The sequence below is a fragment of the Mesoplodon densirostris genome (genome assembly GCF_025265405.1).
Source record: "Mesoplodon densirostris isolate mMesDen1 chromosome Y unlocalized genomic scaffold, mMesDen1 primary haplotype SUPER_Y_unloc_1, whole genome shotgun sequence".
Taxonomy (NCBI): domain Eukaryota; kingdom Metazoa; phylum Chordata; class Mammalia; order Artiodactyla; family Ziphiidae; genus Mesoplodon; species Mesoplodon densirostris.
Genome location: NW_026778236.1, coordinates 2,850,718 through 2,994,896, shown reverse-complemented (window position 1 = coordinate 2,994,896; position 144,179 = coordinate 2,850,718). Strand labels below are relative to the sequence as shown.

General features: G+C 41.4%; 2 protein-coding genes and 5 pseudogenes across 2 annotated transcripts; 1 reads left to right on the top strand and 6 right to left on the bottom strand.

Moving 5' to 3' along the window:
- Positions 1–11,230: 11,230 nt before the first annotated feature.
- On the bottom strand, positions 11,231–14,277 carry LOC132482978 (testis-specific Y-encoded protein 3-like). The gene is made up of 8 exons (XM_060088247.1): positions 14,158–14,277; positions 13,671–14,075; positions 13,416–13,625; positions 12,731–12,808; positions 12,501–12,612; positions 12,258–12,403; positions 12,064–12,133; positions 11,231–11,394 (listed from the first exon to the last, which is right to left on the bottom strand). The coding sequence occupies exons 1-8, from the start codon at positions 14,275–14,277 to the stop codon at positions 11,231–11,233; spliced, it is 1,305 nt and encodes a 434-aa protein (XP_059944230.1).
- Positions 14,278–14,458: 181 nt separating this feature from the next.
- Positions 14,459–20,582, top strand: LOC132482977 (testis-specific Y-encoded protein 3-like). The gene is made up of 9 exons (XM_060088245.1): positions 14,459–14,743; positions 14,789–14,998; positions 15,606–15,683; positions 15,802–15,913; positions 16,011–16,156; positions 16,281–16,369; positions 18,430–18,496; positions 20,279–20,353; positions 20,574–20,582. The coding sequence occupies exons 1-9, from the start codon at positions 14,459–14,461 to the stop codon at positions 20,580–20,582; spliced, it is 1,071 nt and encodes a 356-aa protein (XP_059944228.1).
- Positions 20,583–20,646: 64 nt separating this feature from the next.
- Positions 20,647–39,868, bottom strand: LOC132482976 (heterogeneous nuclear ribonucleoprotein A1-like 2; annotated as a pseudogene).
- Positions 39,869–48,772: 8,904 nt separating this feature from the next.
- On the bottom strand, positions 48,773–57,477 carry LOC132482940 (RNA-binding motif protein, X chromosome-like; annotated as a pseudogene).
- Positions 57,478–63,205: 5,728 nt separating this feature from the next.
- On the bottom strand, positions 63,206–71,910 carry LOC132482938 (RNA-binding motif protein, X chromosome-like; annotated as a pseudogene).
- A 5,726-nt stretch (positions 71,911–77,636) lies between these two features.
- Positions 77,637–86,365, bottom strand: LOC132482941 (RNA-binding motif protein, X chromosome-like; annotated as a pseudogene).
- A 10,236-nt stretch (positions 86,366–96,601) lies between these two features.
- Positions 96,602–117,942, bottom strand: LOC132482937 (RNA-binding motif protein, X chromosome-like; annotated as a pseudogene).
- Between the last annotated feature and the right edge of the window lie 26,237 nt (positions 117,943–144,179).

Below are 144,179 nucleotides of genomic sequence, written 5' to 3'. Positions count from 1 at the left end.
AGTGTACGTAGATATAGTCAGTGCTCATGTATATAGTAGCTTATGTTTCTGTATTTCACCTATTCCACAAAGGATTTGAGGTTCATTTGGGAAATATACTTAAAACGCTCATCTCCTCCCAACCCCCAGCAAACCTCTCCACAAAGGAAGAAGAGAAAGAAAGCAGTTTTATCATCAGATAAGCGTTAAATCAGAATGTGGTACACACCACAGGGAATTCTCCAAGAGAGGCAAAGACAGAAGAAAATCTCACCCTTTTATGTGGTCAGGCAGCTAGAACCCCTTCTGTGAATGTTCTCAAGATGAGCACTGGGGGCTTCCCTGGTGGCGCAGTGGTTGGGAGTCCGCCTGCCGATGCGGGGGACGCGGGTTCGTGCCCCGGTCCGGGAGGATCCCACATGCCGCGGAGCGGCTGGGCCCGCGAGCCATGGCCGCGGAGCCTGTGTGTCCGGAGCCTGTGCTCCGCAACGGGAGAGGCCACAGCAGTGAGAGGCCCGCGTACAGCAAAAAAAAAAAAAAAAAAAAAAAAAAAAAAAAAAAAAAAAAAAGATGAGCACTGACTAGGCCTCAGCAAGACCTGGCAGCAGCATGTACTATACATATACACAGCCATCCTAAGTTCACCTGTGAATTGTGGGGACCATCTGTGGTAGCTAATCAGCTTTGTTCAGAGGAAAGACGAACCGCTCCTGTCTGTGTGATGAGAGGTAGGTTTGCAAGTTGGGCCCAGGAGCCCACAGAAGCTCAGTTCCTCACCTCCCACAGAGGCTGGGAGTTGGGCTCCCTCTCCCTTCCTGGTTTTGTTTCAAAGAGATAGTCCCCAGGTCCTTCAGAAGGACACTTCTGGGTCACAAAGCTGAGAAAAGTCCTATCATAAAGATTTATACACATTTCAAAAAGAGGAGAGAGTACTTAACGACAAGTTTTCTAAAATAATTGCTCTGAGCAAAGAGCAGAGGTGGAAACCTCTCTCATTATTTAATGGAGGAGAATTAAGCCCGTTATTCATAGTTTGTATTTGTCCTCACAGGTCTCCTGGGCTGTACAATTTTATGAAAATACAAAGTTTCAATCAGAAAGATAGTGGAAGTCTTATTTTATTGCTTGTTGAGCATTTCAGGTGATTTTAGGTACTCTTTGCCTGTTTCCCTGTAAGAAAATACTATAGCATATAGTAGGCCAACTGGGTGAACTGTATTTCCAGTGAGTGTTTTCTGCCTAAAAAAATTCCTTTTTCAGAGGTGCATGCTGGTAAAGGTCCCTAATAGAGACAAAAGGAGCCTCCTAAATGTTCTAAATCAGATGGTCTTGTCCCCAATGATCTTAGTTACCTGCCATTAGAACAGACTAGGGGGATTGGGAGGAACACAGATGCCTGTCCTCTGTTACTGTCAATTTCCCATTTTATGGCTGTTAACGTTTGCCTTAGGTTTTGAGGTGCTCCTATGTTGGGTGCGTAAATATTTACAACTGTTATATCTTCCACTTGGACTGATCCCTTGATCACTAGGTAGTGTTCTTCTTTGTCTCTGGTAATCGTCTTTATTTTACATTTGGTAGTGTATATATTAATATAATAAAGGTACATGTAAAATTTACTGAAAAAATAGTGTTTATTTTAAAGTCTATTTTGTGTGACATGAGAGTTCCTACTCCAGCTTTCTTGTGCTTTCCATTTTCATGGAATATCTGTTTCCATCCCCTCACTTTCAGTCTGTCTGTGTCCCTAGGTCTGAAGCGGGTCTCTTGTAAAGACAGCATATATACGGGTCTTATTTTCGTATCCATTCAGCCAGTCTGTGTCTTTTGATTAGAGCATTTAATCCATTTACATTTAAGGTAGTTATCGATATATGTGTTCCTATTACCAATTTCTTAATTGTTTTGGGTTTGTAATTGTAGGTATTTTCCTTCTCTTGTGTTTCCTGCCTAGAGAAGTTCCTTTATCATTTGCTGTAAAGCTGGTTTGGTGGTGCTGAATTCTCTTAGCTTTTGCTTGTCTGTAAAGGTTTTAATTTCATCGAATCTGAACGAGATCCTTGCTGGGTAGAGTAATCTCGATTGTAGTTTTTTTCCCTTTCATCACTTTAAGTATGTCCCGCCACTCCCTTCTGCCTTGCAGAGTTTCTGCTGAAAGATCAGCTGTTAACCTTACAGGGATTCCCTTGTATGTTATTTGCTGCGTTTCCCTTGCTACTTTTAATATTTTTTCTTTGTATTTATTTTTTGATAGTTTGATTAATATGTGTCTTGGCGTTTTTCTCCTTGGATTTATCCTGTTTGGGACTCTCTGTGCTCCCTGGACTTGACTATTTCCTTTCCCGTATTAGGGGAGTTTTCAACTATAATCTCTTCAAATATTTTCTCAGTCCCTTTCTTTTACTCTTCTTGTTCTGGGACCCATATAATTCGAATGTTGGTGCGTTTAATGTTGTCCCAGAGGTCTCTGAGACTGTCTTCACTTCTTTTCATTCATTTTTCTTTATTCTGCTCTGTGGCAGTTATTTCCACTATTTTATCTTCCAGGTCACTTCTCCGTTCTTCTGCTTCAATTATTCTGCTATTGATTCCTTCTAGAGAATTTTCAATTTCATTTATTGTGTTGTTCATCATTATTTGCTTGCACATTAGTTCTACTAGGTCCTTGTTAAAGGTTTCTTTTATTTTCTCCATTCTATTTCCAAGATCTTGGATCATCTTTACTGTCATTACTCTTAATTCTTTGTCAGGTAGACTGCCTATTCCCTCTTCATTTGTTTGGTCTGGTGGGGTTTTACTTTGCTCCTTCATCTGCTGTGTATGTCTCTGTCTTCTCATTTTGCTTAACTGACTGTATCTGGGGTCTCCTTTTCTCAGGCTGCAGGTTTATAGTTCCCGTTGTTTTTGGTGTCTGCCCCCAGTGGGTAAAGTTGGTTCAGTGGGTTGTGTAGGCTTTGCGGTGGAGGGGACTGGGGCCTGTGTTCTGGTGGGCGCGGCTGGATCTTGTCTTTCTGGTGGGCAGGGCCGCAACTGGTGGTGTGTTTTGAGGTGTCTGTGAACTTATGATGGTAGGCAGCCTCTCTGCTAATGGGTGGGGTTGTGGTCCTATCTTGCTAGTTGTTTGGCATGGGGCATCCAGCACTGGAGCTTGCTGCTCGTTGAGTGGAGCTGGGCCTTAGCATGGAGTCAGAGATCTCTGGGAGAGCTCTCGCTGATGGATATTACTTGGGGCCGGGTGGTCGCTGGAGGTCCAATGTCTTGAACTCGGCCCTCCCAACTCAGAGGCTCAGGCCTGACACCCGGCTGGGGCACCAAGACCCGGCCCAACCACACAGCTTGAAAGAAAAGGGACAAAAAGAAGAAGAAAGAAAATATAAATAAAATATAATAGAGTTATTAAAATAAAAATATTATTAAAATTAAAAATAATAAAAGAGTAATACACAGAAGAAAAGAAGAGAGCAACCAAACCAATAAACAAATCCACGAATGATACCAAGGGCTAAAACTGTACTAGGACACACATAAAAATCATAAACTAGCAGTCGCATACAGCACACCCCAAGTCTACAGTTGCTCTCCAAGTCCACCGCCTCAATTTGGGATGATTCATTGTCTATTCAGTTATTCCACAGATGCAGGTACATCAAGTTGACTGGAGATTTAATCCTCTGCTCCTGAGGCTGCGGGGAGAGATTTCCCTTTCTCTTCTTTGTTTGCACAGCTCCTGGGGTTCGGCTTTGGCCCTGCATCTGCACGTAGGTCGCCCTCTGGCGTCTGTTCTTCGCTCAGACAGGACGAGGTTAAAGGAGCAGCTGATTCGGGGGCTCTGGCTCCCTCAGGCCAGTGCGGGGAGGGAGGGGTACGGATGCGGGGCAAGCCTGCGGCGGCAGAGGCCGGCGTGACGTTGCAGCAGCCTGAGGCGCGCCATGCATTCTCCCGGGGAAGTTGTCCCTGGATCACGGGACCCTGCCAGTGGCGGGCTGCACAGGCTCCCGGAAGCGGGGTGTGGATAGTGACCTGTGCTCGCACACAGGCCTCTTGGCGGTGGCAGCAGCAGCCCTAGCGTCTCATGCCCGTGTCTGTCCTCACTGACAGCTGCATCTCGCGCCCGTCTCTGAAGCTCGTTTAGGCGGTGCTCTGAATCCCCTCTCCTCGCGCACCCCGAAACAATGGTCTCTTGCCTCTTAGGCAGCTCCAGACTTTTCCCTGGACTCCCTCCCGGCTAGCTGTGCCGCACTAGGCCCCTTCAGGCTGTGTTCAGGCCGCCAACCGTGGCCCTCTACCTGGGATCCGACCGAAGCCGGAGCCTCGGCTCCGGCTCCCGCCCGCCCCCATGGGTGAGCAGGCAAGCGTCTCCGGCTGTTGAGTGCTGCTCGGCACCGATCCTCTGTGCGGGAATCTCTCCCCTTTGCCCTCCACACCCCTAATACTGTACTCTCCTTCATGGATCCGAAGCTTCTCCCGCCACTCCCGCCACCCCCACCCCCGCCTCCACCGGTGAAGGGCCCTCCTAGCGTGTGGAAACTTTTCCTCCTTCACGGCTCCCTCCCCGAGGTTCAGGTCCCATCCCTATTCCTTTGTCTCTGTTTTTTCTTTTTTCTTTTGCCCTACCCAGGTACGTGGGGAGTTTCTTGCCTTTTGGGAGGTCTGAGGTCTTCTGCCAGCGTTCAGTAAGTGTTCTGTAGGAGGTGTTCCACAGGTAGATGCATTTCTGATGTATCTGTGGGGAAGAAAGCGATCTCCATGTCTCACTCCTCCACCATCTTGAAGGTCCTCCTACATTTGTTAATCTCTTGCTAAAAGGCTGACTGGAGAGTTAGCTGGTCTCTATCTATCCTACTGCCCCTCTCCAAGTACTCACTATTTGGCGTATTTGGAGCCTTTACAACCTATTGTAAAGGCTCTTATTAACCTTTACTTTTTCAATGCAAGGAGTACCAACCAAACACTCGCTTATGCCAGTTTACCAGCCCCTGGCCCAACTGATCTGACTGCTGGTCATGCCGGCCTCTAGATACTGCTAAAGAACGTGAACTGTTCTCTGTTTCTGCCCATGTGAACATCTGGTGGACCAGGTATGGAAGGCAGATAAATGACAAGGTATGGCACCCATGTCTAAGAAAACATTGCTCTGTCCCTCCTCCTGGTGAGTTATTTGGGTCTTGCATAACCTACATGGAAGGGCAAGAACTGTCCCTTGCCCACATAAAGACGAACAGGTGAAAAATTGTCCCTTTGCTTTGAAACAAACATGATACTCGGCCTTTCCCAAGTGACACTCCAGGACCAATAGTACATTCAGACTCTGTGGTTTGATCCCACAGGTGGCATCTTCAAATCCCTGGAAAAGATTGTAAGTGACTCTAGCGCTACCGTTCTTGGTACAAACGTCTGCCAAATCAACAAATGTTTTGGATGACTCGTAAGCCCCCTCCGTACAACTTGGGGTACTACGGCTGCTCCCATGACTAAGCTGCCTACTACCATAAGCTATGTACGGGTGGACCACTATAAAACTCTGGACTCACTTGGCCACAGAACCAAGCTTTAGAGCTGCCAAAACCAGACCACAGGCCTCCTGTACCAACTCTTTTGCAGCCTGTTCTGCTCTGACAGATTGACAGGAGCACATGGGAAATGGAGGGTATGGATGCTAGCATTACGAACGGCAAAGGTCGTGGAATACTCCAGTTCCTGGAGATTGCAGGTTCCGTTGTAACCTTGTCTGCAAAACACACTGGTCTTTTTATGTTAGGTGGCAACAAAGTACATAAAGGGTGTCCACCTAACCGGTCAGGACAATGGGGACTTGGATACCTGGCTCCTTCTGTCACCAAGTACTCCACCCTAAATGCAGCCAAATTACAAACCTGGGCTCCTTTGTTCATAAAACTGTGGCCCATAAATGTGCCAGCAGAGAAGTCATAGACAATCCACTGGGTATCACAACTCCAACTTCTTTTCATTGCTCAGGATCTTATTCCCAAGCTATGGAGGTTATGAATTAGAACAGCCATCCTAACGCTCCATGGTAGTGGAACGAGAGTTCAGTTCCCCTATGCAAACTGTGAAAATACTTCAGTCAGAAGTTAACAGCCTAGCATCAGTGGTGCTCCAAAATGGACTTGCTCTGGACACCCTGGCTGCTCAGCGAGGATGAGCTTATGCAATCATCAGTGGAAAATACTGCTTCTACGTAAATCAAATGGGAAATATAGTGTCCAACTGATTAAAAGTGACGAAAATGCTCTCGTCACATAAATGAAGCAAAGCCGTTTTATTGGCCTGCTGTCATCCCAGGACTGGGGAACTGTTTCAATAGGGTTTGGGGAAATGTACTTTGATTTGATTTGCTCTTTTCTGTTTCTTCATCCTCATTCTAACCTATGTTCTGTTCTCCCTTTGCAGATCTCTTACCACTGAGCTACTCACCCAGTTTTGCTCTCCACAGCCATCACCTTAGCCTTTTCTTTGTGAAACATCAAGGGAAGTTGCAAAGGAGGGAATCCTTGGGGCTCAGAGCGGGCCACCCAAGATATGCCTCACCGGCACGTTGACTATTTTGAACGGAGGCTACCTGGGAAACGGTCAGTGAGGGGAAATGATTGAAAACAACAACAAAAACACTCTGGCCCCCTCCCTTCCCCCAAACTGCGCACTAAATCCACGTGACGGTATCCTCCCTATGGCAGGAGGCTAGAAAGCATCCTTGTCACCACAGTTAGGAAGTTCAAGGCTAAGAAAGCTGGATAAACGAACGCTGACACTTCTTCATTAGGCTGCTTGCCCAAGCTCAAGCCTCTTTGTTTTGTCAAATGTACAAAAATATGTATTTGTCCAAAACTCAATACATTCAGCCTGCTTTGGTCACTTCAGGTGGTCCCATTTCTCTGAGACCTCTGTGTACATGAATAAAATTGGTTTGTTTTTCCTGTTAATCTGTGTTGTGTCCACATAATTATGAGGAGAGCCAAAAGGGCCTCAAGACGGGTAAAGGAGAAATTTGTCCGTCCCCGTGTTGCTAGACAAGGTCACACACATTCACTGGCTCAGAGAAGATTTGAGGAGACCCTAAGTTTTCACCTCTGGCTGATCTTTAGTCTCCAGGTGTACTGGGTGGGAAAACTTGGGAAAATGAAAATGGTGTATACAGTGATGAAGCTGTGCACCCAGCCCCAAGGTAATCTGCAGAGACCAGGAGAGTGGTTTTTGAAATTTGTGTTTTCTTGCTACCTCCCCAAACGCCCTGACCCAGCACCCCGGCGGTTTAGAAAAGTAATAATCTGTTGTGTCCACCCACGTAGTGGAACAGAAACACCAGTGACTACACAGCACACGGCAAAGAAAACCGTCTAACCAAAAATAGTTCGGCATAGTAACGGAAAGGATCAACTACAACCAGCAGCCACAAGTGAGTACGAGGGAGAAAAACGTCCTCCCCATTTACTGCATTCCACACTTCAAAATCTCTAGTTTTCAACACCACTTACAAGGCATGCAGTGAAACAAGTGTGTATTTGCCCCATCACAGGTCAGATAAGCAAATTAACAGAAACTGTGCATGAGGAAACCAAGTACTTTAACTTTGTAGGCAGACATTCAGTGAAGAGTCATACCTACGCTCACCTGACCAAGGAAACGATGGATCAAGGACTAAAAGAAACCAGGAGACCAAGGTCTAACGAAATAGAGACTCTCAACAAAGAGACATTTAAAACAGAGACAAATAGGAATTATGGGGCTGAAAAACCACAGCATGTGAATCAAAACCTTCAGTAGAGACTTCAAAGGAAGGTTTGAGCAGGCAGAAGAATCACAAAACCTAAAGTCAGGTTAATTGAAATCATCCTGGCTGAGGAGCAGAAAGAGGACAAAAATAATGCAGAAACTGTAACAGAGCCTAGATTATTTGCCAGACTCCACTGAGCAATCCGAGGCATACGTAATTGCAGTCCCAGGTGGAGACAGGAGAGAAAGGGGCAGAACAAGTATTTCAAGAAAGCATGCCCCTCACACTCTTCAGATATGGCAAAACTCATGAATCTACACATCAAACGTTCCTTTACTCATACCTCTGTCTTCCTGAAGCCCTCACATGCCTTCAGCACCACCTGATCCTCTGGGTGAGGTGCTTGGTCCACGATTTTCTATTCGGTATGCCCGTATTTTGTTCATGCGCTCTCACTGGGTCATAGGAGGTCACCGAGGACAAGGATTCTCTAACAACTTTGCTCTTCACAGAAGGACTAGCCCCAATTCCTATCGTCCAGGTGATGCTTTTTTAAAAATCATGAAGAAATTGTGCCTACGTGATGTCGGTTTAATGACCAACACCAGAATAAGATGGGGAGGAATAAGAGTCAACTGCCTTCCCTCCTGCACTAGTGTTTACAAAACACTAACAAGTCAACCCCAAACGTTCACCTCCTGGAAGATTCCCTGACAAATGCATTCCCTCAATGTCCTCATCACCCTCTGGGGGCCGTAATTAATATTCTCACCTCCACCAAGCTATTCTTGTCCGTCGGTGATTTGCCATAAGTGCATGCCTATTCCTCTGTTTCCAAATGTGTGTCACTGCTAACTCTACCTGCAATAAAGCATTTCTTGTTGCTCACAAAGATAACGGAACTCACAAAAAAGTCCCAATTCAAGGTGGTGGAAGCATTTGGTGCAGGAATGGAGGAAAGGGTGGAACGCAGGCACAGACCAACTCAGAGACACAAACTTTAACAAATAAGTAAGTGAGTACCAGCAACCCAGGGCATGTGTATCGAAACAGGGACATGAAAAGACTGAGACAGCTACAGCAATAGAGTTGTGCATATGGGCACAGGCACGGGTGGAAGATCAGAGAGACGAAGGCATGGGCACAGCCAGAGGAAGGAACACCAACTCACGCTCAGAGTGAGAGATCATGGGCAAACACAACACAGACACACAGTCTTCATCTTAAACAGAGGAAAACATGAACATGTCCAGAGACCAGGAAACACAAGTGTAGCCCAGATTGAGCCAGAATGCTCATAGATTGATCAGTAATCTGCTGGGCCTCACATGACCTGAAATTCAATGGAAGAAAACCTTAGGCAACATGTGCAACTGTGCATTCAACCTACTCGCACCTAGATATTAGGTCCCACGTGAAAAAGCCCTTAAGAGACCGGGTCACACCTACGTCTAAGCTCTGTAGCCCAGGAGGAAACTCAGTAAGCTATAGCCTCTGGGGCACACATCAGGCCAAGCCTCCAGAGAATGACAATCAAGTCAACCGTCCACAGTTCACAGTTCCGCTACCTGATCCATGAACGTCTGCCCCGCTTCACTCCAGGACAGGTCAGACCTAAGCATAGCCTTGGTCCCTAAGCACTGGCAGGAGATATTAGGAGTTGGGGGACCCTGTCCCAACCTTTACTTTGGTGTTCAAGACCTTTGCAAGACCTTACCAAATGTTCTGAATGTGGATAAATATCCTGGAGTCCTTAGAACAAGCCCCGTCTGAGGTCCCCTAAGACCACGCACCAATATGCTGTCCCACTCCCACTGCAGGGTTGTTAGAGCATAGTTTATTTTTACCAGCACCAGGAAAGACAGGGACCAGCATGTGGGAGCCCCAAGGGCTCCTTGAGGTTTATAGTTCAAGAAGCTGAGAAGACCTGTTTCCACAGCGTCTGTGGGGTGGTTGTGGGGACAGCAGCGGGCAAAGGCCAAGCCTTGCCTTCTAGACCCTCGGATGTCTCCACTGTAGAAGGGGCATGGCTGGGGTGTAGATGCTCAAACACAAAACCTGACACTGAGCGGGCAATCTAACTCAGTGCACTTTGAAGGGGACATCCGTGACTCCATGAACTCTGATTGTCAAACCCTCGTCCTGGAAAGAGCTGGGGCTTTTGGGAGAAGGCTCTTCTACCAAAAGTCATCGAGTGAGAGCTCACCATGTGGGACGGAAATGGTACTGTCAATACGCCACCCTCAGGGACGCCTGTGTTGGAGCCGCTGTACCTGGGAAGAGAGAAGAACACTGGGGGGACAAACATTGAACATTCCCTGCTCCGTCTGTGGCAGAGTCTGTCCTTTGCCTGGTCCAGAGACACACGTGCTTCTGGGAAGCAGCCAGCCCCTGGGCAAGGAGCACCCGAAGCGCTCACCACTTCCTGGGTGAGCTCGGTATGCTGTAGGTCTTCCCATTGGCCTCAGGGGCACAGAGTGCTGGCAAGGCCCCAGAAGGAGGACCGTGCCTTTGTGGTTGAAACACAGTGTGCCCAGCCATTCAGCGAGGATGGGACACCTCTACCGGACTGTTCATGAGAAAAATGTTTACTTTCTGGGGACTTGGCCTGAAGCGGGCCTTGGGCAAAGGGCTTAAGCCTGTCTGAAAACAGGGATATTAACCACTGTGCCGTCACGGGACAGAGAGCTCACAGCTGGGTGGCCTGGCACTTGCCCGTTTAACATCCCCAACTCCCCACTCCCCTCACCTCTCCCCTCTCCCCGTGTGCCCTCTGTACCCAAACTGAGTCCCACCCCCCCCGCCCCCGAAAAAAGAAGAGAGTTCACGTGAGCTCACTCAGATGTGAGGGAATCCGTTTATGTTTGCTTATCCATTTCCCAGCAAACTTACCTTTTCCCCTGGTCACCTTTGCCAGAGGAAACTAACATCCTCCCTGCCTTCCCACCCGTGTCTCCCTCACCTCCCCACATGCCCTCCATACACCTTATACCCCCATGTCCTAAGATGTTGTCTGGAACCCTAGCCCTGAGAGGCTAATTGTCTCAGCAAAAGACCCTGTGCTCACATGCACTAGAAGGGCATCTGGTGCAACAGTGAATTAAATGTTAAGGCTTCCCCCCGTTGTATCCCATTAAAGTGTCTGATGGTATGCAACAGGGAGGATACATGGAGGACCACTATCCAACAAAATTAACTTCCAGCATTTCAATCTCAGGCCCTTGCTCACCAGGCCCTTTCCTTGAACTCCCGCATTTCCCTTGGAAAAATAACAGGCCCCAGTTAACCAGTCCTTCTCTTATTTCTCCTTCTTCCCCAACCCCCATCCCACAGGAAGAACTGCATCCTCTGATGCAATCCCAAAGTATGATTTCCCCCGACCTCTACAACTCTCGATGGACTGCTAATTCCCAGGCAGCAAACTGAGAAGCCTGCCTGGGGCAGGTGTATCTACCCTGAGGCCCTGCACAAACGCCACACAAACATATCCAACTGATGCTGTTTATTTATCTTCCGGTTTTATTCCAGGTTTACTGGTGTCTCCCTCCCTGTACATTTCACCACCAGACCCCGCTTCATTTCTTCGTGTGCATGACAACCATGTTGACCGTTCGCCTTCATCCGAAGCAGCTTCTTAGGTCGAGGGTGATGCTCCATCACACGCATCTCAAAATCGGGAGTTCCTTTGAAAACACACACAGGCACACACATAATAACCCATCCTCTCTGAACGATGCCAAAGACCGCTTTAACTTTTTAGGGCCCTGCCCAGGAGACAGAGTCACATCCCCTGTGATCTCTTACATTTCCCCCAACCACATATTAGAAACTATTCTTCGTAATCTACACAAAATGGCCACTGTTCTCACAATAGCCGTGGGAGGTGAAGGAGATGCATAAAAAAATTAAAAGATGACGGTGATGATCAAAACAGAAAAAAAAAAAAAAAAATGATGGGACAGCGGGGTAAGGCTTTGCACAAAGGGGACTCACAGACCTTTGTGGAAAGGGGGTGGGGGGCGGAATCTGAGGCAAGCCCAAATTTAAGGGGGCGGTACAGGAGGCCTGAGGGTGGGGTTGATGGCCATGGAATGACCGTTCAGAGACGTGTACCTTTGAATCTCAGTGACTCTGACTCTCATGCTGCTTCACTCACCTAAAGCTTCCCTGGTCAGAACCAGTTCTGCACTGCAGTTTTCCAGACGTGCTGTCGCACCCCGATGCCCTCACGCCCTGGTGTCACTGTATGTCTCTGAGCCTCAACTTCTCCATGAGTGAAATAAATGACCCAGCTTACTCGTTTCAGCGCCCAGCCCCTGGGCTCCTCACCCACCTGTCCTCCTCTCTGTCACCTGTCCCGGTGGGGCCTTCCTCCCTCGGGTAGTAGCGCAGGGGATTGGGCCACAGGTCCTCGCCGATGATCTGGTCGGGGAAAGGGGCCCGGTCGGGACGGGACAGGCCAGGCCAGGCCAGGCCAGGCCCACACCCCTCCCCCCGAGCAGCCGAACAACGTCGCCATTGCTGAGGAGGCCCAGAGGCACCCCACCTCAGCAATCCTGCTAGATCCTGCACAGCTGTGGTCAGAGAACCAGCTGAAGAAGTTAAGGCCGCTGTTGTGGTGCCTGCGGCTATACGCCTCCCTTTCAAAACGATGGTGCCACTGAATTGGAGTGGAATGAGACGCCCTATATCCTGTGGGACAAGGAGCGTGGGAGAAGGGACTAAATCACGTTTCAACTTCACCTCACCCCATCTGCCCTTCCCCCCAATCCAGGGAGCTGTCTCTTACCAGTGACGTGAACGAGATACTCCTTAACAACCACCTCATTCTGGAAATAGGGCTTGTTCCGGAAAAACAACGTGATCTTGCGGCAATCACTGGGATATCTGAGTTCCTCCACCTGCCGGGACAAAGTGGAGGAGGAAGGTGAAATCTCTCTCCGGCAGACCTGCTCCTTCCTGCTTTCCGGGATAAATCATTTCCCCTCTCCTCCCCAGCCTCAGCCTCCCCAGCCTGACCTTCAAGTTGGTCATGTAGCTAAGTATGTCTTTATCTTGGGCACTCATCATGGCTGACATCCGGCGGTCGTTCACAAACTGCTTTACGTCAAGGAGCCTCTAGACGCCGGAGGTGAAAGGGCTGGGAGCACAGAGCGCGCCTGGAGAGTAGCCTGGGAGTGTCTGATCTCCACTCCCCACTAGCATCTATTCCTATTCCTTCAGTACAGACTGCATGAAGGCGCAATGAGCCCCTCGGGGTGTGCATACCTGTGCACTAAAACAGGGAGCCTCCGATTCTGAGAGGGAAGCCCTGATCTCCATCTGGACAGAACAAGCTTAGATCCGCACAGCAAACACTCCTGGCTCTAACTAGGATGAGCATTCACAACTCCCCACTCTCACCCCCCTTTTCCCTGATGGTTATTCCAAGAACCACCTGTGCACAAGACAACTCTTTTGTCTCCAGAGGCCCTGGTACTAATGACAGTACCTTTTTGGACCTCTGCAACTAAAGCCCTAGTCTTGTTTCCTGCTATGCACAAAATCAACATGCCTCCACCATTTCAGGATCACATTTCCATGAGTGTGCCCACAATGCACAATCCAGTGGATACATTTTGGTGCCCAAACGGCCCGCTATGTTAGGTACCTCTTGCACTACCCCGGCCACAACACGGTCTCTCAAATACAAAATTAAGGATACAACTTTGAACCAGAAGCCAGGGATGCTCTGGATGATGGTGCTTCTGTGTTCTAGATAGTGCTTCCGCCTCCGAAGTGCTGTGAGTCTGAGACGAAAGTAGCTTCGGAAGCATTGCCTATTCACAGGCTCCAGCTGTAACTGCGCGGCCTCCAGGGCCTCCAGCGCCTCCAGCGGGGACCCGGGGATCGTGGGTCCACGCCCTGGCTCTTCCTGCCCCTGCTCCTGGGGCTTCTCCTCCGGCTCTTCCGCCACCACCTGCTTCTGCTCTTCCTGCTCTTCCTGCTGCTGCTGCTCCTCCGCCACCTCCTCCACCTCTTCCATCATGTCCTCCACAGGCTGCCAAAACACCTCCATGATCCCCGCCACCTGTCCCTCCAACAGGGCCGCGCCTTGCTGCACCACCTCCCCGCTAAAGATGGCGGCCTCCTCGCCCCACCCATCAGCTAGTGCCAGCACCCTACCCACCTCCCGCACCACACCTGGGGACCCGCGGGCCCCTGCTTCCTGAGGACCCCCTCCCACACCCGAGGGAAACCGGATTCTGATTTTCTGATTTCGGAGCCGGAACTCCTGGCTCCAACCGGCACAGGCCACATAGGTATCACAGGGCACCCGGGCGTGCCAGACGGAAGGCCGGAGGCCTACCTGGAGGCGAGCTCCCTGTGGAACCTGGGCTGCTAGGTCAGGGCGGGGAGAAGCGGTGTTTCGTCGGGGCCGGCAATCCCGGAAGATGGCCTCTTGCCACAGGGCGAGGGGCGAGGCAGCCGAGGGTGACGCCCACTGTCCTCGCCCTGATTGGTCGTGATGGGGTCGAGCGGCCTGGGCGCGGCTTCGAGCTCCTTCCTGCCACCCGGTCACGCATGGCTGGTGTCCAAATTTCCTGCGTATGCGTTTCAGGCCTCTTCAGCACAGAGGCTCCAGGGAACGGTTCAGTCCGCAGCGAAGCGTGACTCTAGTTGCTGGGCTTGCGTTGTGTGCGGCCCACGTGCTGAACTTCCAGCTGCCGCACCTTCTCTTCTGCCCCAGCTCAGAGCCAGGTCCACATGGGCAGCGAGGCGGGGCCAGGGGAAGGTGGCACTGCCCGGGGACCCGGGGTCCTCCTAGGTGTGGTGCGGGAGGTGGGTAGGGTGCTGGCACTAGCTGATGGGTGGGGCGAGGAGGCCGCCATCTTTAGCGGGGAGGTGGTGCAGCAAGGCGCGGCCCTGTTGGAGGGACAGGTGGCGGGGATCATGGAGGTGTTTTGGCAGCCTGTGGAGGACATGATGGAAGAGGTGGAGGAGGTGGCGGAGGAGCAGCAGCAGCAGGAAGAGCAGGAAGAGCAGAAGCAGGTGGTGGCGGAAGAGCCGGAGGAGAAGCCCCAGGAGCAGGGGCAGGAAGAGCCAGGGCGTGGACCCACGATCCCCGGGTCCCCGCTGGAGGCGCTGGAGGCCCTGGAGGCCGCGCAGTTACAGCTGGAGCCTGTGAATAGGCAATGCTTCCGAAGCTACTTTCGTCTCAGACTCACAGCACTTCGGAGGCGGAAGCACTATCTAGAACACAGAAGCACCATCATCCAGAGCATCCCTGGCTTCTGGTTCAAAGTTGTATCCTTAATTTTGTATTTGAGAGACCGTGTTGTGGCCGGGGTAGTGCAAGAGGTACCTAACATAGCGGGCCGTTTGGGCACCAAAATGTATCCACTGGATTGTGCATTGTGGGCACACTCATGGAAATGTGATCCTGAAATGGTGGAGGCATGTTGATTTTGTGCATAGCAGGAAACAAGACTAGGGCTTTAGTTGCAGAGGTCCAAAAAGGTACTGTCATTAGTACCAGGGCCTCTGGAGACAAAAGAGTTGTCTTGTGCACAGGTGGTTCTTGGAATAACCATCAGGGAAAAGGGGGGTGAGAGTGGGGAGTTGTGAATGCTCATCCTAGTTAGAGCCAGGAGTGTTTGCTGTGCGGATCTAAGCTTGTTCTGTCCAGATGGAGATCAGGGCTTCCCTCTCAGAATCGGAGGCTCCCTGTTTTAGTGCACAGGTATGCACACCCCGAGGGGCTCATTGCGCCTTCATGCAGTCTGTACTGAAGGAATAGGAATAGATGCTAGTGGGGAGTGGAGATCAGACACTCCCAGGCTACTCTCCAGGCGCGCTCTGTGCTCCCAGCCCTTTCACCTCCGGCGTCTAGAGGCTCCTTGACGTAAAGCAGTTTGTGAACGACCGCCGGATGTCAGCCATGATGAGTGCCCAAGATAAAGACATACTTAGCTACATGACCAACTTGAAGGTCAGGCTGGGGAGGCTGAGGCTGGGGAGGAGAGGGGAAATGATTTATCCCGGAAAGCAGGAAGGAGCAGGTCTGCCGGAGAGAGATTTCACCTTCCTCCTCCACTTTGTCCCGGCAGGTGGAGGAACTCAGATATCCCAGTGATTGCCGCAAGATCACGTTGTTTTTCCGGAACAAGCCCTATTTCCAGAATGAGGTGGTTGTTAAGGAGTATCTCGTTCACGTCACTGGTAAGAGACAGCTCCCTGGATTGGGGGGAAGGGCAGATGGGGTGAGGTGAAGTTGAAACGTGATTTAGTCCCTTCTCCCACGCTCCTTGTCCCACAGGATATAGGGCGTCTCATTCCACTCCAATTCAGTGGCACCATCGTTTTGAAAGGGAGGCGTATAGCCGCAGGCACCACAACAGCGGCCTTAACTTCTTCAGCTGGTTCTCTGACCACAGCTGTGCAGGATCTAGCAGGATTGCTGAGGTGGGGTGCCTCTGGGCCTCCTCAGCAATGGCGACGTTGTTCGGCTGCTCGGGGGGAGGGGTGTGGGCCTGGCCTGGCCTGGCCTGGCCTGTCCCGTCCCGACCGGGCCCCTTTCCCCGACCAGATCATCGGCGAGGACCTGTGGCCCAATCCCCTGCGCTACTACCCGAGGGAGGAAGGCCCCACCGGGACAGGTGACAGAGAGGAGGACAGGTGGGTGAGGAGCCCAGGGGCTGGGCGCTGAAACGAGTAAGCTGGGTCATTTATTTCACTCATGGAGAAGTTGAGGCTCAGAGACATACAGTGACACCAGGGCGTGAGGGCATCGGGGTGCGACAGCACGTCTGGAAAACTGCAGTGCAGAACTGGTTCTGACCAGGGAAGCTTTAGGTGAGTGAAGCAGCATGAGAGTCAGAGTCACTGAGATTCAAAGGTACACGTCTCTGAACGGTCATTCCATGGCCATCAACCCCACCCTCAGGCCTCCTGTACCGCCCCCTTAAATTTGGGCTTGCCTCAGATTCCGCCCCCCACCCCCTTTCCACAAAGGTCTGTGAGTCCCCTTTGTGCAAAGCCTTACCCCGCTGTCCCATCATTTTTTTTTTTTTTTTTCTGTTTTGATCATCACCGTCATCTTTTAATTTTTTTATGCATCTCCTTCACCTCCCACGGCTATTGTGAGAACAGTGGCCATTTTGTGTAGATTACGAAGAATAGTTTCTAATATGTGGTTGGGGGAAATGTAAGAGATCACAGGGGATGTGACTCTGTCTCCTGGGCAGGGCCCTAAAAAGTTAAAGCGGTCTTTGGCATCGTTCAGAGAGGATGGGTTATTATGTGTGTGCCTGTGTGTGTTTTCAAAGGAACTCCCGATTTTGAGATGCGTGTGATGGAGCATCACCCTCGACCTAAGAAGCTGCTTCGGATGAAGGCGAACGGTCAACATGGTTGTCATGCACACGAAGAAATGAAGCGGGGTCTGGTGGTGAAATGTACAGGGAGGGAGACACCAGTAAACCTGGAATAAAACCGGAAGATAAATAAACAGCATCAGTTGGATATGTTTGTGTGGCGTTTGTGCAGGGCCTCAGGGTAGATACACCTGCCCCAGGCAGGCTTCTCAGTTTGCTGCCTGGGAATTAGCAGTCCATCGAGAGTTGTAGAGGTCGGGGGAAATCATACTTTGGGATTGCATCAGAGGATGCAGTTCTTCCTGTGGGATGGGGGTTGGGGAAGAAGGAGAAATAAGAGAAGGACTGGTTAACTGGGGCCTGTTATTTTTCCAAGGGAAATGCGGGAGTTCAAGGAAAGGGCCTGGTGAGCAAGGGCCTGAGATTGAAATGCTGGAAGTTAATTTTGTTGGATAGTGGTCCTCCATGTATCCTCCCTGTTGCATACCATCAGACACTTTAATGGGATACAACGGGGGGAAGCCTTAACATTTAATTCACTGTTGCACCAGATGCCCTTCTAGTGCATGTGAGCACAGGGTCTTTTGCTGAGACAATTAGCCTCTCAGGGCTAGGGTTCCAGACAACATCTTAGGACATGGGGGTATAAGGTGTATGGAGGGCATGTGGGGAGGTGAGGGAGACACGGGTGGGAAGGCAGGGAGGATGTTAGTTTCCTCTGGCAAAGGTGACCAGGGGAAAAGGTAAGTTTGCTGGGAAATGGATAAGCAAACATAAACGGATTCCCTCACATCTGAGTGAGCTCACGTGAACTCTCTTCTTTTTTCGGGGGCGGGGGGGGTGGGACTCAGTTTGGGTACAGAGGGCACACGGGGAGAGGGGAGAGGTGAGGGGAGTGGGGAGTTGGGGATGTTAAACGGGCAAGTGCCAGGCCACCCAGCTGTGAGCTCTCTGTCCCGTGACGGCACAGTGGTTAATATCCCTGTTTTCAGACAGGCTTAAGCCCTTTGCCCAAGGCCCGCTTCAGGCCAAGTCCCCAGAAAGTAAACATTTTTCTCATGAACAGTCCGGTAGAGGTGTCCCATCCTCGCTGAATGGCTGGGCACACTGTGTTTCAACCACAAAGGCACGGTCCTCCTTCTGGGGCCTTGCCAGCACTCTGTGCCCCTGAGGCCAATGGGAAGACCTACAGCATACCGAGCTCACCCAGGAAGTGGTGAGCGCTTCGGGTGCTCCTTGCCCAGGGGCTGGCTGCTTCCCAGAAGCACGTGTGTCTCTGGACCAGGCAAAGGACAGACTCTGCCACAGACGGAGCAGGGAATGTTCAATGTTTGTCCCCCCAGTGTTCTTCTCTCTTCCCAGGTACAGCGGCTCCAACACAGGCGTCCCTGAGGGTGGCGTATTGACAGTACCATTTCCGTCCCACATGGTGAGCTCTCACTCGATGACTTTTGGTAGAAGAGCCTTCTCCCAAAAGCCCCAGCTCTTTCCAGGACGAGGGTTTGACAATCAGAGTTCATGGAGTCACGGATGTCCCCTTCAAAGTGCACTGAGTTAGATTGCCCGCTCAGTGTCAGGTTTTGTGTTTGAGCATCTACACCCCAGCCATGCCCCTTCTACAGTGGAGACATCCGAGGGTCTAGAAGGCAAGGCTTGGCCTTTGCCCGCTGCTGTCCCCACAACCACCCCACAGACACTGTGGAAACAGGTCTTCTCAGCTTCTTGAACTATAAACCTCAAGGAGCCCTTGGGGCTCCCACATGCTGGTCCCTGTCTTTCCTGGTGCTGGTAAAAATAAACTATGCTCTAACAACCCTGCAGTGGGAGTGGGACAGCATATTGGTGCGTGGTCTTAGGGGACCTCAGACGGGGCTTGTTCTAAGGACTCCAGGATATTTATCCACATTCAGAACATTTGGTAAGGTCTTGCAAAGGTCTTGAACACCAAAGTAAAGGTTGGGACAGGGTCCCCCAACTCCTAATATCTCCTGCCAGTGCTTAGGGACCAAGGCTATGCTTAGGTCTGACCTGTCCTGGAGTGAAGCGGGGCAGACGTTCATGGATCAGGTAGCGGAACTGTGAACTGTGGACGGTTGACTTGATTGTCATTCTCTGGAGGCTTGGCCTGATGTGTGCCCCAGAGGCTATAGCTTACTGAGTTTCCTCCTGGGCTACAGAGCTTAGACGTAGGTGTGACCCGGTCTCTTAAGGGCTTTTTCACGTGGGACCTAATATCTAGGTGCGAGTAGGTTGAATGCACAGTTGCACATGTTGCCTAAGGTTTTCTTCCATTGAATTTCAGGTCATGTGAGGCCCAGCAGATTACTGATCAATCTATGAGCATTCTGGCTCAATCTGGGCTACACTTGTGTTTCCTGGTCTCTGGACATGTTCATGTTTTCCTCTGTTTAAGATGAAGACTGTGTGTCTGTGTTGTGTTTGCCCATGATCTCTCACTCTGAGCGTGAGTTGGTGTTCCTTCCTCTGGCTGTGCCCATGCCTTCGTCTCTCTGATCTTCCACCCGTGCCTGTGCCCATATGCACAACTCTATTGCTGTAGCTGTCTCAGTCTTTTCATGTCCCTGTTTCGATACACATGCCCTGGGTTGCTGGTACTCACTTACTTATTTGTTAAAGTTTGTGTCTCTGAGTTGGTCTGTGCCTGCGTTCCACCCTTTCCTCCATTCCTGCACCAAATGCTTCCACCACCTTGAATTGGGACTTTTTTGTGAGTTCCGTTATCTTTGTGAGCAACAAGAAATGCTTTATTGCAGGTAGAGTTAGCAGTGACACACATTTGGAAACAGAGGAATAGGCATGCACTTATGGCAAATCACCGACGGACAAGAATAGCTTGGTGGAGGTGAGAATATTAATTACGGCCCCCAGAGGGTGATGAGGACATTGAGGGAATGCATTTGTCAGGGAATCTTCCAGGAGGTGAACGTTTGGGGTTGACTTGTTAGTGTTTTGTAAACACTAGTGCAGGAGGGAAGGCAGTTGACTCTTATTCCTCCCCATCTTATTCTGGTGTTGGTCATTAAACCGACATCACGTAGGCACAATTTCTTCATGATTTTTAAAAAAGCATCACCCGGACGATAGGAATTGGGGCTAGTCCTTCTGTGAAGAGCAAAGTTGTTAGAGAATCCTTGTCCTCGGTGACCTCCTATATGAGAGCGCATGAACAAAATACGGGCATACCGAATAGAAAATCGTGGACCAAGCACCTCACCCAGAGGATCAGGTGGTGCTGAAGGCATGTGAGGGCTTCAGGAAGACAGAGGTATGAGTAAAGGAACGTTTGATGTGTAGATTCATGAGTTTTGCCATATCTGAAGAGTGTGAGGGGCATGCTTTCTTGAAATACTTGTTCTGCCCCTTTCTCTCCTGTCTCCACCTGGGACTGCAATTACGTATGCCTCGGATTGCTCAGTGGAGTCTGGCAAATAATCTAGGCTCTGTTACAGTTTCTGCATTATTTTTGTCCTCTTTCTGCTCCTCAGCCAGGATGATTTCAATTAACCTGACTTTAGGTTTTGTGATTCTTCTGCCTGCTCAAACCTTCCTTTGAAGTCTCTACTGAAGGTTTTGATTCACATGCTGTGGTTTTTCAGCCCCATAATTCCTATTTGTCTCTGTTTTAAATGTCTCTTTGTTGAGAGTCTCTATTTCGTTAGACCTTGGTCTCCTGGTTTCTTTTAGTCCTTGATCCATCGTTTCCTTGGTCAGGTGAGCGTAGGTATGACTCTTCACTGAATGTCTGCCTACAAAGTTAAAGTACTTGGTTTCCTCATGCACAGTTTCTGTTAATTTGCTTATCTGACCTGTGATGGGGCAAATACACACTTGTTTCACTGCATGCCTTGTAAGTGGTGTTGAAAACTAGAGATTTTGAAGTGTGGAATGCAGTAAATGGGGAGGACGTTTTTCTCCCTCGTACTCACTTGTGGCTGCTGGTTGTAGTTGATCCTTTCCGTTACTATGCCGAACTATTTTTGGTTAGACGGTTTTCTTTGCCGTGTGCTGTGTAGTCACTGGTGTTTCTGTTCCACTACGTGGGTGGACACAACAGATTATTACTTTTCTAAACCGCCGGGGTGCTGGGTCAGGGCGTTTGGGGAGGTAGCAAGAAAACACAAATTTCAAAAACCACTCTCCTGGTCTCTGCAGATTACCTTGGGGCTGGGTGCACAGCTTCATCACTGTATACACCATTTTCATTTTCCCAAGTTTTCCCACCCAGTACACCTGGAGACTAAAGATCAGCCAGAGGTGAAAACTTAGGGTCTCCTCAAATCTTCTCTGAGCCAGTGAATGTGTGTGACCTTGTCTAGCAACACGGGGACGGACAAATTTCTCCTTTACCCGTCTTGAGGCCCTTTTGGCTCTCCTCATAATTATGTGGACACAACACAGATTAACAGGAAAAACAAACCAATTTTATTCATGTACACAGAGGTCTCAGAGAAATGGGACCACCTGAAGTGACCAAAGCAGGCTGAATGTATTGAGTTTTGGACAAATACATATTTTTGTACATTTGACAAAACAAAGAGGCTTGAGCTTGGGCAAGCAGCCTAATGAAGAAGTGTCAGCGTTCGTTTATCCAGCTTTCTTAGCCTTGAACTTCCTAACTGTGGTGACAAGGATGCTTTCTAGCCTCCTGCCATAGGGAGGATACCGTCACGTGGATTTAGTGCGCAGTTTGGGGGAAGGGAGGGGGCCAGAGTGTTTTTGTTGTTGTTTTCAATCATTTCCCCTCACTGACCGTTTCCCAGGTAGCCTCCGTTCAAAATAGTCAACGTGCCGGTGAGGCATATCTTGGGTGGCCCGCTCTGAGCCCCAAGGATTCCCTCCTTTGCAACTTCCCTTGATGTTTCACAAAGAAAAGGCTAAGGTGATGGCTGTGGAGAGCAAAACTGGGTGAGTAGCTCAGTGGTAAGAGATCTGCAAAGGGAGAACAGAACATAGGTTAGAATGAGGATGAAGAAACAGAAAAGAGCAAATCAAATCAAAGTACATTTCCCCAAACCCTATTGAAACAGTTCCCCAGTCCTGGGATGACAGCAGGCCAATAAAACGGCTTTGCTTCAATTATGTGACGAGAGCATTTTCGTCACTTTTAATCAGTTGGACACTATATTTCCCATTTGATTTACGTAGAAGCAGTATTTTCCACTGATGATTGCATAAGCTCATCCTCGCTGAGCAGCCAGGGTGTCCAGAGCAAGTCCATTTTGGAGCACCACTGATGCTAGGCTGTTAACTTCTGACTGAAGTATTTTCACAGTTTGCATAGGGGAACTGAACTCTCGTTCCACTACCATGGAGCGTTAGGATGGCTGTTCTAATTCATAACCTCCATAGCTTGGGAATAAGATCCTGAGCAATGAAAAGAAGTTGGAGTTGTGATACCCAGTGGATTGTCTATGACTTCTCTGTTGGCACATTTATGGGACACAGTTTTATGAACAAAGGAGCCCAGGTTTGTAATTTGGCTGCATTTAGGGTGGAGTACTTGGTGACAGAAGGAGCCAGGTATCCAAGTCCCCATTGTCCTGACCGGTTAGGTGGACACCCTTTATATACTTTGTTGCCACCTAACATAAAAAGACCAGTGTGTTTTGCAGACAAGGTTACAACGGAACCTGCAATCTCCAGGAACTGGAGTATTCCACGACCTTTGCCGTTCGTAATGCTAGCATCCATACCCTCCATTTCCCATGTGCTCCTGTCAATCTGTCAGAGCAGAACAGGCTGCAAAAGAGTTGGTACAGGAGGCCTGTGGTCTGGTTTTGGCAGCTCTAAAGCTTGGTTCTGTGGCCAAGTGAGTCCAGAGTTTTATAGTGGTCCACCCGTACATAGCTTATGGTAGTAGGCAGCTTAGTCATGGGAGCAGCCGTAGTACCCCAAGTTGTACGGAGGGGGCTTACGAGTCATCCAAAACATTTGTTGATTTGGCAGACGTTTGTACCAAGAACGGTAGCGCTAGAGTCACTTACAATCTTTTCCAGGGATTTGAAGATGCCACCTGTGGGATCAAACCACAGAGTCTGAATGTACTATTGGTCCTGGAGTGTCACTTGGGAAAGGCCGAGTATCATGTTTGTTTCAAAGCAAAGGGACAATTTTTCACCTGTTCGTCTTTATGTGGGCAAGGGACAGTTCTTGCCCTTCCATGTAGGTTATGCAAGACCCAAATAACTCACCAGGAGGAGGGACAGAGCAATGTTTTCTTAGACATGGGTGCCATACCTTGTCATTTATCTGCCTTCCATACCTGGTCCACCAGATGTTCACATGGGCAGAAACAGAGAACCATTCACGTTCTTTAGCAGTATCTAGAGGCCGGCATGACCAGCAGTCAGATCAGTTGGGCCAGGGGCTGGTAAACTGGCATAAGCGAGTGTTTGGTTGGTACTCCTTGCATTGAAAAAGTAAAGGTTAATAAGAGCCTTTACAATAGGTTGTAAAGGCTCCAAATACGCCAAATAGTGAGTACTTGGAGAGGGGCAGTAGGATAGATAGAGACCAGCTAACTCTCCAGTCAGCCTTTTAGCAAGAGATTAACAAATGTAGGAGGACCTTCAAGATGGTGGAGGAGTGAGACATGGAGATCGCTTTCTTCCCCACAGATACATCAGAAATGCATCTACCTGTGGAACACCTCCTACAGAACACTTACTGAACGCTGGCAGAAGACCTCAGACCTCCCAAAAGGCAAGAAACTCCCCACGTACCTGGGTAGGGCAAAAGAAAAAAGAAAAAACAGAGACAAAGGAATAGGGATGGGACCTGAACCTCGGGGAGGGAGCCGTGAAGGAGGAAAAGTTTCCACACGCTAGGAGGGCCCTTCACCGGTGGAGGCGGGGGTGGGGGTGGCGGGAGTGGCGGGAGAAGCTTCGGATACATGAAGGAGAGTACAGTATTAGGGGTGCGGAGGGCAAAGGGGAGATTTAATTTAATCAATATAAAGGAGAAGGGCTTCCCAGGTGGCGCAGTGGTTGAGAGTACGCCTGCCCTTGCAGGGGACGCGGGTTCGTGCCCCGGTCCGGGAGGATCCCACATGCCCCTGAGCTGCTGGGCCCCTGAGCCATGGCCGCTGAGCCTGCGCGTCTGGAGCTTGTGCTCCACAACCGGAGAGGCCACAAAGGTGAGATGCCCGCGTACCGTACAAAAAAAAAAAAAAAGGAAAAGGCATTTTGGGGTAATAACGTGAAGCTCCAGGTAATCAGAAGGGAGAGTGCAGGGATTTCTTGAAAGATGTAAAATGGGGAGGACCAGATCATGAAGCATTTTGCTTGCTATGCAGATATGCTACTTACTTAATTTTTTTTTAGTGGAACTGTTAGAATAATCTGAAACAGAAATATGAATGTCTAGAAGATATAATGCATCTGGTGATTTCATATGATACGAAGTCAGGCAGACAGAAAATAATCTAAACTTCAAAATTTAGTAGTTATATGAAACTGGGTAAGCTACCTAAACTCTTAAATTTACCCAGTCAACGAAAACAAGATGATAAAGAATTATCAGATAGGGTTATTGTGAGGTTAAAGGACGTACTGAGCACATTGAGCTGAAAACATAATTCAGGGTTCAAAACAAAAGTGTGAAAATATTGTAATTACTTTTATATGAAGTGGGAGCCTGAGGTTAATTTGTAATTCTGCCTTTTTTAGAGACTGGTCAAAATCATGAAACTGTTTTTTTTGTTGTTGTTGTTGCGGTATGCCGGCCTCTCACCGCTGGGGCCCCTCCCGTTGCGAAGCACAGGCTCCGGACGCGCAGGCTCAGAGGCTATGGCTCACGGGGCCAGCCGCTCCGCGGCATGTGGGATCCTCCCGGACCGGGGCACGAACCCGTGTCCCCTGCATCGGCAGCCGGACTCTCAACCACTGGGCCACTAGGGAAGCCCAGACCTGTGGTGTTAATGCTTTGCATTGGTAGTGTCTTAATCGTATATTAACCATTATTGAGCACTTGAGAAAACTATGCAATGAAATGTGTTCATGTAAACACCAGTTGATCAGTTGATGGTGATCAGTTAGTATTTCTTGGGACACTTTCCATAGTCTAGATAGATAACAGCTGTATGCATTATACAAAAGCTGATCTTTAAATCGGGCAAAGTTATAACTGTTCCCTAATTTAGGGGTTTTATGGTTTCTACCTAATATGTAGGCCAACCGGCAGCTTCCAAGCAAGTCTACTGGAAGGGACAAGTTCAGTATATAGTAGGAAATCAAAGAATTGTTAGTATTTCAATAATGATTGTTTAATATTTTAACCCTCTGCTTGACAGGAAAGAAACACGAGAGGAAAAACAATTGATATGAAATCTCAGATGGTGTCTGAGAAAATCATCTTATAGAGGTTTGGATATCACTCATTCATGAACAAAATTAAATCTGGATGTTAAGCATGTTTTTCAGTGACTGCAATGCAATTAAAGGACTGTGAGGTTAAGATTACTGTAATTGCTACAGCAGGCGAGTAGCTAGATATGAGCAGAGTAATGGAAGAAGGGCCAGGTGGCAGGAAATCAAGCACCTGGTAAAGAGCAGAGGTCCATGGGCAGAGAAAGAAAAACAGGAACCTCCAGACTGACAGGAAACTGCACATTTTCGGTGGTAAGTGTCCTGAAGGCAGACAAAGAGAGATGAGGAAAGACAGGAATCTCCTACTTCCAAATGTAACCTGTTGCTCATTATGCTCTCCTTACAATAAAATTAGCCTTGCAGACAAGCAGCACACACCATGCAGTGAGGCCATGACACTTCTGACTAAGCTAAATAAGGACAAAAATCCCTTCTGGAGCTGCAAAGAAGCAGGGAATGTGACCCCCAAACTCCTGCTTCCCCAATGAGTATGCCACCCCTTCCTCTGTATGCCCCTCATAACCGGCTTGCCAGTGGAACCCAGGGCAGCAGCTCCTCACCTAACTGCCTGCTCTCCCTGAGGGCATATTCTTGCTTAAATAAATCCTCACTTTACTTGCTTAACCGCCTGTCTCATGCCCAACTCTTGGCATGAAGAGCAAGCACCTTCAATTCACTGGGAACCCAATGAGAATTTACACATGAGGAAGAAAGGAACAAACACAGTTCTCTTAAAAACTAGTGGAGAGGGCCTCCCTGGTGGCGCAGTGGTTGAGAGTCCGCCTGCCGATGCAGGGGATACGGGTTCGTGCCCTGGTCTGGGAGGATCCCATATGCCACGGAGCGGCTGGGCCCGTGAGCCATGGCCGCTGGGCCTGCGCGTCTGGAGCCTCTGGGTACCGAGCCCGTGCTCCGCGGTGGGAGGGGCCACAGCAGTGAGAGGCCCGCATACCGCAAAAAACAAAAGTGCAAGCGGAACAAACTGGCGTCCGGCATACGCTCCACTACCCGCAAGTGAGAGTAAACAGCAAAGAGGGTACGCCGCTAATCACAGTTAAGTTATCTACTCAATATATTCCCTCCCGCAGCATTTCAAACCTAGCTCCACCCCCACCCCCAACTTCTCAATTCACGGACAAATTCCAGGAACTTCACTGCCTTTTCATCGCTGCCTTGGCAACTGATTCTCCAGGAGAACAAACATTAAACGTACTGTTCAAGAACAACTGATGGACTTCTCGAGACACTGTCTATTCAGACATATTTATACAAACACCACTTACTCGGCTCTTATCTCTTACAGTAAAAGCCTGAGAGAAAAATCAAAATCTGAATTACCACGCTTTCTCTGGTAACAGGAGAACATATAGGTGTCAACTCTTTCTCCTGAGGTATAAATTATTCTCTCCTCCCTAAAATGCCGAATTTCTTACCTTATTTTGTCCTCCTCTTCAGAAGTCATCCTTCCGCGTCTCTTCAGACGACCATTAACTAAACTAAGGCTCGAGAGCAAGCGCTCTACTTCTAGAAAGAGGCTAAGGAACCAGATGTAGCGGTGGGTGGGGGAAGGGATGAGCCGCAGGGGAGGTAGGGAAGATGGAAGATGTGGAGGTGGGGGAGGGGTGAACAGAGAAACTCGCAAGAGAAACAAGCAAGAGAATCTCGAGCGAGAACTCGCGGGAGAAACTCTAAAGAAAACTGCAACAGCAGAATGTGTTCTCTACTTTTTACTGCATACTTTTCCCAGTTGCTTTAATTTAATCAATATAAAGGAGAAGGGCTTCCCAGGTGGCGCAGTGGTTGAGAGTACGCCTGCCGATACAGGGGACACGGGTTCGTGCCCCGGTCCGGGAGGATCCCACATGCCCCTGACCTGCTGGGCCCCTGAGCCATGGCCGCTGAGCCTGCCCGTCCGGAGCTTGTGCTCCACAACGGGAGAGGCCACAACGGTGAGATGCCCGCGTACCGTAAAAAAAAAAAAAAAAAAGGAAAAGGCATTTTGGGGTAATAACGTGAAGCTCCAGGTAATCAGTAGGGAGAGTTCAGGGATTTCTTGATAGACGTAAAATGGGGAGGACCAGATCATGAAGCATTCTGCTTGCTATGCAGATATGCTACTTACTTAATTTTTTTAGTGGAACTGTTAAAATAATCTGAAACAGAAAGATGAATGTCTAGAAGACATAATGCATCTGGTGATTTAATATGATACGAAGTCAGGCAGACAGAAAATAATCTAAACTTCAAAATTTAGTAGTTATATGAAACTGGGTAAGCTACCTACACTCTTAAATTTACCTAGTCTACAAAAACAAGATGATAAAGAATTATCAGATAGGGTTATTGTGAGGTTAAATGACGTACTGAGCACATTGAGCTGAAAACATAATTCAGGGTTCAAAACAAAAGTGTGAAAATATTGTAATTACTTTTATATGAAGTGGGAGCCTGAGGTTAATTTGTAATTCTGCCTTTTTTAGAGACTGGTCAAAATCATGAAACTGTTTTTTTTGTTGTTGTTGTTGCGGTATGCCGGCCTCTCACCGCTGGGGCCCCTCCCGTTGCGAAGCACAGGCTCCGGACGCGCAGGCTCAGAGGCTATGGCTCACGGGGCCAGCCGCTCCGCGGCATGTGGGATCCTCCCGGACCGGGGCACGAACCCGTGTCCCCTGCATCGGCAGCCGGACTCTCAACCACTGGGCCACTAGGGAAGCCCAGACCTGTGGTGTTAATGCTTTGCATTGGTAGTGTCTTAATCGTATATTAACCATTATTGAGCACTTGAGAAAACTATGCAATGAAATGTGTTCATGTAAACACCAGTTGATCAGTTGATGGTGATCAGTTAGTATTTCTTGGGACACTTTCCATAGTCTAGATAGATAACAGCTGTATGCATTATACAAAAGCTGATCTTTAAATCAGGCAAAGTTATAACTGTTCCCTAATTTAGGGGTTTTATGGTTTCTACCTAATATGTAGGCCAACCGGCAGCTTCCAAGCAAGTCTACTGGAAGGGACAAGTTCAGTATATAGTAGGAAATCAAAGAATTGTTAGTATTTCAATAATGATTGTTTAATATTTTAGTCCTCTGCTTGACAGGAAAGAAACACGAGAGGAAAAACAATTGATATTAAATCTCAGATGGTGTCTGAGAAAATCATCTTACAGAGGTTTGGATATCACTCATTCATGAACAAAATTAAATCTGGATGTTAAGCACGTTTTTCAGTGACTGCAATGCAATTAAAGGACTGTGAGGTTAAGATTACTGTAATTGCTACAGCAGGCGAGTAGCTAGATATGAGCAGAGTAGTGGAAGAGGGGCCAGGTGGCAGGAAATCAAGCACCTGGTAAAGAGCAGAGGTCCATGGGCAGACAAAGAAAAACAAGAACCTCCAGACTGACAGGAAACTGCACATTTTCGGTGGTAAGTGTCCTGAAGGCAGACAAAGAGAGATGAGGAAAGACAGGACTCTCCTACTTCCAAATGTAACCTGTTGCTCATTATGCTCTCCTTACAATAAAATTAGCCTTGCAGACAAGCAGCACACACCATGCAGTGAGGCCATGACACTTCTGACTAAGCTAAATAAGGACAAAAATCCCTTCTGGAGCTGCAAAGAAGCAGGGAATGTGACCCCCAAACTCCTGCTTCCCCAATGAGTATGCCACCCCTTCCTCTGTATGCCCCTCATAACCGGCTTGCCAGTGGAACCCAGGGCAGCAGCTCCTCACCTAACTGCCTGCTCTCCCTGAGGGCATATTCTTGCTTAAATAAATCCTCACTTTACTTGCTTAACCGCCTGTCTCATGCCCAACTCTTGGCATGAAGAGCAAGCACCTTCAATTCACTGGGAACCCAATGAGAATTTACACATGAGGAAGAAAGGAACAAACACAGTTCTCTTAAAAACTAGTGGAGAAATACATGTTTTCTGTTAATAGGAAAGACTGGGTTACATAAGAAGCCGTGAAATTGAGAAAAACCATGACTTGCTTTACTGTTCTGGAACCAAACCCACAGTATCCCTGTATTTTGAAGATCACCCAACTGTTAAACACTTAAGAGTTTTATGGGTTTTTCATGAACATGTACTCAGGAAAAAGTAATCGGTTCAGTTTGGGGTTCGAAACTTCGTTTGCTTTACCCTTCGTTTTAAGGATTTGACTCACCAATCTGATATGTTAGATTCTAAAAGCAAACCTTTCATGCCCCGTAGGATTTTATGAAATACAGTACTTTAAGGCCAGCCAAGAAAAATTAAACATAAAATGCTGTGGTCATTGAGACATCCTCGCTCCCTCCCTAATATCTGCATTACACATTAACCAGAGTTCCTCAAAGACAGATTGCCTTCCTGATCATAAAGGTCAATTATTTTACCTTCCTCTGACACTTATGCTGCAACTTCTTAAAAAGAATACTGTTCTTTCCCAGCTCTGTACTGGGATCATGTTGACTTGCTGCTCACTTTGTACCTGCTTACCCAGACTACGTATCCCTGCTGATCTTCATGTAAAATATCTGTATGTCACTTTGATGTGATATACTGTCCTTTCTCTTCAAAATGGATGTAACCATGCCTTTGACTTCTAACAGGTAGAACAGTCCTCAGAACTTTCTGAGTCTGTCTCCTGAGTTATAATCCTCAGTTTGGCTCAAATAATACTCTCCTTCCCCTTAACTTCATTTTTGCTGTTCCCTTAAAAGGATATTGCAGATTTCTGTACTAGTTTTGCAGATTCCAATTTGGCTTAAAGTTTTTACACTCAAGTTTCTTCCCAAATTTTAAGCATTACTAATTAAATGTCACCTGAGGTCACTGACAAAAAACCCTTAACCCTCCAGATAACTCTATACTTATGAGTATATTACGAAACCCTTTGTGTTACATCAAGCACACCAAAATAAAGTTGAAATCAGTATTACTTAAAATGTTTCCCAATGTTTTAAAATCTAGGGGTACTAACTTTCACTAAGATATATATACTCAGAAAAGTTAACTGGTTCCACTTACGTTTAGTGGAAAATTGGTTTTATAACCATTATTCCCACGTTGGTCATCTGCCACTTGAATATGGATCAGAAAATAGATACTTAACCTCAAGATTTCTTAAACTCTTTACAGTCACATGTCTAAATTTTCCTCTCATCTATACTATTGCTTTAAAGGGATAAAGACACATCGACTTTCACTAATAATGCAAGCATTGTTTCTCAGCCTTTCTGGAGACTTCTCCAACCTTCTACACGTTTAAGCTTTCAAAAAAAGGAACATGTAATTTCTTTAGCCTAACTGGAAAACAGTCACAGCTTGCGATGGAGAAATAACACATTGCTTAATTTTGAATACATTCATGTACAAAGGAAAAGTTTAGGCAAACAGCACAATTCACCCTCCAAACAAAAGTTTTATGCTTGTTTAACTCAGCAGTGTAATTAACAAGACATATTTCACGAAATTTTTTTACTCTGAAAATTTTGAACATTTGAAACACGACTTCTACTTTTCAATTAACATTAACAACATGAAAGTCCTCTGAATAATTCCATGTTTTCACTTTGTCTGAAAATTCCTAGAGGAAAAGTTAATATATGCCTCTTCCCCACAAACCAACATTTTTCTTTTAGTAGTATTCAAGCATCAATTAAGGAAAACAACTTAAACTTTTCCTTTGTAACGAACATTTGGTGCATAACTGAGTGTTATTTTTAATATCTGCTTCGGCCCTCTCTTTCAGATTGGCTTCCCGCATAACCTCGTCTGGAAGCCCCACAAACTGAGCTACTGTATGGGTCACGGGGAGCAAGATACTCCCTATTGACAGAGGGTGGAAACCCTCATTGTTCCTGTCTTCTACGCTTTCGACCACTTGAATAAGTATTACTTTGCCTGCTGGAGTAACCTTCCGGACCTCCTCCATATCCATCTCTCATATTGCTATCACAGCGACTGCTTCCACCGTAAGTCACAGGGGCCCTTCGTGCTGCTGGTGCACCACGGGAGTCACATGGGAAGTTACTGATTGATAAACAAACGCTAAACATTACAGATTTTTCTGATATCATATCACATGACTTAAAGTGCTAAATATTTGAAAAGATAAGCTTCATCTCTCTCTGCTATGAAAATATAAACTATGTAGCAACGGTGCAGGGCTTCTACATTTATTTAAAAGAGCGAGCAACATTTTTCAGCCTAAGTAGTTTCTTTGAAAGTAAAAGCCCCTATTTTAGCATTTTTAAATAATCAGTAGAGTGGCAACTTTTAACAAGATTTAGTGGGGCTTCCCTGGTGGCGCAGTGGTTGACAGTCCGACTGCCGATGCAGGGGACACGGGTTCGTGCCCCGGTCCAGGAGGATCCCACATGCCGGGGAGCGGTTGGGACCGTGGGCCATGGCCTCTGGGACTCCACGTCAGGAGCCTGTGCTCCGCAACGGGAGGGGCCACGATGGTGAGAGGCCCGTGTACCGCACACAAAATAAAAATAAAAAATAATAATCATGTTAAAATTGGTTTTCTGTAATGAGAAAAAAAGATGAGGCTGCCCATTTACCCTTCATAGCATTTTATTTTAAGTGAGCTATTAACAAAACAATTCAAACGTCTTTAACTTATCTAAAAGGACATGCTAAACATACTTTTACCCTTGAGGAACTGAAGTAAAAGTAGAGTAAACAACGATCTGGTTAAGTCTAATTCTATGACTTACAAGTTGTAACTGGACTCTTACCGTAACTCCCATATGAATCCCTGTAAAAGCTTCCACTTCAATATTCAGAATAATCTCTATCACGATTTCCACCATAGCCATCACGGTCACTGAATTTAAAAGAATGTCATAAATTATGTCATCAATTTAAATTATGTGTCACAATAACATAATTTAAACGAATGTTTTTATTTGATATAAACACAAAATTTTATATTACCTATGTCCTCTAGAGGGATGATCATTCCGAGAATTTGAATGTCCGTAACAACTGTGTGCATAGCGTCTACGTGGTGGAGTATAATCCCTGCTGGCTCAGGGGTGTGGATAATCTCTCCTTGACTAACTGAAATAAAGCAGCTAAAATTTTAAATGCAACTTATCATATCCAGAATATTTAAGAACTCAGACAGCAAAAAGACAAAAAATTTTAAATGGGCAAAGGACTTGAATATACTTTTGTTTAAAGAAGATATACAATGAGCAACAAGGACATGAAAACCTGCTCAACATATTTATTAGGGAAATGAAATTCAAACCCAAAATGAAATATCTACTTTGCACATATCACACTGGCTATAATTAAAAATAGACAAATAGAATATATCAAGTGTTGGTGCAGAGGCAGAGAAACAAACCAAGTATATGTGCATGGCAGAAATGTAAAATAGTACAGGCTCTGTGGCAAAGATTAGCAGTTTCTTAAAAAATTAAAGAATTCCTATATGGCCCAGGAATTCCACTCCTTAAGTATATATACACTCAAAAAGAATTGAAAACAGGTACCCAAATGCTTGTACCGGAGTATTCATGACAGCATAATGATGGGAATAACTCACACAGATAGATAAACAAACCATGTTAACCACACATATAATGGAATATTTAGTCAGCCAAAAAAACAAAAAGGTCTGAAGTACTGATTGACGCTACAGCATGAATGATCCTTGAAAATATTTATGCTAAGGGAAAGCTGGATAATAAAGGTCACATATTGTTTGCTTCCATTAGTATGATATATTCAGGATTAGATAAATTCATAGATAAGGACACAGGTGGGTACCTACCAGGGACAAGGGGGCAGAAATTGGGTGTGACTGCTTATTAATTTTATTTTGGGGTAATGAAATGTTTTGGAACTGAACAGAGCTGGTGGTTGCATAACACTGTTAAGTGTGTTAAATGTTACTGAATTGTTCACTTTTAAATGTTCAATTTTGTGTTAGGTAAATTTCAACAAGAACAACAAAACTAACCATGACTTAATTCATATACTGTGCTTTCTATTACCTATCTTTAGTAGCATAGCCACCATCTCTGTGACATATAGCCAACTCTCCGAAAAGAGACTGGCTCTCTATGAGCAGGACCTCCATAATTTTGTCTTCCATGTGATACTGAACCTTTAATTTAAAAATGCTTATGTAAGTATCTCAAAATTGACAGTAATGTTTCAAAGAAAAATCCAAAAGACTGATAGCCTTCCACTCTCTAAAATCATTTTAAAAAACTACTCCTTCTAAAATTCCATTTATGCACATTTTCGTTTCCCTTTCAATGTTACCACTGAACATTGTATTTTCTGACATCTCCTGTTCCCCATACATTTTGCATACCCTTTAAATTACCAGCAGTAGGGAACACTTCTCAAACTTGGAGCAAAACATTAATTTTTGGTAAGTACTGTCACATATTCAATCACCAAGTGGTTGGCTCTCTCCTTTAAGTGCACAACCTTAATTATTGACCTTGTATGATGATAGCAACAGTGACTTCTATTGTTTATTAGCAATAAAGGGCTCATTTGAAAAACACTGTACCGCTTCCAAAATATGAAACTATCTCCCATAAATAATGTTCTCTTCATGTGTTAATTCTTATTCCTCATTCCTGGAGGTCACTAGGACCTTGTTTGTTCTCTTCTCTTGTTTGTTCCCTAGGCTAACCATCTAATAATGGAAAGGGTAGGCTTCTTAGCTTCTGTTGTGTTTTGAAGTCAATATCGTGCTACATTTGGCTTCATTCATCGTCTACACGTAAAATGGCAATTTGATAATGGCTGTTTCAAGTCTGTACCATATTAAGGATCAGAAAACAGTGCTAAAAAAGTTTAAGAGCACCAACTACAGTTCATATGGCAAGTTTCAATTATTGTTTATAATAATTAATAAAACCAGGTAGCCAATATACATAGCTAAACTAGTCTACACACCAGAACATTCTCTCACAGGACATAGTTTTCATGAAAATTCTGATACTGAAGCTATGTGATAAAGAAGCCTACTAACCAAAAAGTGTTAGCAGCAACTTAAATTAAGAGGAATTCTATAGCAAACATGGACTTACAAGCAATGTTTTCCCCACAGCAGTGCTAATCACCTATTACATCTATAATCAAAAACTGAGAAATTATTTCCCAACCACAAATCAATAAATAAATTAGTGATTGGTTAACATGTTCATATACTTCTCACTTTCCATTCTGCTTAAACATTCTGTTTAAAAATAGCTCACTTTCATTAATGAGAAACAACTGTCTCTGCATTATATAGCATTTACCTTGTCTTCCCACCCCACTGCTGCTTCGTCTCTGAGCACATCTCTTAAGAGGAGGACCTCCACTTCTCGAAGATTGTCCTCTTTTAACTGGAAAGGCTCCCCTGGAAGAACTCGCGTTGGGACTAGGAGTATGCCCACCACGACCTGTGTTTAAATGAAATCTTTTTAGTTAAGTAGAATCAACATTTTTTCATTGGGCTAGTTTCACTTATTGTTATAAATTTTCACTCAACAATTACTCCAGTCTTCAGCTTTCCTATCTGTCTAAACCAATATGATTGTTTCCTCATATGACACATAAGTTAGTAGAGTTCAAAGACTTACCGTAAAAGTCAGTTTGGAAAATCGAGGAAAAAGCTAAAGAACCACTGGTATGAAAGCAGTTTGGGGAGAAGAGAGAGAGTACAGGAAAACCTGGATAAATTAAATGTAAAACTGAATTGTTCATCATTTTAGGAGGAAGATGGTAAGTTATTAGTTATATAATTCTGGTGTCAAGGAAGCTTTTGAAAAACACAACATCCTAGGTATAAATCAAAACATTAAAAAGAAAAAAAGATGAATAAAAAATGCATTACCTAAAAGTTAAGTATATACATACAAATAACTCCCTTTGCAGGAGAATATCTGCTTATAACTTTACACTTGGTCCAGTATCCCTAGTTCTGCATCCATGGATTCAACCAACCTTGGATCATGCAGTGATCTTATATGTAGTTATTGAAAAAAAAATCTGCTTGTAAGTTGATCAACAGTTCAAGCCTGTGTTATTCACAGATCAACTCTTAATGTTAATTTCTCAGTGAAAGGGGCTACGTTCTGTTCAATTTTAATAGTATTTAAGAAATGCACACTAAATACTGAAAATTTATGTGTTACCTTTCTAACCAGAAAGATGTTTAGGTATATTCCAATTCCCCTGTATTGCCACAGGCAAGAAAAAAATGAGTATTCTTACACATGGCAGAATATGAACTGGTCAACTTTTCTCAAGGTCAAGATAGTGGGAAAAGAGCAAAACTGTGTTATCTTAAAATGGGTTACCCTTTAACTGAACTTTCCAAAAACATTTCCTAAAATTCACACATGTAATTATCACAAAAAGAAACTAAATGTTTTATTTCTGAAGACTGGTTATGGTTAATAGATGAAGCAAAGGTTGTTAAATATATGCAAGTTTTTGAAATGCAAAGTGCTTTTCCTCCTTTTCTTACTAAGTAGAAAACTTCTCTGAAAAAATCCAAAAAAAGGCATTTTCAACGACTTTCTCCTCTAATACACACACACAAAGAAAACATACATATGTCTGAAGCAGAGCTTTTTACTCTTTTCCTGGATCAAAGACACCTTTTAGAATCTAAAGCTCTATTTATTTCCCTCAGGTATTTTCCCAAATGCATACCAGAGACCCAGGTAGAAAAGCCTCATATCAAAATGACAATGGAGATTTGCTTAGATGTCTGAACACATATACTTAAGACAAATACTGCAAGGTGAAACCTAAAATATGAAGTGTTTAGCCCTGAATTGTGGATATTCTGAGTGACTTTTATTTTCTGTTGTGGAGTTTTCAAGATTCTCTAGGATGTTTATGATGCAATAAGGCTACTCTCAGAATAAAATTAACCAATGTATTTTTAATAGATTATGAATGAATCATTGATTTAAACTCATATCAAGTTATTGGTCCTAAAGTGAAAAATTCTAATGTATGATCGACAGTAGGAAACTCTGTAGAAAAATCCTCGAAGAAAAGAGGCAATTAGTAATAATGGTAAAAGAGACTGAATTTACTTTAAAATTTATGCTATTCCCCTGTAAGGTGATTAACTTTTTGCACATTACCTAGTTAAGTCATTTTATAACTACAATAATTCTTCACCACTTAGAAATACTTCTGACTATCAATGTGATTCATCATCTGATAGTTCTTACACACTACTTTGCTCATAAAGGATGGAATAAAAACTGAGAGGTTTCTATACAGTTAAACCTACTATTTTTCGGTCCTCTGGTTGCAGCCTTGTATTTGAAAACATCACCCAGGTGTCCTCCAGGTGAGGGATGCTCTCTTGCGCTCCCACTTCCTCCTCTTCCATTTCCTCCTCTTCCATTTCCTCCTCTTCGATTTCTTCCTCTTCCATGTCTCGGATTTCTCAGATGGCCCCTGTTTCTTGCAGGAGGTTGTGGTCTCTGTGTACCACCGCTTTCAAAAGATGGTTTGTTGGCTTGCTCTACTTTAATTGCCTTTCCATCCAAAGACTAAACAGATTAAGTATAACATTAATAACATCACATCAAATTTATTTACTACTGCACTAGTCCAAGATCAGTCTTTTTTCCCCAAAGCAAACATTTTCTTCTGAAATGATGGTGTCCTTCACCATGCCAGATAAATGAGACTTAATTAGTAACTGCCTTTCATTAAGTCATCCAACACAAAGTGTACGTATTGGCAATTGGAGCTCCCTGAAATGTCCTCTGGTATTAAAAGAAGATTAATACCTCTCACTTATCATGAGAGAATATACCCTTTTATTTTCTATAATGGAGAACTAAACTCACTTCATTTCTCTACTTCTACCATTCAAAGTTTTCAGTGTCCCAAGGGTAAATAAAAGTATACGTGTCATTTAAAAAAATAAAATTATTCAGTTATTTATTCAAAATGGTTATCCCTACTCTAATCGTTTTTAGCATTTATTAAATATTAAGGGAAAGAAAATTTTCCAAGATGATTGCTCTTCTGTATTTACTTCTAATAATCTCCTTGATTTATTTTTAAATAGAGCACTTACTTGGTCCTCAACATTTCTTGCCTTATTCAATTGTTTAAACATGTCCCCAAAGAGTAACTTCTTATAATAGTACTTCATATTCTTATGTTTCAGAAATGCTTACACTTCTTAATCTTCCAACAACTTCCTACATTAACCTTCTATAGATGCCAAAGTGTTTTTGAAAACTGTATTCAAATCATAATATAATTGCTCTACGTAAAACAACCTAGCTGTTTCATGTTATCCTTGGAAGACAATTTTAAATGCTGAATTCCTACTAAGACTTCTGGTGGATATGGATGGGCCCTGGCCCAATACAAACAGCCTCAACAGCCATGTGCTCCCACGTTAGGGCCTCCTTTTCTGTTTCTGGGTCCAAAATATTTCCCACAGACTTATGAAGGGCTGCCTCCCTTCCAACATTCAGGATTTAACATTCTTAGATCTATATGTATAGAAAACCACTCCCCTTAAGCTCTAATGAAATTACCTACTTTACTTTCCTTAATATTTTTCATATGAAATTGTATTTAGTTTTACTTGTACGTTTCTCATCTTTCACCCTAGAACACAAGTGTCCAAGAAAATAGGTATTTTGTATTCCCCACAACCATTAATCAATTGCTAAAGCAATGCCTGGCAATAAAATATCTGTTGAATAAAGAATTGAAGAGTAATGTCTACACATTCTTGTGCTTGAAAACAAACAAATAATGGGGGTCTACTATCCTTCATGACACAAATTTACCTCTGCACCCAAAATAAAATCATGAGTCAAGATCAACTTCTAGGTACTACCATACCTTAAAATATGAAAGTAAAGTAAAAGGGTCAACATGTGCCAAGTGCCTGCAGCATACCAGAAACCAAGCTATAGGACAAAGGGAATTAATGTATGTGTTCTACACTATGAGAACCGAGATGCACTGGAAGTACTTTTAACAATGAACAATTCACAGGATGATGAATATAAAAAGATATGACCTGCAATATAAAATGGGAAAAATACTACCTACAATATAAACAAATTCTTTGAGCAAATATGCAATTAAAAGTACAGTTGTAAGGGACAAGTAATTATTTGTAACAGTGACACAAGGAAGAGTGACTCTGAAGTACAAAAAAGTCGAGACTTAAAAATAACAGTACGGGATATTGGGGAGAGCTCTACAGGCTAAAACTCATTTACTTTTACATTTGAATGCTAAAACAGGCTTAAAATATATTGTTAAAGCTAATGTTAATGTCAATCTCCTTCCAACCGGACAATCCAATACTTATGTGACAAAATGGAGAGTGAAGGCTTATATGGCATCATGTTACTTTAAAAAATTAGAAAAAAAAATCTTGAAATAGTAATAAATGGAGAATACAAAATATTACTAAAGTCTCTTACTTTTCCATTCATATCTTGGACAGCATCCTTTGCATCTGCAGGATTCTCAAAAGTAATAAAAGCAAAGCCTCTAGACTTGTTTTTCTTCTGATCCTTCATCAACATAACTGTAATATACATAAATATTTTTAATTTAAATCTCACATAAAATTGAACGTTTCATATTTTCAAAATAATCAATCCTTTGACACTTTCTCATAAGGCCTCCTTAATTTCATGTTATGGACACAGTGCAGTAACAGCCTCCCGGAAGTTACTTAAAAACAAAACAAAAACCAAAAACAAATAAAGCAAAAAAACCCTTTCCATTTTATATCATTTCTAGTATTTTAAAAATAGTCAATAATTTCAACCGTTCTACAGCTAGCATATCTCATCCCATTTCATGTCCTATGACGACAGTATGTTTAAAAAGCCCTGGGACTTCCCTGGTGGTCCAGTGGATAAGACTCCACGTTCCCAATGAAGGGGACACGGGTCTGATCCCTCGTCAGGCAACTATGATCCACATGCTGCATGCCACTGTGCGTGGGCTTGATCCCTGGTCAGGTAAGTAAAACCCAGCATGCTGCAAAGCGTGGCTGGGGTGAAGAAAGAAACGCTGCTTTTTGCCCTACTCAGTAGTAGGAGCCCCTAAGGTGTACACTTTCCCTCATTGCCCAGTGCTTTCCTAATAAAAAACAGAAACTTTAAAAAAAAGTGCTCATGTGTTACAAATAGAAAAAGCACTTTAACTTAGCTGTTCAATGGTGTGTGTTTAATACACATTTGCTTCGAACGTATACATATATATATATATCTGTGTTTATGTGTATATATATATATATATATATATAGGTTCTAAAAATTACCTTCCATAATGTGACCATATTTCCCAAATACCACTTCAAGAGAATTTTCATTGGTGTCAGCATGGAGGCCTCCTATGAACAGTTTCCCAGCCTGATCTGCTTCCACCATTTTTCTGTAAGTAATTAAAAATATATCTTTATACATATAGCAAAAAATAAATTATAAGCAAAAACTATTACACCTGTTTATAACTCAACTGAAGTACCCTATAGCAGTGAAAATATTTGCCGTTTCTTACTTAAAAGAGAGGAAACTTGTAACACAAAGCCAAACAAGCACTGGCGTAACAAATGCTCCATTCTTTATAGATATCTTACAAAAACCTGTATGTAAAAACTAGATTAGAAGGCAACTGTAAATTATTTTACCTGCAGGGTTCAAGGCTTCTTTTCCAAAACACAACAAAAAAATAAGCAATAATAAATGGTCCTGGATTCTACACATCTAACAGTTAATATGTTTTATGAACTGTGCAGAATATACCTTAAACATATTTTTAAATTGTTCACATCTACTCACATTTTTCTTGTCTATGCATCAAATAATGTTTAAAATAATTTTTTCCCACAAACTTTAAAAGTGGTAAGTCATAAAGGAAAAGGAGGGAGTTACTTCCTTTATTGAGGAAAATGTAAAGTGTGTTTACTTAGATTGAGAGACTTTAAGAAACACTGGTCAAAAGAGAGTACCATTCTTTATATGCCAAATTAAATCAGACGCTTTTTGTCAAGTGAATCAACATTTTGACATTTGATAACTAAAATTACAAGTTTTAAATCATTTAAGTTAAAATAGGTATCTTGCTTGTATTGCTCAGAACCTCTGCTTTCACAAAGAAAACCCGAGGAAACAAAAAAGAAAAAATCAAAACTGCACGAGAGGGCTTCCCTGGTGGCGCAGTGGTTGACAGTCCGCCTGCCGATGCAGGGGATACGGGTTCGTGCCCCGGTCTGGGAGGATCCCACGAGCCGCGGAGCGGCTGGGCCCGTGAGCCATGGCCGCTGGGCCTGCGCGTCTGGAGCCTCTGGGTACCGAGCCCGTGCTCCGCGGTGGGAGGGGCCACAGCAGTGAGAGGCCCGCATACCGCAAAAAACAAAAGTGCAAGCGGAACAAACTGGCGCCCGGCATACGCTCCACTACCCGCAAGTGAGAGTAAACAGCAAAGAGGGTACGCCGCTAATCACAGTTAAGTTATCTACTCAATATATTCCCTCCCGCAGCATTTCAAACCTAGCTCCACCCCCACCCCCAACTTCTCAATTCAGGGACAAATTCCAGGAACTTCACTGGCTTTTCATCGCTGCCTTGGCAACTGATTCTCCAGGAGAACAAACATTAAACGTACTGTTCAAGAACAACTGATAGACTTCTCGAGACACTGTCTATTCAGACATATTTATACAAACACCACTTACTCGGCTCTTATCTCTTACAGTAAAAGCCTGAGAGAAAAATCAAAATCTGAATTACCACGCTTTCTCTGGTAACAGGAGAACATATAGGTGTCAACTCTTTCTCCTGAGGTATAAATTATTCTCTCCTTCCTAAAATGCCGAATTTCTTGCCTTATTTTGTCCTCCTCTTCAGAAGTCATCCTTCCGCGTCTCTTCAGACGACTGTTAACTAAACTAAGGCTCGAGAGCAAGCGCTCTACTTCTAGAAAGAGGCTAAGGAACCAGATGTAGCGGTGGGGGGGGGGAAGGGATGAGCCACAGGGGAGGTAGGGAAGATGGAAGATGTGGAGGTGGGGGAGGGGTGAACAGAGAAAGTCGCGAGAGAATCTCGCAGGAGAAACTCTAAAGAAAACTGCAACAGCAGAATGTGTTCTCTACTTTTTACTGCATACCCTTTCCAGTTGCTTTAATTTAATCAATATAAAGGAGAAGGGCTTCCCAGGTGGCGCAATGGTTGAGAGTACCCCTGCCCATGCAGGGGACGCGGGTTCGTGCCCCGTTCCGGGAGGATCCCACATGCCCCTGAGCTGCTGGGCCCCTGAGCCATGGCCGCTGAGCCTGCGCGTCTGGAGCTTGTGCTCCACAACCGGAGAGGCCACAACGGTGAGATGCCCGCGTACCGTACAAAAAAAAAAAAAAAAAAAAAAGGAAAGGCATTTTGGGGTAATAACGTGAAGCTCCAGGTAATCAGTAGGGAGAGTGCAGGGATTTCTTGATAGATGAAAAATGGGGAGGACCAGATCATGAAGCATTTTGCTTGCTATGCAGATATGCTACTTACTTAATTTTTTTAGTGGAACTGTTAGAATAATCTGAAACAGAAAGATGAATGTCTAGAAGATATAATGCATCTGGTGATTTCATATGATACGAAGTCAGGCAGACAGAAAATAATCTAAACTTCAAAATTTAGTAGTTATATGAAACTGGGTAAGCTACCTAAACTCTTAAATTTACCCAGTCTACGAAAACAAGATGATAAAGAATTATCAGATAGGGTTATTGTGAGGTTAAATGATGTACTGAGCACATACATTGAGCACAACGCCGAAAACATAATTCAGGGTTCAAAACAAAATATTGTAATTACTTTTATATGAAGTGGGAGCCTGAGGTTAATTTGTAATCCTGCCTTTTTTGGAGACTGGTCAAAATCATAAAACTGTTTTGGTTTTTGGTGTTTTTTTTTGCGGTATGACGGCCTCTCACCGTTGTGGCCCCTCCCATTGCAAAGCACAGGCTCCAAAAGCCAGTCTCAGCGGCCATGGCTCACGGGCCTAACCGCTCCGCGGCATGTGGGATCCTCCCGGACCGGGGCACGAACCCGTGTCCCCTGCATCGGCAGCCGGACTCTCAACCACTGGGCCACTAGGGAAGCCCAGACCTGTGGTGTTAATGCTTTGCATTGGTAGTGTCTTAATCGTATATTAACCATTATTGAGCACTTGAGAAAACTATGCAATGAAATGTGTTCATGTAAACACCAGTTGATCAGTTGATGGTGATCAGTTAGTATTTCTTGGGACACTTTCCATAGTCTAGATAGATAACAACTCTATGAATTATACAAAAGCTGATCTTTAAATCGGGCAAAGTTATAACTGTTCCCTAATTTAGGGGTTTTATGGTTTCTACCTAATATGTAGGCCAACCGGCAGCTTCCAAGCAAGTCTACTGGAAGGGACAAGTTCAGTATATAGTAGGAAATCAAAGAATTGTTAGTATTTCAATAATGATTGTTTAATATTTTAACCCTCTGCTTGACAGGAAAGAAACACGAGAGGAAAAACAATTGATATGAAATCTCAGATGGTGTCTGAGAAAATCATCTTATAGAGGTTTGGATATCACTCATTCATGAACAAAATTAAATCTGGATGTTAAGCATGTTTTTCAGTGACTGCAATGCAATTAAAGGACTGTGAGGTTAAGATTACTGTAATTGCTACAGCAGGCGAGTAGCTAGATATGAGCAGAGTAATGGAAGAAGGGCCAGGTGGCAGGAAATCAAGCACCTGGTAAAGAGCAGAGGTCCATGGGCAGAGAAAGAAAAACAAGAACCTCCAGACTGACAGGAAACTGCACATTTTCGGTGGTAAGTGTCCTGAAGGCAGACAAAGAGAGATGAGGAAAGACAGGAATCTCCTACTTCCAAATGTAACCTGTTGCTCATTATGCTCTCCTTACAATAAAATTAGCCTTGCAGACAAGCAGCACACACCATGCAGTGAGGCCATGACACTTCTGACTAAGCTAAATAAGGACAAAAATCCCTTCTGGAGCTGCAAAGAAGCAGGGAATGTGACCCCCAAACTCCTGCTTCCCCAATGAGTATGCCACCCCTTCCTCTGTATGCCCCTCATAACCGGCTTGCCAGTGGAACCCAGGGCAGCAGCTCCTCACCTAACTGCCTGCTCTCCCTGAGGGCATATTCTTGCTTAAATAAATCCTCACTTTACTTGCTTAACCGCCTGTCTCATGCCCAACTCTTGGCATGAAGAGCAAGCACCTTCAATTCACTGGGAACCCAATGAGAATTTACACATGAGGAAGAAAGGAACAAACACAGTTCTCTTAAAAACTAGTGGAGAGGGCCTCCCTGGTGGCGCAGTGGTTGAGAGTCCGCCTGCCGATGCAGGGGATACGGGTTCGTGCCCCGGTCTGGGAGGATCCCATATGCCGCGGAGCGGCTGGGCCCGTGAGCCATGGCCGCTGGGCCTGCGCGTCTGGAGCCTCTGGGTACCGAGCCCGTGCTCCGCGGTGGGAGGGGCCACAGCAGTGAGAGGCCCGCATACCGCAAAAAACAAAAGTGCAAGCGGAACAAACTGGCGCCCGGCATACGCTCCACTACCCGCAAGTGAGAGTCAACAGCAAAGAGGGTACGCCGCTAATCACAGTTAAGTTATCTACTCAATATTCCCTCCCGCAGCATTTCAAACCTAGCTCCACCCCCACCCCCAACTTCTCAATTCACGGACAAATTCCAGGAACTTCACTGCCTTTTCATCGCTGCCTTGGCAACTGATTCTCCAGGAGAACAAACATTAAACGTACTGTTCAAGAACAACTGATAGACTTCTCGAGACACTGTCTATTCAGACATATTTATACAAACACCACTTACTCGGCTCTTATCTCTTACAGAAAAAGCCTGAGAGAAAAATCAAAATCTGAATTACCACGCTTTCTCTGGTAACAGGAGAACATATAGGTGTCAACTCTTTCTCCTGAGGTATAAATTATTCTCTCCTCCCTAAAATGCCGAATTTCTTACCTTATTTTGTCCTCCTCTTCAGAAGTCATCCTTCCGCGTCTCTTCAGACGACCATTAACTAAACTAAGGCTCGAGAGCAAGCGCTCTACTTCTAGAAAGAGGCTAAGGAACCAGATGTAGCGGTGGGTGGGGGAAGGGATGAGCCGCAGGGGAGGTAGGGAAGATGGAAGATGTGGAGGTGGGGGAGGGGTGAACAGAGAAACTCGCAAGAGAAACAAGCAAGAGAATCTCGAGCGAGAACTCGCGGGAGAAACTCTAAAGAAAACTGCAACAGCAGAATGTGTTCTCTACTTTTTACTGCATACTTTTCCCAGTTGCTTTAATTTAATCAATATAAAGGAGAAGGGCTTCCCAGGTGGCGCAGTGGTTGAGAGTACGCCTGCCGATACAGGGGACACGGGTTCGTGCCCCGGTCCGGGAGGATCCCACATGCCCCTGACCTGCTGGGCCCCTGAGCCATGGCCGCTGAGCCTGCCCGTCCGGAGCTTGTGCTCCACAACGGGAGAGGCCACAACGGTGAGATGCCCGCGTACCGTAAAAAAAAAAAAAAAAAAGGAAAAGGCATTTTGGGGTAATAACGTGAAGCTCCAGGTAATCAGTAGGGAGAGTTCAGGGATTTCTTGATAGACGTAAAATGGGGAGGACCAGATCATGAAGCATTCTGCTTGCTATGCAGATATGCTACTTACTTAATTTTTTTAGTGGAACTGTTAAAATAATCTGAAACAGAAAGATGAATGTCTAGAAGACATAATGCATCTGGTGATTTAATATGATACGAAGTCAGGCAGACAGAAAATAATCTAAACTTCAAAATTTAGTAGTTATATGAAACTGGGTAAGCTACCTACACTCTTAAATTTACCTAGTCTACAAAAACAAGATGATAAAGAATTATCAGATAGGGTTATTGTGAGGTTAAATGACGTACTGAGCACATTGAGCTGAAAACATAATTCAGGGTTCAAAACAAAAGTGTGAAAATATTGTAATTACTTTTATATGAAGTGGGAGCCTGAGGTTAATTTGTAATTCTGCCTTTTTTAGAGACTGGTCAAAATCATGAAACTGTTTTTTTTGTTGTTGTTGTTGCGGTATGCCGGCCTCTCACCGCTGGGGCCCCTCCCGTTGCGAAGCACAGGCTCCGGACGCGCAGGCTCAGAGGCTATGGCTCACGGGGCCAGCCGCTCCGCGGCATGTGGGATCCTCCCGGACCGGGGCACGAACCCGTGTCCCCTGCATCGGCAGCCGGACTCTCAACCACTGGGCCACTAGGGAAGCCCAGACCTGTGGTGTTAATGCTTTGCATTGGTAGTGTCTTAATCGTATATTAACCATTATTGAGCACTTGAGAAAACTATGCAATGAAATGTGTTCATGTAAACACCAGTTGATCAGTTGATGGTGATCAGTTAGTATTTCTTGGGACACTTTCCATAGTCTAGATAGATAACAGCTGTATGCATTATACAAAAGCTGATCTTTAAATCAGGCAAAGTTATAACTGTTCCCTAATTTAGGGGTTTTATGGTTTCTACCTAATATGTAGGCCAACCGGCAGCTTCCAAGCAAGTCTACTGGAAGGGACAAGTTCAGTATATAGTAGGAAATCAAAGAATTGTTAGTATTTCAATAATGATTGTTTAATATTTTAGTCCTCTGCTTGACAGGAAAGAAACACGAGAGGAAAAACAATTGATATGAAATCTCAGATGGTGTCTGAGAAAATCATCTTACAGAGGTTTGGATATCACTCATTCATGAACAAAATTAAATCTGGATGTTAAGCACGTTTTTCAGTGACTGCAATGCAATTAAAGGACTGTGAGGTTAAGATTACTGTAATTGCTACAGCAGGCGAGTAGCTAGATATGAGCAGAGTAGTGGAAGAGGGGCCAGGTGGCAGGAAATCAAGCACCTGGTAAAGAGCAGAGGTCCATGGGCAGACAAAGAAAAACAAGAACCTCCAGACTGACAGGAAACTGCACATTTTCGGTGGTAAGTGTCCTGAAGGCAGACAAAGAGAGATGAGGAAAGACAGGACTCTCCTACTTCCAAATGTAACCTGTTGCTCATTATGCTCTCCTTACAATAAAATTAGCCTTGCAGACAAGCAGCACACACCATGCAGTGAGGCCATGACACTTCTGACTAAGCTAAATAAGGACAAAAATCCCTTCTGGAGCTGCAAAGAAGCAGGGAATGTGACCCCCAAACTCCTGCTTCCCCAATGAGTATGCCACCCCTTCCTCTGTATGCCCCTCATAACCGGCTTGCCAGTGGAACCCAGGGCAGCAGCTCCTCACCTAACTGCCTGCTCTCCCTGAGGGCATATTCTTGCTTAAATAAATCCTCACTTTACTTGCTTAACCGCCTGTCTCATGCCCAACTCTTGGCATGAAGAGCAAGCACCTTCAATTCACTGGGAACCCAATGAGAATTTACACATGAGGAAGAAAGGAACAAACACAGTTCTCTTAAAAACTAGTGGAGAAATACATGTTTTCTGTTAATAGGAAAGACTGGGTTACATAAGAAGCCGTGAAATTGAGAAAAACCATGACTTGCTTTACTGTTCTGGAACCAAACCCACAGTATCCCTGTATTTTGAAGATCACCCAACTGTTAAACACTTAAGAGTTTTATGGGTTTTTCATGAACATGTACTCAGGAAAAAGTAATCGGTTCAGTTTGGGGTTCGAAACTTCGTTTGCTTTACCCTTCGTTTTAAGGATTTGACTCACCAATCTGATATGTTAGATTCTAAAAGCAAACCTTTCATGCCCCGTAGGATTTTATGAAATACAGTACTTTAAGGCCAGCCAAGAAAAATTAAACATAAAATGCTGTGGTCATTGAGACATCCTCGCTCCCTCCCTAATATCTGCATTACACATTAACCAGAGTTCCTCAAAGACAGATTGCCTTCCTGATCATAAAGGTCAATTATTTTACCTTCCTCTGACACTTATGCTGCAACTTCTTAAAAAGAATACTGTTCTTTCCCAGCTCTGTACTGGGATCATGTTGACTTGCTGCTCACTTTGTACCTGCTTACCCAGACTACGTATCCCTGCTGATCTTCATGTAAAATATCTGTATGTCACTTTGATGTGATATACTGTCCTTTCTCTTCAAAATGGATGTAACCATGCCTTTGACTTCTAACAGGTAGAACAGTCCTCAGAACTTTCTGAGTCTGTCTCCTGAGTTATAATCCTCAGTTTGGCTCAAATAATACTCTCCTTCCCCTTAACTTCATTTTTGCTGTTCCCTTAAAAGGATATTGCAGATTTCTGTACTAGTTTTGCAGATTCCAATTTGGCTTAAAGTTTTTACACTCAAGTTTCTTCCCAAATTTTAAGCATTACTAATTAAATGTCACCTGAGGTCACTGACAAAAAACCCTTAACCCTCCAGATAACTCTATACTTATGAGTATATTACGAAACCCTTTGTGTTACATCAAGCACACCAAAATAAAGTTGAAATCAGTATTACTTAAAATGTTTCCCAATGTTTTAAAATCTAGGGGTACTAACTTTCACTAAGATATATATACTCAGAAAAGTTAACTGGTTCCACTTACGTTTAGTGGAAAATTGGTTTTATAACCATTATTCCCACGTTGGTCATCTGCCACTTGAATATGGATCAGAAAATAGATACTTAACCTCAAGATTTCTTAAACTCTTTACAGTCACATGTCTACATTTTCCTCTCATCTATACTATTGCTTTAAAGGGATAAAGACACATCGACTTTCACTAATAATGCAAGCATTGTTTCTCAGCCTTTCTGGAGACTTCTCCAACCTTCTACACGCTTAAGCTTTCAAAAAAAGGAACATGTAATTTCTTTAGCCTAACTGGAAAACAGTCACAGCTTGCGATGGAGAAATAACACATTGCTTAATTTTGAATACATTCATGTACAAAGGAAAAGTTTAGGCAAACAGCACAATTCACCCTCCAAACAAAAGTTTTATGCTTGTTTAACTCAGCAGTGTAATTAACAAGACATATTTCACGAAATTTTTTTACTCTGAAAATTTTGAACATTTGAAACACGACTTCTACTTTTCAATTAACATTAACAACATGAAAGTCCTCTGAATAATTCCATGTTTTCACTTTGTCTGAAAATTCCTAGAGGAAAAGTTAATATATGCCTCTTCCCCACAAACCAACATTTTTCTTTTAGTAGTATTCAAGCATCAATTAAGGAAAACAACTTAAACTTTTCCTTTGTAACGAACATTTGGTGCATAACTGAGTGTTATTTTTAATATCTGCTTCGGCCCTCTCTTTCAGATTGGCTTCCCGCATAACCTCGTCTGGAAGCCCCACAAACTGAGCTACTGTATGGGTCACGGGGAGCAAGGTACTCCCTATTGACAGAGGGTGGAAACCCTCATTGTTCCTGTCTTCTACGCTTTCGACCACTTGAATAAGTATTACTTTGCCTGCTGGAGTAACCTTCCAGACCTCCTCCATATCCATCTCTCATATTGCTATCACAGCGACTGCTTCCACCGTAAGTCACAGGGGCCCTTCGTGCTGCTGGTGCACCACGGGAGTCACATGGGAAGTTACTGATTGATAAACAAACGCTAAAATTACAGATTTTTCTGGTATCGTATCACATGACTTAAAGTGCTAAATATTTGAAAAGATAAGCTTCATCTCTCTCTGCTATGAAAATATAAACTATGTAGCAACGGTGCAGGGCTTCTACATTTATTTAAAAGAGCGAGCAATATTTTTCAGCCTAAGTAGTTTCTTTGAAAGTAAAAGCCCCTATTTTAGCATTTTTAAATAATCAGTAGAGTGGCAACTTTTAACAAGATTTAGTGGGGCTTCCCTGGTGGCGCAGTGGTTGACAGTCCGACTGCCGATGCAGGGGACACGGGTTCGTGCCCCGGTCCAGGAGGATCCCACATGCCGGGGAGCGGTTGGGACCGTGGGCCATGGCCTCTGGGACTCCGCGTCAGGAGCCTGTGCTCCGCAACGGGAGGGGCCACGATGGTGAGAGGCCCGTGTACCGCACACAAAATAAAAATAAAAAATAATAATAATGTTAAAATTGGTTTTCTGTAATGAGAAAAAAAGATGAGGCTGCCCATTTACCCTTCATAGCATTTTATTTTAAGTGAGCTATTAACAAAACAATTCAAACGTCTTTAACTTATCTAAAGGGACATGCTAAACATACTTTTACCCTTGAGGAACTGAAGTAAAAGTAGAGTAAACAACGATCTGGTTAAGTCTAATTCTATGATTTACAAGTTGTAACTGGACTCTTACCGTAACTCCCATATGAATCCCTGTAAAAGCTTCCACTTCAATATTCAGAATAATCTCTATCACGATTTCCACCATAGCCATCACGGTCACTGAATTTAAAAGAATGTCATAAATTATGTCATCAATTTAAATTATGTGTCACAATAACATAATTTAAACGAATGTTTTTATTTGATATAAACACAAAATTTTATATTACCTATGTCCTCTAGAGGGATGATCATTCCGAGAATTTGAATGTCCGTAATAACTGTGTGCATAGCGTCTACGTGGTGGAGTATAATCCTTGCTGGCTCAGGGGTGTGGATAATCTCTCCTTGAATAACTGAAATAAAGCAGCTAAAATTTTAAATGCAACTTATCATATCCAGAATATTTAAGAACTCAAGACAGCAAAAAGACAAAAAATTTTAAATGGGCAAAGGACTTGAATATACTTTTGTTTAAAGAAGATATACAATGAGCAACAAGGACATGAAAACCTGCTCAACATATTTATTAGGGAAATGAAATTCAAACCCAAAATGAAATATCTACTTTGCACGTATCACACTGGCTATAATTAAAAATAGACAAATAGATTATATCAAGTGTTGGTGCAGAGGCAGAGAAACAAACCAAGTATATGTGCATGGCAGAAATGTAAAATAGTACAGGCTCTGTGGCAAAGATTAGCAGTTTCTTAAAATATTAAAGAATTCCTATATGTCCCAGGAATTCCACTCCTTAAGTATATATACATTCAAAAAGAATTGAAAACAGGTACCCAAATGCTTGTACCGGAGTATTCATGACAGCACAATGATGGGAATAACTCACACAGATGGATAAACAAACCATGTTAACCACACATATAATGGAATATTTAGTCAGCCAAAAAAACAAAAAGGTCTGAAGTACTGATTGACGCTACAGCATGAATGATCCTTGAAAATATTTATGCTAAGGGAAAGCTGGATAATAAAGGTCACATATTGTTTGCTTCCATTAGTATGATATATTCAGGATTAGATAAATTCATAGATAAGGACACAGGTGGGTACCTACCAGGGACAAGGGGGCAGAAATTGGGTGTGACTGCTTATTAATTTTATTTTGGGGTAATGAAATGTTTTGGAACTGAACAGAGCTGGTGGTTGCATAACACTGTTAAGTGTGCTAAATGTTACTGAATTGTTCACTTTTAAATGTTCAATTTTGTGTTAGGTAAATTTCAACAAGAACAACAAAACTAACCATGACTTAATTCATATACTGTGCTTTCTATTACCTATCTTTAGTAGCATAACCACCATCTCTGTGACATATAGCCAACTCTTCGAAAAGAGACTGGCTCTCTATGAGCAGGACCTCCATAATTTTGTCTTCCATGTGATACTGAACCTTTAATTTAAAAATGCTTATGTAAGTATCTCAAAATTGACAGTAATGTTTCAAAGAAAAATCCAAAAGACTGATAGCCTTCCACTCTCTAAAATCATTTTAAAAAACTACTCCTTCTAAAATTCCATTTATGCACATTTTCGTTTCCCTTTCAATGTTACCACTGAACATTGTATTTTCTGACATCTCCCGTTCCCCATACATTTGGCATACCCTTTAAATTACCAGCAGTAGGGAACACTTCTCAAACTTGGAGCAAAACATTAATTTTTGGTAACTACTGTCACATATTCAATCACCAAGTGGTTGGCTCTCTCCTTTAAGTGCACAACCTTAATTATTGACCTTGTATGATGATAGCAACAGTGACTTCTATTGTTTATTAGCAATAAAGGGCTCATTTGAAAAACACTGTACCGCTTCCAAAATATGAAACAATCTCCCATAAATAATGTTCTCTTCATGTGTTAATTCTTATTCCTCATTCCTGGAGGTCACTAGGACCTTGTTTGTTCTCTTCTCTTGTTTGTTCCCTAGGCTAACCATCTAATAATGGAAAGGGTAGGCTTCTTAGCTTCTGTTGTGTTTTGAAGTCAATATCGTGCTATATTTAGCTTCATTCATCGTCTACACGTAAAATGGCAATTTGATAATGGCTGTTTCAAGTCTGTACCATATTAAGGATCAGAAAACAGTGCTAAAAAAGTTAAGAGCACAAACTACAGTTCATATGGCAAGTTTCAATTATTGTTTATAATAATTAATAAAACCAGGTAGCCAATATACATAGCTAAACTAGTCTACAGACCAGAACATTCTCTCACAGGACATAGTTTTCATGAAAATTCTGATACTGAAACTATGTGATAAAGAAGCCTACTAACCAAAAAGTGTTAGCAGCAACTTAAATTAAGAGGAATTCTATAGCAAACATGGACTTACAAGCAATGTTTTCCCCACAGCAGTGCTAATCACCTATTACATCTATAATCAAAAACTGAAAAATTATTTCCCAACCACAAATCAATAAATAAATTAGTGATTGGTTAACATGTTCATATACTTCTCACTTTCCATTCTGCTTAAACATTCTGTTTAAAAATAGCTCACTTTCATTAATGAGAAACAACTGTCTCTGCATTATATAGCATTTACCTTGTCTTCCCACCCCACTGCTGCTTCGTCTCTGAGCACATCTCTTAGGAGGAGGACCTCCACTTCTCGAAGATGGTCCTCTTTTAACTGGAAAGGCTCCCCTGGAAGAACTCGCGTTGGGACTAGGAGTATGCCCACCACGACCTGTGTTTAAATGAAATCTTTTTAGTTAAGTAGAATCAACATTTTATCATTGGGCAAGTTTCACTTATTGTTATAAATTTTCACTCAACAATTACTCCAGTCTTCAGCTTTCCTATCTGTCTAAACCAATATGATTGTTTCCTCATATGACACATAAGTTAGTAGAGTTCAAAGACTTACCGTAAAAGTCAGTTTGGAAAATCTAGGAAAAAGCTAAAGAACCACTGGTATGAAAGCGGTTTGGGGAGAAGAGAGAGAGTACAGGAAAACCTGGATAAATTAAATGTAAAACTGAATTGTTCATCATTTTAGGAGGAAGATGGTAAGTTATTAGTTATATAATTCTGGTGTCAAGGAAGCTTTTGAAAAACACAACATCCTAGGTATAAATCAAAACATTAAAAAGAAAAAAAGATGAATAAAAAATGCATTACCTAAAAGTTAAGTATATACATACAAATAACTCCCTTTGCAGGAGAATATCTGCTTATAACTTTACACTTGGTCCAGTATCCCTAGTTCTGCATCCATGGATTCAACCAACCTTGGATCATGCAGTGATCTTATATGTAGTTATTGAAAAAAAAATCTGCTTGTAAGTTGATCAACAGTTCAAGCCTGTGTTATTCACAGATCAACTCTTAATGTTAATTTCTCAGTGAAAGGGGCTACGTTCTGTTCAATTTTAATAGTATTTAAGAAATGCACACTAAATACTGAAAATTTATGTGTTACCTTTCTAACCAGAAAGATGTTTAGGTATATTCCAATTCCCCTGTATTGCCACAGGCAAGAAAAAAATGAGTATTCTTACACATGGCAGAATATGAACTGGTCAACTTTTCTCAAGGTCAAGATAGTGGGAAAAGAGCAAAACTGTGTTATCTTAAAATGGGTTACCCTTTAACTGAACTTTCCAAAAACATTTCCTAAAATTCACACATGTAATTATCACAAAAAGAAACTAAATGTTTTATTTCTGAAGACTGGTTATGGTTAATAGATGAAGCAAAGGTTGTTAAATATATGCAAGTTTTTGAAATGCAAAGTGCTTTTCCTCCTTTTCTTACTAAGTAGAAAACTTCTCTGAAAAAATCCAAAAAAAGGCATTTTCAACGACTTTCTCCTCTAATACACACACACAAAGAAAACATACATACGTCTGAAGCAGAGCTTTTTACTCTTTTCCTGGATCAAAGACACCTTTTAGAATCTAAAGCTCTATTTATTTCCCTCAGGTATTTTCCCAAATGCATACCAGAGACCCAGGTAGAAAAGCCTCATATCAAAATGACAATGGAGATTTGCTTAGATGTCTGAACACATATACTTAAGACAAATACTGCAAGGTGAAACCTAAAATATGAAGTGTTTAGCCCTGAATTGTGGATATTCTGAGTGACTTTTATTTTCTGTTGTGGAGTTTTCAAGATTCTCTAGGATGTTTATGATGCAATAAGGCTACTCTCAGAATAAAATTAACCAATGTATTTTTAATAGATTATGAATGAATCATTGATTTAAACTCATATCAAGTTATTGGTCCTAAAGTGAAAAATTCTAATGTATGATCGACAGTAGGAAACTCTGTAGAAAAATCCTCGAAGAAAAGAGGCAATTAGTAATAATGGTAAAAGAGACTGAATTTACTTTAAAATTTATGCTATTCCCCTGTAAGGTGATTAACTTTTTGCACATTACCTAGTTAAGTCATTTTATAACTACAATAATTCTTCACCACTTAGAAATACTTCTGACTATCAATGTGATTCATCATCTGATAGTTCTTACACACTACTTTGCTCATAAAGGATGGAATAAAAACTGAGAGGTTTCTATACAGTTAAACCTACTATTTTTCGGTCCTCTGGTTGCAGCCTTGTATTTGAAAACATTACCCAGGTGTCCTCCAGGTGAGGGATGCTCTCTTGCGCTCCCACTTCCTCCTCTTCCATTTCCTCCTCTTCCATTTCCTCCTCTTCGATTTCTTCCTCTTCCATGTCTCGGATTTCTCAGATGGCCCCTGTTTCTTGCAGGAGGTTGTGGTCTCTGTGTACCACCGCTTTCAAAAGATGGTTTGTTGGCTTGCTCTACTTTAATTGCCTTTCCATCCAAAGACTAAACAGATTAAGTATAACATTAATAACATCACATCAAATTTATTTACTACTGCACTAGTCCAAGATCAGTCTTTTTTCCCCAAAGCAAACATTTTCTTCTGAAATGATGGTGTCCTTCACCATGCCAGATAAATGAGACTTAATTAGTAACTGCCTTTCATTAAGTCATCCAACACAAAGTGTACGTATTGGCAATTGGAGCTCCCTGAAATGTCCTCTGGTATTAAAAGAAGATTAATACCTCTCACTTATCATGAGAGAATATACCCTTTTATTTTCTATAATGGAGAACTAAACTCACTTCATTTCTCTACTTCTACCATTCAAAGTTTTCAGTGTCCCAAGGGTAAATAAAAGTATACGTGTCATTTAAAAAAATAAAATTATTCAGTTATTTATTCAAAATGGTTATCCCTACTCTAATCGTTTTTAGCATTTATTAAATATTAAGGGAAAGAAAATTTTCCAAGATGATTGCTCTTCTGTATTTACTTCTAATAATCTCCTTGATTTATTTTTAAATAGAGCACTTACTTGGTCCTCAACATTTCTTGCCTTATTCAATTGTTTAAACATGTCCCCAAAGAGTAACTTCTTATAATAGTACTTCATATTCTTATGTTTCAGAAATGCTTACACTTCTTAATCTTCCAACAACTTCCTACATTAACCTTCTATAGATGCCAAAGTGTTTTTGAAAACTGTATTCAAATCATAATATAATTGCTCTACGTAAAACAACCTAGCTGTTTCTTGTTATCCTTGGAAGACAATTTTAAATGCTGAATTCCTACTAAGACTTCTGGTGGATATGGATGGGCCCTGGCCCAATACAAACAGCCTCAACAGCCATGTGCTCCCACGTTAGGGCCTCCTTTTCTGTTTCTGGGTCCAAAATATTTCCCACAGACTTATGAAGGGCTGCCTCCCTTCCAACATTCAGGATTTAACATTCTTAGATCTATATGTATAGAAAACCACTCCCCTTAAGCTCTAATGAAATTACCTACTTTACTTTCCTTAATATTTTTCATATGAAATTGTATTTAGTTTTACTTGTACGTTTCTCATCTTTCACCCTAGAACACAAGTGTCCAAGAAAATAGGTATTTTGTATTCCCCACAACCATTAATCAATTGCTAAAGCAATGCCTGGCAATAAAATATCTGTTGAATAAAGAATTGAAGAGTAATGTCTACACAGACTACACATTCTTGTGCTTGAAAACAAACAAATAATGGGGGTCTACTATCCTTCATGACACAAATTTACCTCTGCACCCAAAATAAAATCATGAGTCAAGATCAACTTCTAGGTACTACCATACCTTAAAATATGAAAGTAAAGTAAAAGGGTCAACATGTGCCAAGTGCCTGCAGCATACCAGAAACCAAGCTATAGGACAAAGGGAATTAATGTATGTGTTCTACACTATGAGAACCGAGATGCACTGGAAGTACTTTTAACAATGAACAATTCACAGGATGATGAATATAAAAAGATATGACCTGCAATATAAAATGGGAAAAATACTACCTACAATATAAAAAAATTCTTTGAGCAAATATGCAATTAAAAGTACAGTTGTAAGGGACAAGTAATTATTTGTAACAGTGACACAAGGAAGAGTGACTCTGAAGTACAAAAAAGTCGAGACTTAAAAATAACAGTACGGGATATTGGGGAGAGCTCTACAGGCTAAAACTCATTTACTTTTACATTTGAATGCTAAAACAGGCTTAAAATATATTGTTAAAGCTAATGTTAATGTCAATCTCCTTCCAACCGGACAATCCAATACTTATGTGACAAAATGGAGAGTGAAGGCTTATATGGCATCATGTTACTTTAAAAAATTAGAAAAAAAAATCTTGAAATAGTAATAAATGGAGAATACAAAATATTACTAAAGTCTCTTACTTTTCCATTCATATCTTGGACAGCATCCTTTGCATCTGCAGGATTCTCAAAAGTAATAAAAGCAAAGCCTCTAGACTTGTTTTTCTTCTGATCCTTCATCAACATAACTGTAATATACATAAATATTTTTAATTTAAATCTCACATAAAATTGAACGTTTCATATTTTCAAAATAATCAATCCTTTGACACTTTCTCATAAGGCCTCCTTAATTTCATGTTATGGACACAGTGCAGTAACAGCCTCCCGGAAGTTACTTAAAAACAAGACAAAAACCAAAAACAAATAAAGCAAAAAAACCCTTTCCATTTTATATCATTTCTAGTATTTTAAAAATAGTCAATAATTTCAACCGTTCTACAGCTAGCATATCTCATCCCATTTCATGTCCTATGACCACAGTATGTTTAAAAAGCCCTGGGACTTCCCTGGTGGTCCAGTGGATAAGACTCCACGTTCCCAATGAAGGGGACACGGGTCTGATCCCTCGTCAGGCAACTATGATCCACATGCTGCATGCCACTGTGCGTGGGCTTGATCCCTGGTCAGGTAAGTAAAACCCAGCATGCTGCAAAGCGTGGCTGGGGTGAAGAAAGAAACGCTGCTTTTTGCCCTACTCAGTAGTAGGAGCCCCTAAGGTGTACACTTTCCCTCATTGCCCAGTGCTTTCCTAATAAAAAACAGAAACTTTAAAAAAAAGTGCTCATGTGTTACAAATAGAAAAAGCACTTTAACTTAGCTGTTCAATGGTGTGTGTTTAATACACATTTGCTTCGAACGTATACATATATATATATATCTGTGTTTATGTGTATATATATATATATATATATATAGGTTCTAAAAATTACCTTCCATAATGTGACCATATTTCCCAAATACCACTTCAAGAGAATTTTCATTGGTGTCAGCATGGAGGCCTCCTATGAACAGTTTCCCAGCCTGATCTGCTTCCGCCATTTTTCTGTAAGTAATTAAAAATATATCTTTATACATATAGCAAAAAATAAATTATAAGCAAAAACTATTACACCTGTTTATAACTCAACTGAAGTACCCTATAGCAGTGAAAATATTTGCCGTTTCTTACTTAAAAGAGAGGAAACTTGTAACACAAAGCCAAACAAGCACTGGCGTAACAAATGCTCCATTCTTTATAGATATCTTACAAAAACCTGTATGTAAAAACTAGATTAGAAGGCAACTGTAAATTATTTTACCTGCAGGGTTCAAGGCTTCTTTTCCAAAACACAACAAAAAAATAAGCAATAATAAATGGTCCTGGATTCTACACATCTAACAGTTAATATGTTTTATGAACTGTGCAGAATATACCTTAAACATATTTTTAAATTGTTCACATCTACTCACATTTTTCTTGTCTATGCATCAAATAATGTTTAAAATAATTTTTTCCCACAAACTTTAAAAGTGGTAAGTCATAAAGGAAAAGGAGGGAGTTACTTCCTTTATTGAGGAAAATGTAAAGTGTGTTTACTTAGATTGAGAGACTTTAAGAAACACTGGTCAAAAGAGAGTACCATTCTTTATATGCCAAATTAAATCAGACGCTGTTTGTCAAGTGAATCAACATTTTGACATTTGATAACTAAAATTACAAGTTTTAAATCATTTAAGTTAAAATAGGTATCTTGCTTGTATTGCTCAGAACCTCTGCTTTCACAAAGAAAACCCGAGGAAACAAAAAAGAAAAAATCAAAACTGCACGAGAGGGCTTCCCTGGTGGCGCAGTGGTTGACAGTCCGCCTGCCGATGCAGGGGATACGGGTTCGTGCCCCGGTCTGGGAGGATCCCACGAGCCGCGGAGCGGCTGGGCCCGTGAGCCATGGCCGCTGGGCCTGCGCGTCTGGAGCCTCTGGGTACCGAGCCCGTGCTCCGCGGTGGGAGGGGCCACAGCAGTGAGAGGCCCGCATACCGCAAAAAACAAAAGTGCAAGCGGAACAAACTGGCGCCCGGCATACGCTCCACTACCCGCAAGTGAGAGTCAACAGCAAAGAGGGTACGCCGCTAATCACAGTTAAGTTATCTACTCAATATATTCCCTCCCGCAGCATTTCAAACCTAGCTCCACCCACCCCCAACTTCTCAATTCAGGGACAAATTCCAGGAACTTCACTGGCTTTTCATCGCTGCCTTGGCAACTGATTCTCCAGGAGAACAAACATTAAACGTACTGTTCAAGAACAACTGATAGACTTCTCGAGACACTGTCTATTCAGACATATTTATACAAACACCACTTACTCGGCTCTTATCTCTTACAGTAAAAGCCTGAGAGAAAAATCAAAATCTGAATTACCACGCTTTCTCTGGTAACAGGAGAACATATAGGTGTCAACTCTTTCTCCTGAGGTATAAATTATTCTCTCCTTCCTAAAATGCCGAATTTCTTGCCTTATTTTGTCCTCCTCTTCAGAAGTCATCCTTCCGCGTCTCTTCAGACGACTGTTAACTAAACTAAGGCTCGAGAGCAAGCGCTCTACTTCTAGAAAGAGGCTAAGGAACCAGATGTAGCGGTGGGGGGGGGGAAGGGATGAGCCACAGGGGAGGTAGGGAAGATGGAAGATGTGGAGGTGGGGGAGGGGTGAACAGAGAAAGTCGCGAGAGAATCTCGCAGGAGACACTCTGAAGAAAACTGCAACAGCAGAATGTGTTCTCTACTTTTTACTGCATACCCTTTCCAGTTGCTTTAATTTAATCAATATAAAGGAGAAGGGCTTCCCAGGTGGCGCAATGGTTGAGAGTACCCCTGCCCATGCAGGGGACGCGGGTTCGTGCCCCGTTCCGGGAGGATCCCACATGCCCCTGAGCTGCTGGGCCCCTGAGCCATAGCCGCTGAGCCTGCGCGTCTGGAGCTTGTGCTCCACAACCGGAGAGGCCACAACGGTGAGATGCCCGCGTACCGTAAAAAAAAAAAAAAAAAAAAAAAAAAAGGAAAGGCATTTTGGGGTAATAACGTGAAGCTCCAGGTAATCAGTAGGGAGAGTGCAGGGATTTCTTGATAGATGAAAAATGGGGAGGACCAGATCATGAAGCATTTTGCTTGCTATGCAGATATGCTACTTACTTAATTTTTTTAGTGGAACTGTTAGAATAATCTGAAACAGAAAGATGAATGTCTAGAAGATATAATGCATCTGGTGATTTCATATGATACGAAGTCAGGCAGACAGAAAATAATCTAAACTTCAAAATTTAGTAGTTATATGAAACTGGGTAAGCTACCTAAACTCTTAAATTTACCCAGTCTACGAAAACAAGATGATAAAGAATTATCAGATAGGGTTATTGTGAGGTTAAATGATGTACTGAGCACATACATTGAGCACAACGCCGAAAACATAATTCAGGGTTCAAAACAAAATATTGTAATTACTTTTATATGAAGTGGGAGCCTGAGGTTAATTTGTAATCCTGCCTTTTTTGGAGACTGGTCAAAATCATAAAACTGTTTTGGTTTTTGGTGTTTTTTTTTGCGGTATGACGGCCTCTCACCGTTGTGGCCCCTCCCATTGCAAAGCACAGGCTCCAAAAGCCAGTCTCAGCGGCCATGGCTCACGGGCCTAACCGCTCCGCGGCATGTGGGATCCTCCCGGACCGGGGCACGAACCCGTGTCCCCTGCATCGGCAGCCGGACTCTCAACCACTGGGCCACTAGGGAAGCCCAGACCTGTGGTGTTAATGCTTTGCATTGGTAGTGGCTTAATCGTATATTAACCATTATTGAGCACTTGAGAAAACTATGCAATGAAATGTGTTCATGTAAACACCAGTTGATCAGTTGATGGTGATCAGTTAGTATTTCTTGGGACACTTTCCATAGTCTAGATAGATAACAACTCTATGAATTATACAAAAGCTGATCTTTAAATCGGGCAAAGTTATAACTGTTCCCTAATTTAGGGGTTTTATGGTTTCTACCTAATATGTAGGCCAACCGGCAGCTTCCAAGCAAGTCTACTGGAAGGGACAAGTTCAGTATATAGTAGGAAATCAAAGAATTGTTAGTATTTCAATAATGATTGTTTAATATTTCAACCCTCTGCTTGACAGGAAAGAAACACGAGAGGAAAAACAATTGATATGAAATCTCAGATGGTGTCTGAGAAAATCATCTTATAGAGGTTTGGATATCACTCATTCATGAACAAAATTAAATCTGGATGTTAAGCATGTTTTTCAGTGACTGCAATGCAATTAAAGGACTGTGAGGTTAAGATTACTGTAATTGCTACAGCAGGCGAGTAGCTAGATATGAGCAGAGTAATGGAAGAGGGGCCAGGTGGCAGGAAATGAAGCACCTGGTAAAGAGCAGAGGTCCATGGGCAGACAAAGAAAAACAAGGACCCCCAGACTGACAGGAAACTGCACATTTTCGGTGGTAAGTGTCCTGAAGGCAGACAAAGAGAGATGAAGAAAGACAGGAATCTCCTACTTCCAAATGTAACCTGTTGCTCATTATGCTCTCCTTACAATAAAATTAGCCTTGCAGACAAGCAGCACACACCATGCAGTGAGGCCATGACACTTCTGACTAAGCTAAATAAGGACAAAAATCCCTTCTGGAGCTGCAAAGAAGCAGGGAATGTGACCCCCAAACTCCTGCTTCCCCAATGAGTATGCCACCCCTTCCTCTGTATGCCCCTCATAACCGGCTTGCCAGTGGAACCCAGGGCAGCAGCTCCTCACCTAACTGCCTGCTCTCCCTGAGGGCATATTCTTGCTTAAATAAATCCTCACTTTACTTGCTTAACCGCCTGTCTCATGCCCAACTCTTGGCATGAAGAGCAAGCACCTTCAATTCACTGGGAACCCAATGAGAATTTACACATGAGGAAGAAAGGAACAAACACAGTTCTCTTAAAAACTAGTGGAGAAATACATGTTTTCTGTTAATAGGAAAGACTGGGTTACATAAGAAGCCGTGAAATTGAGAAAAACCATGACTTGCTTTACTGTTCTGGAACCAAACCCACAGTATCCCTGTATTTTGAAGATCACCCAACTGTTAAACACTTAAGAGTTTTATGGGTTTTTCATGAACATGTACTCAGGAAAAAGTAATCGGTTCAGTTTGGGGTTCGAAACTTCGTTTGCTTTACCCTTCGTTTTAAGGATTTGACTCACCAATCTGATATGTTAGATACTAAAAGCAAACCTTTCATGCCCCGTAGGATTTTATGAAATACAGTACTTTAAGGCCAGCCAAGAAAAATTAAACATAAAATGCTGTGGTCATTGAGACATCCTCGCTCCCTCCCTAATATCTGCATTACACATTAACCAGAGTTCCTCAAAGACAGATTGCCTTCCTGATCATAAAGGTCAATTATTTTACCTTCCTCTGACACTTATGCTGCAACTTCTTAAAAAGAATACTGTTCTTTCCCAGCTCTGTACTGGGATCATGTTGACTTGCTGCTCACTTTGTACCTGCTTACCCAGACTACGTATCCCTGCTGATCTTCATGTAAAATATCTGTATGTCACTTTGATGTGATATACTGTCCTTTCTCTTCAAAATGGATGTAACCATGCCTTTGACTTCTAACAGGTAGAACAGTCCTCAGAACTTTCTGAGTCTGTCTCCTGAGTTATAATCCTCAGTTTGGCTCAAATAATACTCTCCTTCCCCTTAACTTCATTTTTGCTGTTCCCTTAAAAGGATATTGCAGATTTCTGTACTAGTTTTGCAGATTCCAATTTGGCTTAAAGTTTTTACACTCAAGTTTCTTCCCAAATTTTAAGCATTACTAATTAAATGTCACCTGAGGTCACTGACAAAAAACCCTTAACCCTCCAGATAACTCTATACTTATGAGTATATTACGAAACCCTTTGTGTTACATCAAGCACACCAAAATAAAGTTGAAATCAGTATTACTTAAAATGTTTCCCAATGTTTTAAAATCTAGGGGTACTAACTTTCACTAAGATATATATACTCAGAAAAGTTAACTGGTTCCACTTACGTTTAGTGGAAAATTGGTTTTATAACCATTATTCCCACGTTGGTCATCTGCCACTTGAATATGGATCAGAAAATAGATACTTAACCTCAAGATTTCTTAAACTCTTTACAGTCACATGTCTACATTTTCCTCTCATCTATACTATTGCTTTAAAGGGATAAAGACACATCGACTTTCACTAATAATGCAAGCATTGTTTCTCAGCCTTTCTGGAGACTTCTCCAACCTTCTACACGCTTAAGCTTTCAAAAAAAGGAACATGTAATTTCTTTAGCCTAACTGGAAAACAGTCACAGCTTGCGATGGAGAAATAACACATTGCTTAATTTTGAATACATTCATGTACAAAGGAAAAGTTTAGGCAAACAGCACAATTCACCCTCCAAACAAAAGTTTTATGCTTGTTTAACTCAGCAGTGTAATTAACAAGACATATTTCACGAAATTTTTTTACTCTGAAAATTTTGAACATTTGAAACACGACTTCTACTTTTCAATTAACATTAACAACATGAAAGTCCTCTGAATAATTCCATGTTTTCACTTTGTCTGAAAATTCCTAGAGGAAAAGTTAATATATGCCTCTTCCCCACAAACCAACATTTTTCTTTTAGTAGTATTCAAGCATCAATTAAGGAAAACAACTTAAACTTTTCCTTTGTAACGAACATTTGGTGCATAACTGAGTGTTATTTTTAATATCTGCTTCGGCCCTCTCTTTCAGATTGGCTTCCCGCATAACCTCGTCTGGAAGCCCCACAAACTGAGCTACTGTATGGGTCACGGGGAGCAAGGTACTCCCTATTGACAGAGGGTGGAAACCCTCATTGTTCCTGTCTTCTACGCTTTCGACCACTTGAATAAGTATTACTTTGCCTGCTGGAGTAACCTTCCAGACCTCCTCCATATCCATCTCTCATATTGCTATCACAGCGACTGCTTCCACCGTAAGTCACAGGGGCCCTTCGTGCTGCTGGTGCACCACGGGAGTCACATGGGAAGTTACTGATTGATAAACAAACGCTAAAATTACAGATTTTTCTGGTATCGTATCACATGACTTAAAGTGCTAAATATTTGAAAAGATAAGCTTCATCTCTCTCTGCTATGAAAATATAAACTATGTAGCAACGGTGCAGGGCTTCTACATTTATTTAAAAGAGCGAGCAATATTTTTCAGCCTAAGTAGTTTCTTTGAAAGTAAAAGCCCCTATTTTAGCATTTTTAAATAATCAGTAGAGTGGCAACTTTTAACAAGATTTAGTGGGGCTTCCCTGGTGGCGCAGTGGTTGACAGTCCGACTGCCGATGCAGGGGACACGGGTTCGTGCCCCGGTCCAGGAGGATCCCACATGCCGGGGAGCGGTTGGGACCGTGGGCCATGGCCTCTGGGACTCCGCGTCAGGAGCCTGTGCTCCGCAACGGGAGGGGCCACGATGGTGAGAGGCCCGTGTACCGCACACAAAATAAAAATAAAAAATAATAATCATGTTAAAATTGGTTTTCTGTAATGAGAAAAAAAGATGAGGCTGCCCATTTACCCTTCATAGCATTTTATTTTAAGTGAGCTATTAACAAAACAATTCAAAGGTCTTTAACTTATCTAAAGGGACATGCTAAACATACTTTTACCCTTGAGGAACTGAAGTAAAAGTAGAGTAAACAACGATCTGGTTAAGTCTAATTCTATGATTTACAAGTTGTAACTGGACTCTTACCGTAACTCCCATATGAATCCCTGTAAAAGCTTCCACTTCAATATTCAGAATAATCTCTATCACGATTTCCACCATAGCCATCACGGTCACTGAATTTAAAAGAATGTCATAAATTATGTCATCAATTTAAATTATGTGTCACAATAACATAATTTAAACGAATGTTTTTATTTGATATAAACACAAAATTTTATATTACCTATGTCCTCTAGAGGGATGATCAGTCCGAGAATTTGAATGTCCGTAATAACTGTGTGCATAGCGTCTACGTGGTGGAGTATAATCCTTGCTGGCTCAGGGGTGTGGATAATCTCTCCTTGAATAACTGAAATAAAGCAGCTAAAATTTTAAATGCAACTTATCATATCCAGAATATTTAAGAACTCAAGACAGCAAAAAGACAAAAAATTTTAAATGGGCAAAGGACTTGAATATACTTTTGTTTAAAGAAGATATACAATGAGCAACAAGGACATGAAAACCTGCTCAACATATTTATTAGGGAAATGAAATTCAAACCCAAAATGAAATATCTACTTTGCACGTATCACACTGGCTATAATTAAAAATAGACAAATAGAATATATCAAGTGTTGGTGCAGAGGCAGAGAAACAAACCAAGTATATGTGCATGGCAGAAATGTAAAATAGTACAGGCTCTGTGGCAAAGATTAGCAGTTTCTTAAAAAATTAAAGAATTCCTATATGTCCCAGGAATTCCACTCCTTAAGTATATATACATTCAAAAAGAATTGAAAACAGGTACCCAAATGCTTGTACCGGAGTATTCATGACAGCACAATGATGGGAATAACTCACACAGATGGATAAACAAACCATGTTAACCACACATATAATGGAATATTTAGTCAGCCAAAAAAACAAAAAGGTCTGAAGTACTGATTGACGCTACAGCATGAATGATCCTTGAAAATATTTATGCTAAGGGAAAGCTGGATAATAAAGGTCACATATTGTTTGCTTCCATTAGTATGATATATTCAGGATTAGATAAATTCATAGATAAGGACACAGGTGGGTACCTACCAGGGACAAGAGGGCAGAAATTGGGTGTGACTGCTTATTAATTTTATTTTGGGGTAATGAAATGTTTTGGAACTGAACAGAGCTGGTGGTTGCATAACACTGTTAAGTGTGCTAAATGTTACTGAATTGTTCACTTTTAAATGTTCAATTTTGTGTTAGGTAAATTTCAACAAGAACAACAAAACTAACCATGACTTAATTCATATACTGTGCTTTCTATTACCTATCTTTAGTAGCATAACCACCATCTCTGTGACATATAGCCAACTCTCCGAAAAGAGACTGGCTCTCTATGAGCAGGACCTCCATAATTTTGTCTTCCATGTGATACTGAACCTTTAATTTAAAAATGCTTATGTAAGTATCTCAAAATTGACAGTAATGTTTCAAAGAAAAATCCAAAAGACTAATAGCCTTCCACTCTCTAAAATCATTTTAAAAAACTACTCCTTCTAAAATTCCATTTATGCACATTTTCGTTTCCCTTTCAATGTTACCACTGAACATTGTATTTTCTGACATCTCCCGTTCCCCATACATTTGGCATACCCTTTAAATTACCAGCAGTAGGGAACACTTCTCAAACTTGGAGCAAAACATTAATTTTTGGTAAGTACTGTCACATATTCAATCACCAAGTGGTTGGCTCTCTCCTTTAAGTGCACAACCTTAATTATTGACCTTGTATGATGATAGCAACAGTGACTTCTATTGTTTATTAGCAATAAAGGGCTCATTTGAAAAACACTGTACCGCTTCCAAAATATGAAACAATCTCCCATAAATAATGTTCTCTTCATGTGTTAATTCTTATTCCTCATTCCTGGAGGTCACTAGGACCTTGTTTGTTCTCTTCTCTTGTTTGTTCCCTAGGCTAACCATCTAATAATGGAAAGGGTAGGCTTCTTAGCTTCTGTTGTGTTTTGAAGTCAATATCGTGCTACATTTGGCTTCATTCATCGTCTACACGTAAAATGGCAATTTGATAATGGCTGTTTCAAGTCTGTACCATATTAAGGATCAGAAAACAGTGCTAAAAAAGTTAAGAGCACAAACTACAGTTCATATGGCAAGTTTCAATTATTGTTTATAATAATTAATAAAACCAGGTAGCCAATATACATAGCTAAACTAGTCTACAGACCAGAACATTCTCTCACAGGACATAGTTTTCATGAAAATTCTGATACTGAAACTATGTGATAAAGAAGCCTACTAACCAAAAAGTGTTAGCAGCAACTTAAATTAAGAGGAATTCTATAGCAAACATGGACTTACAAGCCATGTTTTCCCCACAGCAGTGCTAATCACCTATTACATCTATAATCAAAAACTGAAAAATTATTTCCCAACCACAAATCAATAAATAAATTAGTGATTGGTTAACATGTTCATATACTTCTCACTTTCCATTCTGCTTAAACATTCTGTTTAAAAATAGCTCACTTTCATTAATGAGAAACAACTGTCTCTGCATTATATAGCATTTACCTTGTCTTCCCACCCCACTGCTGCTTCGTCTCTGAGCACATCTCTTAGGAGGAGGACCTCCACTTCTCGAAGATGGTCCTCTTTTAACTGGAAAGGCTCCCCTGGAAGAACTCGCGTTGGGACTAGGAGTATGCCCACCACGACCTGTGTTTAAATGAAATCTTTTTAGTTAAGTAGAATCAACATTTTATCATTGGGCAAGTTTCACTTATTGTTATAAATTTTCACTCAACAATTACTCCAGTCTTCAGCTTTCCTATCTGTCTAAACCAATATGATTGTTTCCTCATATGACACATAAGTTAGTAGAGTTCAAAGACTTACCGTAAAAGTCAGTTTGGAAAATCTAGGAAAAAGCTAAAGAACCACTGGTATGAAAGCGGTTTGGGGAGAAGAGAGAGAGTACAGGAAAACCTGGATAAATTAAATGTAAAACTGAATTGTTCATCATTTTAGGAGGAAGATGGTAAGTTATTAGTTATATAATTCTGGTGTCAAGGAAGCTTTTGAAAAACACAACATCCTAGGTATAAATCAAAACATTAAAAAGAAAAAAAGATGAATAAAAAATGCATTACCTAAAAGTTAAGTATATACATACAAATAACTCCCTTTGCAGGAGAATATCTGCTTATAACTTTACACTTGGTCCAGTATCCCTAGTTCTGCATCCATGGATTCAACCAACCTTGGATCATGCAGTGATCTTATATGTAGTTATTGAAAAAAAAATCTGCTTGTAAGTTGATCAACAGTTCAAGCCTGTGTTATTCACAGATCAACTCTTAATGTTAATTTCTCAGTGAAAGGGGCTACGTTCTGTTCAATTTTAATAGTATTTAAGAAATGCACACTAAATACTGAAAATTTATGTGTTACCTTTCTAACCAGAAAGATGTTTAGGTATATTCCAATTCCCCTGTATTGCCACAGGCAAGAAAAAAATGAGTATTCTTACACATGGCAGAATATGAACTGGTCAACTTTTCTCAAGGTCAAGATAGTGGGAAAAGAGCAAAACTGTGTTATCTTAAAATGGGTTACCCTTTAACTGAACTTTCCAAAAACATTTCCTAAAATTCACACATGTAATTATCACAAAAAGAAACTAAATGTTTTATTTCTGAAGACTGGTTATGGTTAATAGATGAAGCAAAGGTTGTTAAATATATGCAAGTTTTTGAAATGCAAAGTGCTTTTCCTCCTTTTCTTACTAAGTAGAAAACTTCTCTGAAAAAATCCAAAAAAAGGCATTTTCAACGACTTTCTCCTCTAATACACACACACAAAGAAAACATACATACGTCTGAAGCAGAGCTTTTTACTCTTTTCCTGGATCAAAGACACCTTTTAGAATCTAAAGCTCTATTTATTTCCCTCAGGTATTTTCCCAAATGCATACCAGAGACCCAGGTAGAAAAGCCTCATATCAAAATGACAATGGAGATTTGCTTAGATGTCTGAACACATATACTTAAGACAAATACTGCAAGGTGAAACCTAAAATATGAAGTGTTTAGCCCTGAATTGTGGATATTCTGAGTGACTTTTATTTTCTGTTGTGGAGTTTTCAAGATTCTCTAGGATGTTTATGATGCAATAAGGCTACTCTCAGAATAAAATTAACCAATGTATTTTTAATAGATTATGAATGAATCATTGATTTAAACTCATATCAAGTTATTGGTCCTAAAGTGAAAAATTCTAATGTATGATCGACAGTAGGAAACTCTGTAGAAAAATCCTCGAAGAAAAGAGGCAATTAGTAATAATGGTAAAAGAGACTGAATTTACTTTAAAATTTATGCTATTCCCCTGTAAGGTGATTAACTTTTTGCACATTACCTAGTTAAGTCATTTTATAACTACAATAATTCTTCACCACTTAGAAATACTTCTGACTATCAATGTGATTCATCATCTGATAGTTCTTACACACTACTTTGCTCATAAAGGATGGAATAAAAACTGAGAGGTTTCTATACAGTTAAACCTACTATTTTTCGGTCCTCTGGTTGCAGCCTTGTATTTGAAAACATTACCCAGGTGTCCTCCAGGTGAGGGATGCTCTCTTGCGCTCCCACTTCCTCCTCTTCCATTTCCTCCTCTTCCATTTCCTCCTCTTCGATTTCTTCCTCTTCCATGTCTCGGATTTCTCAGATGGCCACTGTTTCTTGCAGGAGGTTGTGGTCTCTGTGTACCACCGCTTTCAAAAGATGGTTTGTTGGCTTGCTCTACTTTAATTGCCTTTCCATCCAAAGACTAAACAGATTAAGTATAACATTAATAACATCACATCAAATTTATTTACTACTGCACTAGTCCAAGATCAGTCTTTTTTCCCCAAAGCAAACATTTTCTTCTGAAATGATGGTGTCCTTCACCATGCCAGATAAATGAGACTTAATTAGTAACTGCCTTTCATTAAGTCATCCAACACAAAGTGTACGTATTGGCAATTGGAGCTCCCTGAAATGTCCTCTGGTATTAAAAGAAGATTAATACCTCTCACTTATCATGAGAGAATATACCCTTTTATTTTCTATAATGGAGAACTAAACTCACTTCATTTCTCTACTTCTACCATTCAAAGTTTTCAGTGTCCCAAGGGTAAATAAAAGTATACGTGTCATTTAAAAAAATAAAATTATTCAGTTATTTATTCAAAATGGTTATCCCTACTCTAATCGTTTTTAGCATTTATTAAATATTAAGGGAAAGAAAATTTTCCAAGATGATTGCTCTTCTGTATTTACTTCTAATAATCTCCTTGATTTATTTTTAAATAGAGCACTTACTTGGTCCTCAACATTTCTTGCCTTATTCAATTGTTTAAACATGTCCCCAAAGAGTAACTTCTTATAATAGTACTTCATATTCTTATGTTTCAGAAATGCTTACACTTCTTAATCTTCCAACAACTTCCTACATTAACCTTCTATAGATGCCAAAGTGTTTTTGAAAACTGTATTCAAATCATAATATAATTGCTCTACGTAAAACAACCTAGCTGTTTCATGTTATCCTTGGAAGACAATTTTAAATGCTGAATTCCTACTAAGACTTCTGGTGGATATGGATGGGCCCTGGCCCAATACAAACAGCCTCAACAGCCATGTGCTCCCACGTTAGGGCCTCCTTTTCTGTTTCTGGGTCCAAAATATTTCCCACAGACTTATGAAGGGCTGCCTCCCTTCCAACATTCAGGATTTAACATTCTTAGATCTATATGTATAGAAAACCACTCCCCTTAAGCTCTAATGAAATTACCTACTTTACTTTCCTTAATATTTTTCATATGAAATTGTATTTAGTTTTACTTGTACGTTTCTCATCTTTCACCCTAGAACACAAGTGTCCAAGAAAATAGGTATTTTGTATTCCCCACAACCATTAATCAATTGCTAAAGCAATGCCTGGCAATAAAATATCTGTTGAATAAAGAATTGAAGAGTAATGTCTACACAGACTACACATTCTTGTGCTTGAAAACAAACAAATAATGGGGGTCTACTATCCTTCATGACACAAATTTACCTCTGCACCCAAAATAAAATCATGAGTCAAGATCAACTTCTAGGTACTACCATACCTTAAAATATGAAAGTAAAGTAAAAGGGTCAACATGTGCCAAGTGCCTGCAGCATACCAGAAACCAAGCTATAGGACAAAGGGAATTAATGTATGTGTTCTACACTATGAGAACCGAGATGCACTGGAAGTACTTTTAACAATGAACAATTCACAGGATGATGAATATAAAAAGATATGACCTGCAATATAAAATGGGAAAAATACTACCTACAATATAAACAAATTCTTTGAGCAAATATGCAATTAAAAGTACAGTTGTAAGGGACAAGTAATTATTTGTAACAGTGACACAAGGAAGAGTGACTCTGAAGTACAAAAAAGTCGAGACTTAAAAATAACAGTACGGGATATTGGGGAGAGCTCTACAGGCTAAAACTCATTTACTTTTACATTTGAATGCTAAAACAGGCTTAAAATATATTGTTAAAGCTAATGTTAATGTCAATCTCCTTCCAACCGGACAATCCAATACTTATGTGACAAAATGGAGAGTGAAGGCTTATATGGCATCATGTTACTTTAAAAAATTAGAAAAAAAAATCTTGAAATAGTAATAAATGGAGAATACAAAATATTACTAAAGTCTCTTACTTTTCCATTCATATCTTGGACAGCATCCTTTGCATCTGCAGGATTCTCAAAAGTAATAAAAGCAAAGCCTCTAGACTTGTTTTTCTTCTGATCCTTCATCAACATAACTGTAATATACATAAATATTTTTAATTTAAATCTCACATAAAATTGAACGTTTCATATTTTCAAAATAATCAATCCTTTGACACTTTCTCATAAGGCCTCCTTAATTTCATGTTATGGACACAGTGCAGTAACAGCCTCCCGGAAGTTACTTAAAAACAAGACAAAAACCAAAAACAAATAAAGCAAAAAAACCCTTTCCATTTTATATCATTTCTAGTATTTTAAAAATAGTCAATAATTTCAACCGTTCTACAGCTAGCATATCTCATCCCATTTCATGTCCTATGACCACAGTATGTTTAAAAAGCCCTGGGACTTCCCTGGTGGTCCAGTGGATAAGACTCCACGTTCCCAATGAAGGGGACACGGGTCTGATCCCTCGTCAGGCAACTATGATCCACATGCTGCATGCCACTGTGCGTGGGCTTGATCCCTGGTCAGGTAAGTAAAACCCAGCATGCTGCAAAGCGTGGCTGGGGTGAAGAAAGAAACGCTGCTTTTTGCCCTACTCAGTAGTAGGAGCCCCTAAGGTGTACACTTTCCCTCATTGCCCAGTGCTTTCCTAATAAAAAACAGAAACTTTAAAAAAAAGTGCTCATGTGTTACAAATAGAAAAAGCACTTTAACTTAGCTGTTCAATGGTGTGTGTTTAATACACATTTGCTTCGAACGTATACATATATATATATATCTGTGTTTATGTGTATATATATATATATATATATATAGGTTCTAAAAATTACCTTCCATAATGTGACCATATTTCCCAAATACCACTTCAAGAGAATTTTCATTGGTGTCAGCATGGAGGCCTCCTATGAACAGTTTCCCAGCCTGATCTGCTTCCGCCATTTTTCTGTAAGTAATTAAAAATATATCTTTATACATATAGCAAAAAATAAATTATAAGCAAAAACTATTACACCTGTTTATAACTCAACTGAAGTACCCTATAGCAGTGAAAATATTTGCCGTTTCTTACTTAAAAGAGAGGAAACTTGTAACACAAAGCCAAACAAGCACTGGCGTAACAAATGCTCCATTCTTTATAGATATCTTACAAAAACCTGTATGTAAAAACTAGATTAGAAGGCAACTGTAAATTATTTTACCTGCAGGGTTCAAGGCTTCTTTTCCAAAACACAACAAAAAAATAAGCAATAATAAATGGTCCTGGATTCTACACATCTAACAGTTAATATGTTTTATGAACTGTGCAGAATATACCTTAAACATATTTTTAAATTGTTCACATCTACTCACATTTTTCTTGTCTATGCATCAAATAATGTTTAAAATAATTTTTTCCCACAAACTTTAAAAGTGGTAAGTCATAAAGGAAAAGGAGGGAGTTACTTCCTTTATTGAGGAAAATGTAAAGTGTGTTTACTTAGATTGAGAGACTTTAAGAAACACTGGTCAAAAGAGAGTACCATTCTTTATATGCCAAATTAAATCAGACGCTTTTTGTCAAGTGAATCAACATTTTGACATTTGATAACTAAAATTACAAGTTTTAAATCATTTAAGTTAAAATAGGTATCTTGCTTGTATTGCTCAGAACCTCTGCTTTCACAAAGAAAACCCGAGGAAACAAAAAAGAAAAAATCAAAACTGCACGAGAGGGCTTCCCTGGTGGCGCAGTGGTTGACAGTCCGCCTGCCGATGCAGGGGATACGGGTTCGTGCCCCGGTCTGGGAGGATCCCACGAGCCGCGGAGCGGCTGGGCCCGTGAGCCATGGCCGCTGGGCCTGCGCGTCTGGAGCCTCTGGGTACCGAGCCCGTGCTCCGCGGTGGGAGGGGCCACAGCAGTGAGAGGCCCGCATACCGCAAAAAACAAAAGTGCAAGCGGAACAAACTGGCGCCCGGCATACGCTCCACTACCCGCAAGTGAGAGTCAACAGCAAAGAGGGTACGCCGCTAATCACAGTTAAGTTATCTACTCAATATATTCCCTCCCGCAGCATTTCAAACCTAGCTCCACCCCCACCCCCAACTTCTCAATTCACGGACAAATTCCAGGAACTTCACTGGCTTTTCATCGCTGCCTTGGCAACTGATTCTCCAGGAGAACAAACATTAAACGTACTGTTCAAGAACAACTGATAGACTTCTCGAGACACTGTCTATTCAGACATATTTATACAAACACCACTTACTCGGCTCTTATCTCTTACAGTAAAAGCCTGAGAGAAAAATCAAAATCTGAATTACCACGCTTTCTCTGGTAACAGGAGAACATATAGGTGTCAACTCTTTCTCCTGAGGTATAAATTATTCTCTCCTTCCTAAAATGCCGAATTTCTTACCTTATTTTGTCCTCCTCTTCAGAAGTCATCCTTCCGCGTCTCTTCAGACGACTGTTAACTAAACTAAGGCTCGAGAGCAAGCGCTCTACTTCTAGAAAGAGGCTAAGGAACCAGATGTAGCGGTGGGGGGGGGGAAGGGATGAGCCACAGGGGAGGTAGGGAAGATGGAAGATGTGGAGGTGGGGGAGGGGTGAACAGAGAAAGTCGCGAGAGAATCTCGCAGGAGAAACTCTAAAGAAAACTGCAACAGCAGAATGTGTTCTCTACTTTTTACTGCATACCCTTTCCAGTTGCTTTAATTTAATCAATATAAAGGAGAAGGGCTTCCCAGGTGGCGCAATGGTTGAGAGTACCCCTGCCCATGCAGGGGACGCGGGTTCGTGCCCCGTTCCGGGAGGATCCCACATGCCCCTGAGCTGCTGGGCCCCTGAGCCATAGCCGCTGAGCCTGCGCGTCTGGAGCTTGTGCTCCACAACCGGAGAGGCCACAACGGTGAGATGCCCGCGTACCGTAAAAAAAAAAAAAAAAAAAAAAAGGAAAGGCATTTTGGGGTAATAACGTGAAGCTCCAGGTAATCAGTAGGGAGAGTGCAGGGATTTCTTGATAGATGAAAAATGGGGAGGACCAGATCATGAAGCATTTTGCTTGCTATGCAGATATGCTACTTACTTAATTTTTTTAGTGGAACTGTTAGAATAATCTGAAACAGAAAGATGAATGTCTAGAAGATATAATGCATCTGGTGATTTCATATGATATGAAGTCAGGCAGACAGAAAATAATCTAAACTTCAAAATTTAGTAGTTATATGAAACTGGGTAAGCTACCTAAACTCTTAAATTTACCCAGTCTACGAAAACAAGATGATAAAGAATTATCAGATAGGGTTATTGTGAGGTTAAATGATGTACTGAGCACATACATTGAGCACAACGCCGAAAACATAATTCAGGGTTCAAAACAAAATATTGTAATTACTTTTATATGAAGTGGGAGCCTGAGGTTAATTTGTAATCCTGCCTTTTTTGGAGACTGGTCAAAATCATAAAACTGTTTTGGTTTTTGGTGTTTTTTTTTGCGGTATGACGGCCTCTCACCGTTGTGGCCCCTCCCATTGCAAAGCACAGGCTCCAAAAGCCAGTCTCAGCGGCCATGGCTCACGGGCCTAACCGCTCCGCGGCATGTGGGATCCTCCCGGACCGGGGCACGAACCCGTGTCCCCTGCATCGGCAGCCGGACTCTCAACCACTGGGCCACTAGGGAAGCCCAGACCTGTGGTGTTAATGCTTTGCATTGGTAGTGGCTTAATCGTATATTAACCATTATTGAGCACTTGAGAAAACTATGCAATGAAATGTGTTCATGTAAACACCAGTTGATCAGTTGATGGTGATCAGTTAGTATTTCTTGGGACACTTTCCATAGTCTAGATAGATAACAACTCTATGAATTATACAAAAGCTGATCTTTAAATCGGGCAAAGTTATAACTGTTCCCTAATTTAGGGGTTTTATGGTTTCTACCTAATATGTAGGCCAACCGGCAGCTTCCAAGCAAGTCTACTGGAAGGGACAAGTTCAGTATATAGTAGGAAATCAAAGAATTGTTAGTATTTCAATAATGATTGTTTAATATTTCAACCCTCTGCTTGACAGGAAAGAAACACGAGAGGAAAAACAATTGATATGAAATCTCAGATGGTGTCTGAGAAAATCATCTTATAGAGGTTTGGATATCACTCATTCATGAACAAAATTAAATCTGGATGTTAAGCATGTTTTTCAGTGACTGCAATGCAATTAAAGGACTGTGAGGTTAAGATTACTGTAATTGCTACAGCAGGCGAGTAGCTAGATATGAGCAGAGTAATGGAAGAGGGGCCAGGTGGCAGGAAATGAAGCACCTGGTAAAGAGCAGAGGTCCATGGGCAGACAAAGAAAAACAAGGACCCCCAGACTGACAGGAAACTGCACATTTTCGGTGGTAAGTGTCCTGAAGGCAGACAAAGAGAGATGAGGAAAGACAGGAATCTCCTACTTCCAAATGTAACCTGTTGCTCATTATGCTCTCCTTACAATAAAATTAGCCTTGCAGACAAGCAGCACACACCATGCAGTGAGGCCATGACACTTCTGACTAAGCTAAATAAGGACAAAAATCCCTTCTGGAGCTGCAAAGAAGCAGGGAATGTGACCCCCAAACTCCTGCTTCCCCAATGAGTATGCCACCCCTTCCTCTGTATGCCCCTCATAACCGGCTTGCCAGTGGAACCCAGGGCAGCAGCTCCTCACCTAACTGCCTGCTCTCCCTGAGGGCATATTCTTGCTTAAATAAATCCTCACTTTACTTGCTTAACCGCCTGTCTCATGCCCAACTCTTGGCATGAAGAGCAAGCACCTTCAATTCACTGGGAACCCAATGAGAATTTACACATGAGGAAGAAAGGAACAAACACAGTTCTCTTAAAAACTAGTGGAGAAATACATGTTTTCTGTTAATAGGAAAGACTGGGTTACATAAGAAGCCGTGAAATTGAGAAAAACCATGACTTGCTTTACTGTTCTGGAACCAAACCCACAGTATCCCTGTATTTTGAAGATCACCCAACTGTTAAACACTTAAGAGTTTTATGGGTTTTTCATGAACATGTACTCAGGAAAAAGTAATCGGTTCAGTTTGGGGTTCGAAACTTCGTTTGCTTTACCCTTCGTTTTAAGGATTTGACTCACCAATCTGATATGTTAGATACTAAAAGCAAACCTTTCATGCCCCGTAGGATTTTATGAAATACAGTACTTTAAGGCCAGCCAAGAAAAATTAAACATAAAATGCTGTGGTCATTGAGACATCCTCGCTCCCTCCCTAATATCTGCATTACACATTAACCAGAGTTCCTCAAAGACAGATTGCCTTCCTGATCATAAAGGTCAATTATTTTACCTTCCTCTGACACTTATGCTGCAACTTCTTAAAAAGAATACTGTTCTTTCCCAGCTCTGTACTGGGATCATGTTGACTTGCTGCTCACTTTGTACCTGCTTACCCAGACTACGTATCCCTGCTGATCTTCATGTAAAATATCTGTATGTCACTTTGATGTGATATACTGTCCTTTCTCTTCAAAATGGATGTAACCATGCCTTTGACTTCTAACAGGTAGAACAGTCCTCAGAACTTTCTGAGTCTGTCTCCTGAGTTATAATCCTCAGTTTGGCTCAAATAATACTCTCCTTCCCCTTAACTTCATTTTTGCTGTTCCCTTAAAAGGATATTGCAGATTTCTGTACTAGTTTTGCAGATTCCAATTTGGCTTAAAGTTTTTACACTCAAGTTTCTTCCCAAATTTTAAGCATTACTAATTAAATGTCACCTGAGGTCACTGACAAAAAACCCTTAACCCTCCAGATAACTCTATACTTATGAGTATATTACGAAACCCTTTGTGTTACATCAAGCACACCAAAATAAAGTTGAAATCAGTATTACTTAAAATGTTTCCCAATGTTTTAAAATCTAGGGGTACTAACTTTCACTAAGATATATATACTCAGAAAAGTTAACTGGTTCCACTTACGTTTAGTGGAAAATTGGTTTTATAACCATTATTCCCACGTTGGTCATCTGCCACTTGAATATGGATCAGAAAATAGATACTTAACCTCAAGATTTCTTAAACTCTTTACAGTCACATGTCTACATTTTCCTCTCATCTATACTATTGCTTTAAAGGGATAAAGACACATCGACTTTCACTAATAATGCAAGCATTGTTTCTCAGCCTTTCTGGAGACTTCTCCAACCTTCTACACGCTTAAGCTTTCAAAAAAAGGAACATGTAATTTCTTTAGCCTAACTGGAAAACAGTCACAGCTTGCGATGGAGAAATAACACATTGCTTAATTTTGAATACATTCATGTACAAAGGAAAAGTTTAGGCAAACAGCACAATTCACCCTCCAAACAAAAGTTTTATGCTTGTTTAACTCAGCAGTGTAATTAACAAGACATATTTCACGAAATTTTTTTACTCTGAAAATTTTGAACATTTGAAACACGACTTCTACTTTTCAATTAACATTAACAACATGAAAGTCCTCTGAATAATTCCATGTTTTCACTTTGTCTGAAAATTCCTAGAGGAAAAGTTAATATATGCCTCTTCCCCACAAACCAACATTTTTCTTTTAGTAGTATTCAAGCATCAATTAAGGAAAACAACTTAAACTTTTCCTTTGTAACGAACATTTGGTGCATAACTGAGTGTTATTTTTAATATCTGCTTCGGCCCTCTCTTTCAGATTGGCTTCCCGCATAACCTCGTCTGGAAGCCCCACAAACTGAGCTACTGTATGGGTCACGGGGAGCAAGGTACTCCCTATTGACAGAGGGTGGAAACCCTCATTGTTCCTGTCTTCTACGCTTTCGACCACTTGAATAAGTATTACTTTGCCTGCTGGAGTAACCTTCCGGACCTCCTCCATATCCATCTCTCATATTGCTATCACAGCGACTGCTTCCACCGTAAGTCACAGGGGCCCTTCGTGCTGCTGGTGCACCACGGGAGTCACATGGGAAGTTACTGATTGATAAACAAACGCTAAAATTACAGATTTTTCTGGTATCGTATCACATGACTTAAAGTGCTAAATATTTGAAAAGATAAGCTTCATCTCTCTCTGCTATGAAAATATAAACTATGTAGCAACGGTGCAGGGCTTCTACATTTATTTAAAAGAGCGAGCAATATTTTTCAGCCTAAGTAGTTTCTTTGAAAGTAAAAGCCCCTATTTTAGCATTTTTAAATAATCAGTAGAGTGGCAACTTTTAACAAGATTTAGTGGGGCTTCCCTGGTGGCGCAGTGGTTGACAGTCCGACTGCCGATGCAGGGGACACGGGTTCGTGCCCCGGTCCAGGAGGATCCCACATGCCGGGGAGCGGTTGGGACCGTGGGCCATGGCCTCTGGGACTCCGCGTCAGGAGCCTGTGCTCCGCAACGGGAGGGGCCACGATGGTGAGAGGCCCGTGTACCGCACACAAAATAAAAATAAAAAATAATAATCATGTTAAAATTGGTTTTCTGTAATGAGAAAAAAAGATGAGGCTGCCCATTTACCCTTCATAGCATTTTATTTTAAGTGAGCTATTAACAAAACAATTCAAAGGTCTTTAACTTATCTAAAGGGACATGCTAAACATACTTTTACCCTTGAGGAACTGAAGTAAAAGTAGAGTAAACAACGATCTGGTTAAGTCTAATTCTATGATTTACAAGTTGTAACTGGACTCTTACCGTAACTCCCATATGAATCCCTGTAAAAGCTTCCACTTCAATATTCAGAATAATCTCTATCACGATTTCCACCATAGCCATCACGGTCACTGAATTTAAAAGAATGTCATAAATTATGTCATCAATTTAAATTATGTGTCACAATAACATAATTTAAACGAATGTTTTTATTTGATATAAACACAAAATTTTATATTACCTATGTCCTCTAGAGGGATGATCAGTCCGAGAATTTGAATGTCCGTAATAACTGTGTGCATAGCGTCTACGTGGTGGAGTATAATCCTTGCTGGCTCAGGGGTGTGGATAATCTCTCCTTGAATAACTGAAATAAAGCAGCTAAAATTTTAAATGCAACTTATCATATCCAGAATATTTAAGAACTCAAGACAGCAAAAAGACAAAAAATTTTAAATGGGCAAAGGACTTGAATATACTTTTGTTTAAAGAAGATATACAATGAGCAACAAGGACATGAAAACCTGCTCAACATATTTATTAGGGAAATGAAATTCAAACCCAAAATGAAATATCTACTTTGCACGTATCACACTGGCTATAATTAAAAATAGACAAATAGAATATATCAAGTGTTGGTGCAGAGGCAGAGAAACAAACCAAGTATATGTGCATGGCAGAAATGTAAAATAGTACAGGCTCTGTGGCAAAGATTAGCAGTTTCTTAAAAAATTAAAGAATTCCTATATGTCCCAGGAATTCCACTCCTTAAGTATATATACATTCAAAAAGAATTGAAAACAGGTACCCAAATGCTTGTACAGGAGTATTCATGACAGCACAATGATGGGAATAACTCACACAGATGGATAAACAAACCATGTTAACCACACATATAATGGAATATTTAGTCAGCCAAAAAAACAAAAAGGTCTGAAGTACTGATTGACGCTACAGCATGAATGATCCTTGAAAATATTTATGCTAAGGGAAAGCTGGATAATAAAGGTCACATATTGTTTGCTTCCATTAGTATGATATATTCAGGATTAGATAAATTCATAGATAAGGACACAGGTGGGTACCTACCAGGGACAAGAGGGCAGAAATTGGGTGTGACTGCTTATTAATTTTATTTTGGGGTAATGAAATGTTTTGGAACTGAACAGAGCTGGTGGTTGCATAACACTGTTAAGTGTGCTAAATGTTACTGAATTGTTCACTTTTAAATGTTCAATTTTGTGTTAGGTAAATTTCAACAAGAACAACAAAACTAACCATGACTTAATTCATATACTGTGCTTTCTATTACCTATCTTTAGTAGCATAACCACCATCTCTGTGACATATAGCCAACTCTCCGAAAAGAGACTGGCTCTCTATGAGCAGGACCTCCATAATTTTGTCTTCCATGTGATACTGAACCTTTAATTTAAAAATGCTTATGTAAGTATCTCAAAATTGACAGTAATGTTTCAAAGAAAAATCCAAAAGACTAATAGCCTTCCACTCTCTAAAATCATTTTAAAAAACTACTCCTTCTAAAATTCCATTTATGCACATTTTCGTTTCCCTTTCAATGTTACCACTGAACATTGTATTTTCTGACATCTCCCGTTCCCCATACATTTGGCATACCCTTTAAATTACCAGCAGTAGGGAACACTTCTCAAACTTGGAGCAAAACATTAATTTTTGGTAAGTACTGTCACATATTCAATCACCAAGTGGTTGGCTCTCTCCTTTAAGTGCACAACCTTAATTATTGACCTTGTATGATGATAGCAACAGTGACTTCTATTGTTTATTAGCAATAAAGGGCTCATTTGAAAAACACTGTACCGCTTCCAAAATATGAAACAATCTCCCATAAATAATGTTCTCTTCATGTGTTAATTCTTATTCCTCATTCCTGGAGGTCACTAGGACCTTGTTTGTTCTCTTCTCTTGTTTGTTCCCTAGGCTAACCATCTAATAATGGAAAGGGTAGGCTTCTTAGCTTCTGTTGTGTTTTGAAGTCAATATCGTGCTACATTTGGCTTCATTCATCGTCTACACGTAAAATGGCAATTTGATAATGGCTGTTTCAAGTCTGTACCATATTAAGGATCAGAAAACAGTGCTAAAAAAGTTAAGAGCACAAACTACAGTTCATATGGCAAGTTTCAATTATTGTTTATAATAATTAATAAAACCAGGTAGCCAATATACATAGCTAAACTAGTCTACAGACCAGAACATTCTCTCACAGGACATAGTTTTCATGAAAATTCTGATACTGAAACTATGTGATAAAGAAGCCTACTAACCAAAAAGTGTTAGCAGCAACTTAAATTAAGAGGAATTCTATAGCAAACATGGACTTACAAGCCATGTTTTCCCCACAGCAGTGCTAATCACCTATTACATCTATAATCAAAAACTGAAAAATTATTTCCCAACCACAAATCAATAAATAAATTAGTGATTGGTTAACATGTTCATATACTTCTCACTTTCCATTCTGCTTAAACATTCTGTTTAAAAATAGCTCACTTTCATTAATCAGAAACAACTGTCTCTGCATTATATAGCATTTACCTTGTCTTCCCACCCCACTGCTGCTTCGTCTCTGAGCACATCTCTTAGGAGGAGGACCTCCACTTCTCGAAGATTGTCCTCTTTTAACTGGAAAGGCTCCCCTGGAAGAACTCGCGTTCGGACTAGGAGTATGCCCACCACGACCTGTGTTTAAATGAAATCTTTTTAGTTAAGTAGAATCAACATTTTTTCATTGGGCTAGTTTCACTTATTGTTATAAATTTTCACTCAACAATTACTCCAGTCTTCAGCTTTCCTATCTGTCTAAACCAATATGATTGTTTCCTCATATGACACATAAGTTAGTAGAGTTCAAAGACTTACCGTAAAAGTCAGTTTGGAAAATCGAGGAAAAAGCTAAAGAACCACTGGTATGAAAGCGGTTTGGGGAGAAGAGAGAGAGTACAGGAAAACCTGGATAAATTAAATGTAAAACTGAATTGTTCATCATTTTAGGAGGAAGATGGTAAGTTATTAGTTATATAATTCTGGTGTCAAGGAAGCTTTTGAAAAACACAACATCCTAGGTATAAATCAAAACATTAAAAAGAAAAAAAGATGAATAAAAAATGCATTACCTAAAAGTTAAGTATATACATACAAATAACTCCCTTTGCAGGAGAATATCTGCTTATAACTTTACACTTGGTCCAGTATCCCTAGTTCTGCATCCATGGATTCAACCAACCTTGGATCATGCAGTGATCTTATATGTAGTTATTGAAAAAAAAATCTGCTTGTAAGTTGATCAACAGTTCAAGCCTGTGTTATTCACAGATCAACTCTTAATGTTAATTTCTCAGTGAAAAGGGCTACGTTCTGTTCAATTTTAATAGTATTTAAGAAATGCACACTAAATACTGAAAATTTATGTGTTACCTTTCTAACCAGAAAGATGTTTAGGTATATTCCAATTCCCCTGTATTGCCACAGGCAAGAAAAAAATGAGTATTCTTACACATGGCAGAATATGAACTGGTCAACTTTTCTCAAGGTCAAGATAGTGGGAAAAGAGCAAAACTGTGTTATCTTAAAATGGGTTACCCTTTAACTGAACTTTCCAAAAACATTTCCTAAAATTCACACATGTAATTATCACAAAAAGAAACTAAATGTTTTATTTCTGAAGACTGGTTATGGTTAATAGATGAAGCAAAGGTTGTTAAATATATGCAAGTTTTTGAAATGCAAAGTGCTTTTCCTCCTTTTCTTACTAAGTAGAAAACTTCTCTGAAAAAATCCAAAAAAAAGGCATTTTCAACGACTTTCTCCTCTAATACACACACACAAAGAAAACATACATATGTCTGAAGCAGAGCTTTTTACTCTTTTCCTGGATCAAAGACACCTTTTAGAATCTAAAGCTCTATTTATTTCCCTCAGGTATTTTCCCAAATGCATACCAGAGACCCAGGTAGAAAAGCCTCATATCAAAATGACAATGGAGATTTGCTTAGATGTCTGAACACATATACTTAAGACAAATACTGCAAGGTGAAACCTAAAATATGAAGTGTTTAGCCCTGAATTGTGGATATTCTGAGTGACTTTTATTTTCTGTTGTGGAGTTTTCAAGATTCTCTAGGATGTTTATGATGCAATAAGGCTACTCTCAGAATAAAATTAACCAATGTATTTTTAATAGATTATGAATGAATCATTGATTTAAACTCATATCAAGTTATTGGTCCTAAAGTGAAAAATTCTAATGTATGATCGACAGTAGGAAACTCTGTAGAAAAATCCTCGAAGAAAAGAGGCAATTAGTAATAATGGTAAAAGAGACTGAATTTACTTTAAAATTTATGCTATTCCCCTGTAAGGTGATTAACTTTTTGCACATTACCTAGTTAAGTCATTTTATAACTACAATAATTCTTCACCACTTAGAAATACTTCTGACTATCAATGTGATTCATCATCTGATAGTTCTTACACACTACTTTGCTCATAAAGGATGGAATAAAAACTGAGAGGTTTCTATACAGTTAAACCTACTATTTTTCGGTCCTCTGGTTGCAGCCTTGTATTTGAAAACATTACCCAGGTGTCCTCCAGGTGAGGGATGCTCTCTTGCGCTCCCACTTCCTCCTCTTCCATTTCCTCCTCTTCCATTTCCTCCTCTTCGATTTCTTCCTCTTCCATGTCTCGGATTTCTCAGATGGCCCCTGTTTCTTGCAGGAGGTTGTGGTCTCTGTGTACCACCGCTTTCAAAAGATGGTTTGTTGGCTTGCTCTACTTTAATTGCCTTTCCATCCAAAGACTAAACAGATTAAGTATAACATTAATAACATCACATCAAATTTATTTACTACTGCACTAGTCCAAGATCAGTCTTTTTTCCCCAAAGCAAACATTTTCTTCTGAAATGATGGTGTCCTTCACCATGCCAGATAAATGAGACTTAATTAGTAACTGCCTTTCATTAAGTCATCCAACACAAAGTGTACGTATTGGCAATTGGAGCTCCCTGAAATGTCCTCTGGTATTAAAAGAAGATTAATACCTCTCACTTATCATGAGAGAATATACCCTTTTATTTTCTATAATGGAGAACTAAACTCACTTCATTTCTCTACTTCTACCATTCAAAGTTTTCAGTGTCCCAAGGGTAAATAAAAGTATACGTGTCATTTAAAAAAATAAAATTATTCAGTTATTTATTCAAAATGGTTATCCCTACTCTAATCGTTTTTAGCATTTATTAAATATTAAGGGAAAGAAAATTTTCCAAGATGATTGCTCTTCTGTATTTACTTCTAATAATCTCCTTGATTTATTTTTAAATAGAGCACTTACTTGGTCCTCAACATTTCTTGCCTTATTCAATTGTTTAAACATGTCCCCAAAGAGTAACTTCTTATAATAGTACTTCATATTCTTATGTTTCAGAAATGCTTACACTTCTTAATCTTCCAACAACTTCCTACATTAACCTTCTATAGATGCCAAAGTGTTTTTGAAAACTGTATTCAAATCATAATATAATTGCTCTACGTAAAACAACCTAGCTGTTTCATGTTATCCTTGGAAGACAATTTTAAATGCTGAATTCCTACTAAGACTTCTGGTGGATATGGATGGGCCCTGGCCCAATACAAACAGCCTCAACAGCCATGTGCTCCCACGTTAGGGCCTCCTTTTCTGTTTCTGGGTCCAAAATATTTCCCACAGACTTATGAAGGGCTGCCTCCCTTCCAACATTCAGGATTTAACATTCTTAGATCTATATGTATAGAAAACCACTCCCCTTAAGCTCTAATGAAATTACCTACTTTACTTTCCTTAATATTTTTCATATGAAATTGTATTTAGTTTTACTTGTACGTTTCTCATCTTTCACCCTAGAACACAAGTGTCCAAGAAAATAGGTATTTTGTATTCCCCACAACCATTAATCAATTGCTAAAGCAATGCCTGGCAATAAAATATCTGTTGAATAAAGAATTGAAGAATAATGTCTACACAGACTACACATTCTTGTGCTTGAAAACAAACAAATAATGGGGGTCTACTATCCTTCATGACACAAATTTACCTCTGCACCCAAAATAAAATCATGAGTCAAGATCAACTTCTAGGTACTACCATACCTTAAAATATGAAAGTAAAGTAAAAGGGTCAACATGTGCCAAGTGCCTGCAGCATACCAGAAACCAAGCTATAGGACAAAGGGAATTAATGTATGTGTTCCACACTATGAGAACCGAGATGCACTGGAAGTACTTTTAACAATGAACAATTCACAGGATGATGAATATAAAAAGATATGACCTGCAATATAAAATGGGAAAAATACTACCTACAATATAAAAAAATTCTTTGAGCAAATATGCAATTAAAAGTACAGTTGTAAGGGACAAGTAATTATTTGTAACAGTGACACAAGGAAGAGTGACTCTGAAGTACAAAAAAGTCGAGACTTAAAAATAACAGTACGGGATATTGGGGAGAGCTCTACAGGCTAAAACTCATTTACTTTTACATTTGAATGCTAAAACAGGTTTAAAATATATTGTTAAAGCTAATGTTAATGTCAATCTCCTTCCAACCGGACAATCCAATACTTATGTGACAAAATGGAGAGTGAAGGCTTATATGGCATCATGTTACTTTAAAAAATTAGAAAAAAAAATCTTGAAATAGTAATAAATGGAGAATACAAAATATTACTAAAGTCTCTTACTTTTCCATTCATATCTTGGACAGCATCCTTTGCATCTGCAGGATTCTCAAAAGTAATAAAAGCAAAGCCTCTAGACTTGTTTTTCTTCTGATCCTTCATCAACATAACTGTAATATACATAAATATTTTTAATTTAAATCTCACATAAAATTGAACGTTTCATATTTTCAAAATAATCAATCCTTTGACACTTTCTCATAAGGCCTCCTTAATTTCATGTTATGGACACAGTGCAGTAACAGCCTCCCGGAAGTTACTTAAAAACAAAACAAAAACCAAAAACAAATAAAGCAAAAAAAACCCTTTCCATTTTATATCATTTCTAGTATTTTAAAAATAGAGTCAATAATTTCAACCGTTCTACAGCTAGCATATCTCATCCCATTTCATGTCCTATGACGACAGTATGTTTAAAAAGCCCTGGGACTTCCCTGGTGGTCCAGTGGATAAGACTCCACGTTCCCAATGAAGGGGACACGGGTCTGATCCCTCGTCAGGCAACTAAGATCCACATGCTGCATGCCACTGTGCGTGGGCTTGATCCCTGGTCAGGTAAGTAAAACCCAGCATGCTGCAAAGCGTGGCTGGGGTGAAGAAAGAAACGCTGCTTTTTGCCCTACTCAGTAGTAGGAGCCCCTAAGGTGTACACTTTCCCTCATTGCCCAGTGCTTTCCTAATAAAAAACAGAAACTTTAAAAAAAAGTGCTCATGTGTTACAAATAGAAAAAGCACTTTAACTTAGCTGTTCAATGGTGTGTGTTTAATACACATTTGCTTCGAACATATACATATATATATATATATATCGGTGTTTATGTGTATATATATATATATATATATATATATATATATATATATAGGTTCTAAAAATTACCTTCCATAATGTGACCATATTTCCCAAATACCACTTCAAGAGAATTTTCATTGGTGTCAGCATGGAGGCCTCCTATGAACAGTTTCCCAGCCTGATCTGCTTCCGCCATTTTTCTGTAAGTAATTAAAAATATATCTTTATACATATAGCAAAAAATAAATTATAAGCAAAAACTATTACACCTGTTTATAACTCAACTGAAGTACCCTATAGCAGTGAAAATATTTGCCGTTTCTTACTTAAAAGAGAGGAAACTTGTAACACAAAGCCAAACAAGCACTGGCGTAACAAATGCTCCATGCTTTATAGATATCTTACAAAAACCTGTATGTAAAAACTAGATTAGAAGGCAACTGTAAATTATTTTACCTGCAGGGTTCAAGGCTTCTTTTCCAAAACACAACAAAAAAATAAGCAATAATAAATGGTCCTGGATTCTACACATCTAACAGTTAATATGTTTTATGAACTGTGCAGAATATACCTTAAACATATTTTTAAATTGTTCACATCTACTCACATTTTTCTTGTCTATGCATCAAATAATGTTTAAAATAATTTTTTCCCACAAACTTTAAAAGTGGTAAGTCATAAAGGAAAAGGAGGGAGTTACTTCCTTTATTGAGGAAAATGTAAAGTGTGTTTACTTAGATTGAGAGACTTTAAGAAACACTGGTCAAAAGAGAGTACCATTCTTTATATGCCAAATTAAATCAGACGCTGTTTGTCAAGTGAATCAACATTTTGACATTTGATAACTAAAATTACAAGTTTTAAATCATTTAAGTTAAAATAGGTATCTTGCTTGTATTGCTCAGAACCTCTGCTTTCACAAAGAAAACCCGAGGAAACAAAAAAGAAAAAATCAAAACTGCACGAGAGGGCTTCCCTGGTGGCGCAGTGGTTGACAGTCCGCCTGCCTATCCAGGGGACACGGGTTCGGCACCGCTCCGGGAGGATCCCACGAGCCGCGGAGCGGCTGGGCCCGTGAGCCATGGCCGCTGGGCCTGCGCGTCTGGAGCCTCTGGGTACCGAGCCCGTGCTCCGCGGTGGGAGGGGCCACAGCAGTGAGAGGCCCGCATACCGCAAAAAACAAAAGTGCAAGCGGAACAAACTGGCGCCCGGCATACGCTCCACTACCCGCAAGTGAGAGTCAACAGCAAAGAGGGTACGCCGCTAATCACATTTAAATTATCTACTCAATATATTCCCTCCCGCAGCATTTCAAACCTAGCTCCACCCCCACCCCCAACTTCTCAATTCACGGACAAATTCCAGGAACTTCACTGCCTTTTCATCGCTGCCTTGGCAACTGATTCTCCAGGAGAACAAACATTAAACGTACTGTTCAAGAACAACTGATAGACTTCTCGAGACACTGTCTATTCAGACATATTTATACAAACACCACTTACTCGGCTCTTATCTCTTACAGAAAAAGCCTGAGAGAAAAATCAAAATCTGAATTACCATGCTTTCTCTGGTAACAGGAGAACATATAGGTGTCAACTCTTTCTCCTGAGGTATAAATTATTCTCTCCTTCCTAAAATGCCGAATTTCTTACCTTATTTTGTCCTCCTTTTCAGAAGTCATCCTTCCGCGTCTCTTCAGACGACTGTTAACTAAACTAAGGCTCGAGAGCAAGCGCTCTACTTCTAGAAAGAGGCTAAGGAACCAGATGTAGCGGTGGGGGGGGGGGAAGGGATGAGCCACAGGGGAGGTAGGGAAGATGGAAGATGTGGAGGTGGGGGAGGGGTGAACAGAGAAAGTCGCGAGAGAATCTCGCAGGAGAAACTCTAAAGAAAACTGCAACAGCAGAATGTGTTCTCTACTTTTTACTGCATACCTTTTCCAGTTGCTTTAATTTAATCAATATAAAGGAGAAGGGCTTCCCAGGTGGCGCAATGGTTGAGAGTACCCCTGCCCATGCAGGGGACGCGGGTTCGTGCCCCGTTCCGGGAGGATCCCACATGCCCCTGAGCTTCTGGGCCCCTGAGCCATAGCTGCTGAGCCTGCGCGTCTGGAGCTTGTGCTCCACAACCGGAGAGGCCACAACGGTGAGATGCCCGCGTACCGTAAAAAAAAAAAAAAAAAAAAAAGGAAAGGCATTTTGGGGTAATAACGTGAAGCTCCAGGTAATCAGTAGGGAGAGTGCAGGGATTTCTTGATAGATGAAAAATGGGGAGGACCAGATCATGAAGCATTTTGCTTGCTATGCAGATATGCTACTTACTTAATTTTTTTAGTGGAACTGTTAGAATAATCTGAAACAGAAAGATGAATGTCTAGAAGATATAATGCATCTGGTGATTTCATATGATACGAAGTCAGGCAGACAGAAAATAATCTAAACTTCAAAATTTAGTAGTTATATGAAACTGGGTAAGCTACCTAAACTCTTAAATTTACCCAGTCTACGAAAACAAGATGATAAAGAATTATCAGATAGGGTTATTGTGAGGTTAAATGATGTACTGAGCACATACATTGAGCACAACGCCGAAAACATAATTCAGGGTTCAAAACAAAATATTGTAATTACTTTTATATGAAGTGGGAGCCTGAGGTTAATTTGTAATCCTGCCTTTTTTGGAGACTGGTCAAAATCATAAAACTGTTTTGGTTTTTGGTGTTTTTTTTTGCGGTATGACGGCCTCTCACCGTTGTTGCCCCTCCCATTGCAAAGCACAGGCTCCAAAAGCCAGTCTCAGCGGCCATGGCTCACGGGCCTAACCGCTCCGCGGCATGTGGGATCCTCCCGGACCGGGGCACGAACCCGTGTCCCCTGCATCGGCAGCCGGACTCTCAACCACTGGGCCACTAGGGAAGCCCAGACCTGTGGTGTTAATGCTTTGCATTGGTAGTGGCTTAATCGTATATTAACCATTATTGAGCACTTGAGAAAACTATGCAATGAAATGTGTTCATGTAAACACCAGTTGATCAGTTGATGGTGATCAGTTAGTATTTCTTGGGACACTTTCCATAGTCTAGATAGATAACAACTCTATGAATTATACAAAAGCTGATCTTTAAATCGGGCAAAGTTATAACTGTTCCCTAATTTAGGGGTTTTATGGTTTCTACCTAATATGTAGGCCAACCGGCAGCTTCCAAGCAAGTCTACTGGAAGGGACAAGTTCAGTATATAGTAGGAAATCAAAGAATTGTTAGTATTTCAATAATGATTGTTTAATATTTTAACCCTCTGCTTGACAGGAAAGAAACACGAGAGGAAAAACAATTGATATGAAATCTCAGATGGTGTCTGAGAAAATCATCTTACAGAGGTTTGGATATCACTCATTCATGAACAAAATTAAATCTGGATGTTAAGCACGTTTTTCAGTGACTGCAATGCAATTAAAGGACTGTGAGGTTAAGATTACTGTAATTGCTACAGCAGGCGAGTAGCTAGATATGAGCAGAGTAATGGAAGAGGGGCCAGGTGGCAGGAAATCAAGCACCTGGTAAAGAGCAGAGGTCCATGGGCAGACAAAGAAAAACAAGGACCCCCAGACTGACAGGAAACTGCACATTTTCGGTGGTAAGTGTCCTGAAGGCAGACAAAGAGAGATGAGGAAAGACAGGAATCTCCTACTTCCAAATGTAACCTGTTGCTCATTATGCTCTCCTTACAATAAAATTAGCCTTGCAGACAAGCAGCACACACCATGCAGTGAGGCCATGACACTTCTGACTAAGCTAAATAAGGACAAAAATCCCTTCTGGAGCTGCAAAGAAGCAGGGAATGTGACCCCCAAACTCCTGCTTCCCCAATGAGTATGCCACCCCTTCCTCTGTATGCCCCTCATAACCGGCTTGCCAGTGGAACCCAGGGCAGCAGCTCCTCACCTAACTGCCTGCTCTCCCTGAGGGCATATTCTTGCTTAAATAAATCCTCACTTTACTTGCTTAACCGCCTGTCTCATGCCCAACTCTTGGCATGAAGAGCAAGCACCTTCAATTCACTGGGAACCCAATGAGAATTTACACATGAGGAAGAAAGGAACAAACACAGTTCTCTTAAAAACTAGTGGAGAAATACATGTTTTCTGTTAATAGGAAAGACTGGGTTACATAAGAAGCCGTGAAATTGAGAAAAACCATGACTTGCTTTACTGTTCTGGAACCAAACCCACAGTATCCCTGTATTTTGAAGATCACCCAACTGTTAAACACTTAAGAGTTTTATGGGTTTTTCATGAACATGTACTCAGGAAAAAGTAATCGGTTCAGTTTGGGGTTCGAAACTTCGTTTGCTTTACCCTTCGTTTTAAGGATTTGACTCACCAATCTGATATGTTAGATACTAAAAGCAAACCTTTCATGCCCCGTAGGATTTTATGAAATACAGTACTTTAAGGCCAGCCAAGAAAAATTAAACATAAAATGCTGTGGTCATTGAGACATCCTCGCTCCCTCCCTAATATCTGCATTACACATTAACCAGAGTTCCTCAAAGACAGATTGCCTTCCTGATCATAAAGGTCAATTATTTTACCTTCCTCTGACACTTATGCTGCAACTTCTTAAAAAGAATACTGTTCTTTCCCAGCTCTGTACTGGGATCATGTTGACTTGCTGCTCACTTTGTACCTGCTTACCCAGACTACGTATCCCTGCTGATCTTCATGTAAAATATCTGTATGTCACTTTGATGTGATATACTGTCCTTTCTCTTCAAAATGGATGTAACCATGCCTTTGACTTCTAACAGGTAGAACAGTCCTCAGAACTTTCTGAGTCTGTCTCCTGAGTTATAATCCTCAGTTTGGCTCAAATAATACTCTCCTTCCCCTTAACTTCATTTTTGCTGTTCCCTTAAAAGGATATTGCAGATTTCTGTACTAGTTTTGCAGATTCCAATTTGGCTTAAAGTTTTTACACTCAAGTTTCTTCCCAAATTTTAAGCATTACTAATTAAATGTCACCTGAGGTCACTGACAAAAAACCCTTAACCCTCCAGATAACTCTATACTTATGAGTATATTACGAAACCCTTTGTGTTACATCAAGCACACCAAAATAAAGTTGAAATCAGTATTACTTAAAATGTTTCCCAATGTTTTAAAATCTAGGGGTACTAACTTTCACTAAGATATATATACTCAGAAAAGTTAACTGGTTCCACTTACGTTTAGTGGAAAATTGGTTTTATAACCATTATTCCCACGTTGGTCATCTGCCACTTGAATATGGATCAGAAAATAGATACTTAACCTCAAGATTTCTTAAACTCTTTACAGTCACATGTCTACATTTTCCTCTCATCTATACTATTGCTTTAAAGGGATAAAGACACATCGACTTTCACTAATAATGCAAGCATTGTTTCTCAGCCTTTCTGGAGACTTCTCCAACCTTCTACACGTTTAAGCTTTCAAAAAAAGGAACATGTAATTTCTTTAGCCTAACTGGAAAACAGTCACAGCTTGCGATGGAGAAATAACACATTGCTTAATTTTGAATACATTCATGTACAAAGGAAAAGTTTAGGCAAACAGCACAATTCACCCTCCAAACAAAAGTTTTATGCTTGTTTAACTCAGCAGTGTAATTAACAAGACATATTTCACGAAATTTTTTTACTCTGAAAATTTTGAACGTTTGAAACACGACTTCTACTTTTCAATTAACATTAACAACATGAAAGTCCTCTGAATAATTCCATGTTTTCACTTTGTCTGAAAATTCCTAGAGGAAAAGTTAATATATGCCTCTTCCCCACAAACCAACATTTTTCTTTTAGTAGTATTCAAGCATCAATTAAGGAAAACAACTTAAACTTTTCCTTTGTAACGAACATTTGGTGCATAACTGAGTGTTATTTTTAATATCTGCTTCGGCCCTCTCTTTCAGATTGGCTTCCCGCATAACCTCGTCTGGAAGCCCCACAAACTGAGCTACTGTATGGGTCACGGGGAGCAAGGTACTCCCTATTGACAGAGGGTGGAAACCCTCATTGTTCCTGTCTTCTACGCTTTCGACCACTTGAATAAGTATTACTTTGCCTGCTGGAGTAACCTTCCGGACCTCCTCCATATCCATCTCTCATATTGCTATCACAGCGACTGCTTCCACCGTAAGTCACAGGGGCCCTTCGTGCTGCTGGTGCACCACGGGAGTCACATGGGAAGTTACTGATTGATAAACAAACGCTAAACATTACAGATTTTTCTGATATCATATCACATGACTTAAAGTGCTAAATATTTGAAAAGATAAGCTTCATCTCTCTCTGCTATGAAAATATAAACTATGTAGCAACGGTGCAGGGCTTCTACATTTATTTAAAAGAGCGAGCAACATTTTTCAGCCTAAGTAGTTTCTTTGAAAGTAAAAGCCCCTATTTTAGCATTTTTAAATAATCAGTAGAGTGGCAACTTTTAACAAGATTTAGTGGGGCTTCCCTGGTGGCGCAGTGGTTGACAGTCCGACTGCCGATGCAGGGGACACGGGTTCGTGCCCCGGTCCGGGAGGATCCCACATGCCCCTGACCTGCTGGGCCCCTGAGCCATGGCCGCTGAGCCTGCCCGTCCGGAGCTTGTGCTCCACAACGGGAGAGGCCACAACGGTGAGATGCCCGCGTACCGTAAAAAAAAAAAAAAAAAGGAAAAGGCATTTTGGGGTAATAACGTGAAGCTCCAGGTAATCAGTAGGGAGAGTTCAGGGATTTCTTGATAGACGTAAAATGGGGAGGACCAGATCATGAAGCATTCTGCTTGCTATGCAGATATGCTACTTACTTAATTTTTTTAGTGGAACTGTTAAAATAATCTGAAACAGAAAGATGAATGTCTAGAAGACATAATGCATCTGGTGATTTAATATGATACGAAGTCAGGCAGACAGAAAATAATCTAAACTTCAAAATTTAGTAGTTATATGAAACTGGGTAAGCTACCTACACTCTTAAATTTACCTAGTCTACAAAAACAAGATGATAAAGAATTATCAGATAGGGTTATTGTGAGGTTAAATGACGTACTGAGCACATTGAGCTGAAAACATAATTCAGGGTTCAAAACAAAAGTGTGAAAATATTGTAATTACTTTTATATGAAGTGGGAGCCTGAGGTTAATTTGTAATTCTGCCTTTTTTAGAGACTGGTCAAAATCATGAAACTGTTTTTTTTGTTGTTGTTGTTGCGGTATGCCGGCCTCTCACCGCTGGGGCCCCTCCCGTTGCGAAGCACAGGCTCCGGACGCGCAGGCTCAGAGGCTATGGCTCACGGGGCCAGCCGCTCCGCGGCATGTGGGATCCTCCCGGACCGGGGCACGAACCCGTGTCCCCTGCATCGGCAGCCGGACTCTCAACCACTGGGCCACTAGGGAAGCCCAGACCTGTGGTGTTAATGCTTTGCATTGGTAGTGTCTTAATCGTATATTAACCATTATTGAGCACTTGAGAAAACTATGCAATGAAATGTGTTCATGTAAACACCAGTTGATCAGTTGATGGTGATCAGTTAGTATTTCTTGGGACACTTTCCATAGTCTAGATAGATAACAACTCTATGAATTATACAAAAGCTGATCTTTAAATCGGGCAAAGTTATAACTGTTCCCTAATTTAGGGGTTTTATGGTTTCTACCTAATATGTAGGCCAACCGGCAGCTTCCAAGCAAGTCTACTGGAAGGGACAAGTTCAGTATATAGTAGGAAATCAAAGAATTGTTAGTATTTCAATAATGATTGTTTAATATTTTAACCCTCTGCTTGACAGGAAAGAAACACGAGAGGAAAAACAATTGATATGAAATCTCAGATGGTGTCTGAGAAAATCATCTTACAGAGGTTTGGATATCACTCATTCATGAACAAAATTAAATCTGGATGTTAAGCACGTTTTTCAGTGACTGCAATGCAATTAAAGGACTGTGAGGTTAAGATTACTGTAATTGCTACAGCAGGCGAGTAGCTAGATATGAGCAGAGTAATGGAAGAGGGGCCAGGTGGCAGGAAATCAAGCACCTGGTAAAGAGCAGAGGTCCATGGGCAGACAAAGAAAAACAAGGACCCCCAGACTGACAGGAAACTGCACATTTTCGGTGGTAAGTGTCCTGAAGGCAGACAAAGAGAGATGAGGAAAGACAGGACTCTCCTACTTCCAAATGTAACCTGTTGCTCATTATGCTCTCCTTACAATAAAATTAGCCTTGCAGACAAGCAGCACACACCATGCAGTGAGGCCATGACACTTCTGACTAAGCTAAATAAGGACAAAAATCCCTTCTGGAGCTGCAAAGAAGCAGGGAATGTGACCCCCAAACTCCTGCTTCCCCAATGAGTATGCCACCCCTTCCTCTGTATGCCCCTCATAACCGGCTTGCCAGTGGAACCCAGGGCAGCAGCTCCTCACCTAACTGCCTGCTCTCCCTGAGGGCATATTCTTGCTTAAATAAATCCTCACTTTACTTGCTTAACCGCCTGTCTCATGCCCAACTCTTGGCATGAAGAGCAAGCACCTTCAATTCACTGGGAACCCAATGAGAATTTACACATGAGGAAGAAAGGAACAAACACAGTTCTCTTAAAAACTAGTGGAGAAATACATGTTTTCTGTTAATAGGAAAGACTGGGTTACATAAGAAGCCGTGAAATTGAGAAAAACCATGACTTGCTTTACTGTTCTGGAACCAAACCCACAGTATCCCTGTATTTTGAAGATCACCCAACTGTTAAACACTTAAGAGTTTTATGGGTTTTTCATGAACATGTACTCAGGAAAAAGTAATCGGTTCAGTTTGGGGTTCGAAACTTCGTTTGCTTTACCCTTCGTTTTAAGGATTTGACTCACCAATCTGATATGTTAGATACTAAAAGCAAACCTTTCATGCCCCGTAGGATTTTATGAAATACAGTACTTTAAGGCCAGCCAAGAAAAATTAAACATAAAATGCTGTGGTCATTGAGACATCCTCGCTCCCTCCCTAATATCTGCATTACACATTAACCAGAGTTCCTCAAAGACAGATTGCCTTCCTGATCATAAAGGTCAATTATTTTACCTTCCTCTGACACTTATGCTGCAACTTCTTAAAAAGAATACTGTTCTTTCCCAGCTCTGTACTGGGATCATGTTGACTTGCTGCTCACTTTGTACCTGCTTACCCAGACTACGTATCCCTGCTGATCTTCATGTAAAATATCTGTATGTCACTTTGATGTGATATACTGTCCTTTCTCTTCAAAATGGATGTAACCATGCCTTTGACTTCTAACAGGTAGAACAGTCCTCAGAACTTTCTGAGTCTGTCTCCTGAGTTATAATCCTCAGTTTGGCTCAAATAATACTCTCCTTCCCCTTAACTTCATTTTTGCTGTTCCCTTAAAAGGATATTGCAGATTTCTGTACTAGTTTTGCAGATTCCAATTTGGCTTAAAGTTTTTACACTCAAGTTTCTTCCCAAATTTTAAGCATTACTAATTAAATGTCACCTGAGGTCACTGACAAAAAACCCTTAACCCTCCAGATAACTCTATACTTATGAGTATATTACGAAACCCTTTGTGTTACATCAAGCACACCAAAATAAAGTTGAAATCAGTATTACTTAAAATGTTTCCCAATGTTTTAAAATCTAGGGGTACTAACTTTCACTAAGATATATATACTCAGAAAAGTTAACTGGTTCCACTTACGTTTAGTGGAAAATTGGTTTTATAACCATTATTCCCACGTTGGTCATCTGCCACTTGAATATGGATCAGAAAATAGATACTTAACCTCAAGATTTCTTAAACTCTTTACAGTCACATGTCTACATTTTCCTCTCATCTATACTATTGCTTTAAAGGGATAAAGACACATCGACTTTCACTAATAATGCAAGCATTGTTTCTCAGCCTTTCTGGAGACTTCTCCAACCTTCTACACGCTTAAGCTTTCAAAAAAAGGAACATGTAATTTCTTTAGCCTAACTGGAAAACAGTCACAGCTTGCGATGGAGAAATAACACATTGCTTAATTTTGAATACATTCATGTACAAAGGAAAAGTTTAGGCAAACAGCACAATTCACCCTCCAAACAAAAGTTTTATGCTTGTTTAACTCAGCAGTGTAATTAACAAGACATATTTCACGAAATTTTTTTACTCTGAAAATTTTGAACATTTGAAACACGACTTCTACTTTTCAATTAACATTAACAACATGAAAGTCCTCTGAATAATTCCATGTTTTCACTTTGTCTGAAAATTCCTAGAGGAAAAGTTAATATATGCCTCTTCCCCACAAACCAACATTTTTCTTTTAGTAGTATTCAAGCATCAATTAAGGAAAACAACTTAAACTTTTCCTTTGTAACGAACATTTGGTGCATAACTGAGTGTTATTTTTAATATCTGCTTCGGCCCTCTCTTTCAGATTGGCTTCCCGCATAACCTCGTCTGGAAGCCCCACAAACTGAGCTACTGTATGGGTCACGGGGAGCAAGGTACTCCCTATTGACAGAGGGTGGAAACCCTCATTGTTCCTGTCTTCTACGCTTTCGACCACTTGAATAAGTATTACTTTGCCTGCTGGAGTAACCTTCCGGACCTCCTCCATATCCATCTCTCATATTGCTATCACAGCGACTGCTTCCACCGTAAGTCACAGGGGCCCTTCGTGCTGCTGGTGCACCACGGGAGTCACATGGGAAGTTACTGATTGATAAACAAACGCTAAAATTACAGATTTTTCTGGTATCGTATCACATGAGTTAAAGTGCTAAATATTTGAAAAGATAAGCTTCATCTCTCTCTGCTATGAAAATATAAACTATGTAGCAACGGTGCAGGGCTTCTACATTTATTTAAAAGAGCGAGCAATATTTTTCAGCCTAAGTAGTTTCTTTGAAAGTAAAAGCCCCTATTTTAGCATTTTTAAATAATCAGTAGAGTGGCAACTTTTAACAAGATTTAGTGGGGCTTCCCTGGTGGCGCAGTGGTTGACAGTCCGACTGCCGATGCAGGGGACACGGGTTCGTGCCCCGGTCCAGGAGGATCCCACATGCCGGGGAGCGGTTGGGACCGTGGGCCATGGCCTCTGGGACTCCGCGTCAGGAGCCTGTGCTCCGCAACGGGAGGGGCCACGATGGTGAGAGGCCCGTGTACCGCACACAAAATAAAAATAAAAAATAATAATCATGTTAAAATTGGTTTTCTGTAATGAGAAAAAAAGATGAGGCTGCCCATTTACCCTTCATAGCATTTTATTTTAAGTGAGCTATTAACAAAACAATTCAAAGGTCTTTAACTTATCTAAAGGGACATGCTAAACATACTTTTACCCTTGAGGAACTGAAGTAAAAGTAGAGTAAACAACGATCTGGTTAAGTCTAATTCTATGATTTACAAGTTGTAACTGGACTCTTACCGTAACTCCCATATGAATCCCTGTAAAAGCTTCCACTTCAATATTCAGAATAATCTCTATCACGATTTCCACCATAGCCATCACGGTCACTGAATTTAAAAGAATGTCATAAATTATGTCATCAATTTAAATTATGTGTCACAATAACATAATTTAAACGAATGTTTTTATTTGATATAAACACAAAATTTTATATTACCTATGTCCTCTAGAGGGATGATCAGTCCGAGAATTTGAATGTCCGTAATAACTGTGTGCATAGCGTCTACGTGGTGGAGTATAATCCTTGCTGGCTCAGGAGTGTGGATAATCTCTCCTTGAATAACTGAAATAAAGCAGCTAAAATTTTAAATGCAACTTATCATATCCAGAATATTTAAGAACTCAAGACAGCAAAAAGACAAAAAATTTTAAATGGGCAAAGGACTTGAATATACTTTTGTTTAAAGAAGATATACAATGAGCAACAAGGACATGAAAACCTGCTCAACATATTTATTAGGGAAATGAAATTCAAACCCAAAATGAAATATCTACTTTGCACGTATCACACTGGCTATAATTAAAAATAGACAAATAGAATATATCAAGTGTTGGTGCAGAGGCAGAGAAACAAACCAAGTATATGTGCATGGCAGAAATGTAAAATAGTACAGGCTCTGTGGCAAAGATTAGCAGTTTCTTAAAAAATTAAAGAATTCCTATATGTCCCAGGAATTCCACTCCTTAAGTATATATACACTCAAAAAGAATTGAAAACAGGTACCCAAATGCTTGTACCGGAGTATTCATGACAGCACAATGATGGGAATAACTCACACAGATGGATAAACAAACCATGTTAACCACACATATAATGGAATATTTAGTCAGCCAAAAAAACAAAAAGGTCTGAAGTACTGATTGACGCTACAGCATGAATGATCCTTGAAAATATTTATGCTAAGGGAAAGCTGGATAATAAAGGTCACATATTGTTTGCTTCCATTAGTATGATATATTCAGGATTAGATAAATTCATAGATAAGGACACAGGTGGGTACCTACCAGGGACAAGGGGGCAGAAATTGGGTGTGACTGCTTATTAATTTTATTTTGGGGTAATGAAATGTTTTGGAACTGAACAGAGCTGGTGGTTGCATAACACTGTTAAGTGTGCTAAATGTTACTGAATTGTTCACTTTTAAATGTTCAATTTTGTGTTAGGTAAATTTCAACAAGAACAACAAAACTAACCATGACTTAATTCATATACTGTGCTTTCTATTACCTATCTTTAGTAGCATAACCACCATCTCTGTGACATATAGCCAACTCTCCGAAAAGAGACTGGCTCTCTATGAGCAGGACCTCCATAATTTTGTCTTCCATGTGATACTGAACCTTTAATTTAAAAATGCTTATGTAAGTATCTCAAAATTGACAGTAATGTTTCAAAGAAAAATCCAAAAGACTGATAGCCTTCCACTCTCTAAAATCATTTTAAAAAACTACTCCTTCTAAAATTCCATTTATGCACATTTTCGTTTCCCTTTCAATGTTACCACTGAACATTGTATTTTCTGACATCTCCTGTTCCCCATACATTTTGCATACCCTTTAAATTACCAGCAGTAGGGAACACTTCTCAAACTTGGAGCAAAACATTAATTTTTGGTAACTACTGTCACATATTCAATCACCAAGTGGTTGGCTCTCTCCTTTAAGTGCACAACCTTAATTATTGACCTTGTATGATGATAGCAGTAGTGACTTCTCTTGTTTATTAGCAATAAAGGGCTCATTTGAAAAACACTGTACCGCTTCCAAAATATGAAACTATCTCCCATAAATAATGTTCTCTTCATGTGTTAATTCTTATTCCTCATTCCTGGAGGTCAGTAGGACCTTGTTTGTTCTCTTCTCTTGTTTGTTCCCTAGGCTAACCATCTAATAATGGAAAGGGTAGGCTTCTTAGCTTCTGTTGTGTTTTGAAGTCAATATCGTGCTACATTTGGCTTCATTCATCGTCTACACGTAAAATGGCAATTTGATAATGGCTGTTTCAAGTCTGTACCATATTAAGGATCAGAAAACAGTGCTAAAAAAGTTAAGAGCACAAACTACAGTTCATATGGCAAGTTTCAATTATTGTTTATAATAATTAATAAAACCAGGTAGCCAATATACATAGCTAAACTAGTCTACAGACCAGAACATTCTCTCACAGGACATAGTTTTCATGAAAATTCTGATACTGAAGCTATGTGATAAAGAAGCCTACTAACCAAAAAGTGTTAGCAGCAACTTAAATTAAGAGGAATTCTATAGCAAACATGGACTTACAAGCAATGTTTTCCCCACAGCAGTGCTAATCACCTATTACATCTATAATCAAAAACTGAGAAATTATTTCCCAACCACAAATCAATAAATAAATTAGTGATTGGTTAACATGTTCATATACTTCTCACTTTCCATTCTGCTTAAACATTCTGTTTAAAAATAGCTCACTTTCATTAATCAGAAACAACTGTCTCTGCATTATATAGCATTTACCTTGTCTTCCCACCCCACTGCTGCTTCGTCTCTGAGCACATCTCTTAGGAGGAGGACCTCCACTTCTCGAAGATTGTCCTCTTTTAACTGGAAAGGCTCCCCTGGAAGAACTCGCGTTGGGACTAGGAGTATGCCCACCACGACCTGTGTTTAAATGAAATCTTTTTAGTTAAGTAGAATCAACATTTTTTCATTGGGCTAGTTTCACTTATTGTTATAAATTTTCACTCAACAATTACTCCAGTCTTCAGCTTTCCTATCTGTCTAAACCAATATGATTGTTTCCTCATATGACACATAAGTTAGTAGAGTTCAAAGACTTACCGTAAAAGTCAGTTTGGAAAATCGAGGAAAAAGCTAAAGAACCACTGGTATGAAAGCGGTTTGGGGAGAAGAGAGAGAGTACAGGAAAACCTGGATAAATTAAATGTAAAACTGAATTGTTCATCATTTTAGGAGGAAGATGGTAAGTTATTAGTTATATAATTCTGGTGTCAAGGAAGCTTTTAAAAAACACAACATCCTAGGTATAAATCAAAACATTAAAAAGAAAAAAAGATGAATAAAAAATGCATTACCTAAAAGTTAAGTATATACATACAAATAACTCCCTTTGCAGGAGAATATCTGCTTATAACTTTACACTTGGTCCAGTATCCCTAGTTCTGCATCCATGGATTCAACCAACCTTGGATCATGCAGTGATCTTATATGTAGTTATTGAAAAAAAAATCTGCTTGTAAGTTGATCAACAGTTCAAGCCTGTGTTATTCACAGATCAACTCTTAATGTTAATTTCTCAGTGAAAGGGGCTACGTTCTGTTCAATTTTAATAGTATTTAAGAAATGCACACTAAATACTGAAAATTTATGTGTTACCTTTCTAACCAGAAAGATGTTTAGGTATATTCCAATTCCCCTGTATTGCCACAGGCAAGAAAAAAATGAGTATTCTTACACATGGCAGAATATGAACTGGTCAACTTTTCTCAAGATCAAGATAGCGGGAAAAGAACAAAACTGTGTTATCTTAAAATGGGCACACCCTTTAACTGAACTTTCCAAAAACATTTCCTAAAATTCACACATGTAATTATCACAAAAAGAAACTAAATGTTTTATTTCTGAAGACTGGTTATGGTTAATAGATGAAGCAAAGGTTGTTAAATATATATAGCGGTGGGGGGTGGGGGGTAGGGATGAGCCACAGGGGAGGTAGGGAAGATGGAAGATGTGGAGGTGGGGGAGGGGTGAACAGAGAAAGTCGCGAGAGAATCTCGCAGGAGAAACTCTAAAGAAAACTGCAACAGCAGAATGTGTTCTCTACTTTTTACTGCATACCCTTTCCAGTTGCTTTAATTTAATCAATATAAAGGAGAAGGGCTTCCCAGGTGGCGCAATGGTTGAGAGTACCCCTGCCCATGCAGGGGACGCGGGTTCGTGCCCCGTTCCGGGAGGATCCCACATGCCCCTGAGCTGCTGGGCCCCTGAGCCATAGCCGCTGAGCCTGCGCGTCTGGAGCTTGTGCTCCACAACCGGAGAGGCCACAACGGTGAGATGCCCGCGTACCGTAAAAAAAAAAAAAAAAAAAAAAAGGAAAGGCATTTTGGGGTAATAACGTGAAGCTCCAGGTAATCAGTAGGGAGAGTGCAGGGATTTCTTGATAGATGAAAAATGGGGAGGACCAGATCATGAAGCATTTTGCTTGCTATGCAGATATGCTACTTACTTAATTTTTTTAGTGGAACTGTTAGAATAATCTGAAACAGAAAGATGAATGTCTAGAAGATATAATGCATCTGGTGATTTCATATGATACGAAGTCAGGCAGACAGAAAATAATCTAAACTTCAAAATTTAGTAGTTATATGAAACTGGGTAAGCTACCTAAACTCTTAAATTTACCCAGTCTACGAAAACAAGATGATAAAGAATTATCAGATAGGGTTATTGTGAGGTTAAATGATGTACTGAGCACATACATTGAGCACAACGCCGAAAACATAATTCAGGGTTCAAAACAAAATATTGTAATTACTTTTATATGAAGTGGGAGCCTGAGGTTAATTTGTAATCCTGCCTTTTTTGGAGACTGGTCAAAATCATAAAACTGTTTTGGTTTTTGGTGTTTTTTTTTGCGGTATGACGGCCTCTCACCGTTGTGGCCCCTCCCATTGCAAAGCACAGGCTCCAAAAGCCAGTCTCAGCGGCCATGGCTCACGGGCCTAACCGCTCCGCGGCATGTGGGATCCTCCCGGACCGGGGCACGAACCCGTGTCCCCTGCATCGGCAGCCGGACTCTCAACCACTGGGCCACTAGGGAAGCCCAGACCTGTGGTGTTAATGCTTTGCATTGGTAGTGTCTTAATCGTATATTAACCATTATTGAGCACTTGAGAAAACTATGCAATGAAATGTGTTCATGTAAACACCAGTTGATCAGTTGATGGTGATCAGTTAGTATTTCTTGGGACACTTTCCATAGTCTAGATAGATAACAACTCTATGAATTATACAAAAGCTGATCTTTAAATCGGGCAAAGTTATAACTGTTCCCTAATTTAGGGGTTTTATGGTTTCTACCTAATATGTAGGCCAACCGGCAGCTTCCAAGCAAGTCTACTGGAAGGGACAAGTTCAGTATATAGTAGGAAATCAAAGAATTGTTAGTATTTCAATAATGATTGTTTAATATTTTAACCCTCTGCTTGACAGGAAAGAAACACGAGAGGAAAAACAATTGATATGAAATCTCAGATGGTGTCTGAGAAAATCATCTTATAGAGGTTTGGATATCACTCATTCATGAACAAAATTAAATCTGGATGTTAAGCACGTTTTTCAGTGACTGCAATGCAATTAAAGGACTGTGAGGTTAAGATTACTGTAATTGCTACAGCAGGCGAGTAGCTAGATATGAGCAGAGTAATGGAAGAGGGGCCAGGTGGCAGGAAATCAAGCACCTGGTAAAGAGCAGAGGTCCATGGGCAGACAAAGAAAAACAAGGACCCCTAGACTGACAGGAAACTGCACATTTTCGGTGGTAAGTGTCCTGAAGGCAGACAAAGAGAGATGAGGAAAGACAGGAATCTCCTACTTCCAAATGTAACCTGTTGCTCATTATGCTCTCCTTACAATAAAATTAGCCTTGCAGACAAGCAGCACACACCATGCAGTGAGGCCATGACACTTCTGACTAAGCTAAATAAGGACAAAAATCCCTTCTGGAGCTGCAAAGAAGCAGGGAATGTGACCCCCAAACTCCTGCTTCCCCAATGAGTATGCCACCCCTTCCTCTGTATGCCCCTCATAACCGGCTTGCCAGTGGAACCCAGGGCAGCAGCTCCTCACCTAACTGCCTGCTCTCCCTGAGGGCATATTCTTGCTTAAATAAATCCTCACTTTACTTGCTTAACCGCCTGTCTCATGCCCAACTCTTGGCATGAAGAGCAAGCACCTTCAATTCACTGGGAACCCAATGAGAATTTACACATGAGGAAGAAAGGAACAAACACAGTTCTCTTAAAAACTAGTGGAGAAATACATGTTTTCTGTTAATAGGAAAGACTGGGTTACATAAGAAGCCGTGAAATTGAGAAAAACCATGACTTGCTTTACTGTTCTGGAACCAAACCCACAGTATCCCTGTATTTTGAAGATCACCCAACTGTTAAACACTTAAGAGTTTTATGGGTTTTTCATGAACATGTACTCAGGAAAAAGTAATCGGTTCAGTTTGGGGTTCGAAACTTCGTTTGCTTTACCCTTCGTTTTAAGGATTTGACTCACCAATCTGATATGTTAGATACTAAAAGCAAACCTTTCATGCCCCGTAGGATTTTATGAAATACAGTACTTTAAGGCCAGCCAAGAAAAATTAAACATAAAATGCTGTGGTCATTGAGACATCCTCGCTCCCTCCCTAATATCTGCATTACACATTAACCAGAGTTCCTCAAAGACAGATTGCCTTCCTGATCATAAAGGTCAATTATTTTACCTTCCTCTGACACTTATGCTGCAACTTCTTAAAAAGAATACTGTTCTTTCCCAGCTCTGTACTGGGATCATGTTGACTTGCTGCTCACTTTGTACCTGCTTACCCAGACTACGTATCCCTGCTGATCTTCATGTAAAATATCTGTATGTCACTTTGATGTGATATACTGTCCTTTCTCTTCAAAATGGATGTAACCATGCCTTTGACTTCTAACAGGTAGAACAGTCCTCAGAACTTTCTGAGTCTGTCTCCTGAGTTATAATCCTCAGTTTGGCTCAAATAATACTCTCCTTCCCCTTAACTTCATTTTTGCTGTTCCCTTAAAAGGATATTGCAGATTTCTGTACTAGTTTTGCAGATTCCAATTTGGCTTAAAGTTTTTACACTCAAGTTTCTTCCCAAATTTTAAGCATTACTAATTAAATGTCACCTGAGGTCACTGACAAAAAACCCTTAACCCTCCAGATAACTCTATACTTATGAGTATATTACGAAACCCTTTGTGTTACATCAAGCACACCAAAATAAAGTTGAAATCAGTATTACTTAAAATGTTTCCCAATGTTTTAAAATCTAGGGGTACTAACTTTCACTAAGATATATACTCAGAAAAGTTAACTGGTTCCATTTACAATTAGTGGAAAATTGGTTTTATAACCATTATTCCCACGTTGGTCATCTGCCACTTGAATATGGATCAGAAAATAGATACTTAACCTCAAGATTTCTTAACTCTTTACAGTCACATGTCTAAATTTTCCTTTCATTTATACTATTGCTTTAAAGGGATAAAGACATATAGAATTTCACTAATAATGCAAGCATTGTTTCTCAGCCTTTTTGGAGACTTCTCAAACCTTTTATATGTTTAAGCTTTCAAAGAGGAACATATAATTTCTTTAGCTTAACTGGAAAACAGTCACAGCTTGCGATGGAGAAATAACAGATTGCTTAATTTTGAATACATACATGTACAAAGGAAAAGTTTAGGCAAACAGCACAATTCAACCTCCAAACAAAAGTTTTATGCTTGTTTAACTCAGCAGTATAATTAACAAGACGTATTTCATGAAACTTTATTACTCTGAAAATTTTGAACATTTTAAACACAAATTCTACGTTTCAATTAATATTAACAAATATGCAAGTACCTTGAATAATTCCATGTTTTCACTTTGCCTGAAAATCCATAGAGGAAAACTTAATATATGCCTCTTTCCCGCAAACCAACATTTTTCTTTTACTAGTATTCAAGCATCAATTAAAGAAAACAACTTAAACTTTTCCTTTGTAAGGAACATTTGGTACATAACTGATTGTTATTTTTAATATCTGCTTCGGCCCTCTCTTTCAGATTGGCTTCCCGCATAACCTCATCTGGAAGCCCCACAACCTGAGCTACTACTGTATGAGAGTCACAGGGAGCAAGGTACTCCCTATTCACGGAGGGTGGAAACCCTCGTTGTTCCTGTCTTCCACGCTCACGACCACTTGAATAAGTATTACTTTGGCTGCTTGAGAAACCTTCCGGACCTCCTCCATATCCATCTCTCGTATTGCTCTCACAGCAACTGCTTCCAGCGTTGTGTCAGCGGGACCCTTCGTGCTGCTGGTGTAACACGGGAGTCAACAGGAAAGTTAATGATTGATAAACAAACTTTACACATTACAAATTTTTCTGGTATCATATAACATGACTTAAAGTGCTAAATATTTGAAAAGATAAGCTTTATCTGTCTCTGCTATGAAAATATAAAGTATGTAGCAACGGTGCAGGGCTTTCACATTTATTTAAAAGAGGGAGCAATATTTTTCAGCCTAAGTAGTTTCTTTGAAAGTAAAAGCCCCTATTTTAGCATTTTTAAATAATCAGTAGAGTGGCAACGTTTAACAAGATTTAGTGGGGCTTCCCTGGTGGCGCAGTAGTTGACAGTCCGCCTGCCAATGCAGGGGACACAGGTTCGTGACCCGGTCCGGGAGGATCCCACATGCCAGGGAGCGGTTGGGACCATGGGCCACGGCCGCTGGGCCTGCGCGTCAGGAGCCTGTGCTCCGCAATAGGAGAGGGCACAACAGTGAGAGGCCCGTATGCTGAAAATAAATAAATAAATAAAATAAGAATACTAATGTTAAAATAATTTTTCGGTAATGAGAAAAAAAGATGAGACGGCCCATTTACCCTTCATAGCATTTTATTTTAAATGAGCTATTAACAAAACAATTCAAAGGTCTTTAACATACAAAAAAGGCTATGCTAATCATAGTTTTACCTTTAAGAAACTGAAGTAAATGTAGAGTAAACAACGATCTGGTTAAGTCTAATTCTATGATTTACAAGTTGTAACTGGACTCTTACCGTAACTCCCATATGAATCCGTGTAAGAGCTTCCACTTCGATATGCAGAATAATCTGTATCAGGATTTCCACCATAGCCAGCACGATCACTAAATATAAAAGAATGATATAAATTATGTCATCAATTTAAATTATGTGTCACGGTCACATAATTTAAAAGAATGTTTTTATTTGATATAAACACAAAATTTTATATTACCTGTATCCTCTAGAGGGATGATCAATCCGAGAACTTGAATGTCCATAATAACCGTGTGCATAGACTCTACGTGGCGGAATATAATCCTTGCTGGCTCGGAAGCTTCGATAATTTCTCCGTGAATAACTTAAATAAAGCAGATAAAGTTTTAAAGGCAACTTATCATATCCAGAATATATAAAGAATTCAGACAGCAAAAAGACAAAAAATTTTAAACGGGCAAAGGACTTGAATATACTTTTGTTCAAAGAAGATATACAATGAGCAACAAGGACATGAAAAGATGATCAACATATTAATTAGAGAAATGAAATTCAAAACCAAAATGGAATATCTACTTTGCACCTCTCAGACTGGCTATAATTAAAAATAAACAAACTGAATATATCAAGTGTTGGTGCAGATGCAGAGAAACAAATCAAGTATATGTGCGTGGCAGAAATGTAAAATACTACCGGCTCTGTGGAACAGATCAGCAGTTCCTTAAAAAATTAAAGAATTACTATATGTCCCAGGAATTCCACTCCTAAGTATATATACACTCAAAAAGAATTGAAAACAGGTACCCAAATGCTTGTACAGGAGTATTCATGACAGCACCATGATGGGAATAACTCACACAGATGGATAAACAAACCATGTTAATCGCACATAAAATGGAATATTTAGTCAGCCAAACAAAAAAACAAGGTCTGAAGTACTGATTCATGCTAGAGCATGAATGATCTTTGAAAACATTTATGCTAAGGGGAAGCTGGATAATAAAGGTCACATATTGTTTGCTTCCATTAGTATGGTATATTCAGGATTAGATAAATTCATAGATAAGGACACAGGTGGGTACCTACCAGGGACAAGGGGGGAGAAAATGGGAGTGACTGCTTATTAATTTTATTTTGGGGTAATGAAATGTTTTGGAACTGAACAGAGCTGGTGGTTGCATAACACTGTTAAGTGTACTAAATGTTACTGACTTGTTCACTTTTAAAGGTTCAATTTTGTGTTAGGTAAATTTCAACAAGAACAACAAAATTAACCATGACTTAATTCATATACTGTGTTTTCTCTTACCTGTCTCTAGTAGCATAACCACCATCTCTTTGTGACATATAGCCAACTCTCCGAAAAGAGACTGGCTCTCTACAAGGAGGACCTCTATAATTTTCTCTTCCATGTGATACTGAACCTTTAATTTAAAAATGCTTATGTAAGTATCTCAAAATTGACAGTAATGTTTCAAAGAAAAATCCCAAAGTCTGATATCCTTCCACTCTCCAAAATCATTTAAAAAAACTACTCCTTCTAAAATTCCATTTATGCACATTTTCGTTTCCCTTTCAATGTTACCATTGAACATTGTATTTTCTGACATCTCCCGTTCCCCATACATTTGGCATAACCTTTAAATTACCAGCAGTAGGGAACACTTCTCAAACTTGGAGCAAAACATTAATTTTTGGTAACTACTGTCACATATTCAATCACCAAGTGGTTGGCTCTCTCCTTTAAGTGTACAACCTTAATTATTGACCTTGTATGATGATAGCAGTAGTGACTTCTCTTGTTTATTAGCAATAAAGGGCTCATTTGAAAAACACTGTACCGCTTACAAAATATGAAACTATCTCCCATAAATATCGTTCTCTTCATGTGTTAATTCTTATTCCTCACTCCTGGAGGTCACTAGGACCTTGTTTGTTCTCTTCTCTTGTTTGTTCACTAGGCTAACCATCTAATAATGGAAAGGGTAGGCTTCTTAGCTTCTGTTGTGTTTTGAAGTCAATATCGTGCTACATTTGGCTTCATTCATATTCTACACGTAAAATGGCAATTTGATAATGGCTGTTTCAAGTCTGTACCATATTAAGGATCAGAAAACAGTGCTAAAAAAGTTAAGAGCACAAACTACAGTTCATATGGCAAGTTTCAATTATTGTTTATAATAATTAAATAAAAAAACAGGTAGCCAATATACATAGCTAAACTAGTCTACAGACCAGAACATTCTCTCACAGGACATAGGTTTCAAGAAAATTCTGATTTTTTTATTCTGAAAATTTTGAACATTTTAAACACAAATTCTATATTTCAATTAATATTAACAACTATGCAAGTACTTTGAATAATTCCATGTTTTCACTTTGTCTGAAAATTCATAGAGGAAAAGGTAATATATGCCTCGTCCCCGCAAACCAACGTTTTTCTTTTAGTGGTATTCAAGCATCAATTAAAGAAAAGAACTTAAACTTTTCCTTTGTAAAGAACATTTGGTACATAACTGAGTGTTATTTTTATTTTTATTTTTTTTTCTTTTTGCGGTATGTGGGCCTCTCACTGTTGTGGCCTCTCCCGTTGCGGAGCACAGGCTCCGGATGCGCAGGCCCAGCGGCCATGGCTCACGGGCCCAGCCGCTCCGCGGCATATGGGATCCTCCCAGACCGGGGCACGAACCCGCATCCCCTGCATCAGCAGGCGGACTTTTAACCACTGCGCCACCAGGGAGGCCCGAGTGTCATTTTTAATATCTGCTTCGGCCCTCTCTTTCAGATTGGCTTCCCACATAACCTCATCTGGATGCCCCACAACCTGAGCTACTGTATGAGAGTCACAGGGAGCAAGGTACTCCCTATTCACAGAGGGTGGAAACCCTCATTGTTCCTGTCTTCCACGCTCACAACCACTTGAATAAGTATTGCTTTGGCTGCTTGAGTAACCTTCCGGACCTCCTCCATATACATCTCTAGTATTGCTATCACAGCAACTGATTCCTCCATATGTCAGCGGGACCCTTCGTGCTGCTGGTGCAACACGGTAGTCAACTGGGAAGTTAATGATTGATAAACAAACTTTAAACATTACAAATTTTTCTGGTATCATATAACATGACTCAAAGTGCTAAATATTGGAAAAGATAAGCTTTATCTGTCACTGCTATGAAAATATAAACTATGTAGCAAGGGTGAAGGGCTTTCATATTTATTTAAAAGAGAGAGCAATATTTTTCAGCCTAAGTAGTTTGACAATAAAAGCCAATATTTTAGCATTTTTAAATAATCAGTAGAGTGGCAACGTTTAACAAGATTTAGTGGGGCTTCCCTGGTGGCGCAGTAGTAGACAGTCCGCCTGCCGATGCAGGGGACACGGGTTCGTGACCCGGTCCGGGAGGATCCCACATGCCAGGGAGCGGTTGGGACCATGGGCCATGGCCGCTGGGCCTGCGCGTCAGGAGCCTGTGCTATGCAATGGGAGAGGGCACAACGGTGAGAGGCCCATGTGCTGCAAAAAAATAAATAAATAAAATAATAATACTAATGTTAAAATAGTTTTTCGGTAATGAGAAAAAAAGATGAGACTGCCCATTTACCCTTCATAGCATTTTATTTTAAGTGAGCTATTAACAAAACAATTCAAAGGTCTTTAACTTATAAAAAAGGCTATGCTAATCATAGTTTTACCTTTAAGGAACTGAAGTAAAAGTAGAGTAAACAACGATCTGGTTAAGTCTAATTCTATGATTTACAAGTTGTAACTGGACTCTTACCGTAACTCCCATATGAATCCCTGTAAGAGCTTCCACTTCGATATGCAGAATAATCTGTATCAGGATTTCCACCATAGCCATCACGATCACTAAATTTAAAAGAATGATATAAATTATGTCATCAATTTAAATTATGTGTCACGGTCACATAATTTAAAAGAATGTTTTTATTTGATATAAACACAAAATTTTATATTACCTATATCCTCTAGAGGGATGATCAATCCGAGAACTTGAATGTCCATAATAACCATGTGCATAGACTCTACGTGGCGGAATATAACCCTTGCTGGCTCGGAAGCTTCGATAATTTCTCCGTGAATAACTTAAATAAAGCAGATAAAGGTTTAAAGGCAACTTATCATATCCAGAATATATAAAGAATTCAGACAGCAAAAAGACAAAAAATTTTAAACGGGCAAAGGACTTGAATATACTTTTGTGCAAAGAAGATATACAATGAGCAACAAGGACATGAAAACCTGCTCAACATATTTATTAGAGAAATGAAATTCAAAACCAAAATGGAATATCTACTTTGCACCTCTCAGACTGGCTATAATTAAAAATAAAGAAACTGAATATATCAAGTGTTGGTGCAGATGCAGAGAAACAAATCAAGTATATGTGCGTGGCAGAAATGTAAAATAGTACCGGCTCTATGGAACAGATCAGCAGTTCCTTAAAAAATTAAAGAATTACTATATGTCCCAGGAATTCCACTCCTAAGTATATATACACTCAAAAAGAATTGAAAACAGGTACCCAAATGCTTGTACAGGAGTATTCATGACAGCACCATGATGGGAATAAATCACACAGATTGATGAACAAACCATGTTAATCGCACATAAAATGGAATATTTAGTCAGCCAAAAAAAAAAAAACAAGGTCTGAAGTACTGCTTCATGCTAGAGCATGAATGATCTTTGAAAACATTTATGCTAAGGGAAAGATGGATAATAAAGGTCACATATTGTTTGCTTCCATTAGTATGGTATATTCAGGATTAGATAAATTCATAGATAAGGACACAGGTGGGTACCTACCAGGGACAAGGGGGGAGAAAATGGGAGTGACTGCTTATTAATTTTATTTTGGGGTAATGAAATGTTTTGGAACTGAACAGAGCTGGTGGTTGCATAACACTGTTAAGTGTGCTAAATGTTACTGACTTGTTCACTTTTAAAGGTTCAATTTTGTGTTAGGTAAATTTCAACAAGAACAACAAAATTAACCATGACTTAATTCATATACTGTGTTTTCTCTTACCTGTCTCTAGTAGCATAACCACCATCTCTTTGTGACATATAGCCAACTCTCTGAAAAGAGACTGGCTCTCTACGAGGAGGACCTCCATAATTTTCTCTTCCATGTGATACTGAACCTTTAATTTAAGAATGCTTATGTAAGTATCTCAAAATTGACAGTAATGTTTCAAAGAAAAATCCCAAAGTCTGATATCCTTCCACTCTCCAAAATCATTTAAAAAAACTACTCCTTCTAAAATTCCATTTACGCACATTTTCGTTTCCCTTTCAATGTTACCATTGAACATTGTATTTTCTGACATCTCCCGTTCCCCATACATTTGGCATAACCTTTAAATTACCAGCAGTAGGGAACACTTCTCAAACTTGGAGCAAAACATTAATTTTTGGTAACTACTGTCACATATTCAATCACCAAGTGGTTGGCTCTCTCCTTTAAGTGTACAACCTTAATTATTGACCTTGTATGATGATAGCAACAGTGACTTCTATTGTTTATTAGCAATAAAGGGCTCATTTGAAAAACACTGTACCGCTTCCAAAATATGAAACTATCTCCCATAAGTTAACATTCTCTTCATGTGTTAATTCTTATTCCTCACTCCTGGAGGTCACTATGACCTTGTTTGTTCTCTTCTCTTGTTTGTTCACTAGGCTAACCATCTAATAATGGAAAGGGTAGGTTTCTTAGCTTCTGTTGTATTTTGAAGTCAATATCGTGCTACATTTGGCTTCATTCATATTCTACACGTAAAATGGCAATTTGATAATGGCTGTTTCAAGTCTGTACCATATTAAGGATCAGAAAACAGTTCCAAAAATGTTAAGAGCACAAACTACAGTTCATATGGCAAGTTTCAATTATTGTTTATAATAATTAATAAAACCAGGTAGCCAATATACATAGCTAAACTAGTCTACAGACCAGAACATTCTCTCACAGGACATAGTTTTCATGAAAATTCTGATACTGAAACTATGTGATAAAGAAGCCTACTAACCAAAAAGTGTTAGCAGCAACTTAAATTAAGAGGAATTCTATAGCAAACATGGACTTACAAGCAATGTTTTCCCCACAGCAGTGCTAATCACCTATTACATCTATAATCAAAAACTGAAAAATTATTTCCCAACCACAAATCAATAAATAAATTAGTGATTGTTTAACATGTTCATATACTTCTCACTTTCCATTCTGCTTAAACATTCTGTTTAAAAATAGCTCACTTTCATTAATGAGAAACAACTGTCTCTGCATTATATAGCATTTACCTTGTCTTCCCACCCCACTGCTGCTTCGTCTCTGAGCACATCTCTTAGGAGGAGGACCTCCACTTCTCGAAGATGGTCCTCTTTTAACTGGAAAGGCTCCCCTGGAAGAACTCGCGTTGGGACTAGGAGTATGCCCACCACGACCTGTGTTTAAATGAAATCTTTTTAGTTAAGTAGAATCAACATTTTTTCATTGGGCAAGTTTCACTTATTGTTATAAATTTTCACTCAACAATTACTCCAGTCTTCAGCTTTCCTATCTGTCTAAACCAATATGATTGTTTCCTCATATGACACATAAGTTAGTAGAGTTCAAAGACTTACCGTAAAAGTCAGTTTGGAAAATCTACGAAAAATCTAAAGAACCACTGGTATGAAAGCGGTTTGGGGAGAAGAGAGAGAGTACAGGAAAACCTGGATAAATTAAATGTAAAACTGAATTGTTCATCATTTTAGGAGGAAGATGATAAGTTATTAGTTATATAATTCTGGTGTCAAGGAAGCTTTTGAAAAACACAACATCCTAGGTATAAATCAAAACATTAAAAAGAAAAAAAGATGAATAAAAAATGCATTACCTAAAAGTTAAGTATATACATACAAATAACTCCCTTTGCAGGAGAATATCTGCTTATAACTTTACACTTGGTCCAGTATCCCTAGTTCTGCATCCATGCATTCAACCAACCTTGGGTCATGTAGTGATCTTATATGTAGTTATTGAAAAAAAAAATCTGCTTGTAAGTTGATCAACAGTTCAAGCCTGTGTTATTCACAGATCAACTCTTAATGTTAATTTCTCAGTGAAAAGGGCTACGTTCTGTTCAATTTTAATAGTATTTAAGAAATGCACACTAAATACTGAAAATTTATGTGTTACCTTTCTAACCAGAAAGATGTTTAGGTATATTCCAATTCCCCTGTATTGCCACAGGCAAGAAAAAAATGAGTATTCTTACACATGGCAGAATATGAACTGGTCAACTTTTCTCAAGGTCAAGATAGTGGGAAAAGAGCAAAACTGTGTTATCTTAAAATGGGTTACCCTTTAACTGAACTTTCCAAAAACATTTCCTAAAATTCACACATGTAATTATCACAAAAAGAAACTAAATGTTTTATTTCTGAAGACTGGTTATGGTTAATAGATGAATCAAAGGTTGTTAAATATATGCAAGTTTTTGAAATGCAAAGTGCTTTTCCTCCTTTTCTTACTAAGTAGAAAACTTCTCTGAAAAAATCCAAAAAAAGGCATTTTCAACGACTTTCTCCTCTAATACACACACACAAAGAAAACATACATATGTCTGAAGCAGAGCTTTTTACTCTTTTCCTGGATCAAAGACACCTTTTAGAATCTAAAGCTCTATTTATTTCCCTCAGGTATTTTCCCAAATGCATACCAGAGACCCAGGTAGAAAAGCCTCATATCAAAATGACAATGGAGATTTGCTTAGATGTCTGAACACATATACTTCAGACAAATACTGCAAGGTGAAACCTAAAATATGAAGTGTTTAGCCCTGAATTGTGGATATTCTGAGTGACTTTTATTTTCTGTTGTGGAGTTTTCAAGATTCTCTAGGATGTTTATGATGCAATAAGGCTACTCTCAGAATAAAATTAACCAATGTATTTTTAACAGATTATGAATGAATCATTGATTTAAACTCATATCAAGTTATTGGTCCTAAAGTGAAAAATTCTAATGTATGATCGACAGTAGGAAACTCTGTAGAAAAATCCTCGAAGAAAAGAGGCAATTAGTAATAATGGTAAAAGAGACTGAATTTACTTTAAAATTTATGCTATTCCCCCGTAAGGTGATTAACTTTTTGCACATTACCTAGTTAAGTCATTTTATACCTACAATAATTCTTCACCACTTAGAAATACTTCCGACTATCAATGTGATTCATCATCTGATAGTACTTACACAGTACTTTGCTCATAAAGGATGGAATAAAAACTGAGAGGTTTCTATACAGTTAAACCTACTATTTTTCGGTCCTCTGGTTGCAGCCTTGTATTTGAAAACATTACCCAGGTGTCCTCCAGGTGAGGGATGCTCTCTTGCGCTCCCACTTCCTCCTCTTCCATTTCTTCCTCTTCGATTTCCTCCTCTTCGAATTCTTCCTCTTCCATGTCTCGGATTTCTCAGATGGCCCCTGTTTCTTGCAGGAGGTTGTGGTCTCTGTGTACCACCGCTTTCAAAAGATGGTTTGTTGGCTTGCTCTACCTTAATTGCCTTTCCATCCAAAGACTAAACAGATTAAGTATAACATTAATAACATCGCATCAAATTTATTTACTACGGCTCTAGTTCAAGATCAATATTTTTTCCCCAAAGCAAACATTTTCTTCTGAAATGATGGTGTCCTTCACCATGCCAGATAAATGAGACTTAATTAGTAACTGCCTTTCATTAAGTCATCCAACACAAAGTGTACGTATTGGCAATTAGAGCTCCCTGAAATGTCCTCTGGTATTAAAAGAAGATTAATACCTCTCACTTATCATGAGAGAATATACCCTTTTATTTTCTATAATGGAGAACTAAACTCACTTCCTTTCTCTACTTCTACCATTCAAAGTTTTCAGTGTCCCAAGGGTATATAAAAGTATGCGTGTCATTTAAAAAATAAAATTATTCAGTTATTTATTCAAAATGGTTATTCCTACTCTAATTGTTTTTAGCATTTATTAAATATTAAGGGAAAGAAAATTTTCCAACATGATTGTTCTTCTGTATTTACTTCTAATAATTTGATTTTTTTTTTTAAATAGAGCACTTATTTGGTCCTTAACATTTCTTGCCTTATTCAATTGTTTGAACATGTCCTCCAAGAGTAACTTCTTATAATGGTACTTCATATTCTTATGTTTCAGAAATGCTTACACTTCTTAATCTTCCAACAACTTCCTACATTAACCTTCAATAGATGCCAATGTGATTTTTGATAACATAATTTAAATCATAATATAATTGCTCTAAGTAAAACAACCTAGCTGTTTCATGTTATCCTTGGAAAACGATTTTAAATGCTGAATTCCTACTAAGACTTCTGGTGTATATGGATGGGCCCTGGCCCAATACAAATAGCCTCAACAGCCATGTGCTCCCATGTTAGGGCCTCCTTTTCTGTTTCTGGTTCCAAAATATTTCCCATACACTTATGAATGGCTGCCTCCCTCCCAACATTCAGGATTTAACATTCTTAGATGTATATGTATAGAAATCCACTCCGCTTAAACTCTAATGAAATTACCTACTTTATTTTCCTTAATATTTTTGCATATGAAATTGTATTTAGTTTTACTTATACGTTTCTCATCGTTCACCCTAGAACACAAGTGTCCAAGAAAATAGGTATTTTGTATTACCCACAACCATTAATCAATTGCTAAAGCAATGCCTGGCAATAAAATATCTGTTGAATAAAGAATTGAAGAATAATGTCTACACAGACTACACGTTCTTGTGCTTGAAAACAAACAAATAATGGGGGTCTACTATCCTTCATGACACAAATTTACCTCTGCACCCAAAATAAAATCATGCATGAGTCAAGATCAACTTTTAGGTACTACCATACCTTAAAATATGAAAGTAAAGTAAAAGGGTCAACATGTGCCAAGTGCCTGCAGCATACCAGAAACCAAGCTATAGGACAAAGGGAATTAATGTATGTGTTCCACACTATGAGAACTGAGATGTGCTGGAAGTACTTTTAACAATGAACAATTCACAGGATGATGAATATAAAAAGATATGACCTGCAATATAAAATGGGAAAAATACTACCTACAATATAAAAAAATTCTTTGAGCAAATATGCAATTAAAAGTACAGTTGTAAGGGACAAGTGATTATTTGTAACAGTGACACAAGGAAGAGTGACTCTGAAGTACAAAAAAGTCGAGACTTAAAAATAACAGTACGGGATATTGGGGAGAGCTCTACAGGCTAAAACTCATTTACTTTTACATTTGAATGCTAAAACAGGTTTAAAATATATTGTTAAAGCTCATGTTAATGTCAATCTCCTTCCAACCGGACAATCCAATACTTATGTGACAAAATGGAGAGTGAAGGCTTATATGGCATCATGTTACTTTAAAAAATTAGAAAAAAAAATCTTGAAATAGTAATAAATGGAGAACACAAAATATTATTAAAGTCTCTTACTTTTCCATTCATATCTTGGACAGCATCCTTTGCATCTGCAGGATTCTCAAAAGTAATAAAAGCAAAGCCTCTAGACTTGTTTTTCTTCTGATCCTTCATCAACGTAACTGTAATATACATAAATATTTTTAATTTAAATTTCACATAAAATTGAACGTTTCATATTTTCAAAATAATCAATCCTTTGACACTTTCTCATAAGGCCTCCTTAATTTCATGTTATGGACACAGTGCAGTAACAGCCTCCCGGAAGTTACTTAAAAACAAAACAAAAACCAAAAACAAATAAAGCAAAACAATCCTTTCCATTTTATATCATTTCTAGTATTTTAAAAATCGAGTCAATAATTTCAACCGTTCTACAGCTAGCATATCTCATCCCATTTCATGTCCTATGACGACAGTATGTTTAAAAAGCCCTGGGACTTCCCTGGTGGTCCAGTGGATAAGACTCCACGTTCCCAATGAAGGGGACACGGGTCTGATCCCTCGTCAGGCAACTAAGATCCACATGCTGCATGCCACTGTGCGTGGGCTTGATCCCTGGTCAGGTAAGTAAAACCCAGCATGCTGCAAAGCGTGGCTGGGGTGAAGAAAGAAACGCTGCTTTTTGCCCTACTCAGTAGTAGGGAGCCCCTAAGGTGTACACTTTCCCTCATTGCCCAGTGCTTTCCTAATAAAAAACAGAAACTTAAAAAAAAAGTGCTCATGTGTTACAAACAGAAAAAGCACTTTAACTTAGCTGTTCAATGGTGTGTGTTTAATACACATTTGCTTCGAACATATATATATATGTGTGTATATGTATATATATATATATATATATATAGGTTCTAAAAATTACCTTCCATAATGTGACCATATTTCCCAAATACCACTTCAAGAGAATTTTCATTGGTGTCAGCATGGAGGCCTCCTACGAACAGTTTCCCAGCCTGATCTGCTTCCGCCATTTTTCTGTAAGTAATGAAAAATATATCTTTATACATATAGCAAAAAATAAATTATAAGCAAAAACTATTACACCTGTTTATAACTCAACTGAAGTACCCTATAGCAGTGAAAATATTTGCCGTTTCTTACTTAAAAGAGAGGAAACTTGTAACACAAAGCCAAACAAGCACTGGCATAACAAATGCTCCATTCTTTATAGATATCTTACAAAAACCTGTATGTAAAAACTACATTAGAAGGCAACTGTAAATTATTTTACCTGCAGGGTTCAAGGCTTCTTTTCCAAAACACAACAAAAAAATAAGCAATAATAAATGGTCCTGGATTCTACACATCTAACAGTTAATATGTTTTATGAACTGTGCAGAATATACCTTAAACATATTTTTAAATTGTTCACATCTACTCACATTTTTCTTGTGTATGCATCAAATAATGTTTAAAATATTTTTTTTCCACAAACTTTAAAAGTGGTAAGTCATAAGGGAAAAGGAGGGAGTTACTTCCTTTATTGAGGAAAATGTAAAGTGTGTTTACTTAGATTGAGAGACTTTAAGAAACACTGGTCAAAAGAGAGTACCATTCTTTATATGCCAAATTAAATCAGACGCTTTTTGTCAAGTGAATCAACATTTTGATATTTGATAACTAAAATTACAAGTTTTAAATCATTTAAGTTAAAATAGGTATCTTGCTTGTATTGCTCAGTACCTCTGCTTTCACAAAGAAAACCCGAAGGAAACAAAAAAGAAAAAAAAAAAAAAAACTGCACGAGAGGGTTTCCCTGGTGACGCAGTGGTTGACAGTCCGCCTGCCTATCTAGGGGACACGGTTTCGGCACCGCTCCGGGAGGATCCCACGAGCCGCGGAGCGGCTGGGCCCGTGAGCCATGGCCGCTGGGCCTGCGCGTCTGGAGCCTCTGGGTACCGAGCCCGTGCTCCGCGGTGGGAGGGGCCACAGCAGTGAGAGGCCCGCATACCGCAAAAAACAAAAGTGCAAGCGGAACAAACTGGCGCCCGGCATACGCTCCACTACCCGCAAGTGAGAGTCAACAGCAAAGAGGGTACGCCGCTAATCACAGTTAAGTTATCTACTCAATATTCCCTCCCGCAGCATTTCAAACCTAGCTCCACCCCCACCCCCAACTTCTCAATTCACGGACAAATTCCAGGAACTTCACTGGCTTTTCATCGCTGCCTTGGCAACTGATTCTCCAGGAGAACAAACATTAAACGTACTGTTCAAGAACAACTGATAAAAAAAAAAAAAAAAAAAAAAAAAAGAACAACTGATAGACATCTCGAGACACTGTCTATTCAGACATATTTATACAAACACCACTTACTCGGCTCTTATCTCTTACAGTAAAAGCCTGAGAGAAAAATCAAAATCTGAATTACCACGCTTTCTCTGGTAACAGGAGAACATATAGGTGTCAACTCTTTCTCCTGAGGTATAAATTATTCTCTCCTCCCTAAAATGCCGAATTTCTTACCTTATTTTGTCCTCCTCTTCAGAAGTCATCCTTCCGCGTCTCTTCAGTCGACCGTTAACTAAACTAAGGCTCGAGAGCAAGCGCTCTACTTCTAGAAAGAGGCTAAGGAACCAGATGTAGCGGTGGGGGGGGGGAAGGGATGAGCCACAGGGGAGGTAGGGAAGATGGAAGATGTGGAGGTGGGGGAGGGGTGAACAGAGAAAGTCGCAAGAGAATCTCGCAGGAGAAACTCTAAAGAAAACTGCAACAGCAGAATGTGTTCTCTACTTTTTACTGCATACCCTTTCCAGTTGCTTTAATTTAATCAATATAAAGGAGAAGGGCTTCCCAGGTGGCGCAGTGGTTGAGAGTCCGCCTGCCCATACAGGGGACACGGGTTCGTGCCCCGGTCCGGGAGGATCCCACATGCCCCTGACCTGCTGGGCCCCTGAGCCATGGCCGCTGAGCCTGCCCGTCCGGAGCTTGTGCTCCACAACGGGAGAGGCCACTACGGTGAGATGCCCGCGTACCGTAAAAAAAAAAAAAAAAGGAAAAGGCATTTTGGGGTAATAACGTGAAGCTCCAGGTAATCAGTAGGGAGAGTTCAGGGATTTCTTGATAGACGTAAAATGGGGAGGACCAGATCATGAAGCATTCTGCTTGCTATGCAGATATGCTACTTACTTAATTTTTAAAGTGGAACTGTTAAAATAATCTGAAACAGAAAGATGAATGTCTAGAAGACATAATGCATCTGGTGATTTCATATGATACGAAGTCAGGCAGACAGAAAATAATCTAAACTTCAAAATTTAGTAGTTATATGAAACTGGGTAAGCTACCTACACTCTTAAATTTACCTAGTCTACAAAAACAAGATGATAAAGAATTATCAGATAGGGTTATTGTGAGGTTAAATGACGTACTGAGCACATTGAGCTGAAAACATAATTCAGGGTTCAAAACAAAAGTGTGAAAATATTGTAATTACTTTTATATGAAGTGGGAGCCTGAGGTTAATTTGTAATTCTGCCTTTTTTAGAGACTGGTGAAAATCATGAAACTGTTTTTTTTTGTTGTTGTTGTTGCGGTATGCCGGCCTCTCACCGCTGGGGCCCCTCCCGTTGCGAAGCACAGGCTCCGGACGCGCAGGCTCAGAGGCTATGGCTCACGGGGCCAGCCGCTCCGCGGCATGTGGGATCCTCCCGGACCGGGGCACGAACCCGTGTCCCCTGCATCGGCAGCCGGACTCTCAACCACTGGGCCACTAGGGAAGCCCAGACCTGTGGTGTTAATGCTTTGCATTGGTAGTGTCTTAATCGTATATTAACCATTATTGAGCACTTGAGAAAACTATGCAATGAAATGTGTTCATGTAAACACCAGTTGATCAGTTGATGGTGATCAGTTAGTATTTCTTGGGACACTTTCCATAGTCTAGATAGATAACAGCTGTATGCATTATACAAAAGCTGATCTTTAAATCAGGCAAAGTTATAACTGTTCCCTAATTTAGGGGTTTTATGGTTTCTACCTAATATGTAGGCCAACCGGCAGCTTCCAAGCAAGTCTACTGGAAGGGACAAGTTCAGTATATAGTAGGAAATCAAAGAATTGTTGGTATTTCAATAATGATTGTTTAATATTTTAGTCCTCTGCTTGACAGGAAAGAAACACGAGAGGAAAAACAATTGATATGAAATCTCAGATGGTGTCTGAGAAAATCATCTTACAGAGGTTTGGATATCACTCATTCATGAACAAAATTAAATCTGGATGTTAAGCATGTTTTTCAGTGACTGCAATGCAATTAAAGGACTGTGAGGTTAAGATTACTGTAATTGCTACAGCAGGCGAGTAGCTAGATATGAGCAGAGTAATGGAAGAGGGGCCAGGTGGCAGGAAATCAAGCACCTGGTAAAGAGCAGAGGTCCATGGGCAGACAAAGAAAAACAAGAACCTCCAGACTGACAGGAAACTGCACATTTTCGGTGGTAAGTGTCCTGAAGGCAGACAAAGAGAGATGAGGAAAGACAGGACTCTCCTACTTCCAAATGTAACCTGTTGCTCATTATGCTCTCCTTACAATAAAATTAGCCTTGCAGACAAGCAGCACACACCATGCAGTGAGGCCATGACACTTCTGACTAAGCTAAATAAGGACAAAAATCCCTTCTGGAGCTGCAAAGAAGCAGGGAATGTGACCCCCAAACTCCTGCTTCCCCAATGAGTATGCCACCCCTTCCTCTGTATGCCCCTCATAACCGGCTTGCCAGTGGAACCCAGGGCAGCAGCTCCTCACCTAACTGCCTGCTCTCCCTGAGGGCATATTCTTGCTTAAATAAATCCTCACTTTACTTGCTTAACCGCCTGTCTCATGCCCAACTCTTGGCATGAAGAGCAAGCACCTTCAATTCACTGGGAACCCAATGAGAATTTACACATGAGGAAGAAAGGAACAAACACAGTTCTCTTAAAAACTAGTGGAGAGGGCCTCCCTGGTGGCGCAGTGGTTGAGAGTCCGCCTGCCGATGCAGGGGATACGGGTTCGTGCCCCGGTCTGGGAGGATCCCATATGCCGCGGAGCGGCTGGGCCCGTGAGCCATGGCCGCTGGGCCTGCGCGTCTGGAGCCTCTGGGTACCGAGCCCGTGCTCCGCGGTGGGAGGGGCCACAGCAGTGAGAGGCCCGCATACCGCAAAAAACAAAAGTGCAAGCGGAACAAACTGGCGCCCGGCATACGCTCCACTACCCGCAAGTGAGAGTCAACAGCAAAGAGGGTACGCCGCTAATCACAGTTAAGTTATCTACTCAATATTCCCTCCCGCAGCATTTCAAACCTAGCTCCACCCCCACCCCCAACTTCTCAATTCACGGACAAATTCCAGGAACTTCACTGCCTTTTCATCGCTGCCTTGGCAACTGATTCTCCAGGAGAACAAACATTAAACGTACTGTTCAAGAACAACTGATAGACTTCTCGAGACACTGTCTATTCAGACATATTTATACAAACACCACTTACTCGGCTCTTATCTCTTACAGTAAAAGCCTGAGAGAAAAATCAAAATCTGAATTACCACGCTTTCTCTGGTAACAGGAGAACATATAGGTGTCAACTCTTTCTCCTGAGGTATAAATTATTCTCTCCTCCCTAAAATGCCGAATTTCTTACCTTATTTTGTCCTCCTCTTCAGAAGTCCTCCTTCCGCGTCTCTTCAGACGACCGTTAACTAAACTAAGGCTCGAGAGCAAGCGTTCTACTTCTAGAAAGAGGCTAAGGAACCAGATGTAGCGGTGGGTGGGGGAAGGGATGAGCCGCAGGGGAGGTAGGGAAGATGGAAGATGTGGAGGTGGGGGAGGGGTGAACAGAGAAACTCGCAAGAGAAACAAGCAAGAGAATCTCGAGCGAGAACTCGCGGGAGAAACTCTAAAGAAAACTGCAACAGCAGAATGTGTTCTCTACTTTTTACTGCATACTTTTCCCAGTTGCTTTAATTTAATCAATATAAAGGAGAAGGGCTTCCCAGGTGGCGCAGTGGTTGAGAGTCCGCCTGCCCATACAGGGGACACGGGTTCGTGCCCCGGTCCGGGAGGATCCCACATGCCCCTGACCTGCTGGGCCCCTGAGCCATGGCCGCTGAGCCTGCCCGTCCGGAGCTTGTGCTCCACAACGGGAGAGGCCACTACGGTGAGATGCCCGCGTACCGTAAAAAAAAAAAAAAAAGGAAAAGGCATTTTGGGGTAATAACGTGAAGCTCCAGGTAATCAGTAGGGAGAGTTCAGGGATTTCTTGATAGATGTAAAATGGGGAGGACCAGATCATGAAGCATTCTGCTTGCTATGCAGATATGCTACTTACTTAATTTTTTTAGTGGAACTGTTAAAATAATCTGAAACAGAAAGATGAATGTCTAGAAGACATAATGCATCTGGTGATTTCATATGATACGAAGTCAGGCAGACAGAAAATAATCTAAACTTCAAAATTTAGTAGTTATATGAAACTGGGTAAGCTACCTACACTCTTAAATTTACCTAGTCTACAAAAACAAGATGATAAAGAATTATCAGATAGGGTTATTGTGAGGTTAAATGACGTACTGAGCACATTGAGCTGAAAACATAATTCAGGGTTCAAAACAAAAGTGTGAAAATATTGTAATTACTTTTATATGAAGTGGGAGCCTGAGGTTAATTTGTAATTCTGCCTTTTTTAGAGACTGGTCAAAATCATGAAACTGTTTTTTTTGTTGTTGTTGTTGCGGTATGCCGGCCTCTCACCGCTGGGGCCCCTCCCGTTGCGAAGCACAGGCTCCGGACGCGCAGGCTCAGAGGCTATGGCTCACGGGGCCAGCCGCTCCGCGGCATGTGGGATCCTCCCGGACCGGGGCACGAACCCGTGTCCCCTGCATCGGCAGCCGGACTCTCAACCACTGGGCCACTAGGGAAGCCCAGACCTGTGGTGTTAATGCTTTGCATTGGTAGTGTCTTAATCGTATATTAACCATTATTGAGCACTTGAGAAAACTATGCAATGAAATGTGTTCATGTAAACACCAGTTGATCAGTTGATGGTGATCAGTTAGTATTTCTTGGGACACTTTCCATAGTCTAGATAGATAACAGCTGTATGCATTATACAAAAGCTGATCTTTAAATCAGGCAAAGTTATAACTGTTCCCTAATTTAGGGGTTTTATGGTTTCTACCTAATATGTAGGCCAACCGGCAGCTTCCAAGCAAGTCTACTGGAAGGGACAAGTTCAGTATATAGTAGGAAATCAAAGAATTGTTAGTATTTCAATAATGATTGTTTAATATTTTAGTCCTCTGCTTGACAGGAAAGAAACACGAGAGGAAAAACAATTGATATGAAATCTCAGATGGTGTCTGAGAAAATCATCTTACAGAGGTTTGGATATCACTCATTCATGAACAAAATTAAATCTGGATGTTAAGCATGTTTTTCAGTGACTGCAATGCAATTAAAGGACTGTGAGGTTAAGATTACTGTAATTGCTACAGCAGGCGAGTAGCTAGATATGAGCAGAGTAATGGAAGAGGGGCCAGGTGGCAGGAAATCAAGCACCTGGTAAAGAGCAGAGGTCCATGGGCAGACAAAGAAAAACAAGAACCTCCAGACTGACAGGAAACTGCACATTTTCGGTGGTAAGTGTCCTGAAGGCAGACAAAGAGAGATGAGGAAAGACAGGACTCTCCTACTTCCAAATGTAACCTGTTGCTCATTATGCTCTCCTTACAATAAAATTAGCCTTGCAGACAAGCAGCACACACCATGCAGTGAGGCCATGACACTTCTGACTAAGCTAAATAAGGACAAAAATCCCTTCTGGAGCTGCAAAGAAGCAGGGAATGTGACCCCCAAACTCCTGCTTCCCCAATGAGTATGCCACCCCTTCCTCTGTATGCCCCTCATAACCGGCTTGCCAGTGGAACCCAGGGCAGCAGCTCCTCACCTAACTGCCTGCTCTCCCTGAGGGCATATTCTTGCTTAAATAAATCCTCACTTTACTTGCTTAACCGCCTGTCTCATGCCCAACTCTTGGCATGAAGAGCAAGCACCTTCAATTCACTGGGAACCCAATGAGAATTTACACATGAGGAAGAAAGGAACAAACACAGTTCTCTTAAAAACTAGTGGAGAGGGCCTCCCTGGTGGCGCAGTGGTTGAGAGTCCGCCTGCCGATGCAGGGGATACGGGTTCGTGCCCCGGTCTGGGAGGATCCCATATGCCGCGGAGCGGCTGGGCCCGTGAGCCATGGCCGCTGGGCCTGCCCGTCCGGAGCTTGTGCTCCACAACAGGAGAGGCCACTACGGTGAGATGCCCGCGTACCGTAAAAAAAAAAAAAAAAGGAAAAGGCATTTTGGGGTAATAACGTGAAGCTCCAGGTAATCAGTAGGGAGAGTTCAGGGATTTCTTGATAGACGTAAAATGGGGAGGACCAGATCATGAAGCATTCTGCTTGCTATGCAGATATGCTACTTACTTAATTTTTTTAGTGGAACTGTTAAAATAATCTGAAACAGAAAGATGAATGTCTAGAAGACATAATGCATCTGGTGATTTCATATGATACGAAGTCAGGCAGACAGAAAATAATCTAAACTTCAAAATTTAGTAGTTATATGAAACTGGGTAAGCTACCTACACTCTTAAATTTACCTAGTCTACAAAAACAAGATGATAAAGAATTATCAGATAGGGTTATTGTGAGGTTAAATGACGTACTGAGCACATTGAGCTGAAAACATAATTCAGGGTTCAAAACAAAAGTGTGAAAATATTGTAATTACTTTTATATGAAGTGGGAGCCTGAGGTTAATTTGTAATTCTGCCTTTTTTAGAGACTGGTCAAAATCATGAAACTGTTTTTTTTGTTGTTGTTGTTGCGGTATGCCGGCCTCTCACCGCTGGGGCCCCTCCCGTTGCGAAGCACAGGCTCCGGACGCGCAGGCTCAGAGGCTATGGCTCACGGGGCCAGCCGCTCCGCGGCATGTGGGATCCTCCCGGACCGGGGCACGAACCCGTGTCCCCTGCATCGGCAGCCGGACTCTCAACCACTGGGCCACTAGGGAAGCCCAGACCTGTGGTGTTAATGCTTTGCATTGGTAGTGTCTTAATCGTATATTAACCATTATTGAGCACTTGAGAAAACTATGCAATGAAATGTGTTCATGTAAACACCAGTTGATCAGTTGATGGTGATCAGTTAGTATTTCTTGGGACACTTTCCATAGTCTAGATAGATAACAGCTGTATGCATTATACAAAAGCTGATCTTTAAATCAGGCAAAGTTATAACTGTTCCCTAATTTAGGGGTTTTATGGTTTCTACCTAATATGTAGGCCAACCGGCAGCTTCCAAGCAAGTCTACTGGAAGGGACAAGTTCAGTATATAGTAGGAAATCAAAGAATTGTTAGTATTTCAATAATGATTGTTTAATATTTTAGTCCTCTGCTTGACAGGAAAGAAACACGAGAGGAAAAACAATTGATATGAAATCTCAGATGGTGTCTGAGAAAATCATCTTACAGAGGTTTGGATATCACTCATTCATGAACAAAATTAAATCTGGATGTTAAGCATGTTTTTCAGTGACTGCAATGCAATTAAAGGACTGTGAGGTTAAGATTACTGTAATTGCTACAGCAGGCGAGTAGCTAGATATGAGCAGAGTAATGGAAGAGGGGCCAGGTGGCAGGAAATCAAGCACCTGGTAAAGAGCAGAGGTCCATGGGCAGACAAAGAAAAACAAGAACCTCCAGACTGACAGGAAACTGCACATTTTCGGTGGTAAGTGTCCTGAAGGCAGACAAAGAGAGATGAGGAAAGACAGGACTCTCCTACTTCCAAATGTAACCTGTTGCTCATTATGCTCTCCTTACAATAAAATTAGCCTTGCAGACAAGCAGCACACACCATGCAGTGAGGCCATGACACTTCTGACTAAGCTAAATAAGGACAAAAATCCCTTCTGGAGCTGCAAAGAAGCAGGGAATGTGACCCCCAAACTCCTGCTTCCCCAATGAGTATGCCACCCCTTCCTCTGTATGCCCCTCATAACCGGCTTGCCAGTGGAACCCAGGGCAGCAGCTCCTCACCTAACTGCCTGCTCTCCCTGAGGGCATATTCTTGCTTAAATAAATCCTCACTTTACTTGCTTAACCGCCTGTCTCATGCCCAACTCTTGGCATGAAGAGCAAGCACCTTCAATTCACTGGGAACCCAATGAGAATTTACACATGAGGAAGAAAGGAACAAACACAGTTCTCTTAAAAACTAGTGGAGAGGGCCTCCCTGGTGGCGCAGTGGTTGAGAGTCCGCCTGCCGATGCAGGGGATACGGGTTCGTGCCCCGGTCTGGGAGGATCCCATATGCCGCGGAGCGGCTGGGCCCGTGAGCCATGGCCGCTGGGCCTGCGCGTCTGGAGCCTCTGGGTACCGAGCCCGTGCTCCGCGGTGGGAGGGGCCACAGCAGTGAGAGGCCCGCATACCGCAAAAAACAAAAGTGCAAGCGGAACAAACTGGCGCCCGGCATACGCTCCACTACCCGCAAGTGAGAGTCAACAGCAAAGAGGGTACGCCGCTAATCACAGTTAAGTTATCTACTCAATATTCCCTCCCGCAGCATTTCAAACCTAGCTCCACCCCCACCCCCAACTTCTCAATTCACGGACAAATTCCAGGAACTTCACTGCCTTTTCATCGCTGCCTTGGCAACTGATTCTCCAGGAGAACAAACATTAAACGTACTGTTCAAGAACAACTGATAGACTTCTCGAGACACTGTCTATTCAGACATATTTATACAAACACCACTTACTCGGCTCTTATCTCTTACAGTAAAAGCCTGAGAGAAAAATCAAAATCTGAATTACCACGCTTTCTCTGGTAACAGGAGAACATATAGGTGTCAACTCTTTCTCCTGAGGTATAAATTATTCTCTCCTCCCTAAAATGCCGAATTTCTTACCTTATTTTGTCCTCCTCTTCAGAAGTCCTCCTTCCGCGTCTCTTCAGACGACCGTTAACTAAACTAAGGCTCGAGAGCAAGCGTTCTACTTCTAGAAAGAGGCTAAGGAACCAGATGTAGCGGTGGGTGGGGGAAGGGATGAGCCGCAGGGGAGGTAGGGAAGATGGAAGATGTGGAGGTGGGGGAGGGGTGAACAGAGAAACTCGCAAGAGAAACAAGCAAGAGAATCTCGAGCGAGAACTCGCGGGAGAAACTCTAAAGAAAACTGCAACAGCAGAATGTGTTCTCTACTTTTTACTGCATACTTTTCCCAGTTGCTTTAATTTAATCAATATAAAGGAGAAGGGCTTCCCAGGTGGCGCAGTGGTTGAGAGTCCGCCTGCCCATACAGGGGACACGGGTTCGTGCCCCGGTCCGGGAGGATCCCACATGCCCCTGACCTGCTGGGCCCCTGAGCCATGGCCGCTGAGCCTGCCCGTCCGGAGCTTGTGCTCCACAACGGGAGAGGCCACTACGGTGAGATGCCCGCGTACCGTAAAAAAAAAAAAAAAAGGAAAAGGCATTTTGGGGTAATAACGTGAAGCTCCAGGTAATCAGTAGGGAGAGTTCAGGGATTTCTTGATAGACGTAAAATGGGGAGGACCAGATCATGAAGCATTCTGCTTGCTATGCAGATATGCTACTTACTTAATTTTTTTAGTGGAACTGTTAAAATAATCTGAAACAGAAAGATGAATGTCTAGAAGACATAATGCATCTGGTGATTTCATATGATACGAAGTCAGGCAGACAGAAAATAATCTAAACTTCAAAATTTAGTAGTTATATGAAACTGGGTAAGCTACCTACACTCTTAAATTTACCTAGTCTACAAAAACAAGATGATAAAGAATTATCAGATAGGGTTATTGTGAGGTTAAATGACGTACTGAGCACATTGAGCTGAAAACATAATTCAGGGTTCAAAACAAAAGTGTGAAAATATTGTAATTACTTTTATATGAAGTGGGAGCCTGAGGTTAATTTGTAATTCTGCCTTTTTTAGAGACTGGTCAAAATCATGAAACTGTTTTTTTTGTTGTTGTTGTTGCGGTATGCCGGCCTCTCACCGCTGGGGCCCCTCCCGTTGCGAAGCACAGGCTCCGGACGCGCAGGCTCAGAGGCTATGGCTCACGGGGCCAGCCGCTCCGCGGCATGTGGGATCCTCCCGGACCGGGGCACGAACCCGTGTCCCCTGCATCGGCAGCCGGACTCTCAACCACTGGGCCACTAGGGAAGCCCAGACCTGTGGTGTTAATGCTTTGCATTGGTAGTGTCTTAATCGTATATTAACCATTATTGAGCACTTGAGAAAACTATGCAATGAAATGTGTTCATGTAAACACCAGTTGATCAGTTGATGGTGATCAGTTAGTATTTCTTGGGACACTTTCCATAGTCTAGATAGATAACAGCTGTATGCATTATACAAAAGCTGATCTTTAAATCAGGCAAAGTTATAACTGTTCCCTAATTTAGGGGTTTTATGGTTTCTACCTAATATGTAGGCCAACCGGCAGCTTCCAAGCAAGTCTACTGGAAGGGACAAGTTCAGTATATAGTAGGAAATCAAAGAATTGTTAGTATTTCAATAATGATTGTTTAATATTTTAGTCCTCTGCTTGACAGGAAAGAAACACGAGAGGAAAAACAATTGATATGAAATCTCAGATGGTGTCTGAGAAAATCATCTTACAGAGGTTTGGATATCACTCATTCATGAACAAAATTAAATCTGGATGTTAAGCATGTTTTCAGTGACTGCAATGCAATTAAAGGACTGTGAGGTTAAGATTACTGTAATTGCTACAGCAGGCGAGTAGCTAGATATGAGCAGAGTAATGGAAGAGGGGCCAGGTGGCAGGAAATCAAGCACCTGGTAAAGAGCAGAGGTCCATGGGCAGACAAAGAAAAACAAGAACCTCCAGACTGACAGGAAACTGCACATTTTCGGTGGTAAGTGTCCTGAAGGCAGACAAAGAGAGATGAGGAAAGACAGGACTCTCCTACTTCCAAATGTAACCTGTTGCTCATTATGCTCTCCTTACAATAAAATTAGCCTTGCAGACAAGCAGCACACACCATGCAGTGAGGCCATGACACTTCTGACTAAGCTAAATAAGGACAAAAATCCCTTCTGGAGCTGCAAAGAAGCAGGGAATGTGACCCCCAAACTCCTGCTTCCCCAATGAGTATGCCACCCCTTCCTCTGTATGCCCCTCATAACCGGCTTGCCAGTGGAACCCAGGGCAGCAGCTCCTCACCTAACTGCCTGCTCTCCCTGAGGGCATATTCTTGCTTAAATAAATCCTCACTTTACTTGCTTAACCGCCTGTCTCATGCCCAACTCTTGGCATGAAGAGCAAGCACCTTCAATTCACTGGGAACCCAATGAGAATTTACACATGAGGAAGAAAGGAACAAACACAGTTCTCTTAAAAACTAGTGGAGAGGGCCTCCCTGGTGGCGCAGTGGTTGAGAGTCCGCCTGCCGATGCAGGGGATACGGGTTCGTGCCCCGGTCTGGGAGGATCCCATATGCCGCGGAGCGGCTGGGCCCGTGAGCCATGGCCGCTGGGCCTGCCCGTCCGGAGCTTGTGCTCCACAACGGGAGAGGCCACTACGGTGAGATGCCCGCGTACCGTAAAAAAAAAAAAAAAAGGAAAAGGCATTTTGGGGTAATAACGTGAAGCTCCAGGTAATCAGTAGGGAGAGTTCAGGGATTTCTTGATAGACGTAAAATGGGGAGGACCAGATCATGAAGCATTCTGCTTGCTATGCAGATATGCTACTTACTTAATTTTTTTAGTGGAACTGTTAAAATAATCTGAAACAGAAAGATGAATGTCTAGAAGACATAATGCATCTGGTGATTTCATATGATACGAAGTCAGGCAGACAGAAAATAATCTAAACTTCAAAATTTAGTAGTTATATGAAACTGGGTAAGCTACCTACACTCTTAAATTTACCTAGTCTACAAAAACAAGATGATAAAGAATTATCAGATAGGGTTATTGTGAGGTTAAATGACGTACTGAGCACATTGAGCTGAAAACATAATTCAGGGTTCAAAACAAAAGTGTGAAAATATTGTAATTACTTTTATATGAAGTGGGAGCCTGAGGTTAATTTGTAATTCTGCCTTTTTTAGAGACTGGTCAAAATCATGAAACTGTTTTTTTTGTTGTTGTTGTTGCGGTATGCCGGCCTCTCACCGCTGGGGCCCCTCCCGTTGCGAAGCACAGGCTCCGGACGCGCAGGCTCAGAGGCTATGGCTCACGGGGCCAGCCGCTCCGCGGCATGTGGGATCCTCCCGGACCGGGGCACGAACCCGTGTCCCCTGCATCGGCAGCCGGACTCTCAACCACTGGGCCACTAGGGAAGCCCAGACCTGTGGTGTTAATGCTTTGCATTGGTAGTGTCTTAATCGTATATTAACCATTATTGAGCACTTGAGAAAACTATGCAATGAAATGTGTTCATGTAAACACCAGTTGATCAGTTGATGGTGATCAGTTAGTATTTCTTGGGACACTTTCCATAGTCTAGGTAGATAACAGCTGTATGCATTATACAAAAGCTGATCTTTAAATCAGGCAAAGTTATAACTGTTCCCTAATTTAGGGGTTTTATGGTTTCTACCTAATATGTAGGCCAACCGGCAGCTTCCAAGCAACTCTACTGGAAGGGACAAGTTCAGTATATAGTAGGAAATCAAAGAATTGTTGGTATTTCAATAATGATTGTTTAATATTTTAGTCCTCTGCTTGACAGGAAAGAAACACGAGAGGAAAAACAATTGATATGAAATCTCAGATGGTGTCTGAGAAAATCATCTTACAGAGGTTTGGATATCACTCATTCATGAACAAAATTAAATCTGGATGTTAAGCATGTTTTTCAGTGACTGCAATGCAATTAAAGGACTGTGAGGTTAAGATTACTGTAATTGCTACAGCAGGCGAGTAGCTAGATATGAGCAGAGTAATGGAAGAGGGGCCAGGTGGCAGGAAATGAAGCACCTGGTAAAGAGCAGAGGTCCATGGGCAGACAAAGAAAAACAAGAACCTCCAGACTGACAGGAAACTGCACATTTTCGGTGGTAAGTGTCCTGAAGGCAGACAAAGAGAGATGAGGAAAGACAGGACTCTCCTACTTCCAAATGTAACCTGTTGCTCATTATGCTCTCCTTACAATAAAATTAGCCTTGCAGACAAGCAGCACACACCATGCAGTGAGGCCATGACACTTCTGACTAAGCTAAATAAGGACAAAAATCCCTTCTGGAGCTGCAAAGAAGCAGGGAATGTGACCCCCACACTCCTGCTTCCCCAATGAGTATGCCACCCCTTCCTCTGTATGCCCCTCATAACCGGCTTGCCAGCGGAACCCAGGGCAGCAGCTCCTCACCTAACTGCCTGCTCTCCCTGAGGGCATATTCTTGCTTAAATAAATCCTCACTTTACTTGCTTAACCGCCTGTCTCATGCCCAACTCTTGGCATGAAGAGCAAGCACCTTCAATTCACTGGGAACCCAATGAGAATTTACACATGAGGAAGAAAGGAACAAACACATTTCTCTTAAAAACTAGTGGAGAGGGCCTCCCTGGTGGCGCAGTGGTTGAGAGTCCGCCTGCCGATGCAGGGGATACGGGTTCGTGCCCCGGTCTGGGAGGATCCCATATGCCGCGGAGCGGCTGGGCCCGTGAGCCATGGCCGCTGGGCCTGCGCGTCTGGAGCCTCTGGGTACCGAGCCCGTGCTCCGCGGTGGGAGGGGCCACAGCAGTGAGAGGCCCGCATACCGCAAAAAACAAAAGTGCAAGCGGAACAAACTGGCGCCCGGCATACGCTCCACTACCCGCAAGTGAGAGTCAACAGCAAAGAGGGTACGCCGCTAATCACAGTTAAGTTATCTACTCAATATTCCCTCCCGCAGCATTTCAAACCTAGCTCCACCCCCACCCCCAACTTCTCAATTCACGGACAAATTCCAGGAACTTCACTGCCTTTTCATCGCTGCCTTGGCAACTGATTCTCCAGGAGAACAAACATTAAACGTACTGTTCAAGAACAACTGATAGACTTCTCGAGACACTGTCTATTCAGACATATTTATACAAACACCACTTACTCGGCTCTTATCTCTTACAGTAAAAGCCTGAGAGAAAAATCAAAATCTGAATTACCACGCTTTCTCTGGTAACAGGAGAACATATAGGTGTCAACTCTTTCTCCTGAGGTATAAATTATTCTCTCCTCCCTAAAATGCCGAATTTCTTACCTTATTTTGTCCTCCTCTTCAGAAGTCCTCCTTCCGCGTCTCTACAGACGACCGTTAACTAAACTAAGGCTCGAGAGCAAGCGTTCTACTTCTAGAAAGAGGCTAAGGAACCAGATGTAGCGGTGGGTGGGGGAAGGGATGAGCCGCAGGGGAGGTAGGGAAGATGGAAGATGTGGAGGTGGGGGAGGGGTGAACAGAGAAACTCGCGAGAGAATCTCGAGGGAGAACTCGCGGGAGAAACTCTAAAGAAAACTGCAACAGCAGAATGTGTTCTCTACTTTTTACTGCATACTTTTCCCAGTTGCTTTAATTTAATCAATATAAAGGAGAAGGGCTTCCCAGGTGGCGCAGTGGTTGAGAGTCCGCCTGCCCATACAGGGGACACGGGTTCGTGCCCCGGTCCGGGAGGATCCCACATGCCCCTGACCTGCTGGGCCCCTGAGCCATGGCCGCTGAGCCTGCCCGTCCGGAGCTTGTGCTCCACAACGGGAGAGGCCACAACGGTGAGATGCCCGCGTACCGTAAAAAAAAAAAAAAAAAGGAAAAGGCATTTTGGGGTAATAACGTGAAGCTCCAGGTAATCAGTAGGGAGAGTTCAGGGATTTCTTGATAGACGTAAAATGGGGAGGACCAGATCATGAAGCATTCTGCTTGCTATGCAGATATGCTACTTACTTAATTTTTTTAGTGGAACTGTTAAAATAATCTGAAACAGAAAGATGAATGTCTAGAAGACATAATGCATCTGGTGATTTAATATGATACGAAGTCAGGCAGACAGAAAATAATCTAAACTTCAAAATTTAGTAGTTATATGAAACTGGGTAAGCTACCTACACTCTTAAATTTACCTAGTCTACAAAAACAAGATGATAAAGAATTATCAGATAGGGTTATTGTGAGGTTAAATGACGTACTGAGCACATTGAGCTGAAAACATAATTCAGGGTTCAAAACAAAAGTGTGAAAATATTGTAATTACTTTTATATGAAGTGGGAGCCTGAGGTTAATTTGTAATTCTGCCTTTTTTAGAGACTGGTCAAAATCATGAAACTGTTTTTTTTTGTTGTTGTTGTTGCGGTATGCCGGCCTCTCACCGCTGGGGCCCCTCCCGTTGCGAAGCACAGGCTCCGGACGCGCAGGCTCAGAGGCTATGGCTCACGGGGCCAGCCGCTCCGCGGCATGTGGGATCCTCCCGGACCGGGGCACGAACCCGTGTCCCCTGCATCGGCAGCCGGACTCTCAACCACTGGGCCACTAGGGAAGCCCAGACCTGTGGTGTTAATGCTTTGCATTGGTAGTGTCTTAATCGTATATTAACCATTATTGAGCACTTGAGAAAACTATGCAATGAAATGTGTTCATGTAAACACCAGTTGATCAGTTGATGGTGATCAGTTAGTATTTCTTGGGACACTTTCCATAGTCTAGATAGATAACAACTCTATGAATTATACAAAAGCTGATCTTTAAATCGGGCAAAGTTATAACTGTTCCCTAATTTAGGGGTTTTATGGTTTCTACCTAATATGTAGGCCAACCGGCAGCTTCCAAGCAAGTCTACTGGAAGGGACAAGTTCAGTATATAGTAGGAAATCAAAGAATTGTTAGTATTTCAATAATGATTGTTTAATATTTTAGTCCTCTGCTTGACAGGAAAGAAACACGAGAGGAAAAACAATTGATATGAAATCTCAGATGGTGTCTGAGAAAATCATCTTACAGAGGTTTGGATATCACTCATTCATGAACAAAATTAAATCTGGATGTTAAGCATGTTTTTCAGTGACTGCAATGCAATTAAAGGACTGTGAGGTTAAGATTACTGTAATTGCTACAGCAGGCGAGTAGCTAGATATGAGCAGAGTAATGGAAGAGGGGCCAGGTGGCAGGAAATCAAGCACCTGGTAAAGAGCAGAGGTCCATGGGCAGAGAAAGAAAAACAGGAACCTCCAGACTGACAGGAAACTGCACATTTTCGGTGGTAAGTGTCCTGAAGGCAGACAAAGAGAGATGAGGAAAGACAGGACTCTCCTACTTCCAAATGTAACCTGTTGCTCATTATGCTCTCCTTACAATAAAATTAGCCTTGCAGACAAGCAGCACACACCATGCAGTGAGGCCATGACACTTCTGACTAAGCTAAATAAGGACAAAAATCCCTTCTGGAGCTGCAAAGAAGCAGGGAATGTGACCCCCACACTCCTGCTTCCCCAATGAGTATGCCACCCCTTCCTCTGTATGCCCCTCATAACCGGCTTGCCAGTGGAACCCAGGGCAGCAGCTCCTCACCTAACTGCCTGCTCTCCCTGAGGGCATATTCTTGCTTAAATAAATCCTCACTTTACTTGCTTAACCGCCTGTCTCATGCCCAACTCTTGGCATGAAGAGCAAGCACCTTCAATTCACTGGGAACCCAATGAGAATTTACACATGAGGAAGAAAGGAACAAACACATTTCTCTTAAAAACTAGTGGAGAGGGCCTCCCTGGTGGCGCAGTGGTTGAGAGTCCGCCTGCCGATGCAGGGGATACGGGTTCGTGCCCCGGTCTGGGAGGATCCCATATGCCGCGGAGCGGCTGGGCCCGTGAGCCATGGCCGCTGGGCCTGCGCGTCTGGAGCCTCTGGGTACCGAGCCCGTGCTCCGCGGTGGGAGGGGCCACAGCAGTGAGAGGCCCGCATACCGCAAAAAACAAAAGTGCAAGCGGAACAAACTGGCGCCCGGCATACGCTCCACTACCCGCAAGTGAGAGTCAACAGCAAAGAGGGTACGCCGCTAATCACAGTTAAGTTATCTACTCAATATTCCCTCCCGCAGCATTTCAAACCTAGCTCCACCCCCACCCCCAACTTCTCAATTCACGGACAAATTCCAGGAACTTCACTGCCTTTTCATCGCTGCCTTGGCAACTGATTCTCCAGGAGAACAAACATTAAACGTACTGTTCAAGAACAACTGATAGACTTCTCGAGACACTGTCTATTCAGACATATTTATACAAACACCACTTACTCGGCTCTTATCTCTTACAGTAAAAGCCTGAGAGAAAAATCAAAATCTGAATTACCACGCTTTCTCTGGTAACAGGAGAACATATAGGTGTCAACTCTTTCTCCTGAGGTATAAATTATTCTCTCCTCCCTAAAATGCCGAATTTCTTACCTTATTTTGTCCTCCTCTTCAGAAGTCCTCCTTCCGCGTCTCTTCAGACGACCGTTAACTAAACTAAGGCTCGAGAGCAAGCGCTCTACTTCTAGAAAGAGGCTAAGGAACCAGATGTAGCGGTGGGTGGGGGAAGGGATGAGCCGCAGGGGAGGTAGGGAAGATGGAAGATGTGGAGGTGGGGGAGGGGTGAACAGAGAAACTCGCGAGAGAATCTCGAGGGAGAACTCGCGGGAGAAACTCTAAAGAAAACTGCAACAGCAGAATGTGTTCTCTACTTTTTACTGCATACTTTTCCCAGTTGCTTTAATTTAATCAATATAAAGGAGAAGGGCTTCCCAGGTGGCGCAGTGGTTGAGAGTCCGCCTGCCCATACAGGGGACACGGGTTCGTGCCCCGGTCCGGGAGGATCCCACATGCCCCTGACCTGCTGGGCCCCTGAGCCATGGCCGCTGAGCCTGCCCGTCCGGAGCTTGTGCTCCACAACGGGAGAGGCCACAACGGTGAGATGCCCGCGTACCGTAAAAAAAAAAAAAAAAAGGAAAAGGCATTTTGGGGTAATAACGTGAAGCTCCAGGTAATCAGTAGGGAGAGTTCAGGGATTTCTTGATAGACGTAAAATGGGGAGGACCAGATCATGAAGCATTCTGCTTGCTATGCAGATATGCTACTTACTTAATTTTTTTAGTGGAACTGTTAAAATAATCTGAAACAGAAAGATGAATGTCTAGAAGACATAATGCATCTGGTGATTTCATATGATACGAAGTCAGGCAGACAGAAAATAATCTAAACTTCAAAATTTAGTAGTTATATGAAACTGGGTAAGCTACCTACACTCTTAAATTTACCTAGTCTACAAAAACAAGATGATAAAGAATTATCAGATAGGGTTATTGTGAGGTTAAATGACGTACTGAGCACATTGAGCTGAAAACATAATTCAGGGTTCAAAACAAAAGTGTGAAAATATTGTACTTACTTTTATATGAAGTGGGAGCCTGAGGTTAATTTGTAATTCTGCCTTTTTTAGAGACTGGTCAAAATCATGAAACTGTTTTTTTTGTTGTTGTTGTTGCGGTATGCCGGCCTCTCACCGCTGGGGCCCCTCCCGTTGCGAAGCACAGGCTCCGGACGCGCAGGCTCAGAGGCTATGGCTCACGGGGCCAGCCGCTCCGCGGCATGTGGGATCCTCCCGGACCGGGGCACGAACCCGTGTCCCCTGCATCGGCAGCCGGACTCTCAACCACTGGGCCACTAGGGAAGCCCAGACCTGTGGTGTTAATGCTTTGCATTGGTAGTGTCTTAATCGTATATTAACCATTATTGAGCACTTGAGAAAACTATGCAATGAAATGTGTTCATGTAAACACCAGTTGATCAGTTGATGGTGATCAGTTAGTATTTCTTGGGACACTTTCCATAGTCTAGATAGATAACAACTCTATGAATTATACAAAAGCTGATCTTTAAATCGGGCAAAGTTATAACTGTTCCCTAATTTAGGGGTTTTATGGTTTCTACCTAATATGTAGGCCAACCGGCAGCTTCCAAGCAAGTCTACTGGAAGGGACAAGTTCAGTATATAGTAGGAAATCAAAGAATTGTTAGTATTTCAATAATGATTGTTTAATATTTTAACCCTCTGCTTGACAGGAAAGAAACACGAGAGGAAAAACAATTGATATGAAATCTCAGATGGTGTCTGAGAAAATCATCTTATAGAGGTTTGGATATCACTCATTCATGAACAAAATTAAATCTGGATGTTAAGCACGTTTTTCAGTGACTGCAATGCAATTAAAGGACTGTGAGGTTAAGATTACTGTAATTGCTACAGCAGGCGAGTAGCTAGATATGAGCAGAGTAATGGAAGAGGGGCCAGGTGGCAGGAAATCAAGCACCTGGTAAAGAGCAGAGGTCCATGGGCAGAGAAAGAAAAACAGGAACCTCCAGACTGACAGGAAACTGCACATTTTCGGTGGTAAGTGTCCTGAAGGCAGACAAAGAGAGATGAGGAAAGACAGGACTCTCCTACTTCCAAATGTAACCTGTTGCTCATTATGCTCTCCTTACAATAAAATTAGCCTTGCAGACAAGCAGCACACACCATGCAGTGAGGCCATGACACTTCTGACTAAGCTAAATAAGGACAAAAATCCCTTCTGGAGCTGCAAAGAAGCAGGGAATGTGACCCCCAAACTCCTGCTTCCCCAATGAGTATGCCACCCCTTCCTCTGTATGCCCCTCATAACCGGCTTGCCAGTGGAACCCAGGGCAGCAGCTCCTCACCTAACTGCCTGCTCTCCCTGAGGGCATATTCTTGCTTAAATAAATCCTCACTTTACTTGCTTAACCGCCTGTCTCATGCCCAACTCTTGGCATGAAGAGCAAGCACCTTCAATTCACTGGGAACCCAATGAGAATTTACACATGAGGAAGAAAGGAACAAACACATTTCTCTTAAAAACTAGTGGAGAGGGCCTCCCTGGTGGCGCAGTGGTTGAGAGTCCGCCTGCCGATGCAGGGGATACGGGTTCGTGCCCCGGTCTGGGAGGATCCCATATGCCGCGGAGCGGCTGGGCCCGTGAGCCATGGCCGCTGGGCCTGCGCGTCTGGAGCCTCTGGGTACCGAGCCCGTGCTCCGCGGTGGGAGGGGCCACAGCAGTGAGAGGCCCGCATACCGCAAAAAACAAAAGTGCAAGCGGAACAAACTGGCGCCCGGCATACGCTCCACTACCCGCAAGTGAGAGTCAACAGCAAAGAGGGTACGCCGCTAATCACAGTTAAGTTATCTACTCAATATTCCCTCCCGCAGCATTTCAAACCTAGCTCCACCCCCACCCCCAACTTCTCAATTCACGGACAAATTCCAGGAACTTCACTGCCTTTTCATCGCTGCCTTGGCAACTGATTCTCCAGGAGAACAAACATTAAACGTACTGTTCAAGAACAACTGATAGACTTCTCGAGACACTGTCTATTCAGACATATTTATACAAACACCACTTACTCGGCTCTTATCTCTTACAGTAAAAGCCTGAGAGAAAAATCAAAATCTGAATTACCACGCTTTCTCTGGTAACAGGAGAACATATAGGTGTCAACTCTTTCTCCTGAGGTATAAATTATTCTCTCCTCCCTAAAATGCCGAATTTCTTACCTTATTTTGTCCTCCTCTTCAGAAGTCCTCCTTCCGCGTCTCTACAGACGACCGTTAACTAAACTAAGGCTCGAGAGCAAGCGTTCTACTTCTAGAAAGAGGCTAAGGAACCAGATGTAGCGGTGGGTGGGGGAAGGGATGAGCCGCAGGGGAGGTAGGGAAGATGGAAGATGTGGAGGTGGGGGAGGGGTGAACAGAGAAACTCGCAAGAGAAACAAGCAAGAGAATCTCGAGCGAGAACTCGCGGGAGAAACTCTAAAGAAAACTGCAACAGCAGAATGTGTTCTCTACTTTTTACTGCATACTTTTCCCAGTTGCTTTAATTTAATCAATATAAAGGAGAAGGGCTTCCCAGGTGGCGCAGTGGTTGAGAGTCCGCCTGCCCATACAGGGGACACGGGTTCGTGCCCCGGTCCGGGAGGATCCCACATGCCCCTGACCTGCTGGGCCCCTGAGCCATGGCCGCTGAGCCTGCCCGTCCGGAGCTTGTGCTCCACAACGGGAGAGGCCACTACGGTGAGATGCCCGCGTACCGTAAAAAAAAAAAAAAAAAGGAAAAGGCATTTTGGGGTAATAACGTGAAGCTCCAGGTAATCAGTAGGGAGAGTTCAGGGATTTCTTGATAGACGTAAAATGGGGAGGACCAGATCATGAAGCATTCTGCTTGCTATGCAGATATGCTACTTACTTAATTTTTTTAGTGGAACTGTTAAAATAATCTGAAACAGAAAGATGAATGTCTAGAAGACATAATGCATCTGGTGATTTCATATGATACGAAGTCAGGCAGACAGAAAATAATCTAAACTTCAAAATTTAGTAGTTATATGAAACTGGGTAAGCTACCTACACTCTTAAATTTACCTAGTCTACAAAAACAAGATGATAAAGAATTATCAGATAGGGTTATTGTGAGGTTAAATGACGTACTGAGCACATTGAGCTGAAAACATAATTCAGGGTTCAAAACAAAAGTGTGAAAATATTGTAATTACTTTTATATGAAGTGGGAGCCTGAGGTTAATTTGTAATTCTGCCTTTTTTAGAGACTGGTCAAAATCATGAAACTGTTTTTTTTGTTGTTGTTGTTGCGGTATGCCGGCCTCTCACCGCTGGGGCCCCTCCCGTTGCGAAGCACAGGCTCCGGACGCGCAGGCTCAGAGGCTATGGCTCACGGGGCCAGCCGCTCCGCGGCATGTGGGATCCTCCCGGACCGGGGCACGAACCCGTGTCCCCTGCATCGGCAGCCGGACTCTCAACCACTGGGCCACTAGGGAAGCCCAGACCTGTGGTGTTAATGCTTTGCATTGGTAGTGTCTTAATCGTATATTAACCATTATTGAGCACTTGAGAAAACTATGCAATGAAATGTGTTCATGTAAACACCAGTTGATCAGTTGATGGTGATCAGTTAGTATTTCTTGGGACACTTTCCATAGTCTAGATAGATAACAGCTGTATGCATTATACAAAAGCTGATCTTTAAATCAGGCAAAGTTATAACTGTTCCCTAATTTAGGGGTTTTATGGTTTCTACCTAATATGTAGGCCAACCGGCAGCTTCCAAGCAAGTCTACTGGAAGGGACAAGTTCAGTATATAGTAGGAAATCAAAGAATTGTTAGTATTTCAATAATGATTGTTTAATATTTTAGTCCTCTGCTTGACAGGAAAGAAACACGAGAGGAAAAACAATTGATATGAAATCTCAGATGGTGTCTGAGAAAATCATCTTACAGAGGTTTGGATATCACTCATTCATGAACAAAATTAAATCTGGATGTTAAGCATGTTTTTCAGTGACTGCAATGCAATTAAAGGACTGTGAGGTTAAGATTACTGTAATTGCTACAGCAGGCGAGTAGCTAGATATGAGCAGAGTAATGGAAGAGGGGCCAGGTGGCAGGAAATCAAGCACCTGGTAAAGAGCAGAGGTCCATGGGCAGACAAAGAAAAACAAGAACCTCCAGACTGACAGGAAACTGCACATTTTCGGTGGTAAGTGTCCTGAAGGCAGACAAAGAGAGATGAGGAAAGACAGGACTCTCCTACTTCCAAATGTAACCTGTTGCTCATTATGCTCTCCTTACAATAAAATTAGCCTTGCAGACAAGCAGCACACACCATGCAGTGAGGCCATGACACTTCTGACTAAGCTAAATAAGGACAAAAATCCCTTCTGGAGCTGCAAAGAAGCAGGGAATGTGACCCCCAAACTCCTGCTTCCCCAATGAGTATGCCACCCCTTCCTCTGTATGCCCCTCATAACCGGCTTGCCAGTGGAACCCAGGGCAGCAGCTCCTCACCTAACTGCCTGCTCTCCCTGAGGGCATATTCTTGCTTAAATAAATCCTCACTTTACTTGCTTAACCGCCTGTCTCATGCCCAACTCTTGGCATGAAGAGCAAGCACCTTCAATTCACTGGGAACCCAATGAGAATTTACACATGAGGAAGAAAGGAACAAACACATTTCTCTTAAAAACTAGTGGAGAGGGCCTTCCTGGTGGCGCAGTGGTTGAGAGTCCGCCTGCCGATGCAGGGGATACGGGTTCGTGCCCCGGTCTGGGAGGATCCCATATGCCGCGGAGCGGCTGGGCCCGTGAGCCATGGCCGCTGGGCCTGCCCGTCCGGAGCTTGTGCTCCACAACGGGAGAGGCCACTACGGTGAGATGCCCGCGTACCGTAAAAAAAAAAAAAAAAAGGAAAAGGCATTTTGGGGTAATAACGTGAAGCTCCAGGTAATCAGTAGGGAGAGTTCAGGGATTTCTTGATAGACGTAAAATGGGGAGGACCAGATCATGAAGCATTCTGCTTGCTATGCAGATATGCTACTTACTTAATTTTTTTAGTGGAACTGTTAAAATAATCTGAAACAGAAAGATGAATGTCTAGAAGACATAATGCATCTGGTGATTTCATATGATACGAAGTCAGGCAGACAGAAAATAATCTAAACTTCAAAATTTAGTAGTTATATGAAACTGGGTAAGCTACCTACACTCTTAAATTTACCTAGTCTACAAAAACAAGATGATAAAGAATTATCAGATAGGGTTATTGTGAGGTTAAATGACGTACTGAGCACATTGAGCTGAAAACATAATTCAGGGTTCAAAACAAAAGTGTGAAAATATTGTAATTACTTTTATATGAAGTGGGAGCCTGAGGTTAATTTGTAATTCTGCCTTTTTTAGAGACTGGTCAAAATCATGAAACTGTTTTTTTTGTTGTTGTTGTTGCGGTATGCCGGCCTCTCACCGCTGGGGCCCCTCCCGTTGCGAAGCACAGGCTCCGGACGCGCAGGCTCAGAGGCTATGGCTCACGGGGCCAGCCGCTCCGCGGCATGTGGGATCCTCCCGGACCGGGGCACGAACCCGTGTCCCCTGCATCGGCAGCCGGACTCTCAACCACTGGGCCACTAGGGAAGCCCAGACCTGTGGTGTTAATGCTTTGCATTGGTAGTGTCTTAATCGTATATTAACCATTATTGAGCACTTGAGAAAACTATGCAATGAAATGTGTTCATGTAAACACCAGTTGATCAGTTGATGGTGATCAGTTAGTATTTCTTGGGACACTTTCCATAGTCTAGATAGATAACAGCTGTATGCATTATACAAAAGCTGATCTTTAAATCAGGCAAAGTTATAACTGTTCCCTAATTTAGGGGTTTTATGGTTTCTACCTAATATGTAGGCCAACCGGCAGCTTCCAAGCAAGTCTACTGGAAGGGACAAGTTCAGTATATAGTAGGAAATCAAAGAATTGTTGGTATTTCAATAATGATTGTTTAATATTTTAGTCCTCTGCTTGACAGGAAAGAAACACGAGAGGAAAAACAATTGATATGAAATCTCAGATGGTGTCTGAGAAAATCATCTTACAGAGGTTTGGATATCACTCATTCATGAACAAAATTAAATCTGGATGTTAAGCATGTTTTTCAGTGACTGCAATGCAATTAAAGGACTGTGAGGTTAAGATTACTGTAATTGCTACAGCAGGCGAGTAGCTAGATATGAGCAGAGTAATGGAAGAGGGGCCAGGTGGCAGGAAATGAAGCACCTGGTAAAGAGCAGAGGTCCATGGGCAGACAAAGAAAAACAGGAACCTCCAGACTGACAGGAAACTGCACATTTTCGGTGGTAAGTGTCCTGAAGGCAGACAAAGAGAGATGAGGAAAGACAGGACTCTCCTACTTCCAAATGTAACCTGTTGCTCATTATGCTCTCCTTACAATAAAATTAGCCTTGCAGACAAGCAGCACACACCATGCAGTGAGGCCATGACACTTCTGACTAAGCTAAATAAGGACAAAAATCCCTTCTGGAGCTGCAAAGAAGCAGGGAATGTGACCCCCAAACTCCTGCTTCCCCAATGAGTATGCCACCCCTTCCTCTGTATGCCCCTCATAACCGGCTTGCCAGTGGAACCCAGGGCAGCAGCTCCTCACCTAACTGCCTGCTCTCCCTGAGGGCATATTCTTGCTTAAATAAATCCTCACTTTACTTGCTTAACCGCCTGTCTCATGCCCAACTCTTGGCATGAAGAGCAAGCACCTTCAATTCACTGGGAACCCAATGAGAATTTACACATGAGGAAGAAAGGAACAAACA

Coding starts and splice junctions, on each gene's coding strand:
- LOC132482978 (XM_060088247.1), bottom strand. CDS start 14,277: ATGCGTGACCGGGTGGCAGGAAGGAGCTCGAAGCCGCGCCCAGGCCGC. Junction 12,809..13,415: donor CTGGCTTCTGGTTCAAAGTT/GTATCCTTAATT, acceptor GACGTAAAGCAG/TTTGTGAACGACCGCCGGAT. Junction 12,134..12,257: donor GATCTAGCAGGATTGCTGAG/GTGGGGTGCCTC, acceptor TTCCCCGACCAG/ATCATCGGCGAGGACCTGTG.
- LOC132482977 (XM_060088245.1), top strand. CDS start 14,459: ATGGGCAGCGAGGCGGGGCCAGGGGAAGGTGGCACTGCCCGGGGACCC. Junction 15,684..15,801: donor GCTACATGACCAACTTGAAG/GTCAGGCTGGGG, acceptor TTGTCCCGGCAG/GTGGAGGAACTCAGATATCC. Junction 16,370..18,429: donor GGTGACAGAGAGGAGGACAG/GTGGGTGAGGAG, acceptor CTCTCTTCCCAG/GTACAGCGGCTCCAACACAG.